Source organism: Phoenix dactylifera, chromosome 8, assembly GCF_009389715.1.
Source record: "Phoenix dactylifera cultivar Barhee BC4 chromosome 8, palm_55x_up_171113_PBpolish2nd_filt_p, whole genome shotgun sequence".
Lineage (NCBI taxonomy): Eukaryota > Viridiplantae > Streptophyta > Magnoliopsida > Arecales > Arecaceae > Phoenix > Phoenix dactylifera.
In genome coordinates this window covers 3,290,595-3,426,145 of record NC_052399.1, presented here as the reverse complement: position 1 = coordinate 3,426,145, position 135,551 = coordinate 3,290,595, and the positions used below count along the sequence as shown (strand labels likewise).

The following is a 135,551-nucleotide window of genomic DNA, read 5'->3' as shown; positions in this document are numbered from 1 at the left end:
TTAAATAAGTTAAAATTTTAAAATAATTTTGTTTTATGCTTTTATAAAAAAATAACTCAGAATTTTTGCAGCAAAAATCTGAGTAGTATATCTTTCTTAATTTTCGTATTTTAGACTCCTGACGGGACCCAGAAGGCTTTCTTTTTTTTTTAATAAAAATTTCCGCAATACGGCGCTATGACCGTCTGAGACGCTTCAGAATGTTCTATAGTGCTTGGTACTTACACTTTTCTGTTCAATTCACATATTTTTTTTTCTGGTTTTCAACTTTCCCAAATTAACAAGTAAAACGTGTCTTCCCTCTCCAGTGACAACTGACAACCTATTTTATTTCGTACAGCTCCGCACCAAAAAGGCTATACGCCTTGGTCCAAATTGATTTGATCAAAGGAGTACAAATCAAAACTTCCAAATATTGGCAAAATCTAAGACAACTACCAGTCAATTAAAATCTTAAAACAATCTTAGAATAATTTTATATTATCCTTGGGGACTATAATTCATTATAGGTTAAAATAGACAAATTTTGACGAGCACAAACTTTCTAGAATGCTCGAGCCATCAAATGCTGTGTAAAAAATTGACGGCCATCAAATAAAATAGCTTGTGAATATGTACCATGTCAATACATAGTGCATACCATTTGATAGCTATTGATGGTGACCATAGAAGGCTACATAATATTTATACAATAATAAAAATTTTAGTTTTTTTTTTTTTGCATAAAATTGCTATTGTTATTTTTTTTTCTTAGTAATTGCTATTTTTGGTTATTTTAGAAAGTGCGACAACACTTAAATGAGGGGACATCCCACGTTTCTCTTTTGTTTTAAGGGGTGGGATGACTTGAGATGGCTACGGGTCGTCACCAATCACGTCGCAGTGCATGCCAAATGGATGAGGTATTGCGCCTGAGCCTTGCACGGCAAGTTGACGGGACCGGGCGGGACCGCCCTTCCTTTATCGGGTCACGGGGGGCCTGAAACCGAGGCGACCGCAGTTCACGCCGCCCATCGGCTGCTAGGATGCCAGGTGGGAACATATCAAAACTGCGGTGATTCAGCGTCCAGTGACCGTCGATATTCTTATTATTATATTACAATGACATGAGATTTGATATTTTAATCGTAAAATTTATTATTCTTATCCGATTCCGATTCGGATCGTTTATCGAACGCACCCTTACTTTAATCATAAATTAAGGGTAAGTTCCTTTGGTTTATTATAAACCTGAGCAACAACACTGCTAAAAATAAATATATTTGAGGGTAAAAATGAATTGCCAGCCGATTAATGGTTTCATTCGGATTGATCTATGAGCATCCACAGGTTGTATGTAGTTTCTTCTTCTTCTTCTTCTTCTTCTTCTTCTTCTTTCCGTATATCGGTTGCACATATTGCTCTGAGCACAGTAAGCTGCATCACTAGCTATAAGGCTACACAAAGCTAGGGGTGCAAATGGGTCCAGTCGGATTGGGTCCTGAGTGATTCCGATCCGATTCAATTTTTTATTCGAGTTCTAATTTTAGACCCAGATCCGACCCGGTTGAAGATCGGATCGGATCGGGCCGGGCCATTCTGGCCCATTTTCATATTCGAAACAAAGAAAAAATCGGACCTGTCGGGTCGTGCCGGGCTAGACGGGCATAGAACCAAATTTATAAAGTCGGGTCGGGCCTGCATAAAAATTTAAGCCCGACAGTCGGACCGGGCCTGGGCATAGTCAACGGGCCTAATTTCTGCTGTAGAGCCGGGCCCGAGCCTGGCCCGGCCCGGGTTTTGATCAGCTCTAGCGGTAAATAAGGCGACTCAGTTAGTCGACCCATTTGCAACCTTACACAAAGCAAAAAAAACGAAAGACAGCTGGGTCTAGAGAACACCTCCCAAATGATGAGCAGTAAATGAAGCGACTCAGTCAGCAGCCTGGTTCACCTCTCGAAGGACATGCCTGACTTGGACCACACGACACTCCCGCAGCAACCAACGTGTCACCTAGAAGAGGGTGCTCTGCCAACTATGGCCTCTTCTCTCATAGGTACTCAATCAGCGAGGCTAAGTCCCCCTTTAGGATGATGTAGCCTGCCTCCAAAACATATTTTGCATGGGAGAGCCCCTCCCATGCATCCATAGGTTGTATGTAGTTTCTTTCAATTAGCAAGTCAGGTCAACTTAGATTTCCTTTCCTGCCAAGTTTGACTTAGTTAAACTTTTAATTCATGACATTAACTCTTTATTTTGAAGGGAATTAATAACAAAATTAAAGTTTCAGAACTAATATTGTGAGGATCAATCAAGTCGATCAAGATCTAGCTTCGGCAAATCCCACCGAACTTAATTTATTGGGTCTCTTGGTAAGGGATCTATATCAAATCCTGGGGGGCTCGTGTCTTCTGGTCTAATTGGATCGTTTGAAAAATTAAATCTGACCGGTATCATTCAAAGATTGATAGAATGTTGGAACTGTCAACATAGATTGGTCGTGTAAGGCAAAAGTATCAGATTTCAACACGAGAATGCATTTGGGTTTACGTGGAGTTCGGGTGGCCAATTCAGACCATTACACTACCTTCGAGGTGATCCTTTCCAAAGAGAAAGTTGTGACTGTCACGGAACCAAATACTAACCTTAGGCTCCAAATATTAGAACTTTCGTCTGTGGATTTCCAGACCTTTATGTCAACCACGAGAGACACCATGCAAGCAAGCAACTCTTTCAAGTTTTAGGCAGCGTTGACCCTCTCCAAAAGTACCAAGATTTGAAAGACAACTATGGCCCCCGAATGGATGGCTAATATTACCGGGTTTAAGAGAGTTTGGTGTTGTTGGAATGGTTGTTTCTCTAGCGAACGTCTTCTGTTTCAAGAAACACGAGAGAATGCTTTGAAGTTATGTACCCTGATGGCTACTTTGCTTATTTTCTTAAGAGAGAGTTCTTTGAACAAGTCTATGTACAAATGCTTTGAAAACCCACACGTTAATACGTACACTGTTTGAGGCTTCGTTTCACCTCGTTGTCAACATCGCATCGTTTGCCGTTTAGTGTGTTAAATAATATGGTCCATGGAAGGAAGCTCCTAAATAATGTTATCTTCCGGCGGAAAGACACAGGACCTGGATTAGTAAAATGGGCAACAAAATTGGCTACGGGACTTGGAGTCAAAACAAAAACAAAACGAAAAAAAAAGAAGACGACTCCGGCATTTATTCGGACGGCAATATTTATGGAAGTTTCCAAAGTCACAAACAGTTAGCAGCCCAAGTAATGTGATGTGATTACTTGAATGTAGCCCAATAACAAGGCTTCACAACGTTCTTCTCGTTGATTACCAAAGGACTAATCCTGGAGAAACAAAGAACTGAGGCGGCAAAGTTGACATTAGAGATCGTCTAACGAGAGCACTAATTGCAAGTTTGGAGACGGTTAGCAGCTAAAATGTGCAGGCTGGGAGCACTGAAGACGCAGTCACCGAAGGACCTTTTATCTGGTCCCGTGTTGGAGAAATTATTGGACCATTTAGCTCCATTTCTCCGAGTAGACCAAAGATTCTTTCAGGATTTCCAAAGCATCGCACTGCTGGTTACCAATGGCGTTCCTAAGGCATGCAGTGGAATTTGGCTGTTCCTTGACCTATTTCATATTTGGGTTCCCTTGAGTTTGGAGCCTCTATGGTACAAAAGAGCTCTTGATTGCTGCCATATCATCCAATTGAGAAGATTGGGTTGCTGTCAAATATGACACATTGCATTGTGTGCCAAGTATGATCCCTCGTGTTGGATGTTAAATAGCTTGTGATCGGATGAAGTTATAGAGCTTTCTTTTTCTAAGAAGAAATTATAGAGCTTATTTTAAGAATAGAGTAAGAAATGATCTGTTTATCCAAGAAGGAAAATAGAAAGGCCTAATTCAACAAAATTGCCAATTGTTGCAAGACCTAGTGGCATTAATTTTTGTTGTTAATGCCGTTTTCTCCCTCTCTCTTTTTTTATCTGTTGTGAAAGTTGTTAATACCTTCTAATTATACCTTCATGGGTTGGATGGATTGAATAAAGATTGAGTCAAAATTTTGTTAACCCAAATCTGATTCATTTATTAAATAAATCAAATGTAAATATAAACCTATTCTACTTATTGAATAGATAATTCGACTCAATTTGCACAATTCATTTATTAAATAGGTCAAATCAGGTTAAATAAATTAAAGTTGTCCCTTGACAAATTAAATAAATTTAAAGGGATTACACAAGTTAAATAGATCAAATTAAATAGAAAAAAATAGATTAAGCATATGACCTGACTCTATTATTAAATATATTGAAATGAATTAAATAGAACAAAAGTTTAAACTTGAACTTGGCCATGTAATAAATAAGTTTAGACGAGTTATCTTGACTTAAATTTGAATCTGCTTCAAGTAGGTTATTTGCAGATTGAATCATAAATTGTTAGCATTGGGCCCTTGGGAGGTGGGGTGCATTAAAAAAAAAAAAAAAAAAAAAAGGCTATTGGGGTGGGGGTGACGGTGGGGAGAGCGACCATAGCACCAATGAAAGGGTAATTGAAGTGTGCCTTAATAACAACACAATAGTTTTAGTAGCACAACACCAATAGAGTGCTATTCCAACATGCTATGCTCCACAATTGTGGCGTGAGAGTTTTTTTTTTTTTTTTGGCTACAATGGATAACTCTCACAATTCTAATGTGAACACATTCAAAAAAGTCAAAATAAAGCAAGTCTCAAAACGCCTAAGACAATTCCGCCTCAGCAACCTAAACAACCCCACCCAAATGATTTACCATAAAGAAAGCCCCCAGTCTACCGTTCCATTTACCTCTCTGTAGAGATATCTCGTTCTGAAAACGATACTCCCACCAATCATACCCTAAATATTCCGAAGCAGTGGCCCCCTACATCTCTGGATTGTCCTTGGTTACAATCAACCACAGTAATTGAGTCCCCCTCAAGCAGGATAGCGTTAGCCCTCAACATACGTCGAGCATAACTAACTCCCGTTTAAGCAGCCCTCAGCTTCGTCCCAAAAATCGAGATGGCAAAAAATCAGACTTTTTCCAGCTGCCACAACTCTAGAATCCGGATCTTTGATCACGAAGCCCATATCACCCTTCCTACCACCATCAAAGTTGATCTTGAAGAAGCTCGAGGGTGGGAGCTCCTAAGTGATATACATTGTCCGAGATGCTACAAGAGCATAAGTAGAGTCCTAGGTGTCCTGAGTGTTCGAAAAATCACCTCAAAAGTAATTTAATTTAATTTCACTGAAACAACCAGTTCCGATGCGTACCTCTTTGACATCGTTTTCTTTCGATCCATAATAAAATAAATAGTACCTATAGTCGATTCGAAGCGTGTAGTCACTGTCTTTGAAAGAGATTCGCCTTCTTACGTGCATCGGATTCTGGCGATCCTTCCCCAAGATATAACGAACCATTGAATTTGTAGGCGTGCACCGTACTACAAATTCTCTTGAACTCGGTAGAGACTTTTTTGTTCGCTCGTACCCATTGATTGAAGAAACAAAATTTTGAAATAAAAATGAGAAAAATGAGAGAACTCTTCTTTTTCTTTTCTTTTCTTTTCTCGGTGTAGCCTTCTATAGGCTTCACCCCTCCAACGTTTACGTTTTAATTGAGTTGTCTGTGAAGTTTTTCAATGGGTAGCTCTTCGTTAATGTGTTTAAATGGAGGGTCGGTTTCAAACCGTTCTTATGAGAGAGACGTTTCAAATTTCAAAAAGAAACCTCTTACATTGAGCTATGAAAGGCTTTCTAATCGAGTTGCATGGATGATCTCCGTAGCCTGCACGCACACCTTTTTCATAAAAAGCCTTGATGTTAGATTTCATTTTTTAAAAATTCAAAAATTTCGGACCAATCAAATGTGATAAGCAATATATGCAGCATGAGAGTTTTTACCAAAAGAAGGCGCAGTTGACTTTGTAAATGTCACTTCTAGGGGCTCTTGCTCAAAATTCCTGGCCAGCCACTTGTGTAAATCGGTTAGACTAGTCTGACATGTACAATACACGTTTGCTGAGAAATTAATACTTCTATTAAAGGGTGGGGACAGTGATTGCCCATAGGGTGGTATGGGCGGTGTATTAAAAAAAAGAAAATAATTCTGTCATTTTCGTGGACTTAATTTATAAAATAATACCGAGTCATGGTAATTCTATTGATTAATTGCACAAAAGATGTATTAAGTCCGAGTGTGAGAAGTCAATTAGATCCCTCCCCCTCAAGTAACCTTTTCAATTAATAAGTTTATTTGCGAAGACAATTTTTTAATTTCTGGAGAGTAAAATTGTCTTGCACAGGAAGTGATTTGTTATGTGCACCTTTGGGCAAGGCAATTACTTAAATAGTTTCCATTAGGTCAATGCAGAGCTTTTGCAACTCATGCATAAGTCGGGGGCACGCGATAACTTTTTTATTAACTAGCTAGACTAGGTAAATGGTTACAGATCAATGCCATGCTTTACCACCGTCTGCGTTCGGACACTCAAACTGATTTTATGTATCCGTGCAGAGTTTCCCCAACATCTATACTATGTTTGGGCACTGCATATGCTCACTCTCTCAATCCTTGCTTCAAAGAGACGAGAGTTTTGCCATTGAGGTGATAGCCCAGCGAAAGTATGGCTTTACTTCCAACTATATGGTTCCGAGTTTGAAATGCATAGACATCGATTAAATTATGGAGACCGAATGCTTCCTATTTGGACATGGAGTCTGAAAGAGCGTATCACTCTACTGGTAACTTTGGTGTTGCCAGATGTAACGTACTCACAAATGGTATACATGCCGAAGCCTATAGGGATAACCAAACCGAACCTACGGATGAGGAGGGTATGAGTAAAACCGTTCCGGGTGCCCAATACACGATCATTTCTGCCCGCATCATGGGTGTGGGCTTGTCCCTTCGATCCTCCTCCTTTTTTTTTTTTTCAGCCAAAAAAAAAAAAAAAGAGACGAGTTTTAGGCTAATTAACAATTTATTTATGAAGAAAAGGTCTATAGAGAGTGGGCTGTTCTTTTCTAACTGTTCGAATTCTGGTTTAAGGTATGATTTGATCTTAAATCAATTGGTGCAAGTACAAGAAAACTTTATTAGCCGCGTCCTCCTCAAAACATGACTCCGGCCGGATTCACCATCACAAGCTCGCAAACCGCATCAATCCGGTCGAGAATCGAATCTCAAAGCATATAAAAGGCAAAAGAAGAAGGGCTAGTTAACCATCGTCTTAGAAATCGAGTATTTACATGGATGACGGATCGCCTATTTTCAGTACTAATACGTGTAGACTTCTTCTTATACATACAAAACTCTGCGTGTGTAAAGTAGCCTAGACACCATGACTCTGTACACCCATCCAAAACCCGAAAGCCGGATCCAAATACAAGCACAAACAGAAAAGGCCATATCCAAATTTGAAAGCACCGTACTTGACGAACCACCCCTTCACAGTCTTTCCTTCTAGATCTCCAGACAGCAGCTAGCCTGAACGTGGCCCGAATATTCCGGCGGCACCTCCACCTGCCGCCACGTCGTCTTCCCGTTCAGGTCCAACATATAACACGCTTGGGCTCCACCGTGGCAGGCGGAACCCATCACCATCAGCTCCCGGTCGAACGCGAGCAGCTGCGGCGCCACCCGCGCGTCCTCCGGCACCTCCGCCACCGTTCGCCAACCCCCCGCTGCCTCCCGCACCGCCACCTGCCCCGCCGCCCGGCACACGTACAGCCGCCCGTCCCCACCCGCCACGCACGTCCTCGGGCACGTGGAGCCCTCCAGCACGTCCTCCTCCACCGGGCCCCAGTTCCACGAGGCGGCGTCCAAGGCCTCCGCGCTCCTCCCGAACAGCCCCTGGGCCTCCGTGGCGTACCCGCCGATGACGTGATAGTTGCCACGCAGGAAGACGCCCTTGCACTCGTCGCGCTCCCTGGCGATGTCGGGGAGGGGGTCCCACGCGTCCCTCTCCACGTCGTACGCCATCGCCGATTTCAGCGCGTTCTTCTCCTCGTCGTGCCCGCCCGCCACGAACACCCTCCGGTCCCCGTCCGGCGAGGCAGCGCAGGCGAAGAAGGACCGCCGCGGGGCCGGCATGCGGGCCCCGCGGCGCCACGAGGCGGACTCCAAGTTGTAGACGTAGACCCCGTCGGAGGCGGCCCACGTGTCCGGGTCCCACCCGCCGACGACCACCAGCTCCCGGCCGACCGCCGCGATCTGGCAGAACAGCGGGAGCCCGTGGGGGAGGACAGGGATGGGCGGCAGCGAATCCCACGTGGCGGTTGTCGGGGAGCAGAGGACGAGGCGGTAGGAGGGAGTCGCGGAGGCGGCGTACTTCTGGGCCGGGCCGCCGGAGGAGTATGGGGGCTCGGCCTGGGCCAAGACTACGACCGGGCGAGAGAGGCCGCTGGATTTCCTAAGGCGGTGGAAGGACGGCGATTCGAGCTCCTGCTTCCAGAGCCGGCAGACGGACCGGACGGTGCGGAAGGCCTCGTAGTGGACGCGGAGGAGACAATCGCGGGCTATCTCGTCCGGAAGGCCCGGTATCAGTTCCTGCATCTCCTCCTTTATAATTCCGAGAGAGAATCAAACCAAGGAAAAAAAAGGCGAACGAACAAATTCAAGATATCGGAAAGCCTCTCACTCGATCTGATGAGGAATAAAGGAAGCTGGCGAGACAGAGGGATTTATATAGGACTCTAGAATGTCTATTTTGGAAGTATAAAAGTGATTAGAATTTTTGAAATAGAATTTTATGTCAATTATTAAAGGAGGACCAACGGGAGAGGGAAGAGGCGGAAGTCAGAAAGACTGGTGGGTTTTTGGGGGAAGGAGAAATATCTGGGAGTTCCAACACGGTGGATCTTGGCTGTATTTTTTTTTAAGATGAAATAAAAAGAAGGGGGGACAACGTACGTTGAATATTTTTGAGAGAGGAGGCGTGGGGGATGGTACCTCGGTGGGGCCCGGTTGGAAAACCGGGGGCACATGGGCCGCAGGAAACTTTTAATAATTTCTCTCATTAGACAAGTTTGGGAGAGAGAAAGGGGCGACCGAGGATAAGGGCGAGCATCTACGCCAGGAAGTGGGGTCTGGTTATCGGATTCCAGGCCTTGTCTCTCTCCCTTGTTCGTGGCGGAATTTGGATAGGAACGTCGACGCTGCAGCCGGTCCGGACCCGGCTCGGGGACTGGAGGAGATGTGATGGTGATATGACAAAAAGCCAGCTTTTCTGTCGCCGACTTGACAATTCGGGATTCTTCCCGGCCGCCGTTGCACTTTTCCTCCACCGATAGCCTTATCCATATGCTGTCTGGTTTGAATTTTAGGTTCCAACCGCTAATCTAAACGCCCTCAAAGCTTGGTGCTCCTTCAGTCCACTGCATGATACACGAGGAGTTTCCTGACAACGTATAGATAAATCTATTTTTTTATTTACGATTTACATTCTTTTTATCCCAATTTCTCCTATTCGATAGAAATTTACCGCCGTCCAGATGACACCAGCCAGGATGGCTGCATCAACTCAAGCTCGTCTCTTAACATCTTGCGGATGGACACACTATGGGCAACAAGCAATCAAACAGGGATCGAGTGGCGTCTATGCACATAGGAAAACAACCTTGCAGTAATTCAAGACCATCTTCATCTGAGAGATGACAATCTAGATGGGCATTTCATCAAACACATCTCTCACCGAGTAGCCGACGACCAGAGTGTTCCATGAGATCATGGAAAACTCCAGTATTTTGTTGCATAGCTTGTATGCGGCAGTCATGTCGGCACCAAGATGCGCGTAGGCGCCAAGCATTTTGTTATATAGCTTGGTAAATGAAGACAGAAGATTGAAATCCAAGTTTTAGCATATGCCATATTATTTCTACAGCAAACTTCACATCTCAAATGACCGTCCCATTTATGGGGACATTCCTTGTTGATTTGATTCCCGGTATACTATTCCTTTCTGTTGATTTGTTCGGGTCCAAATTTTGGGGCCTAAGCGCAATCAATCCATACCAAAGGATGATCGCGTGTTGACTGGGATCAGAAGATAAAGATGGACCGACCCTTCAGGTCCAACTGCATGGGGTTGCATCATTCTCACGAATAGCTTAAATAATTTTTTGAGTAAAACTCAAGTAACAAAATACTTTGGCTCGAAAACCCACAAGCCTAATCGAATATAATATATATATTATAATCTATTTATAATATATATTATTAATTTAATATTAATATATAATATTATGTTATATTTTGTTCTAACCATATTTTTTAATTGTGATCCAAGGTCGAATTCAAGCTCATGGCTTGAACGATATCCAAGTTGAATCGAGTCGATCTCAAGTATTCCTCTTTTCTTTTTCTTTTAATCGAGTTGAGTTCAAGATTGAATATTAAAGCTCAGTCGATCTTGAGTCTAACTTCAAGCCCGAGCAAGTTGAATCAAGTCAAGCTCAAGGCTCTAGCTGCTTGACTCGGCTAGATTGCACCTCTACCCTAAGCCAAACATTTTTCGTGAATAAAACATCAACTTTTGGGGCTCCGTTGAGGGTATTTGAGGCTATATTGGCCCGGACCAGCCTCAACGGTCCAAAGAATGGGCTTAAGTACAGCCACTGCACAAGTCCTGGCACTATTTCTGGGCTGGAAGATGAGGAAATATGGACCGAAAATAGAACCTACTTCAATCTGGCCCAGCGCAAAAATAACACCACATGAATACATGACTCCGGACTCGCGTTCAAGGCTGGCCGCCTCAAACCTAATGTTTCAACCCATGATGACTTTGAACCTAGGCCTTCACCGGACCACTCTGACCATTGGCGCTCCCTGCAGCGCTGCTTCTCTGTCTAAGGAGACTCGGTGGTTAGGGGGTGGGGAAGAGAAGGGTTTAGCAGAGGGTCTCGAGGGGCAGACCTGCCCACGACACCGCAATCTTTGGACTACCAAGCGTGGATCCAGATGTAAGCAGGGCTAAAAGTACACCAAACTATGGGTAGCATTCCAGTAGAAACCTATTAAGTCACGGGCATAGCCGGTTTCCATGGCGTGCGTACAACATCCAACAATATTATCAGAAACTTGTTTTTTTTATTTGAGAAGGTTCAAAATTTTAAATTCTATATTAATAATTTCATGATGTCTGTTTAAATGTAAGTACACTTATATTTAGAGGTTGTGTGGAATCCTATAAGTTAAGTTGTATGCCATGAAAGTTACACAGTTTGGTCCGCTTGTTTGGATGCCTACAATTCAAAATGCATAGTGAGTTAAATTGTTTGCCAGGCATGGTGAGACCATATTGACCATATTAGGATAAGTCAACGTCAAAATAGCTCATAACAAATCTCTCTTTCCTTTCTCTCTCTTCTACTATGAATCTAGTTTTCACCCACCCTCTACATCTCAATGCCACCATGTGCCTCTAGCTCCTCACCCTCTCCGTCCTTCACCTTTTCCACCCTCCTCCAGGCCTCCACCCCCCTGTGCTCCCTCCTCATGGATGCCCAAGTCTCACACAAGCTTTAACACCAATCTCTTTATCCAAAACATTCTTATCCTCTTATACATCAAGTGCTCCAACATAGCATCCACTTACAAAGTATTTGACAATGTTGATCAGAAATCTCTTTTTTCTCTAAACTCTCCTTCAAAAATGAGAAATGAACTTCTTTGTACGTCAACTGCTGTAATTTAAGGACCAATATAAGTTATGCATCTTCAACTATAAAGCTCAAAACAACCCTTTATTGCAGTCCAGATTTTCTAAACTCAATCGGACCATATGGGATTTGACTTGACGTGGCAACCGCGCATGCTCCCTTTAATTCAATAGACCTGCTACGACGTGCATGTGCACTTTGCAAGGCAAAATTCATTCTTAGAGCAATGTTTGCAGACGCAGCTCCATATCCTTCTTGAAATTCTTATAGTACTTTGCAGTTATTTACCATACGTTGATTTTTTTTAATACAATTATTAGCATTTTTAGCATAATTTTTTAAAATTAGTTTCCAACAGATATAGGGTGACATCCTCCTTTGTTTAAGGCTTAAATCTTACCTACCGCAAGCTAAAAAGGTATAAGGGGAAAAAAGAATATAGCAAAATATCAACGACATGAGCTAATAACCGGCAATCAGTATGAAATGGGAGAGAAGAATAACCACTTCTAACCCTAAATTCACCACACTCAAATCTTTAATATTGAACGTGGAAAGAAAATGATGCTCGAAATTGTAGGCATGGGCATCACCTTCACATCATCCATGATGATATACATAACAACCACCTTCCCAAACCCCCACCACTACCTTCGTCCACTTTATTAGCCCCCACAACCTTCACAGATTTGGAAACCACGTAGCCGAGCTCCATCTCCATCGGCCTCTTACAGCCCGGGCATATGGTACCAAAAACGTAGGAGACGTAGAAGCAGAACACTCGGTAGTAGAAGCCAGAGTTGCAGCTTTTGTAGCACCTCTTCACAGCAGATGGACACGGGAGGGGGAGAGTGTGGTGGGAGTAGGAGGGTGATAGCATTCTGGGGTTCAGAAATTTATTTGCAAGACAAATTTTAACTGTACAGGACCTTGAAAACCCAATAAAAATTAGAGCCGTATTAAATGCTGCATTCACCTCTTTTGAGAGGCAAAATTCAGCAGTTTGCAATACAATTTTATCACTTGTTGTGATGTTGACTCTCTGCAAACTATTGTGCAGATTCTGTTGGAGCACAAAGTTACCTTCTTGTTGAGTCTAAGGAGGCCAAATATTGATCCTTCCATGAGCCACAATACTAATCACATGCATGAGTATCTACAATTATTTCTCCCCATTTCCATAAACTAATTTCTGTCTACTTCCAAGATTATTGCATCCTTTTCCAATGCTTTACACTTTTGCCTAATTCTTCTAGCTACTGCTATGGTATTCTTGATCTCACTAGTCATTTCTAGATGGTGGCACGCCAACTTTAATATTGAAGTTTCTCCTGAACTTTGCTTTTGGTGCATTATAGTGCACTTCCATTCTTAACATTGCAAAAGACCATGTCAACACGAATATGGTTGCATTTAATTGATTTGATGCCCACAGAACTCATTACATTTGTTTGCAGAGACTTCTTCCTACTTAGAGTAGAATTGCTACTCAACAAGGCTGGCATCCTATCTATCAAACAAATCTAAGATTAAGTCCATTCTTTCCCTTAGCATCAACTTCAATAAGCAACCCACACATTATGTCCATCCTTTGGATCTAGTTTTATAACAGATTAGCCAGAACTTTTGATGCTGATCCAAAGAGCATCATATTGCCCAATGATTGCTTATGCAACTTTATAATTGTTTAAAATTGCCAAAGAGAGGCAACCAGCAGAATTCCTCCATGAAGCTCAACAAGATCAACACAAGCTCATTGACAATGAAGCAGAAGATTCCAAGTTTGGCTCCACTTATGGGTGGCACTTGGTGGGGGCTCAATTTGAACCCACCCAGCCCAAACTGCTTGCTGGGTTAGGTTGGGCTGACGCTTTATGACCTTGGGGTTGCACTTGAGTATGAAAAATCCCATCTTGTACCTAAATTAGGCTCGGACAGGGGTTGAGCTTAAACCCGACTACAACACAACTCAACTGTGACCCAACCGAGTACCTGACTGAACCCCAAAAATAATTAAATACCATCATTTAGCTACAGCTTTAATCCTATTGAGTTATAAATTGCATAGTTACACCCTATTGGGATCCCGACCAAACCAATACCAGTAAAATCGGAACATTCCAAACATCCCAATCTTCAAATATGACCCAACACAATTAACTTGACCCAACAGTGATATGTCCCAATCCAAATTTTGCTTAAGTTCCAGTTGCACTGGGTTAGGTTGGGGAAATCTCAAGCCGAGGCTAGATTAGATTGGGTTATGGATAGGATTAACCCCGAGCATGACCCAAGCCACCTAAGTTGCAGCACTACATTGGTGCCCTGAGATCAGGATTTTGTATCCAATGGCATCAACTACCAGTAAACTGAATAAAACATTCATTTGCCTGCAAGCAAGCAAATGATATTTCAAGGTGCAATTATCAATAAAAACTGCAAAAGCAGCATAAAAGTCTCTTCTATTTAAGTCATCAAACAGAATATTCAGAAACCCATTTACAGAATTTGATGAATTAAATATACAATACCACTACATAAATATAGTCAACCACAATATGATAAAATAGGACAGTTATAAATTTCTTGAAGGCCATATTTTCTAATATGATGATATTTTTACTTCAGATCAGAATACAAAAATACCGATAAACCATCAAGTAAAGGAGCGGATCTTAAATAGAAAAATATAACATGTAGATACATCCAGCTGAAGACAATTGATAGTCTATATTTGATGACATCCAGAAATAGCAATCATGTCATCCTTCAACACAAACAACTTATCATCTAAAGGGAGAAAAGAAAGAAAAAGGAAGGGGGGGTGGAGATTCTTACAAATAACAGAGGATAATAGAAAATTTTGACTGCAAAGAAATTACACATTTCAAAAAGTGCAGACGAGCATACATTTTGCCAGGAAAAGATCAATTTCCCCAGCGTTTATCAACAAGAAATTCGAGATCCTGATGAATTATTCGTGCGTGTGAGAGAGAGAGGGAGAGAGAGAGAGAGAGAGAGAGACTATCAATAAAATACTGGGTTTTAACTTCATTTTGGCTTGGTAATGTTGAGCCAACCACCTTAAAATCCTCAAAGCTATAAAACTCAGAACTCCATATAATATAAGAAAATTTAAATTAATTTAATAGACCAATTTCTTTCTTGATTAAACCAAATTCTTGTCAAGAATTTTGAAAATTGTATAATTTTACAATAGTCCAGTTGCTTGACATGCAAAAATATGATATTAACAGAAAGAAATATTTGCAAAAACAATCGGGGAAATAGGTTGATAGGGATATTTACGACCTTCCAAATTTGGTTCAAAGAGTGCCATCAAATTTATGATTGACATACTGGAAAAAGTCAACCTGCAATCATATAACCAATCCTCTACAATGAAATCCTGAAGAAAGTATAACTTTTTACAAAATAATTACATAACAGTAACAAGGTAATTTAAACATACCAAGACAGATAATAAAGATACTAGACAAATTTGAAAACTGCACCCATCAACAAATTCCATTTCTAAAACATAGTTGAGCACATTGCTTATCATAAGAAGTGATCCTACATCATGTCAAATAGTTCACAAGAAAAGAAACAACAAAGGTTTCATTCAGTTAGCCAAGAAAAAGAAGGCAGATGCTACAAAATTAACAACACTAAAAATAACAATATTACATATAAATCAAAGTTTCAAACACTCCAGAACATTGCAGTATTCTTAGATACATCCTCACCTTCACTTTAATATATACTAATGATCAGCAATAGAATCCATTACATTATAAACTATTCCTTCTTTCAGATGATAACAAGTTTTTTTTTCAAAAAGAATAATTCTTTCATCACGACATGGTGCACTTCCACCAGCACCGATTCCTGAAACCTTTATGATAAATTTGGTAAAGTTTAAATATCTAAATCATAGATTTGTTCACTTAGCACACTTTAGTTCCATATGCTCTATATACAAATACTACAAGATTTGATGAAAGAACAAGTAGCTTCTAAATTAAGACAGAATAAATTAGTAAGAAAGCAAAAATTAAAAGCATAACTAATTATATAGTTTCAGAAGTTAATGAGAAATAAGTGATAATTTAACAGCATCCAGTCTTAGTATGGGCAAAATTGGCATACTACATTTGGCAAAAGACATCCATTCAGCCTTTTTTTAAAATGTAGAACCTTTTGATTACGAGAATTTTTCCTTGGAATCAATTTACTAGAGATAGCTAAACCATTAAACCAAACAAACAAAACTAAATGGAAACTAAACAAAGTGCAAACCAGTGTTCAATTCAAGAAAAAAAAAAGAAATAACAAAACAGATATATCTGCACCTACTAAAATTGCATCAGATCAGATGCATTACCAAAACAAGATATTATTTCATCCATCAAAAACATTCTAGCAAAAAACATATGGAGTGGAACTCCTCAAAAATAGAAAGTAAAAGTTATAAGGCACAAAAATATTAAAATATAAGAACAGGGCCCGCTCAACCCTTAGGTGACTGAAGCGATCGCCTAAGGTCCTGGCCCCCAAATGCATTTATTATAGTGAGTTCCAAGGTGAGCGTCCAAATGCATTGAGGCCCCCAATGCATTTGGAGGCCTCAAATGCTACGTATCTTTATAGCTATAAATGCATTGAGGCCCCCAAATGCATTTATGTTGGGACGTATCTCTTATCTAAGAAAATTTATTATCTCTTTCCTTATTTATGCATTGAGGCCCCCAAGTGCATTTATGTTGGGGCTTTTAAGTTTGCCTTAGGCCCCCAAATGCATTGAGCCGCTCCTGTATAAGAACACCTCAAAGAACATTCTAGATATTGCATTTTAGTCGCATTTCACTAGAATCAAAAACCTAACTTAAATGTCTACCATCAAGAGATTCTAGATCCTGTTGGTTTCTCCAAAAAAGATTGACACAAACCTTGGTTGTAATTTTTTCCAAGATTTTTCTCTTGATATTTAGTGCTCCCACCTCAAAATCTAACAAGAATAAAGTAAGAATATGTTTCATGCAAGTCATCAAAACCAATCATCTAGGAAGTGAAATTAATTTCTTTCCAAGGACTAAAAAAGGAAGTAAATTGACAAATTTTTTAGTAACAAGCAGTCTAACCATATCAAAGTACAATAATAATGAACGAGGCATCTGTAAAAACAATCATCATAATAAAATCAGTAGGTAGACAAGGACATTTTACACTTACAGTTAGAGTTGGGCACTGGGCCGGGCCGCCCACGGCCCGGCACGAAGCGGGCCGTGCCAGGCACGGCCCGCTAGCTACAGTGCCGGGCCGTGCCTGGCACGGCCCATTTGAGAGGGCCGTGCTGGGTCACAGGGTACTGGCCCGCGGGCCGAGCCCGGCACGGCCCGCTTCGGGCCTGGCCCGGCACGGCCCGCTCTAGGCCCGCGGGCCAAGCACGGCACGGCCCAACTATCATACCGGAATAACGCCTCAAACCCTCACCCATCTCCTCTTCCCCCAGTCTATCATACCGGAATCCATGAGGAACCCTCCGTCCTCCCGAATCTACGGTCAGGGTTATTAGTGTTTCCGAACCCGATGGAGAAGCAGGCCTCCGGCCGGCACCCGCCAGCGGGGGCGCCGCCGCCGCTGCAGCTCTCCCCACAAGACTGGGAGACCCTCATCGACGACTTCCAGTCCGGCGTCCATGGCCGCTTCGCACGGTGGCTCTCCCTCCCCCTCCTCGATCTCGCCCTCCACGCCCTCCTCCGCCGCGACTTCCCCTCCGCCCTCAAGCCCCACCTCCTCATCTTCCTCGAGGACTCGTTCCCCCTCCTCCCCCTCCCGTCCCCCGCCGCGGCCCTCCCCCCACTCCTTGACGCCCTCCGCGCCCTCCTCCAATCCCCATCCCCCGACGCCGCCGCCGTCCTCGACCAGGCCATCCTCTCCGCCACCGCCGTCGCCGTCGCCGCCCTCCCCTCTCCCCTCCCCCCCTCCGCCGCCTCCCACCTCGAGTCCCTCACCGAGGTCCTCCTCGCCGTCGCCAACCGCCCCAACCACGGCCCCGACCGCCTCTCCCGCGCCCTCGCCTGCGAGTCCCTCCACGAGCTCGAGCGTGCCAATCCCCTCCTCCTCTCCGACGTCGCCGGACACCTCTGGGTGCTCGCCCAGGCCGAGCGCACCCACGCCGCCCAGAGCTATCTCCTCCTCCTCGCTGCCGTCGTCCGGAACATCACCCTTCACGGTCTCCTCTCCTCCCCCTCTTCCGTCCTTTCCACCTCCACCCCCCTCGTCCCCTTCTCCGCCCCCCAATCCCTCTTCTCCCCTCCCGACCCCAATCGCGAGCCCGTGTGGTTTGGAGCCGTTGCGGGCCGTGCCTGGCACGGCCCGTTTGCGCCCGTTACGGGCCGTGCCTGGCACGGCCCGTGGCGTGCCGTGCCCGGCCCGGCCCGCCAATAGACGGGCCTGGGGCCGGGCCGGGCTGGCGTTCCGTGCTGGACGGGCCGTGCCTGGCACGGCCCGCTTCATAAGCGGGCCGGGCCAGGCACGGCCCGTTTAATCCTCGAGCCCGGTGGGCCTGGGCCGGGCCGGCCCGGCACGGCCCGTTGCCCAACTCTACTTACAGTCTTGTGTTTGAAGTATCAACTATAATTTGCAGCTAGCCAATCAACCAAAAGAACAAATGCTGAAGTTCAACTAAAAACGGAATGATATATGGAGAACAAAACAATAGGCAACTAAGACATAGAACAGAAGAATTCACCAAACAATTAAATAACTATTGGTTGTTTATTGTTGCTGAAAGATAGGCTTCCAAAAGTCCAGCTAATTAGCATTTTCATTCCTAAACCTTAATCTGCCATTATTTATATGGAAGTTTCCCAAATCCTATTGAACACTCCCAAAATAAGATAGCAAATGAAGAAATTACGTGCATGAAGTGAAAAGCCAGTATAAATGAGATAACCCTGACCTTGTTCATGGTTCCATAAATCAATGCCTCCAATCCCCCCTCCACAAATTTTGCAGCATTCTTAGCAAGATCCTTGTCCTCTGATTCCATATAAATTTTAGATCAAGAAACTAAATAATTCTAGAGCTCTTTTCTGCAAAACCAGACAACCAATTTCATAAAGAAGAGTTACAGCATGATGCAAGTGAATCCTTGAGACTCATGCTAAAGCATTATGCATATCTTGTAGTAAACCTATTAATGGGATTGCTGAAATCATCTCAGAAAGGGATATTTGTATACTTAGCATCTTCAGTTTGATGTATGGCATACAACTAAACATGGAACAAAGCAGAGAGAGAGAGGATGAGGGGAGAAAAGGACATAGTCTGTCCCTGCTTCTTCGTCTTCTTCTTCACAAAAGTGCTTGTCACAAAAAATCCAAAACCTGGTGATTTTTTTTTTTGCAAAAGAAGGAAATAATGCATGGCAACATATGCAGAGCCAAGGACCAAAGGCTACTACTAAAAACTAAGAAATGGACGATAAACTAATTCATATGTCAATCAAAAAGCAAAGCTAAGGACGTTTCTCGACGATTTTGTAGTATTCTCTCACAGGACAATAATCCTGTAGGGAGCTCCACTTGGAAAAAACTAATTCATCCGGTCCTCTTCCAAAGAATATGTCAAGAGACGGACGACAAGATTATCACAAATTGCATACAATAACGGGCCAAGAGATTATAAAAGAATTTTAAAACTAAAGTTTCCTTTACACAACACATTATGTCATGAACATATATGTCAGCTACTCCAATGTCCATCATCAAGAAAGAAACACTATTGATTTGTTCACAAGAAAGGAAGAAAGGACCAGCAAAAGAAAAACATCAGTCATAGCATCAAAAAGTTTTTTTTTTCTTGGCTTAATTTTTTAACATGGCCAAATCCATTAGCAAGGTATAAATCCATCAGCAATTAATGTGCTGGGATTCAATAAAACTACCAGCAAATGACACATGGAATACACGTGATGGGTATCCAAGGGAGAGGATGCTTGTGTTAACCAAAATCCTTTTTTACTAGATTCAAATCGTCGTCACTGTTTCCTTAGAATACAAATTTCATACCATATGAAGAGAAAACAATAAGAGTAAAGTTATCAGCCCAGAGTAACATGAAATGAAAAGTTTGCTAACTATGACTACCTACCCAGCTACTCCCCATCTCCGTTGGAAAACAGAATCTAAAAAAAGCCAAAATCATAGAAACAGAACAGTAAGGCAAATAGAAAACCCAAGAAAAAGCAAAATTGCAACATTACCATGAATGCTCGATCGCCTGGAAGAAAACACGAAGAAACTCAAACCCTAGAAATCAAACAGAGGCAACCCACGAAGAAACCTGGGAAAAGAGGAAAAAACAAAAACGAAGAACATTTAATTGAAGAGCCTGTCATGATAAAGCAGCTCTGAGCCTCTGACCGGTATCGAACATATAAATAAAAAAATGAGATAAATTAGAAAGATCGAACAAGAAACCAATAAACGATTACAAGAAACCAAGGGAAAACCTAGAAATCGAACAGAGGCAACCTGAAAAGTAACCCTGGTGAAAAGAAAAACAAACAAAAAGAAAAGAAAAGAAAAGAAATTCAGGAACCTATCGTGAAGCAAAGGTAATCGAAAACAGCCACATTCCGTTTCCTCTCCACGAAACTAGAACCACAACGGATTAAAACCACAGATTGAACAAGAGGGCAACAAACGACTCCAACAATCCAAGATGAAGCCAAATGTGCGGCTTATAAGATTCAAAGGTCTGACAATACGTAAGGATTACGAGAGATAATAGCTCAAAGCAAACGAAAAAAATGCAGCGGAATAAAAGAAGGGGAAGTGGTATGCAAGAGCCTTTCTGGAGGTGAGAGGAGAGACCAAGTACCGGACGCGACCGTCGGCGTTCTTCCTCGTCTGGATTTCATCCTCCATTGAAGAGCACCTTGCGGCGAGACTCGATCGAAGAGAGAAAAAGAAACGATAGTTTAGAGCGAGAGAGAGATCCCGTTTCTCGGATTTGATGAGGAAGTGGGAGAGAGATCCCGAATTTGGGGTGCTTAACGTGCACCTGCGGAAGATTCACCAACCTCGGGACGACGCAGATTCGAGCCTTCGAGGCACGCGGTCCGCACGCGGGTTGAGTCGTGCGCCGACTTCAGGTTTCCCGCGAATATTCAGCGTGCCGACTTTCAATTTCTGAGGACACCATCGGGGCCGTATGATTCTGCCTCGATAGGAGAATTTTTTTTTTTTTTGCTTTTTCTCCTATGAAAAACAATATTGCTTCATGACTTATAAATATTATGATTATGATTTTGTTAAAAAATTATGATTATTATACATTAAAAAAAATGATTCGCTGACAACCAATCAAGTATGCAGCACATCACATTAAAAAAAAATTAAAGATCGCAGCAAAAATAATTAAAGGATGTTTACAAAAAGGAAAGAGTGGAGCATCCCTGTTCCTAAGCCAAAAATAAAATAAAAATAGAGCATCAGGATGTTTTTTTTTATATACATCATCTTCCTCTAAATATATATAAATATATATTATAAATTGTATTCTACCTATAGTCATGCAGCCTTCTTATCTCAAGATCCTTCTCTATCTTTTTCATCATCATTAAAAAAAAAAAAAAAAAAAATCCTTCTCCACCCCCTATTCTCTATTTTTTTTCTCAAATTTCCACCCATTTTGATGGTTTTAGATCTCTTGTCAACACCGCCTTCTCACGTTACTTCATCTCACATTTTTAAACTAACTTTGCCAAGTCTTTTTTTATATATAAATAAAGATTAAAATAGGCTAATCCTCATATCTCCTACCTTTTTTCCCACTCATCCTCGAGGACTGATTCCAGTATGAGTCAAATCCCCATCCGCTTGCTCAAGGCGCAAGGATAATGCCTGTTGATCAAATGTTTGGTGATAAGTCCCTTTCATTTTTTTCTTAAAAAACTCTAACTATGATACTTTTTGATCATGTTTTGAAATCCAATCCCAAGTATCTATACTAAGTATACTAGATTTCTTATTAAATCTCTCTTCATATTCCTTGCCTATGCTGCATTCACTAGACCTACTCCCATGTAGCTTGTATACTTCACGTACCCCTCATCACGACTCTCCTTCCCCTTTCTTGCGTTCTTAGCTAAAGCCTCAAAAATCTTTAATTGTTACCTTTTGCTCAAGTTATATCATGAAGAAAATGGAAATCATTGATTAGTAAAGTTTTAATAAAGAAACTAATAGTCTTATTAGGATACCACTCAATTACTATGATTACCTGCTCTAATGAAAATAACAATTGTTATATTTTTCAAATCTATCCCTACATTTATTAATAAATGTTATTTGTTTTTAAAACTACAATTTAAGATCTCTCAAGTCATATGCTAATTTTGGTAGAAAGTTGCAACCATAAATATATACCTCCTCTCTTATGCATCCTAAAAGGAGAAAAGAAGAAAGAGTTTACGGAATACCTAAAAGGAGCTGAGTAGAAAGGAGAGAAGTGGGAGAGCGCGAGGTGAACACGGAAATTCTAAAGCAACCATGGCAAGAACCGAGCCTTGTAAGGCCAAGGCCTTGACCTCACCTTCCTTATATAGCCGCTCCAATGGTGCAGATTGCCCAAAGAAGTTGCATTTGATCATGTCTTTGGCCGGTTAAAGCGGCCCATGCTACTCTTCTATTGGTCAATCAGGCAATCACATGGATCGAGCACCTCTTCGAGTTTCAAGGAAACCTACTCGGGGAGTTTGTCATACTTGTAGAGATAGCTCATCAAATTTATCCCATATCCAATCCAAAAGGATTTAGCCCAGACCGGATCAAGCCTAATTTAGCTAATCAAGGTTACTTTCTTCACCTAAATCAAACAAAAAGAAGAAAAAAAAGAGAAAAAAATAGGAGGGGAGAGATGGCTCGGTCTCGGAAGCAACGGTAAGTGATGTGGCCCAAAATGAATCAGCCAATCAAGAGGCGACATGTGGCATAATAGAGATTCAGTCTTATTCTATTCAAATTCATGAAGTGATCTAAATAAGGAAGGCCCCGATAACTTTTTATCGAGCCAAAGACCCTAGAACATGAATCCAGCAAGATAAGGACTTTTTATGTATAAGAGAAGGCTCAGGTACCAGGTACAGGGACATATAACAAAACATACTCTCTACTTTCTGCTTTTCTGGTCTTTTCGCTCTTTTCTTCTACTATTCCTCAAATCTTTTTTAGCTTAAGTATTAGAGGGTTCTCCAACAGATTAGCTTCGATGACCGTCAAGCTTTTCTCTCTTTTTTGTGTGTAGAGCAACAGGCGCGTTGCGAATTGTTCTCTTTTTAGAGCATTATCGGCCAGAAGTCTTCCGACCACCGGATATGATTTTCCAGCAATACCTACCTCTCTAGCCCCTCCTCATTTTAACAAATACATCTTAATTACTTTAATTTTTAGCTTGAAGAAATTAAAAAAAAATGCACCTTTAAAATAAAGTCTATGTGCTAGGTTACATAGAAATTAGGAAAACTTGATGGCGGGTCCCTACGTAGACCGACTTCTAACAAAAAGCTCCTATTGACTAAGTTTTTAACACCCGATTTCGTCTCGTCTGATAAATAAAAGCAACTTGCTGGAGCTGGACCTAAGAATTTTCTTTCTTTCTTTCCTTCTTTTTTGTGGTGGGCGCCGGGGTTTCGGGTTGGGTTGGTAAGGACCGAAGAAAATTTAATATAGGCTACAGGTAAGTTGAGCCCATCGTTTTGTAACAACGCTGGCATAGAAAAAATATGCAGGGGGAATGCGATTTTTTGCCATTTATGGAAAATTACACGACGTACGTACATGTTATAAGGTACGAGCACACAAATCTACAAGCAAACCAACAGATATTTTCTTCTCAATCTAACTGAAAAAAGAACAAGATGGGCAGTCCATCCAAACAAGAGATGCGAACTATTGGATACGCTGTCATGCATGCATGCGATATTTATTTTCCTCGTAGGTATAACAAAAGGATGAAAGAAAGAGAAAAAAATCACTTCATCGTGGTGCGAGACCCTTACTCCAAGCATTCGTCCAGAGGACTAAAAGCTGAATCTGCGAGCTAGCGGGCATCAATCCTCGGATCACTTAATTAATCACCGCCTTTTCCGATGTTCTCGATGGGCTATCTCGCGGCCACCAGCAGCGTTCCTCCTGTTCATCTCCTGATTTCCGACTGGGACGAAGCGCTGCTCCACGCGTCTCGCATGAAAAGGCGTTTGCTCGATGACCCGCGTGTTTCCTCTCGAGTCCTTGTACTTCCTATTTCTTACCCCTCTCTCCTCCCATGCAATTTGTTGAACAGCTCCAGGTCCTTGCACCTGGACACGCTGTCTCTGTTCGCCGGAGCGACCGCTCCGATTGCGTTGTGGCCCAGGGTCCCCATGCCGTGAGCTGTGTCCAGGTGCATGCTGAAAGTTTCGTTCCGGAGCATCGGACGAGTGATGCAAAAATGACACCAGTGAGACGCACCGCCGGAGAAGGCAAAAGAGATCGACATGTAAATTTAAAAACTACTCCTTACCTCTCGTCTCCCGCCTTGGCGATGTGTTCCCGAGTCACACCGCGGGAGAAGTTTCGAAGCCAGTAAAGCCAAGGCGGAGAACAACTCGAACAGAACCATTGCTTCGATATTTCTTTCCTCTCTTAGATGGACGAATTATGCGAGCTTGAGGGGAAGGTATTTGGGTTGGTGATCAGATATAAAGCCAGATGGAAGCGGGTTTTAATTATTTTTTGGTTGACCTGAGTCAACTAGACTGCATACTTTATTTTTGATCTTCGCTATCAAATTGCAGAGGCGGTATCTTTTCCTCCGAGTGCAGCGTACGTATAGTTTTGTAGTCTTGGAGAAAAGAGGGCATTTGGTGATGAAGATTATAGATTATAGAACGAGAGCATGGGAGGGAGGAACATCTTGGTCTTTCCACAAAGAAATTATATATTGGATATGTTGCTGGAAATTGGACCCGGGGGCAGTCTTCGGTCGAGGAGAGGGAGCGGCGATGAGTTCTCACGGCGGGGCGACGGTCCGTCGGCGAGCGGCGTCCTCCGTCTGGGGCGGTCGGAGAGGAGGGGCGGCAGGTCCTCGTGGCGAAGCGGCGATCCGTCAGTTGGCGGCGTCCTCCGTCCGGGTGCCTGCACACGAACCGGTGGCCGGGTTTTCCGGCGCCGGCCCTCCGACGCTCAAGTCAGGGAGGGGGCAAATAGTGTAGAAAGGGAGATAAATAATGTCTGTAGAGTGTATCAATCTTCCAACCCCCTCCTGAGAGGCCAAGGCTCCCTTTTATAGGCGGGGGTTGGTTTACCTGCGATGTAACAGGGCGAGGCCGTAGTACGGCTCGGCATGTTGTTCAGGTCGGCGCATGGTCAGGCGAATCATTGCCCTGATGTCGGCGGTGAGGGCGTCGTATAACCCGAACTAGCACGCTGTCAGACGAATTATTGCATTGGTGTCGGAGGTATGGCCGAGATCGGAGACTTATCATAGTTGACTAGACTCTGCTGGGCTGATTTGCCGTGGAGAGCTGAGAGTCCGTAGATGACAGGAGCCATGCGCATTTATGGTGGAGTAAGCCGGAGATCCGCATTTATTGTGGAGTAAGCCGGAGATCCGCATTTATTGTGGAGTAAGCCGGAGATCCGCATTTATTGTGGAGTAAGCCGGAGATCCGCATTTATTGTGGAGTAAGCCGGAGAGTTACAGCGACCATGCGTAATAAATGCCAGAGGGGCGTCAGGGTATGGTCCTCGGCCAGACCTCTGAGGCGCGCGGCCGTAGTAGGTGGCTGACAAGAGTAGACCTCGAACATCGGGATTTTTCTTAGGCCGGAGGTCTCGAGGTCGGGCGTTCCGAAGTCGGACGCCGACTTCGGCCGTCGGGGTCGGAATTTGTACGGCTTCTTAGGGGCATTTATGTCATTTGGGAAAAAATCTTATTCCCCCCAACACTACCCCCCGACTTCCGAGTTCGAGCGACTTGTGGGCTCGGACGTGGGAAGTAAAGTCTGTCACTGAGGTTGGGGGGCGAGTCTCGTCCGCCCCCTTGCGCTTCTCGGAGCTTTCATAGTAAAACCTGCGCCCTTTGGCGTCTCGAGGCTGCTTTATTCAGTGAGCTTATGATGAAGCTCGTATCATTACGCTTCTTGAAGCAGAGGTGGCATCTCTTGAATCGCCAGGATCGCCTTACGGCGGATTAATGATGGGGGTCCTCGAGCTCGTCGAGGCGGTGCCTCAATCCCGTAATCGAGGCTTCTCGCTCATTAATGAGTGTGCCGTTACGGGGTTTAAAACGGACACGCGGCGTGACCCAAGGTCGGACGCTTCCGATTTCGTGTTACTGGATCACAATTCCGGAGAGGTGGAGGCCACATCGAGGCTCCACGTGTCCCAGATCTTATTAAATGAGGGGAGCGGGGCAGCGTCCGCTCGTTCCTCAAGACGATTTGATTTTGCAGACCCATGATGAGGCCCCGAGACCCGATGGGACAACGCTTCGATTTCGTACCCGATTTATTAATCCGGAGTGAATACGGTGCCTCGGCTTCCGAGGTCGACACGTGGCGCAACCCGATCTGGGGATGGGAACCGACCCCATCGATCTGGGCCGTCAGGGGGGTCTATATAAACCCCTCGAGGTTGCCCTAAAGGTCTTATTTGGCTGCCTCTTATTTTCGTTGCCTTTCTCCCTTGCTTCCTTTCTCCACCGAACCTTGCCGTCGGTGCCCGGAGCGATTTCCGGCGATGTCCAGTAGGTTTTCACCCTGTTTTCACTAGGGTTTCCTCTTTTCTTCTCCTCCCCAACTTCCATTTTCCGCTCTTTTTAACTTTTATTTCGTTCTTCTGTGGGAATGGGTTTGGGTCCTGAGGAAGTGGGATCGAGCCTGTCGGGGGAGGAGTTGGAGCTGATCCGCTCCCGGTTCTTCTTCCAGCCCGGGTTTCGTCTTGAAACTGCGGGGCCGGAGGACAGGGTGACGCAACCGCCCCCAGGTCGGATCGCGGTCTACCGCGAGACACTTTGGGCTGGCCTGCGTTTCCCGCCCACGAGTTCGTGAGCCAGCTGCTGGCCGAGTACCAGCTCGTCCCGGCGCAGTTGGCTCCGAACTCGTGGAGGACCATAATCGGGTTCTTGTCCCTGTGCCTCGGGCACGGGATCCCGATCTCGGTAGGCCTCTTCCGCCGGTGTTTTCTGTTAAAGAAGAACCCGGCGGATGCAGGGTGGCTATACTTCGCCTTTCGGGGCGGTATGTCACTCTTCCAGGGTGCCCCTTCCTCGATTCATGAGTGGAAGGGGAAGTTTTTCTTCCTGGCGTCCGAGGCGCCTTGGGGGTTCGACCCGAGGTGGGGGAACCCTCGGTTGAAGACCCTCAATAAGCTCTCCGAGCCCTCGAGGAGGGAGCTGAGGACCCTGGACTCCGTGCGAGCCCTCGGGAGGGGCAACGACCTGACCGAGCTCCTGCGGGAGGACGCCCTGGCGAGCGTAGGTCTGAGCTCGGCGCGCCCCGAGGGTAAGGGTGGTTACATTATTTTATTTTTTCTTCGTTCTTTGCTTTTACTGTCACTGGTCTGACACTTAACGAAATTTTGATTTCAGATATTCCCCGCCTGCCGACCAGCAACACATCACTTTTCTCTCGCCTGAGGAGGCGAGAGGCCGAGGCCGGGGAGCTAGGCCCCAGCCCCGGAAGAGGGCGAGGTCGGACGGCGCCTCCAGTTCAGCCGGCACGAGTGGCCCCGAGGCGGGGGCCCCTGCAGCCGACCCGAGGCGGGAGCGGGTCGTTAGTGATGCGGGCCCGTCGGCCCCTCTTGCCCTGCCCCCTTGCCCAGCGGGGGGAGTCGTCCATGGCCCCGTAGCAGCCAGAACCCGGGCTTGCTCGAGGCCCCGAAGCGAGCGGCTCCGGGGACCTCGGGCCCGGTCGTGCCAAGCTCTTCCCGGGCTTTCCGAGAGGAGTCGGTCGAGCCGGACTCCCCTATTCCCGAGGGGAGCTCGGCCTTTCAGGATGCCGAGGTCGCGCGCTCCATGTTGCGGCGTGCGGTACTTCCAGCGGACCGGGCCGTGTTCCCGGAATGTTTCGCTGGAGGAGGTCGTTGGCAGCGCTTACTGCAACACCGCCCGGGTAAGCTTCCTTCTTAATTTCCTTGAGTTACTAGCGTACTTGTGTGCTTTTCAACTCACAATACCCTCGCTTCTTTCTTTTCAGCATATTCTCGAGCTCGACACCTTGGCGTTCATCGCCCACGGGTGTCGGGAAGAAGTCCGACAGCTCGGCCGACAGCTGGAGCCGGCCAAGAAAAGAATCGCCGAGCTGGAGGCGGCGTTGGCCGCGGCCGAGGCTCGGTGGGCGGCACCGAGGCTGAGCGCCTCGCTATGGCGGAGGGGCTCGAGGAGGAGAAGGCCGCCCACGCCCTAACCAGGTCGGCCTTGCGCGGCACGGAGGCACGCTTAGGGGAGGTCCAGGCCGAGGTCGCGGCCCTCAGGTATGAGGACGGGGTCTCCCGCCTCCGAATCGAGCAACTTGAGGCCCGGGAGAGGAGGGCACTCGAGCAAGCCGAACATGCCGTCGAGCTCTTCAAGGAGTCGCAAGAGTTCCGCGACATGTTGGAGGAGGAGACAGTGGACGGGTTCCTCCGAGGTTTCGAGAACTTCCGGGCTCAGATGCGCCGGTACTGCCCTCAATACGACCTCTCGACGATCCGTCCGAGGGAGGACCTGGGCCTGGGGTCCGACGTGGAAGCCCTCCCCGCCATTTTGACATCCGAGGCGGGGATATACGAAGAAGACCCCACCGAGCCTTCGACGGGGGTGGCCGAGGCGGTTGGCACCATAGAGGCGGCTCCGGCGGCCGAGACGGACGCCGTCCCGGAGGCGGTACCCGAGGCCCCTGCCCCCGACCCCGAGCCTGTGCCGGCTGAAAACCTCGAGATCATCAACGTGCCGGGACGACCCCCGGATGTTGCTCCCCGCCGCTTAGGACTTAGCGTATTTTTCCTTTCTTTTTCATTGTATCCGAGGTCGGCTCTTAAATGGTCGATCTCCAATTTTGTAATCGGCCTTCGGCCTTCTGTTAATTGAAAAACACTTTCATCATTATGTGTTTGTCTTTCTTTTTTGTTGCGAACGAGGCTAGAGCCTTAGCTAACTGCCTCGACGACCTCTAACTTCACATCTCAGTTTTTGGGTTGCTTAACGAAGTTGTCCCCTTTCCCCGGGCCATGTCTTAGCCTTCTCGGGTTCCAGTCATTCCGACCAAAAGGAGCTCCGAGTCTTAGGTTTTTTTAGAAAATTCCTCTAAGTCCCATAGCTCGGATCTAAGAATCGTGGAAGTCATCACGTTTAGCCTTTAGGGAAATCCCAAGGCCTCTAGGTCGGGCCTTAGCCCTTCAAGTAAGACCGGACTAGGTCTATGCCTGCTGCTATTCGGAGATTTTAGTCGGGTTTCCGAACTTAACTCCGAACCCCTCGTAGGGAGCGCGGGCTAATAAGTAAGTCATCGTCGAAGGTTTTCGTAGTTATCGTTCTCCGGACTCTGCCGAGATCTCGGTGAGCAAGGCTGGGATTTCCAAAATTGCCTTGGTATCCATGTTTGGCTGACACACTCGTGGTCGGGACCACTTTCTCAGCTAGATGTCGGAGTTTACGTAGAAGAGCCGAGTTGGGCCCTAATTTATGAAGCCTTCGTACAGATTGCGGAGACTTGACGAACGGAGCCTGCATAATGTAGTTAGGGGGTCGATCTTAAGCCGACCCATTGGAGAGGCCGACTTTGGGGCGAGGTAAGACTCCAACGTTGGGATTCCGCCCAGCAATATGTAGATAAAATTTAACAAGGAGGGCGTCTAGTTGGATGTACCTCTTGCATTCTCCGAGTCACGCTTCGCATGGTGGAGTAGGTTGCCTCCTTTCCTCGTTGACCTCCGGAGTCATTTTGACTTAAAGGGGGGCTCGGGTTTCTCACGGGCCCAACAGCGCCCACCGAGGTTGAGAGGATTTGGCGAGGCTTTATTGAATTGTAGCTCTCTGCGAGGTCGAGGGAGTTTCAGACCCCATGGTAGGACCTCGGGCGCCTCAACCTTGGTCGAGGGATCTTGCGTCAGGTCGGCGAGTCCGCGGACGCTTTGCTGACTGGGTGCCTCCCGTGGTCGAGGAGTTTGGGACTCTACGGTCGACCCTCGGGGCATCCCGACCTTAGTCGGGGGATCGTTCGTCAGGTCGCGGGTCTGGGCACGCTCTCTACCGACCTGCGACGCTTCCCGAGGTCGAGGGAGTCTGGTTCTCTACGGTCGACCCTCGGGGCATCCCCGACCTTAGTCGGGGAATAGCTCGCTTCGGGGATCGGGGATCGTCGACCGCTCCGGGGGTCCACTTCGTGGCGCCCCGGGTGGAGCCACCCTTTCACCCTTACGGCTTCTTCCCCGAGGTCGAGGGAGTCTGGTTCTCTACGATCGACCCTCGGGGCATCCCGACCTTAGTCGAGGGATCGTTCGTCAAGTCGGCGGGTCTGGGCACGCTCTACCGGACCTGCGACGCTTCCCGAGGTCGAGGGAGTCTGGTTCTCTACGTCGACCCTCGGGGCATCCGACCTTAGTCGAGGGATCGCTCGCTTCGGGGATCGGGATCGTCGACCGCTCCCGGGCGGTCCACTTCGTGGCGCCCCGGGTGGAGCCACCCTTTCCACCCCTCACGGCGCCTTCCCGAGGGTCGAGGGGAGTCTGGTTCTCTACGGTCGACCCTCGGGGCATCCCGACCTTAGTCGAGGGATCGTTCGTCAAGTCGGCGGGTCTGGGCACGCTCTACCGACCTGCGACGCTTCCGAGGTCGAGGGAGTCTGGTTCTCTACGGTCGACCCTCGGGGCATCCCGACCTTAGTCGAGGGTAGGAGAACGAGCCGAGCTCGTCTGGTCAGAGAGGACCGTGCTCATAGGGGGAAGTTGATGGAGAACGAGCCGAGCTCGTCTGGTCAGAGAGGACCGTGCTCATAGATGGATGTTGATGGAGAACGAGCCGAGCTCGTCTGGTCAGAGAGGACCGTGCTCATAGATGGATGTTGATGGAGAACGAGCCGAGCTCGTCTGGTCAGAGAGGACCGTGCTCATAGATGGGTGTTGATGGAGAACGAGCCGAGCTCATATCTTGACGTCTCGAGCATCCCTATAGCCGGGGCATCCCGACGAACCGGGGCATTCTGACTTTAGTCGAGGGAATTTCGCGCCAAGTCGATATTTCGTCGTCCTGCGATTCTTCCCGAGGTCGAGGGAGTTTGGGACTCTACGGTCGAGCCTCGAGGCATCCCGATTTTGGCCGGGGAATCTGAGGATCACAGACGACCCCAATATTAGAAGAGAATTACAGCCATCAAGATAAGAGAATTATTTGCGAAAAGGAAGCTGAGTCCATTGTCCTGATTGTCTTGAACCCCTAGGGGTTTTACTGGTAGTACTTTCGTAGATTCTCGGAGTTCCAGCTTCGCGGGATCAGGGTCCCCTCTAGGGACTTTAATTTATACGCCCCTGGTCGTTGTACCCGGGGCGATCTGATACGGCCCCTCCCAATTTGGGGCGAGCTTTCCTTGCTCAGTCGGTTGAGAAGCCTCGGCTCTCCTGAGGACGAGGTCCCCCACTTTGAAGAGCTTGGGCTTGACTCTAGAGTGTAGTATTGGGCCGTTCGCTGTTGGTATCTTGCCATGCGGACCCGGACAACCTCTCTTGTCTCTTCGACGAGGTCCAAGTTGCTCCTGAGCTGGGAAGAATTGGTGTCGGGGTCGTAATGTTCCACCTTGAAGAAGGCAGGCCGATCTCCAACGGGATGACGGCCTCGGTGCCGTATGCTAGGTTGAAGGGGGTCTCTCCCGTGGGCAGTCGGAACGTGGTCCGGTATGCCCAAAGGACATTGTACAAGTCCTCGACCCACTGTCCTTTGGACCGATCAAGCCTAGCCTTGAGCCCCTGCAAAATAGTGCGGTTAGTTACCTCAGTTTCCCCGTTTGTCTGGGGGTGAGCGACTGAGGTGAAACGGTGATCAATGCCGAGCTCAGAGCAAAATTCTCTGAAACGAACATTGTCAAATTGTCGACCATTGTCAGATATAAGGATACGGGGTAGTCCGAATCTGCAGATTATGGACTTCCACACGAAGTCTCGCATCTTTTGCTCGGTGATCCGGGCGACGGGTTCGGCCTCGACCCATTTGGTGAAGTAGTCAATGGAGACGACCAGGAACTTTCTCTGTCCGGTGGCCAGGGGAAAGGGCCCCAGGATGTCGATCCCCCATTGGGCAAACGGCCAGGGGGCGATAATCGAGGTCAGCAGAGCTGAGGGTCGGCGCTGGACATTGGCGTTTCGTTGGCACCGATCGCACTTCGGGACGAAATCCGTTGCATCCTTCTGGAGTGTGGGCCAATAATATCCTTGTCGCAGGACTTTATGGGCTAGTGCCCGACCCCCCAGGTGGATTTCCGCAGATCCCTTCATGGACCTCTCGGAGGGCATAGTCCGCCTCGGAGGGGCGGAGGCATCTGAGAAGGGGAGAAGTAAATGATCGTCGATAGAGTTTATTCTCGTACAAGACATACCGGGGAGCCTGGCGCTTGATTCGGCGAGCCTCCATCTCATCGTGAGGTAGGGTTCCGTCTTGAAGGTAGCAGACGAGCCCATCGATCCAGCTCGGCTCGGAGTCGATGCACATGGTGGGCTCGGGTTCCTCCGTGCTGGGGATCTGAAGATACTCGAGCGCTGTTCCCTTGGGAAGCTCGCTCATGCGGGAGGTTGCCAATTTGGATAGCTGGTCTGCCCTGAGGTTTTTCCGCTCTGGGGATATATTGAATATTGAAAGAATTCAGGGCAGATATGAGTTCCCGCACCTTTTGGAGATACTTTTGCATGGATGGCTCTTTAGCTCCAAAATCTCCTTGGACCTGGTTCACCACCAGCTGGGAGTCACTGAAGGCTCGACTCCGAGCCGAGCTGGATATCATATGGCACTGGGAGATTAGAATAGCTCGAAAAAGTCGAGAGATGGTATCTCGCCATGCGCATTTATGGTGGAGTAAGCTGGAGATTCCGCATTTATTGTGGAGTAAGCCGGAGATCCGCATTTATTGTGGAGTAAGCCGGAGATCCGCATTTATTGTGGAGTAAGCCGGAGAGTTACAGCGACCATGCGTAATAAATGCCAGAGGGGCGTCAGGGTATGGTCCTCGGCCAGACCTCTGAGGCGCGCGGCCGTAGTAGGTGGCTGACAAGAGTAGACCTCGACATCGGGGTTTTTCTTAGGCCGGAGGTCTCGAGGTCGGGCGTTCCGAAGTCGGACGCCGACTTCGGCCGTCCGGGGTCGGAATTTGTACGGCTTCTTGGGGCATTTATATCATTTGGGAAAAAATCTTATTCCCCCCAACAGGATAGATTTAGTCTACCACGTCGCTCGTAGTCTCGTAGACTACTCCAATATATAAAATTTGGACAGTTACTAAGGATTCCATTACCTGCTCGGACCTCCCACTTGAGCAAGGTTTTTACAGAGGGATGCCAGCATGAAGACGGAAGTCCTATCACCCCACTCAACCAAGAAGCTTATTTTATATTACTACGTATGATGCTATAGGCCATGGGGTGACAATTTCATGCACACAAAAAGCTCTGTATATCATATGGCACTGGGAGATTAGAATAGCTCGAAAAAGTCGAGAGATAATTCAATGCTAAGTTGCCAAGCCTATTATGTGGGCCTAGGAAACACGCCATATGCACTACCATGCACCTCAAGGTTTATTCCTATAATAACAAGGCCTCAAACCAACCTAACTTAAAACACAAAATAAAGCATGTCCTGATGATCAGAAAAATATTAGAAATAAATTAATATTGCCTGCTGCCCGAAGACATGTTCAGAATTCACCCGTGATCTTCTTAATCTGGGTTATAACCTTGTATTAATTTAGTATTATATTACTCTAAAATTATTTCAGATTTATCTTAATCATAATGAGAAATCTCGGTTACATATGGAAGTTAAACAAAATTAAATTGTTGCAACATTAATTCTAACCCACAGTGAGAATTTAAGTATTTATTTGGGCGGCCACCGCTGCCACTTTCTTAGCCGCCATCATCATCATCATCATCATATTTATATTTCAAAATAACTGACAACACTAAATATATTTATTTAAAAAATTTAGAAAGAAAATAAAACTAAATTTCTATTTTTATTGTTCAAAATAAAAAAAAATGATGTGAAACGATACCTAATTTGCCGCTTTTCTATTTATCCACATACAATTGTTAGAAAGGAGTTGTAGAAGATTTTTATGTACTAAATTATTTCTTCTTACATAAAATATTTGATCTATATTTTTTAACAAGCTCTACCTTAGCCTGAGGTACCAAAGCATCTCATAATTAAGTGACACGCGGAATTGCATAATCTGGATTTAAATAAATAGTTCCTCCATGCTATGCTACAACTAGGATTGCCTATCGATCCACTTCTCATATTATTACAATGGACAGACAATATAGCTAGGTTATCTAATACTCGAGTCTGTTTGGAGTTAAGGCTTAATTGAGCTAATTCTTGAATCTCATATATAGCCCTACTAACTAAAACCTACCTTTTTTATCCAATTTAATAGTTCCTACCATACAAAAAGATTCAACGAAAATATGAGCAAAATAAATCAGCCAATCAAGAGACGACATGTGGCATAATGGAGATTCAGTCTTATCCATATTCAAATTCATGGAGTGATCCAAATAAAGAAGGCCCCAATAACTTTTTATTGAGCCAAAGACTCTAAAACCTGAATCCAGTAGGATAAGGACTCTTTATCTATAAGAGAAGGCTCAGGTACTAAGTACATAGACACATAGCAATACATATTCTCTACTTTCTACTTTTCTAGTTTTTACTCTCCTTCCTTCTACTCTTCTCCATATCTCTTTATAGCTTAAGTATCAGAGAGCCTTCAGGAGGATCAGCTCTAGCGACTGTCGAGCTTTTCTCTCTTTTTTTGTATGCAGAGTGACAAGCGCGTTGCGAATCGCTAACTTTCTAGAGCCTGATCGGCTAGAAGTCTTCTAACCACCGGATGGGATTTTCACAACAACACCCACCTCTCTAGCCCTTCCTCATTTTAACAAATACATCTTAATTACTTTAATTTTTAGCTTGAAAAAATAAATAAGAAATGCACCTTTAAATTGGAGTCCATGTATTAGGTTACATACAAATTAGGAAAACATGATGGCGTAGACCGAACTCTAACAAAAAAAAAAAGCTCCTAGTAACTAATTTTTCAACACCCCATTTCATCTCATCTGATAAATAAAAGCAACTTGTTCGATCTGGACTAAAGATTTTTCTTTCTTTTCTTTTTTTTCTTTTTGTGGCGAGCGTCGAGGTACTACAAAAAAAAGAAGCTTTGGCAACGCTTTTTAAGATCTTTACCGACACTTATAAGCGTTGGTAAATTTTTTTTCGACGCTCTTAAAAGTGTCGCCAAAGCATCGGCTATGTAAGTGTAAAAAAAATTTTGCCGATGCTTTTCAAAAGCATCACTAAATAGTAGTTTTTAGCGTTTTAGCGACGTTTTCTAGATATGCTTATAAGCGTCAAGCAGTTAGCGACGCTTTAAAGCGTCGGTTTTTAACTGCTATTTTTTAGTTAGCGACGCCTTAAAATATCGTTATAATTATTTTTTTTGAAAAAAAATTATTTTAAAAGATTTTTTTCGTTTAGCAAGGTTTAAAGGTTAGAGGTGAAAGGGGATCTCTGCCGAATCCCAAATAAAAATGGGTTCATGCCAATCCACACGACGGTGATCAAAGGGGAGAACGAGGATCGGAGAGTGGGTTTTAATTATTTTTTAGTTGACGTGAGTCAGCTAGACTGCATACTTTATTTTTGATCTTGGCTATCAAATTGCAGAGGCGGCATCTTTTCCTCCGAGTGCAGCTTAGTTTTGTAGTTTTGGAGAAACAGAGGGCATTTGGTAAAGATTATAGATTATAGAACAAGAGGTTCGGAGAGTGGAATATTCCTTATGACACTTCGCAAGTTTATTTACTAGAATGTCTTAAATTTCTCTCTTCATGAACACCTTCGAAAAACATAATCAAGAAGTTAGATATATAAATCGTGCATGCGCTTTTTGTGCTTTTCTCTCTCATCTAAACATTTTTTTCTAGGCATTCCAAATCACTTGAACTCTATTTTTTGAAAAAAATAAATCTCAACCCATCTCTCCTCCACATGCCCTTTCTCAACTTAAAAATAAATAAAAATGTAGATACTCTCTTTGTTTAGCTTACGTATTTTATCTATCTTATCCATTAATCTGTTGAACTTTTTTTATCAATTTATTTTTGTACGTACATGGCACATGTTCGATAATTAGTAGCTCTAACAACAATCATACGTAAAAGAAGAAAGGACATGATAAAGCTAATCCTTAGAGACTCTTACACTCTCTAGACTCTATATATTTGTACAATACAAAAGCCTGAGTTATATTACGCACCAACTACCCCCTTGCATATCCCATCATTCTTCCGATCTCTATAACTGCTGCCATTTTTAATAAATACATCTTAATTAGTTTAATTCTTAGCTTGAAAAAAAATAAAAGAAATGTACCTTTCAAATGGAGTGTACGTATCAAGTAACAAAACTTAGATTAGAAATGCTCATCCACCTCTATTGCCTCTCATATACAAGTTGTCAGCAATAATAATTATATATGTAGGAGCGATAGAACATCACTGTTAAAGGATGCAACAAGGGATGGACCAAGTCGACCATCACAAGCACACGTCTAGCCCATGACTGACTCTTTCAAACCTTTTTTTTTATTCATTTTTCCTCTTCACTTGTCTAATACATCAAACCAACATGTTGCTCGACTTGGACTGAAGCAGAAGTTTTATCATCTATATGAACAAGTATTGATTCCACGAGTAACCTCGGCCTATCGCTTCGACAAAAAGGCCGAAAAAATCTTATTATTATGTTAACTCATGCGCGCCAGACGTAGGAAAAATATGGAGAGAACGCAAATTTCGTTATTTATGCAAGATTAGATACATTTAAAATACAAGTCCACCAATCTACAAGCAAACTAACAGAGATTTTTTTCCCTCTCCTTTAACGCAAAAATAAAGAAGAACAAGATGGACATATATAGCCTATGCAGAGAACGAGAGGAAACAGAAGTTTACAGGAGAGGAAACAGTAGGAGATGGAAATTGTCTTGCACGAGAAAGTTTTTTTTTTCCTTTCTTTTTTTTTCTTTTATTTTTAAAGACAAAGCTGGGACACAATTTTACTGTGCAAGACCCAACCCTCCACAGTAAGCAAGAAGGCAGCCATGATCAAGCACTTGATAACCACCCCTCTCTCCTCCCGATGCCCTCCTCATAATCTCCGATTACTGGGAGGTACTGGTCCTCCTCATACATCCTCGAGCTATAAGGCTTCTGCTCTATGACTTGCCTTCCTCTAGAGTCCACGTACTTCTTCGTCATCATCCCTCTCTCCTCATAATCCACACGTCGGCACAGGGCAAACCTGCCTCCTTTCTTCTTCTTCTTCTTCTCCTCCGCGCGCCGGCTCCTGACCACGGTCAATCTCCGTGTCACCGCTCTGGTCCCGTATCCGATACGAGTACCACTCTTCTTGAGGCTCGCCACGGTGGTGCTTCCCTGAACCTCTCTGCTCGTAACGCTCTCTTCCATGGCCATACACAGAATCGATTTGTTGCGAAGCCATATGGATACTGAGAGTTCCATTCTGTGCCGTAGGAATTGTAGTACTGGTACACGAAACAGCATCAGAAACACACACACACACACACACAGAGGAGGAGAAAAAGAGAGTAAAAAGGGAAGTACTGCTACTCCTACCTCCTCTCTCCGGCGTTCCCCACGTTCTCCCGAGCCACCCCGGAAAAATTGATACGCCAGTGTAGCCAAGGAGGTGACGGCCTCGAGCCAAGCCATTGCTTCGATTCTCCTCTCTCAGACGGACGCGTTATGTGTGCACGAAATTTAGCGAGTTCGACGGAGCTCATCCCCAGTATAAAAATAGCTGGAAGCTAGCGGCTTGTTTCTTGTTGAAGCAAGTGGATAATTAGTTTAGCGTGTAAACTAATTAATCAACCTTGAGTGGGCCGAACCGGATGATAATTAAGGATACCAAGTTGACGGAAGTCAATCGGATTGTGTATAATATTTTTTGGTGTTATCTTCTCTACTAAATAATGAGGGCGGCGTCTCGTCTTCCTTGCACACAAAGTAATTAGAATACGTCCACAATCAAGTATATATTTTGGATGCGAATCCTTATAGAGTATTTGTGTAATATCCCCAGTCGATGAAATTAGAAGTTTTAGTCTGCTCTTTTTTGAGGGTTCTCATAAGTCGTGCACATCTGTGGATGAGATAATCATGCTGCAGATCGGTTAGCGATCTATGGAAATTGGATGCCCGAGATGAACCGTCTGAAACCACTTAAATGAGCTTCCTTTTGGGAGTTTAACGAAATGGAAATGGATATGGAAATTTTACAACAAAAATCTTATACATGGCAAGAAACTTGGCTTTAGAAATGACATGACGCTACGAATTATATGGACTTCGAGGTGTCCTTCCTCTTGTGAAAGATCTGTAGACATCGCTAAACATACTGTGAAATTATTTTATGGATCAACAAAAAATATCTGTTATCATAATATTACTTATATAATACAACCATTTTTGAAAAACCATGGTATTAACGGTTTTGCAATAGCTATATATAATGGTTACAGTTCAAGACCATTACAACTTTTTATACTATTATACCAGAACCATCTTTTGGCTGAAGATTGAAAACTACTTTTGTTCCAGTTACTTTAATTAATAATGTAATATTATTTCAAATAGTAATATTATCCTTTCTATTCTAAAATATGGCCGAAGATCTTTCGTATCTAAATAGTAATATTATTTCAATTAATAATGTAGAAGCATACTTTAGAATACCAATGTCAAAATATTAAATTTTCAAGTGAGATAATGTTAAATCAGCACCATTAACAATTATATAACACTGAGAAAGTTTTTTTAGAATTTGATACATATACATATAACAAATGTATTTTTTATATTTGTGACTATTATGCAAATAGGCTAGATCAAGAGATAGCAAAACAAAGAAAAAACACATGCATTTATGAGTCTTGAGTTCCTTAAACACAAAACTTCAGATCTGACTTGGCTTGAAGCTAGTACGAGCATGACAGGGCAAAAATCTTGCAACCCGTTTAAGTTGTCAGACAAAAACCATATCCACGCTCCCCCCGAGGACATGCTCAGAACTAAAATTTCTAAATTTCTAGTGATTTGAAACTTTGTTGGTGTAAGTTACGCGGTCATCTGCGCTGTCCAAAATAGACAATCCCGATGCGGGAAAGGATTAGACACATTAAGATAGCAATAATATATAGTTGAACAAATTATATTATTGTAGAAACATATAACATATTTACCAAGAAAACAACAAGAAATTAAAGATCAACTCAACAACTCACATAGATAAATATTTTATCTGTGAAAGAGTGTAACGTGGAGATTTTGCTATCTCACATCGAAGCCAGATGGAGTACATATTTTGACCATCAAAACCCAACGATGGGTACCACGCTACTAAGGACCATCAAGCAGATGCAGTTTCCCTCGAAGGAAAATGGTGTCTTCAAATACCCCAAGCAAACCTGATACCTTGCCCGTGCATTCCGCTTGAATCCGGTCGTTATAACTCCAATCTAGCTTGAATCCACTGAACCAAGTCCTAAAGAAGGCTATAATAGTTCTTGTCATCGCTGTCAACCGTCGTTATTGTCCTATATATGCAAACTTTTCGACTAGCTTGTAACCAATAAACTGGCAACCCCCCAGATAGATGGCTTCAACTTTGGCTGTGATAAATATCAATAAATTAAGGCACATTACCAGTGCAATATCCCAAGTTGCACAATCCAGCAGTTACGGCATGGGATGCTGGAACAAGTTACCGCACGCAATCTCTACCACTTGAAGTATATCCTAGCATGGACCAAGCTCTTATAAATGGAATTATAACGTTTAAATCCTGTTCATGTCTATCTTTTTATTCCATGAATGCCCGCAGACAGTTCAAACAAACAAAGCTTTCCTTGCATTTTATGCGGCTTCAAAACTTCTAACCGATCACACATTCAGTTCATCTTCAGGAGGCAACGGCTCAAACAATGACTCCACTTCAGTCATATCAACATCCTCCAGCCTTGAGGGGCTCCAATTTGGTTTCTGCAAAAAACACATAGCATGAGAATACCTTTTCCTTTTTCCCTAGATATAAAACCCAAACAAAAACTAAGCAAAAAGAAACAATGTACAGTAATTAAGAGCACAAACATGAATATGGAACTATATACACTGAGAAGATAAGCATTCATATCAATGAATATGTGCATCTAGAACATTTCATATATTAACAGACAATTTGCTTCTCATTTGCTTGAGAGATCAAGTAGCTGATCCAGTTTTCATAAATATGCAAAGCACTTACTGTCTTGTTAAAAGGACACTAAGCTGTATTTCTATTTGAAAACCTTTACTTTGGCACAATAATCTAGTAAATATCATCAAATGCTATTTAGCTAAGTAGCAATTCTGTTTTAGTCTCACACTTAAAACACATCTTCAGATATCTAGCAGAGCGAGACCAATTGGCAAATTAAATACCCGAGTAGCAAACTGCCAAACCCTGCTGTTCATGGGGTGCCACAAACTTGTTACCTAACTTACAACCAGCACAGAATTATTTGCTTCCATCAAAAGGAACATTAAAAAAAATATATAGCAGATATAGATCCAAATTCAAACACCAACCAGGCCTACTCAAGCACCAGACAGCACTTAAATAGTCATTCCAGAAAGCAGCCTCTGAAGCACAGGAGAGTTGTTAGCAACCCAGCAGAAACTTTGACAAACCCGGACTTCTCAATCCTTGCAGCAGCAAATTTCTAAGTTACCTGGAAAGGGAATAGGGAATGAATGGATCCCCTAAAAAACTGTTTGGCTGATTGCCAATTTATATATCCAATACATCCCCAATGCTTTTGAAGTTATAAGGTGCTGCACGCAATAGAAATTGTACGGATCATGAGAAGCAGAAGATACTCATATCGAATAATGGATTCAAATAGTAACACTGAACCACCCCTACCCTCCCCCTGGTCCTTTTTTCTCCCATCTGAGGATAGGTGATGAAGAGGCATATTGCTTTTCATCAATTAAAACTTGGCTATTTTTATCCCTAAAAAATTTAGGAATAACTGAATCCATGACCTCTTTCAATCCTCAAAATTTCTGGATATGCTTGCTTCCTTCTCAAGACTTCCCACTCCCACATGAATAGATCATGCCACCAGATAACATGATCCTATGTCCAAAAAGGCCCTAAAGGACCAGGAGATTCAGCAGATTATTCTGATTACTCCCTGAGGAGCAGAGGCCCCATCAAATCTACAGGTAGAGAAAAAGAGAGATTATGATCTCCCATGTGGAATCCTTGTTTCCATGATTGCTCCTCCATAATACAGATTTGGAGGGTAGATCAATGCACCCATAAGGCCATGACCCTCATATAGTATAGAATCAGGCTCACAGAGATCGTGTTTATTCTGTATTCATTGATTGTGATCAAACCTGAATTAAGATTGCGGGACATCCTAGCAATACACCTTTGAGATCCTCCATTGGAATCAAATATGTCGACTCTCAGTTCAACTGCAGTTCCAAATATCAAGACGGAACTCCGAGTCTAACATGTACTAGGGATGATGAGATTGGTGCATCGATAATATGGACATATGAGATGGAGAACATACATGCATTTGAAAGATCAGTGCACAAGTCTCACATCGTTGTTGGTATTAGTTTAATCTTCTTGTCAGCGTACATGAATCAGACACCGCAGATAGAAGAAGTTGATCTTGCTTGTTATGGAAGCAAGAATCCGTATGAATGTGTTCTACAAACAAGTGACGCGAGGCATTAGGAATTGCCATTAGATAGTCTTTTAGTCGACGAATGGAAAACCGAGAGTGGGAAAACTATCAAAACAACAACACAACTTGTTATTTAACTCCTTACAGAATTCCATTATGCATTACTCTTACATTATTTAGCACTCAACAACTAGATTGCAAGTTGCCAGCTATCATTTTTGGTACCTGCTTTATTTAGTAGTTTCTAAAGCATGAAGAAAGGACCATCAACATGATCACATGCATCCTTCTTCAAACTAGATGAGCATGCTCTTACTGCTCCCTGGATGTCAAGGATGGTATTGAGAAGAAAAATCTTCTAAACATGAATTACCTGGTCCTTGTCCACCAAGACTGCTCGAACACCTTCAGCAAAATCATTTCGAACTGAGGACCTCAAGGCAATGCGATATTCAGTCTTCATAACACCACCTAGCTGGATTTGCAATGTAGCATCATAAATGGAAGTCACATCTTAAATATGCATAAACAGCTTAAAATTAGAAGAAAACAATCAGCGGATGTACTTTTGACAAATGGTGTTCATCATTTCGATGTGCAGATGCAACTTGGGAGAAATGCTTCTGGGTCACACAAAGCGAAAAGGGAGCACCTTTACCAAGTCCTAGAAGAGAATCAGCTGCCCATTCCGCCACTGCAGAAATGAACAATCATGACAAGGTATGCAATGAAGATGACACCAAGTGCTACTTGTTTTTCATCCAAAACAATGACGAAAAATCTAACATAATATTTCTACCAAAGAATGCAATATCATACCAAACCATTCATGGTCGTATACGCCCATGAACAAGGATAGTTCATGATCTCGGTACAAGATTTTGGTCAAACCGGTGCAAATCGGTCCTCGATGGATTGAACTGCCCTGAACCACTGGGTTTCCAGCAGCTTAGCCTGGTAAGGGCCCTGTACTGGTTGTCTAAGGCCTTAATATTTGGGGGAGAAAGGGATTCAACACCCTTTTCTCCTATTACAAGTTAAGAGAGAAGAAAGAGAGGGAGAGAGTGGAAGGGTGAGCTGTTCCTCTATTCCAGTACTTTTCTCTACCATTTTCTTTTTTTACTACATCCCAAAAATGGACAGAAATTGAAAATTATAAAAAATATGCTTAAATTTTGTATTTTATTATGCAATGATATATCATAGATCTTAGATCTACACAGTGGTATAATCTTAATATTATGTTTTATTAAAATATATTTTTAAATAAAACTAATAGAAAAAAGTAAAGGAGATGTTAAATTCCAAAAATTACTATCATATTAGCATGCTATCTGCTGTCTTCTTTTTTTATAGCAATTTGATTAATTTCAGCATATTAATTGCTTCTTGAACAAAAGTCCAACTTTAAAGTAATTCATGGATTAATTAGGCTATCATCATTTAATTTGGGCTGAAAAATGTGGTGCCTCCTATCGAAGACCACATTAGGCATGTAACATAAAAATTATGACTTCATGAAAATGTGATACCTCCTATTATCACTTAATGTGCCCATATTATTGCGCTAGTTTCATGTTAGTAGAAAGGGATTCAACACCCTTTTCTCCTATTACAAGGTAAGAGAGGAGAAAGAGAGGGAGAGAGTGGAAGGGTGAGCTGTTCCTCTATTCCAGGTACTTTTTCTCTACCATTTTCTTTTTTTACTACATCCCAAAATGGACAGAAATTGAAAATTATAAAAAATATGCTTAAATTTTGTATTTTATCATGCAATGATATATCATAGATCTTAGATATACACAGTGGTATAATCTTAATATTATTTTTTATTAAAATATATTTTTAAATAAAACTAATAGAAAAAGGTAAAGGAGATGTTAAATTCCAAAAATTACTATCATATTAGCATCCTTCTACTGTCTTTTTTTTTATAGCAATTTGATTAATTTCAGCATATTAATTGCTTCTTGAACAAAAGTCCAACTTTAAAGTAATTCATGGATTAATTAGGCTATCATCATTTAATTTGGGCTGAAAAATGTGGTGCTCCTATCGAAGACCACATTAGGCATGTAACATAAAAAATTATGACTTCATGAAAATGTGATACCTCCTACTATCACTTAATGTCCCCATATTATTGCGCTAGTTTCATGTTAGTAGAAGTGTAAGCAGTATGACTTCATGAAAAAATCATAAATTACAACTCTCAGCATCTATCATACTGGAAAAATGAAAAAAAATAGAAGGAAATATGACTTTAAGGATTTCCCACTTGTCAAATGTGGTGTTAAAACACAAAATTTGCATTTAATTCTTTGTATCATCTCCATCAATGCTCGCACATATAAATATTTTCACATGGTGAGAAGATGAAACATCTAAGATCTAACTGATATGTAAATTGTGCAACAGCAGTCAGTGACAGTACAGTTTGCAGAAATCAAGAACTGCTTCACTCAATAACTTTTTTTAGCAACCCGAATAAAAGCATACCTACAGCATCAGTGCTGAATTGATGCTTTTTCAACTCTTCTATTGTCTCAGAGACTGAACTATGAGAACCAAAAGACGAAACGATATGAGGCAAAAGAATTTCAGCTGAGCCTCTGACTCAGGTTCCTTCTCATATCCTGATAGTAGTGCTTGGACATCTTTGTGCGGGTCATCAGAGCTGCAGGCACAAAGTACATGATGTCAAGACAATCTAAATGTGCTTACCAGAAAACAATGTCCCTGGGAACCATTAACATATGAAATGGGTGCAAATGCATCCATCTTTCTCAATTAATTTAAACAAAAAGAGAAACACGGGCAAAGATGAAATGTGTTCCTATCTCACAATTTCAATTGCTATAGACCCACTCAGCAATATTTTTTTGTTTTTTTTAAAAAAAAACAAACTTTGGTAGTTGTTTCAAATCTTAAAAGTCTACTGCAGATATAAGCAAGACCCTGATCTGGTGGACTGCACTCTTTGATACATGTTACACACTCTCCTAATTTGGTAGTTCGTGCCCACACTATTCTCAGTGCATGGTATAGCACAACACAGTCATTTGTTTGATCTAAATTCTACATATCGGAAATCAGATCCTAGAAGATCGCAAGCATAGGATGAGGAAGACAAATCCACAAAATGCCCACCTTTTGGAGACATTTTTCCAGCTTTAAATCAGGTTAACTTTAACCACACATTGATAAACTAAAGAAAATCATAAGAGGATCCTCAAAGAAACAAATAGCATTGATCACCAGACCAGCTAATAAACTCATTATAACAACAAACACCAAGACTATAACCAGATCAATGATAAGGAAGCAGTAAAAGATGCCTTCTATGCTACTTGTAGTATACCTCAAACACTGACAGAATCTACATCTCAAAATTTTATGTTGGTCATTTAGTTAAAGTTACAAACATATCTCTGTAAAGCACATAGCATTGATTCAAAATATGATTTGTAATAACCAAAAATCTTCCTTCTCAAAATATACCAAAAATCTTGTATAGCAGACTCACTAACCCCCCCATGCTTCTCCCTTTGTCTGCCTCTCAGCTAAATTAACAACTGCAGATTTATTTCCCACCCATATTCCGGATATCAAACAGGTGGAAAATAGTGAGGCACACACCAGTCAAATTTCCAAAAGAATACCAAATTAGTAATAGATCACCAGGGCAGACATACTAGAACAAGTTGATTTGCTTGTGTCATATATCAATATCTAACACAACATGTGGATTATAAATTTTTCCAATAAAATCCATAAAAACCAAATTGAGACACTCTTGAATGAACTAAATTACACATTCTCTTTGCAGGTAGGCAATCAGCACATGCACTTTACACAATATATAAAATAAAAAATGCTCTCAGATTAATAAAAAGTGCAACAGTGGCTACCAATGTTGATTCCTTTTTCCCCTAAAATTTAATGGTTGAACCAAGAATTAGTTATTTCCAGCACAAAAATAAGAGTTTAACATATCTAACATTTAGGCAATTATGTGGATTCAGAGGTTACCAAACATGGATTTAAAGACATAAGTAAATATGCCAGCATGGCAGCTGCTTCACAGTTTGCAACAGCAATTATGTGGATTCAGAGGTTAGCAAACATGGGTTTAAAGACATAAATAAATATGCCAGCATGGCAGCTGCTTCACACTTTGCACCAGCACCTCTAACATAAACTCTGAAAGTTGCTTGCTTACCAATGTCTATGGAAACAGTTTACTCAAAAATAAAAGATAAAGAAATTTTACAAAAAACATAGTTCGGTTTTTCTTTTGTAAGAACCCTACTGGGAAAAAGGATAGTTCAGGAAAACTTAAACATGAGTTTCATGAAAAATAGGACGGCCTCATCTTTACATAAAAGTAACAGGCCACAAAACAACAAATTGAAGTCTGTCTCAGCATCAAAGAGCATTATATTTTCCCTTTTTTTGATAAACCGGATGGCTCATACTCGCCTGGTATGAATACATGCATCAAAATCAGAAAATAAAATATTTTTAAACCGTACAGGAATACTAGAATACGATGTCCATAAGACAAATAGCATTTATCTTTTTTAAGCCATGCTTTCTTTTAGTGAAGTCAAATTAATACAATGATCGAGTAACTTTCTCCAAGCAGAAGACAAGTGAAAGCAACCATGCTAAATCTTGACAAAACTGATTGCACTACTTACATTTCCAAAAGGCTATCTTAAATGCAATCACTACAAAAAAGTTAAGACAAAGGATACACTCTTTTCAAGATATTCAATGGTTATGTATAATAGTTACTTACTCAAAAGCAAATACAAATTACATATTAAATAATAACCAGAGACATACTAGTCAAAACTTAAAAGAGCTTCCTTGAGTGAGACCAAGCTTCCAGATGGGACATAATGAGTTCCAAGACCTATATATAGCGCATCAGCAGGAGATGAAATTCTCTTTCCAGTCATTCCAAGGTAAGCACCTGTAACAAAATTACAGTTAAAGAAGGAAAAGGAAATTGGATAAACAAACCTCCATAACAAATTAAAATTTGATCAGGAATAATCCTTAAATCTTTCAAGTCAGTTTCCATCTAAAATGAATTAATAGGCTAATTATTTATTGTATACATAGTAGAATATATGTGGCTAGAATATATAATTAAAAACAAATGATAATACAAAGATGCCTGGTTGGATGATCAAATTTGGAATAACAGTGGAAGAAAGTCAAACAAAAAAAATAATCAAGCACTTGTCAGCATTCCGTGAACACTGGATATACACAAGGAGACATTTCTGCCAAACTCAAATAAAAGAAGTGGTATTTACAGAAAGTTAGTGATCAGCAGTAATATATGATAATTGACAGTTCCTGGACAGATAAATCATCATTTATATTTGCCGAAGTTCTTGTAACATTGAGACCCTAACATTTAGCGTATGCAGAGGAAATTTTTAAAGATAAATTCAGTCTAAAAGAATGAAAGTGAATTTTTTTAACAGGTGAATTCAGTCTAGAAGAATGAAAGTGTACAAAGTAAAGATGCTGACAACCCAAAGTCCAAACAGGATAATTAAAGGTATGTTTTTCAAAATATGAAAATGATACTTTTAATCAGGTTGTACAAACTGAATGGGAAGTCATCTGCAACATCTACTCAGTCTAATAAAATATGGTGCACATGCTGGAGCTTATGTATAAAAAAAAGGCGCAGGAAGCTAGCAAGGTCCATACAAGAAGGGGCAGTACACTTTGAATGCCCTTAATTCCTAACACATTGTAACACTGCCCAGCCTTTAAGAGGAACAAAATACAGTATCTTCCCTCATGAACAACAATTTGCCTATCAGTGATGCATCAGATGCAACAATTAGTGAAATCAATGCCTATCAGCCTTCAAGTTAGTGATGCAACAATTAGCCTTTGATATAAATCAGGCTGATGCTACAAATTGAAACCAGAGGGGCCATACTTCCTTCACAAATTTCAGATGGGTCTATACTGATGATTTGGACAGGTCATTGCCTACTCCACCCTTTTGCAAGCGAAATCAATAGCCAAATACTGAGTTTCTCTGTCACCAATGTCATAGACAAAAAATGAAGCAAATTAAAAATATTAGAATGATGGTTTGATGCATAAACTGGAGATATACTTGCTTAGCTATTCAAAGTAGTGGTTTTTGGTAAAGTACAACACTGCAAGTTACGCAGGCTTTTGTTGATCTTCTATATTCTTTATCCTTTCTTTAAATGGTGCCCTAGTGCATAATTTGTTCTTGATAAATCCACATGGATCCTGATGAGAGTACAAAAGTAAAATTTTCATACTATCTTAATTAATATTATAGCTAATTTTTATTAATAAAATTGATTAATTAATATTTTATTTGTGTCTGAGCGCAAGTAATTCAAAAGACCCAATAATGCTGGGTTTGAGCCCAATGCCCGGCAGCCCAAGCTCAACAAATTTCCCAGCATCCGTGATGAGGCGATCCAACGGTTCCTAACCTAAAATTCCCATACATCCACGTCAACAGGCTGAAGCAAGTGATTTCCCTACATCCCGCCTCAACAACTTCCCATCCGTTCGAGCACGCATCTGTGAGGAGCTTCCCAGCATTCATCATCTCCAAGCGTTTCTTCCCAGCGTTTTCCAACCGTCCGTGGCAGCATGCAACCGGATTGAGGTGATCTTCCAGTGCCCTTTCCGTCTCCCCTGTTTCGAGAACAAAATCCACATGTTCCAGCAGAACCATCCCAGCAGCAGAAGCATCACAGCAACCGGATCATCTCCGAAGCCAACCGTCCGCTTTCAAGCCATCAGCCGAGTCACCTCCGCGTTCCACGCTCCCCATCCGTTCCGTGACCTCTCAGCAGCAGCAACCATTCGTCTTCCACGCATTCCAGACTTCATTCATCCCACGTTTTCACTTCCTTCCGGGCGTTTCAGCCGCGTCCTCCATCCATTTGCAACAGCGATCTTCCAGCGTCCTTTCATCTTCCCAGCCACACCTTCAACACGCTGAAGGTGTCTATAAAAGGAACCAGAGGGAGGCCACAGATGAGGGGGAGGGAGGACGGAGCAAAGGAGGAGGAGGAGGACATGGAGCGAGGGACGGAAGAAGGAAACCAGAGGTCTCCCAAACAACCGCAGTCCTTCTTCCGATTTTTCTCAGCCGAGGGAGAGAGGAGAAGAGGACAGCCGACCGTGCGACGAAGGAGGAAGAGGCCAAGGGAACCAGCAAGCAAAACATCTCAACTCCTCTTCCGATCCGTCTTCTCAGCCGGGCGAGAGAAGGAGGAGAAGCATCGGGAGGAGAAAAGAAAAAGAAAAGAAAGAAAATAGAGCACTCTGTTTTCTTAAGAGAAGAAAGAAAACAAAAAGGGATTTATGTTTTATTTTATTTATTCTATGCTAATCCCTTTTATAAAAATGCTTGCATCTCATATGGATAGCTAAATCTTTTTTAGCTAAGGCTAGAAAAAAGCCTAGCATTTTCTTCATGTATTTCCTTTAATCATCAATTGGATTTTAATGTTTTTGATTTGATTTATGGTGCAGTAGATTGATAGAAATTATTTCAAACTTATATATTTTCTTTGATTTGTTATTTCTCCCGGGTATAACAGATGCTTAGAAATCCCTGTAGTTTAGAATAGAATTACTGTAATGCTGCCCATAAAACTAAATCTATTTTATTATGATTAATAGATGATTTTAAGAAAAGCATGATTAAGTGCTAGGCTGAATCCTAATGCCTTAGTTATATTTTTGTCAATCTGAATATTATTTAGCCTTTAGTTTTTGTTCACTGTCAAATCCCTGTGGATTCGATCTCGGACTCACCGAGAATATTACTTTGCTACACCCTATACTTGGGGTATTCTACATTTAATTTCCCTTTTTAAAAGAGCAAGATTAAAATCGTAGCAAGTTTTTGGCGCCGTTGCCGGGGATTTGCAACGTGCGAACGAGAACAAGGCTGCAAATTTTAATTTTTAATTTCTAGTTCTTCAATTTTTCTTTATTTTTAACACGGCTGAAATTTCAAATCTTTACAGATTCAAGGACGACAAAAAGCGGGACCAGTAACGAGGAAGATCAAGATCAAATTTTTGGATTTCCGGAGTGAACGAACTCCGGCCGTGAGTATTTAAATTAATTTTCCTGTTTTGTTCATACTAGTTCTATTTTTCCTAGATTAGAATTTTACTCTTGTTTAAAAAAAATTAATTAAAAAAATTATTAATTAAAATAATAATAATAATAATAAATTAAAAATAAAAAAAAAATTTAGCTAGTTTGCTTGATCAACTATTCAAATGCAATTTAATGTCATGACATAAAATGTTAAAAATCTTCTTGATTGTTGCATATAGTATAAAGTATTTGCATAAAATAATCTAAGGGCTGAACCCATTAAAAAGATAAGGTCGGGATTTCATCACTCGTCCTTAGCCCAAAAATCATCCCAGTACATAAATATCCTAAGCCTAATTAAAATCAACTAGACATTGGCCCCTAAGGATATTCGAGCTCAATAGGACGAAGACCACTGAAAGTTGCACCAATTTCGCTCTATGGCCCAGGTCGACGTCTAGGTAAGCTTTGTCCCTCTAAGTGATTGAAGGAAGACAGTTTCTGTTCGAGGAAAGTGGGTTTTAAGTGGGACCTTTGCTACACGCATCGTGACCCCTCCACTTACCTGGGAGCTTACCTGGTCGACTAAGGTTACTAGATCGGATTGGAGGCTTAAGTATTCTCTTCAAACCAGTTAGGAGCTGTCTAGAATTTTTAGAAAAACATTAGAAATTGTTGGATGATGTTTTAATGCATGTTTAATTTTAATTATTATTATTATTATTATTTTTTGTTAGGGTATTTGTTTAGATCTCTTTAGGTGGTACTTGTACTAACCCAAAAAATAAAATAAAATAAATAAATAATAATAAAAAATAAAAAATAATAATAAAATTTCAGTATATGCTGTTGTGGGAGAGAGATAAAACGAATAGATTATTTCGAGTTGAACCAAGAGATAAAAATTTAATTGTTCAAAATTCAAATAATCAAATGAAAGATAATGGTAGTAATCAGGGAGATAATAAATTTCAAGATGACTTACCTATTAGAACGCTTCATGATTATCTACAACCCACTAGGACCAGTACCCCATCCTGTATGGTTATTCCTACTGCTGCGGGAGCTTTTGATATGAAACCAGGAATAATCCAATTACTCCCAAAGTTTCACGGACTTGATTCTGAAAGTCCCTATTTGCATCTGAAAGAATTTGATGAAGTGTGTTCAACACTTCATTTCAATGATGTCACTAAAGAGGTAGTTAAACTTAAGTTATTTCCTTTTTCTTTAAAAGAAAAAGCTAAGTCATGGTTACACTCCTTAAGGCCTAGGACCATAGCTACCTGGCAAGAAATGACAAGAGAATTTTTAAAGAAATTCTTCCCAACACATAAAACAAACACACTTAGAAGAAATATCATGAACTTCACACAAAAAGATGGTAAGAACATTTTTTCAGTGTTGGGAAAGATTTAAGGACCTTCAGCTTGCTTGCCCACATCATGGATATGAAATTTGGAGGGTCATTAGTTTCTTTTATGATGGTTTGTCCTCCAATATGAGACAATTTGTAGAAATGATGTGTAACAGTGAATTCATGAGTAAGGAACCAAATGAAGCCTGGGATTATTTTGATCTTTTAGCAGAAAATGCACAAGCTTGGGATACAACAGATAAAAATGAAAAATCTAAAATAGCACCTAATGCAAAAGGAGGAATATATCTTATTAAAGATGATAATGATGTCAATGTAAAAATTGCTAATCTGACTAGGAAGGTTGAAGCCATGGAATTAAGCAAGGCCAATTTAGGAAAAGCACAAACTATTGTTGAAAGTATATGTGGAATTTGCGAGAGTAATGCACATGGGACCAAGGATTGTCCTACAATCCCTGCTTTTCAAGAAGTGTTACATGATCAAGCAAATTTCACCAATACTTATAAAAGACCATTTCCAGAAACATATAATCCTAATTGGCGAAACCATCCTAACTTTAGTTGGAGACATGGACCCACTGCCAATGAATCTCAAGAAATTCTGTTCCTACTCCTTATGTGCCACCACATAGGAAATCCCTTGAAGATACTTTGCAAACCTTCATGCAAGGGCAGACTCAAATAAATCAGAATACAATGCAATCACTCCAAGAACTTAAAAATTCTGTAGGTAGAATTGAGGCTCAACTCAATGTTAGGGGAAAAAGGGACATTTCCAGCCCAACCTCAATCTAAACCCAAAGGGTCAATATGAGGTCCATGAAACAAGTTCATCCCAACCTAAATTTGAATAAGTTAAGTCTGTCACAACCCTTCGTAGCGGAAAAAATAATTAACAAAGAAATTCCGATAAAAGATGACAAACATGAAAAATCTATTGAAAAGAAGGATGAAGATGATAATGAACAAGATGATCCAATACCCCATCACAAGATAGTTGTCCATTCCCTCAGCGCTTGCTTGGCAGCTAAAAAGGGAATACCTGACCAAGAAATTCTGGAAATCTTTAAACAAGTAAAGATTAATATTCCTTATTAGATGCCATTAAGCAGATCCCATCTTATGCCAAATTTTTAAAAGATCTTTGTACCATAAAGCGAAAGCTTTACGTACAAAAGAAAGCTTTTCTAACTGCACAGGTGAGTGCTATTCTCAAACACAACACCCCACCTAAATATAGAGATCCTGGTTGTCCTACCATATCTTGCATCATAGGAAACTTCAGATACAACGAGCCCTTCTGGATTTAGGTGCAAGTGTTAACTTACTGCCCTATTCAGTTTATGAACAATTAGGACTTGGTGAACTAAAACCCACCAAGGTTACTCTCCAACTTGCCGATCGATCTATAAAGATACCAAGAGGAGTAGTCGAGGATGTACTTGTCCAAATTAATAAATTCTATTTTCAGTCGACTTCATAGTATTAGATACCCAGCCTGTCATGAATTGTACCACTCCAATACCTGTCATTCTAGGCCGCCCATTTCTAGCTACTTCCAATGCTTTGATCAACTGTCGAAATGGAATAATGAAAATGTCATTCGGGAATTGACTATAGATTTTAATATATTTAACATTTGCAAACAACCCGATAATGACAACGAAAATGATGAGATTCATGGAGTTAATCTGACGACTCCATTGTAGAAGATGCTCTTGTCCCATCTCTTTCTTTTGATCCTTTAGAAACATGCCTAACTCATTTCAGAAATATAGATATCAACCAAAACTTTAGAGAAATCAGTGCTATATTAGATTCAGCTCCTTTGTTGGATACAGATAGGTGGAAATCTCGTTTTGAAGAATTGCCCACACGCAACAATAGTCCTCTACCATCTAGTGTTCAAGCACCTAAACTTGAGCTAAAACCTTTGCCATCTGAGCTCAAGTACGCATACCTTGGTCAAGAAGAGACTTTTCCTGTGATCATATCATCCCAAACTCGAACAAAGTCAAAAACTAAAATTATTAGAAATTCTCAAAGAGCATAAAGGAGCAATAGGGTGGACAATTGCTGATATCAAGGGAATTAGTCCCTCAATTTGCACTCATAGAATCCACCTAGAAGCTGATGCCAAACCTTCTCGTCAACCTCAACGTCGATTAAACCCAAACATGAAGGATGTGGTTAGGGCAGAAGTTCTGAAACTTCTGGATGCGGGTATGATCTACCCAATTTCAGATAGTAAATGGGTAAGTCCAACCCAAGTGGTCCCGAAAAAATCTGGTGTTACTGTAGTCAAAAATGCCAATAATGAATTAGTTCCAACTAGGGTCCCCACTAGTTGGCATGTATGCATTGACTATAGAAAACTTAATTCTGTCACAAGGAAGGATCACTTTCCTCTACCTTTTATTGATCAAATCTTAGAAAGGTTGGCAGGTCATAAATTTTATTGCTTCCTAGATGGCTATTCCGGTTATAACCAAATTGCAATTGATCCTGAAGATCAGGAAAAGACCACTTTTACATGTCCTTTTGGCACATTTGCTTACAAGAGAATGCCTTTTGGATTATGTAATGCTCCTGCAACCTTCCAAAGATGCATGCTCAGTATTTTTCTCTGACATGGTTGAGCGTTTTTTGGAAGTCTTCATGGATGATTTTTTCAGTTTCGGCTCCTCTTTTGAAAACTGTGTGGACCATTTAAGGCTAGTCTTAATTCGGTGTGAGGAGAAGAATCTAATCTTAAACTGGGAAAAGTGCCATTTCATGGTAACTAGGGGAATTGTTCTCGGGCACGTCATTTCATCTGAAGGAATTGAAGTAGACAAGGCTAAAATTGACTTAATTGCTAACTTACCCAACCCAAAAACTATCAAAGATATACGCTCATTTTTGGGTCATGCAGGATTTTATAGGAGATTTATTAAAGATTTTAGCTCAATATCTAAACCCTTATGTAATCTCCTTCAAAAGAAAACCCAATTTGTGTGGTCTGAAGAATGCCAAAAAGCTTTTGATAAACTTAAAAGCTTACTGACCTCTGCTCCCATCATGCAACCACCCGACTGGTCGCTTCCTTTTGAAATCATGTGTGATGCTAGTGAATATGCAGTTGGGTAGTTTTAGGGCAATGAAAAGAAAGGAAGCCTTATGTTATTTACTATGCAAGTAAGGCTTTAAATAGTGCACAATGAATTACACCACTACGGAAAAGGAACTACTCGCCGTAGTATTTGCACTAGATAAATTTAGGTCTTACTTGATTGGATCCAAAATCATTATCTACACTGACCACGCTGCCCTTAAGTACCTCTTTCGAAAAAGGATGCTAAGGCGCGGTTTGCTTAGGTGGATCCTTCTGCTCCAAGAATTTTTTCTAGAAATAAGAGATAAAAAGGGGGTAGAGAACGTAGTAGCTGATCACTTGTCCCGTCTCACTCTTTCAGATTCCGTAGACAATTCACCCATAAGAGACACTTTCCCTGATGAGCAACTCTTTGAGATCACGTCGTCACCCTGGTTTGCAGACATTGCAAATTTTCTTGTCACGGGTGAACTCCCGATTCATTAGAATAAACAGGACAAAAGAAACTTTCTGACCGAAATAAAAAATTTCTTCTGGGATGATCCTTATCTTTTCAAATACTGCCCAGACCAAATTATTAGGAGATGTGTACCTAATGACGAATTTATTAATGTCATTTCCTTTTGTCATTCTGAAGCTTGCGGTGGTCATTTCTCTACTAAGAAAATGGCTACAAAAATTTTACAGTGCGGTTTCTATTGGCCCACCTTATTCAAAGATTTTCATAACTTTTGCAAAGCTTGCGAGCGTTGTCAAAAGTTAGGTGGGATAACTCGTAGGAATATGATGCCCCTCAACCCAATTTTAATTATCGAAATATTTGATTGTTGGGGAATAGATTTTATGGGTCCATTTCCTCCTTCATTCGGAAATTTGTACATCTTAGTAGCTGTAGATTATGTCTCCAAATGGATTGAGGCAATTCCTTGCAAGCATAATGACCATAAAACTGTTTTAAAATTTTTAAAAGAAAACATTCCTTCCAGATTTGGAACGCCTCGAGCCATCATCAGTGATGGGGGTTCACACTTCTGTAATAAGCCTTTTGAGGCTTTAATGCGAAAATATGGATCACCCATAAAGTCGCCACCCCTTATCATCCACAAACAAGTGGACAAGTTGAAGTATCCAATCGATCAATTAAGAATATTCTGAAAAAACGGTTAACCCAAATCGCAAAGACTGGTCTTTGCGTTTAACTGATGCACTCTGGGCTTATCGTACTGCTTTTAAAAGCCCGATTGGTATGTCTCCGTACCGTCTTATTTTTGGTAAACTGTGTCACTTGCCTGTGGAATTGGAGCATAGGGCCTACTGGGCTATTAAGAAATTTAATTTTGATATGGATAAGGCTAGTTCACTACGCAAACTTCAACTTAATAAACTAGAGGAAATAAGGAATGAAGCATATGAGAATGCTCGAATTTATAAGAACAAAATGAAAAGTCTTTCATGATAGAAATATTATAAGGAAAACATTTGAACCTTCCCAGAAAGTTCTATTGTATAATTCAAGACTTCATTTATTTCCAGAAAAATTGAGATCTAGGTAGACCGGCCCCATTTATAGTTAAAACTGTTTATCCGTATGGAACCGTTGAGATAGAAAATCCAAACACCGGTAATATTTTCAAAGTAAATGGCCAACGTTTGAAGTTATTTTTGGACAACTTTACCCTAGAGGTTGAATCGACCAATCTGGGAGATCCTGTTTATCAGGATTGATCTCTATATCTGCTAGAGATCCTCTGTTTGTATCATAATTTATCTTTCTTTCATTTTCTGTTAGTATGATAATTGGAGAGCAACAACAGTGTGCAGTCATTCTATCAGGTAAATTCTAACCTTCAGCCTTATTATCCTTCGTACAATCATTAATACCATATTTCATGCATTCATGTTGCAACATTGGGGACAATGTTGAATTTAAGTTGGGGGGAGAGATTACTGTATTTTTTATATATCATACCAATTGTCATATATTTCCAAAAAAAATTATTATTATTTAAAAGAAAAATCTATTAAAAAATAAAAATAAAAATAAAATATATATATATAATAAAAAAATAAAATAATAAATATAATAATAAATAATAGTAATAATAAATTATTAGATCTCTACACAAGTATTCAATGGACAATAAGAAAGCCTCAGGAGTTCACTTGTGTTACCTATTTGTTTGTTGACTTTATTCGCAAGAGAAGTACGAGTGTCCTTGTCCTAAAGTTTATGAATTGGTTTTCACATAAAGATAGAGTTTTAAAATTTCCGGCTAGATCACCTGGGTGCTTTATTTTCTGACTTTGGTTGACCTATAGTCACAATACAGTCACATTATACATTAAAAAAAAAAGAGGGTTGTCTTCACTGAGTAACCGGGCCTCTTGCCTACAAAGTAGCGAGTGTTCACGTAAAAAGGTGAAAAGACTGAAATAAGTGACTAGTCTGGCCTCGTGGCGTAGTCTGGTTCGAGTAATTAAGTCTGAGGGGTGTTTCACCTAATGCCTTGAGCCAACTGGATCAAGAGTCATTGACCAAAGCTCGCTACATGGACCTTACTAGAGCCTAATGGAGTTGGACTGTTGTAGTCATGTGCAAAAAAAAAAAAGCAGGCAAAAATATTTTAAACATGAGTGGGTTAGTTAAACTAAAACCAAGGACATGTGGGATGACTGGTTTGACTCCATTGTTTTAGAACTCTATGTACCTGGGATGTCTAGTTGGGATTGATAGCTTCATTTTTATATGCGAACCATTCTGGACAAATAACATGTGATATTCGGGACAATTTAGTGGGTCGGGAGCTAACAAATGGTAGTTAATACTTGTGAATTTGAGTAGTGCACCTAGAACTCAAGCCGGTACCTAATTGTGGTGGAGGTATAGGTATTCTGAGACGGTCACATTTAACATTTGCCTTAAGGGTTGCTATGTCTTTAGAGTATCTTTTAAAATGATGTTGTGGGGTATCATCACTGCAAACCCTCACGAGACAACACTCGTCCACTAGGGTAACCTAGGGATTTAACGGCTTGTTGCACGTGCTAAGTGCAATCGTAATGCTCTACGGAAAGTGAGTATTTATTTTAATTCATGCATATTGATATATATTAATAAACAATACTTTTGTACCCTCATTTTATCATTTTCACACTAAATTGCTAGAGACTAGCAATAAGCTAGTTGGGGGGTGTGATGAGAGTACAAAAGTAAAATTTTCATACTATCTTAATTAATATTATAGCTAATTTTTATTAATAAAATTGATTAATTAATATTTTATTTGTGTTTGGTGCAAGTAATTTTAAAAGACCCAATAATGCTGGGTTTGAGCCCAATGCCCGGCAGCCCAAGCTCAACAAATTTCCAGCATCCGTGATGAGGCGATCCAACGGTTCCTAACCTAAAATTCCCATGCATCCACGTCAACAGGCTGAAGCAAGTGATTTCCCTACATCCCGCCCTCAGCAAACTTCCCATCCGTCGGAGCACGCATTCTGTTGAGGAGCTTCCCAGCATTCATCATCTCCAAGCATTTCTTCCCAGCGTTTCCAACCGTCCGTGGCAGCATGCAACCGGGATTGAGGTGATCTTCCAGTGCCCTTTCGCGTCTCCCCTGTTTTCGAGAACAAAATCCACATGTTCCAGCGGAACCATCCCAGCAGCAGAAGCATCACAGCAACCGGATCATCTCCGAAGCCAACCGTCCGCTTCAAGCCATCAGCCGATCACCTCCGCGTTCCACGCTCCCCAATCCGTTCCTGACCTTTCCAGCAGCAGAACCATTCATCTCCACGCATTCAGACATTCATTTCATCCCACATTTTCACTTCCTTTCCGGGCCGTTTCAGCCAGCGTGCCTCCATCCATTTGCAACGCGATCTTTCCAGCGTCCTTTCATCTTCCAGCCCACACCTTCAACACGCTGAAGGTGTCTATAAAGGAACCAGAGGGAGGCCACGGATGAGGGGAGGGAGGACGGAGCCAAAGAAGGGAGGAGGAGGACACGGAGCGAGGGACGGAAGAAGGAAACCAGAGGTCTCCCAAACAACCGCAGTCCTTCTTCCGATTTTTCTCAGCCGAGGAGAGAGAAGAAGAGGACAACCGGCCATGCGACGAAGGAGGAAGAGGCCAAGGGAACCAGCAAGCAAAAATCTCAACTCCTCTTCCGATCCGTCTTCTCAGCCGGGCGAGAGAAGGAGGAGAAGCATCGGGAGGAGAAAAGAAAAAAGAAAAGAAAGAAAACAGAGCACTCTGTTTTCTTAAGAGAAGAAAGAAAAAAAAAAAGGGGATTTATGTTTTATTTTATTTATTCTATGCTAATCCCTTTTATAAAAATGCTTGCATCTCATATGGATAGCTAAATCTTTTTTTGGTAAGGCTAGGGAAAAGCCTAGCATTTTCTTCATGTATTTCCTTTAATCATCAATTGGATTTTAATATTTTTGATTTGATTTATGGTGCAGTAGATTGATAGAAATTATTTCAAACTTATATATTTTCTTTGATTTGTTATTTCCCCCGGGTATAACAGATGCTTAGAAATCCCTGTAGTTAGAATAGAATTACTGTAATGCTGCCCATAAAACTAAATCTATTTTATTATGATTAATAGATGATTTAAGAAAAGCATGATTAAGTGCTAGGCTGAATCCTAATGCCTTAGTTATATTTTGTCAATCTGAATATTATTTAGCCTTTAGTTTTTGTTCACTGTCAAATCCCTATGGATTCGATCTCGGACTCACCGAGAATATTACTTTGCTACACCCTATACTTGGGTATTCTACATTTAATTTTCCCTTTTTAAAAGAGCAAGATTAAAATCGTAGCAGATCCCCTATTAAGTAAGCTCCTACTTGTTAGATCCAGGTGTGCTTTTATATTTCATTCCCTCCTTGTTTTTTATCTATTACAATTGATATTATTACCACCAAAACTATGATCCATGGACAAAAATATTTGGGTGTCAACAAGAACACAATCATAGGCATGTCCAAACACAAGAGGAAAGGCAATATATGTCCTAAAATAGCTACTAAGATTTTAAGAAGCCCTTCTCAAGCCATTGGCAAGGAATTCTTGTCATGAGTATAATGGCATGCCACAATTAATGCCCTCAAAAAGAATTTGGGTAATTAAACATTAAAGGATGATATGAAGTTCCCTTTGACTTGCCTCAAGCAGAAGGCCACTCACTAAGAACCAGAACAAGCCCAGTAGTTCCACCAGCCTCCATGCTATGAACAATCAGATCACAAATGCCTCCAACATCACAAATACTTTTCTTTATCTAAAAAAATATCATTGTAACAATCCAACACCTCACCCAAAAGGCTAGCCAAAGGTGTTATTTGGATCCTTGGCCCTATATAAGTACCCAATGCACAACTAATATGGGCTTAAATACACACCAAAATAGGTCTTCACACACTCCCCTCGTTTAAGATCTGGATCCTCTCTAGGCTAAGGGTCAAATCACAAAGATCCAATCCAATCCTATCACAAACACCATGATTGGCCCATGGTTCGGCTCAAAAGAGCTCGTGCTGCAACATCCCCTAGTCCACATAGACTATGGGTAGGTACGCTTTGATACCATTTGCAATAGCACAAAACCTCATCTAAAAAAAGATGGCCAAAGGTGTTATTTTGGATCCTTGGCCCTATATAAGTACCCCAGATCTTCCTAACACATAACAAATGTGGGACTAAACACACACCCACACAAGTCCTCACTATCATGCAACCTAAAATTCTCAAAGTGGTCTAGGTAATCCACTTAGGATAAAACAAAATAAGATTGATATTTGGACAAACCAAATCAACAAGTGAAGCTCCATCCAGCATAAAGTGTTATATTGCATCACTTCGAAAGTGAAGTTTTGCAAAACTAGATCAAAAGGAAAACATAATAAATAAAAAAATAAAAAGGAGAACATTTCAAAGAAGGTCAAGTCATTCCATACTGATTTTTAGGGGAAAAAAGTAATAAAAAAGACCTCCCAAAATGATACAGCAAGAACATCGAAATTACAGCTCTTGTACTAGCCATATAAGCTAATAACTGATGTGACAAAATTGTGCAAATCATACTATGAAAATTGAAGTTAAATAGGGAAACCTATTGGTTATGGTTATGCATTTGGTTATGGCTCCACATAAAATGATATAGCAGGAAACCAATGGAAACATCAAAAATTCCAATAAGTGAAGAAAAGATATTCAAAAGAACTAAACATCCAATATAATATATTGCACAAGATCAACATTATAAAATTCTAACAAAAATAATTATCCAAATCTTAAATGTGCTTACAAGATAAGAATATCAGCAAAAAAAGAAGGAAACTCTAATCAAGGTAGAGAAAGAGAAAGAGGTACATTTGCAAAATTATGGCATTTAGGAGTTGCCATATTCACATAATGGAGATACCTATTTTACCCGGCCCTTTATACAGAAGTATGCACGCCCGACATGTGCGTGACCACATATACCTATGAGGACCCAACATTTGGCCTCAAAGCCATATCCAACACTATACGCACGTTCATGAAACATAGACATTAAAAAGAAGTCTGAAGATTTTCAGAAAGATGGAGTATCAAATTAGCTACATGTGATGCATGCTTCAGAATATCAAGGCCATACCAACTGCCCCTTCTCCTGGACCCTGCGCAGCAATATAAGCAAATCCAGCATCTGGGAACAAGCTAATTCCATTTTCTGGCATGGCTAGAAGAGTCCTCTGGCATGGACAAAATCAGATAAAGTACCAGAATAGTACAAAAAAAAGCCAAAAATGCTATCAGATATAATAAAATTCATTGATGTCCATCAGCAACATCAGAACACTAGGAAAACTTATACCTCAGTGATAACCCGGTATCGACCATGGCCAGACAAACCAATTCCAAAGCCCATAGTCACACCATCCATGAAGCATATGTAAGGCTTTTTGTACTCGAAAATTTTACATATCAGCGAATATTCTGCAGTAAAGACCTGAAAAGGAATAATTTTTTCTATCACTAGAAATTAACAAAATAAGAAACTAATGTCAACACTTGTATGGAACAGAATAGCCCGAATGGTTGACCACATAAGTAGCAACCCAATCAGTGCCAGCATTGGATAATCGATAGATATGGGGTGGCCTCAAAAGAATCAAATATGGCAGAGATCCACCAAACATCAGACAGCAATTAATGAGTATTGATAGCCTGAGCCTCCGGATTGGATACCCAGCTGACCACTGTTTTCTCCATGAATGCAGATAAGAGTCTAATTACCCAGGCATGCTTCAACCTCAAAAATGAAATTGGGGATCTGTCTTTCAACGTCCACAATGCATCCATTGATTTTACGTAACAATTAGTTACTGAAAGATTCAAATGAACATACTCAATTTCATCGAAAAGAACCATCTTTTGAAACTTCCTCAACGCTAATGGAGCTATTATAATCATCTCATAAATCTCAATTGAAAGACTTACATGTCAAAAATCCAACATTGGGGTCTTCATTATACATTTGAACAAATGTCAAAAGAACAAAATATAAATCCTCATGTTCCCTATGGCTTCTCACCTTCCAAATTGTGTCTAAACTTTCTCAATTCTTCTTAATAAAATTTATTTCCAGTTCCTTGGCCTTCCCCTCTTTAATTTGCCAGATTCTATAATAGTTGGGCAAAGTTGATAAAATTTCTCTTCAGCATTGCCAATCTCCATTGCTCCATCATAGAGAATATTCTTTAAAAAAATGAGCTCATGCACCAGATTCTTTCCTTTAAAATATAAACTATTTTTTAGTTCCTTATTGTGACTCCATGAATCAAGCATAAGAGATTGGATCAGAAATATGTCTGTGCAATTTTCATTGTTGAATAACAACAACAACAACCACCACCCCAGCTCTTAGATAAAAGGCATAGCAAGATTGTAAAATTTAGACTAAGAAGTTATAAATACAAATCAACTCAAATGTCCTGCAGAAATTAATGCTTTTGCAGCTCAGTTTTCACTTTATGCATGCTTAAATTTCCTCCTACCTATAAGGCATAACCCAACTAACATGCCATTAAGTTTGATCCATGATCTCTATGCTAGTGAATTCATTGGCTGACAACTCCACACTCACAAACCCAAAATCTTTCTCCTTAACAACAGATGAATGGAAAGCTCCATCTTAAAAAAATGTCAACTATATCGTATCCTCAGCACTAGACATGGTAGTAATTGCTGTAAAATTCAACATGTTTTAACAAAGACCAAGCCTTGGAACATTAATTGCATTGTGATGCCACAGGCTTTGGTCACAATCACCTATCTGGCTCTTGTGAACAAAGCATAACAAGCTTAAAAGATGTCCTGGGGATTCTCTCCTTGGAGCATCCCTTGTACCCCCTTCTCCCATCCTCTCAAATCACCAAAAATAATTCTCAACCCACTACCATACTGCCCCATCCTTGTTCTCTATTCCCCCTATGGAGAATCTCAGACCTATCACATCTGGTAGGCAGTAATACATTGACGTGAAAGTTAGAAAACATATTTATGTTTCAAAATTGCAGGACAGGAGATGAACCAAGAGTTTGTTCTCTGAAAGCTGAGTAGATAGCCTGGTTGCAATACAAGCCTTCCTTTTTGAGAAAATCATGTTTAATGGATAAACGTCTCATGATATATATTAATTTTTCAATCTTAAACTGAGAAAAGCACCAGCTGTAATGAACATTTTATTCCTGTGCTGCCTGATATTAAAGGCAAAACAAAATTTATGAATTTGTTCAGTTACATATGAGCATAAGTAGGTAGCGGCAGGAGGCATGTGAGGATTAAATAAGAAGGTGATCAAAACAATTATAACAATAGAAAACATTTCAGAAATATCAGTAAGATTTTTTTTTTTTTTTTACTACAGACAATAAAGTGTTGTTATGACATAGATACGAAATGAATTCAAGCAACATTTGATATTATTTGCAGAAATATGAAGTGATACTTAAATCTGCTGACAGATAACACATAGAGACAGCAACAAACCTCAATTACTTCTGACATTTCGCATCTGACTGCAATCCGCTTCACATCACCACCTGCATTTTATGCTAACTTTTCTTGTCATCAAACATACAACCAATAAGCAAGGCTTCTAAGAAAAATTATATTTTACTAGACAACCATGCACCAGAGCCTCAAACAAATTACATAACTAATGCCCATTGAAAGACCTTTTGCAGAAGTAGTATGGTTTTGTCCTTTTGAATTTCTTCTCCAACATATTTAATATCCATTCCTGCCTTGGCCATGAAGAATATCTCCAAATCATACCCAATGCTCCGGAATACAAAAAAAACAAAAGAAAAATCATAATAAAATCAAGGTTTGCAGTCTTGGTATTAGACTATACATCAGTGGGAGACTGGTATAGTACGATTACCGTACCATACCGCCTTATACTGTACACAAAAAAATATATATATTTTTCACAGTTTTGAAGCTCCCTTTATTTAGTTTTGAGAGGAAATTGGATTTTTTGAGTTTATTCTAATGTCGAAATATAATCAACTTTAATTTCCCATGTTACATGCCTAAAGAATAGTGTGACTATATAATACATGTTAAATTAACTACGTATAATATTGAAAATGTAAAAACTTATATTAAATTAGAAAAGTAACATATATGCATCTACTCAATTCCAAGTTGAGTGTCGATGTCCCTCCAGGATCTTGTATTATACCCATCCAGGATCTTGGTAGGCCATCTGTACTAAAGAGCCATGATCATGCTATTGCCCTATGGTGTACAGTGGCAGAAATCCAAAAAAAGAGACCGAGCAACGTCTGATCGATAATCTAACAGAGACTAGGAAAAATGATTCCTACTCAAACATGTAGACTCAGAGACTGCATATATCCATATGGGTCATAACCTAGCACGGGAGGATATTGGTATAGAATGATGATCTTGAGTTTCAAGGGATCCTGATTCGTCCAAAATTACTAAAAAATTGCTAGTTACATACAAATTGCTACTAGAATATATTATATAATTCCAAATTTTCACAATTTTCATTGCATTAATATTTTTATATTAGACTTATAAAATAATATATAAATTGCATAATTACCAGAAAATTATGATACATGCTTCAAAATATATGTCTGAAATATCTTTACATGCAACTCAAATTTCACAAAGTTTTGAAATAATAATTATTAGTAGAAATAATATTAATTTTAATTGAATCTCAAAAATTAAATTTTAAGTATGATTGTAATAGTCTCTCATAGGAGATCGCATATATATTTTTCACCTCATAGCCTAATTAATATAGGATTTACTTTAGTTAGGCTTTTATTTGAGAAGAAACTAATATACAGAAAATTTAATCAAATTACTGTCAAAAAAAATATAACAGATAGCATGCTAGACTCCAATAATGATACTAATTTTTTGAAATCTAACATCTTCATGTTTTATTAATTTTTTATCCAAAAAAGTTAGAACATTTATGTAGATTTGACTAAGATCTACGTCATTATTCATTGAAATCATGCCAAAATACAAAATTTTCGTAATGATTTTTCTCATAATTTTTCAATTTTTGCCATCTGTATGGGATGCGGGAAAAAAAAAAAAAAGAAAATGAAAAAGAGGGAAAATCTAAGGGGAAAAAAGTTGGGCCTTTTAGTAAGCTAAAGATCTGGACCTCCTTGCTCCACCCTTCCCATTTTTCTCCTCTTTCTCCTCTCTTCCTCTCTTTCTCCTCTGCCTTCTCCTCTCTTACAAATTGCTTGTGGGTGATAATAGGAGGGAGATAAGGGTGTGGCAAAATTCCAATTATTGAGGAGTGTTAATCAGGCCTGAACCAAGCTCTTACCATGTTGAACTACCCGGGAACCGTTCCATTCCAAGCTATTTGGCATGATAAGGACCAGTTCATACCAGTTTGCACCCCAATTTGTTCCGAGACCATAAACCATCTCGATTCAAGGTCGCTGCAGTAGGGTACCGACTGAACTGGGGGAGTTCAGTCTGGTATTATATATCATGAACCAAAATCCTGAAATACCAATACATCGAAGCTGCGATGACAGTCAAGTGATCCAAAAGAAAAGGCTACCTGATGAAAAGGCCCGGAGGAGAGCTGCTTTCTACCAGAACACATTTAACACTCGGATCAGTTTTCCCATTGATCAAGAAAACTCCTATACTTTACATCCATCTCTGCATAATTGTATGATTGTTACTCAACAGCATTATTGAAAATATAGGGATTACATAAGTACACACTCGAGAAAGTCGTGCAAATATCAGACATAATGATGCATCCATCCATAACTGCCAAAATTCAGCAAATATGATTCTCAACAATCAATATAAGATCACATGTCCTCTAGGAGGAACACTAGCTACCCCCATGTGACTGTCTAAACAAACATAATCTCCAATATTCATGGTTATTAATGACCAACTCATAATGTAATAAACAAGTATCTATACTTTCCTTGAAATATAATTTAAGCAGACAAAAAAGAAATGAAAAATAAACTGGTTATCATCTAATCACTCGCAGTTTCTCCCATTCCATACAAGCCAAATCAAAAATTGATACTGGAAAACATCTGGATATTGTTGGCTTGAATTGTTAGTTGAATTTAATGGGTCTAGAGGGGTCACTACTAATTTTATATTTTGTCCTTTAAACTGGAAGGTGAAGACAAATCTAATCAGTCTTGACTTGATTTATAGAAAAAAGATAAGATAAAGAAGAATCGCAAAAGTGATTGAAACGTGACTGCAATTTCAATAGCTGACAAATATGAGCTGCAAAACTTCTAACAGTTCGGCTAACATCATTGTGCATACAACTGCCTTAGCTCCAAAGATTCCTCTTTTTTACTAAAAATGTGGAAACCCAAAAACTGGCCTAATTCAAAATCCTGATTTTCCCACTTTCTTGCTTGGGCCTAGCTTTTTCATAATTGCTATAAATCTAGAGGTAGTAAAACAGGAGATCATAAACCCTTGCTTCAAAAGGGGACCTTGACGTGCAGAATTCTTCAATGTATTCAAGAATTGGCAAGACATAAATAAATCAAGAAGAAATTGGAAATAAGGAATTAGAAAAAGAAATATTGAAGTACTTTTAAGTCCACTGCATTAAGGGCTTTAGTGATCGAATTATTTTTTAAGAAAATAATTAAAAAAAATTATTAAAAAAAGAAAGAAAAGTAAACAAGAACTCCAGAGTAACTGAGACATAACTTGGAAACTTGTCCCTGATCACTTCCAATAGTTCAGCCCGTGTTGTTTCGTTCTGGAACTCCAAGAGCCCCAAACAATGCCTCATTTCACTGAGAACACGACGTTTCAAAAATTGGCCAGGGTTCTAATTTTGAACCCAATTTCTCACACCTCCTCGCTTAAATGTTTCCCTACATGGGAAGCCAGCCCAGCCCTTCGTATTTGTCTATAATTCAAGAACTCGTAAAACAGAAGATCTTCAACCCTAATTTCAAACCGAAACCATGCACATAAAATTCTTGAAAAATAAACAAGTTGTAGAGAAGAAAGAGGCAGAACTGAACCAAGATTCATCGAATGAGGGCTTTGGGACGATCGAGGGTTATGACGCAACGCCATTGGGGAAGACGCACCCCTTGACGAAATCTTCTGCAGAGCCCGGCATGGCGGCGAAAGCACGAGGATAGCCGGACGTTCTTCGGGATCAACGGGAACGAAATTAGGGGTTTCGGAGAAGCATTTGGATTGGAGCGGGGGATCGCAAGAAAGGAGAATGAGAGGGTTTCAGGATGGCGAACCGAGAGAAGAAGGCTCGCATGGTGGTGGAGGTAGATAAAAGTTGGTTAAGAGTTCACCGGACCCGCTCTTCTCCGGCCTTTTTAAAAAAAGGAGCGGAGAAAGGAGTCGAAAAGGTGCCCCATTAAATTTGTGGGAAGTTTCTGCATGTTATTACCGACATACGCTTCTTGGCTCTTTCCGCTTCTTGCCCTTCTGCCTCCGTCTCATATAGAATATAGCGCATGTCCGAAAATACCGACGCTATACGGATACTAAAATTGTATCCCTACCTTGTCTGGTGCAAGCCTAATACAGATTTAGATATTTATGGTAATTGCCTTGATAGCTCCCTTCCAGTGGGCGGACGAGGGTTTTTTCCCAAGGATCACCTATCTTCGCACCGATAGACTCTTGGCATCGTTCAACGGTTGCTTTAAGAGTAGTGCAAGTGTAGTGATTGCTTTAAGAGCTGTGCAGGTTTGTTTAAGATTTGTAAAAGTATATAAATAACAAATTGGAGAGCTTTGAGACTTGTGCAAAATGGGAGCCGACGTCAAAAAAAAAAAAATACAATCATTTTTCCGTGCAAAAGATACACCTTGTTGGTGTAAGTCTAATACACATTTCTCAAGAATTCATATTTCTTGGCACATATAAAGTATTAAATCGCACAACAATTGCTGCAAGTATATAAATTGATGTCACAAAAGAAAATCAATTATTTCTTCATGCAAAGATACAACCCAAACTCCGGCCCGAACCTGAACATTAGAAAAGGAACAATAGTGATGTGCCTCCATTCATGCATATTAGACTTCCTTTTTCTCCTCTCATATCTATTCTACTATTTGAGTCCTTAGACTTCCTTCTGAGAGTACACACGATTTGTCTGTTTCATCTTCCAATTTGCAGAGTAGGCATGAATCAGGTCTTTTCAATTCCTTCTGAGAAGATTGTCTGCAGTTAGGACCTTATCACCATGAGCAAGTTGCAAACCAAGTAAACAATTTTACTTTTATAGCTATATGCATGCTTAGGCCACCTACTATCATATGTAAACAAAAATGCTATATATTCTACACTCATCAGGCCTTATTGAGCTGTATTGTAGAACAAAAGAGAGAACCACCTGCAAAACCTTGTGATGCTTATGTGGCTTCCGTTGATATCATGCACCTGCAAGTCATTGTTTATTCGAAACTCTAAACCTATGTCAAATTCCGAACATACTGGTCACACGAATTCCAATCCCTAAACCACACGTATGTTGTGCCAGAAGCTATAGGCCACATCACCAGGTGGGGCAAAACAAGCCAAGGCTGCAGGTGAATTGTGTCGTTCATGAATCGCTTGGCCTTAATTTGTTACCTTGTTTGTTCAAGCTTGCATGATTACAAAACGAGCCAGAGCACAGCGCATCATGACTGATTCTAGATTACGAACAAGCTAATTGTGGATGGTCTCTGGCTCCCAAATAGTGAAAATCCACAATTCACCTATTAATATCCTTAATAGAGGGCAGAATGGATCGAACCGCCCCATTCCTGCCAAGCAGACCTCAGCGCCGACCAGCAGCTCCTTTGACTCTTCCGGCATGGTCATCCTCGGACCAAATTTGAAAAAAAACAATACTCATGCATGTTTATGTAAGAAAAAACAGAGCTTGAACATTTATGGTCCGACTCAACTTAAGATATGAATATTTTTTGACGAATTAGGTCAACTAAATAACTTGAAGCTTGGCTAGATGATTTTAAACCCTAATATATTACAATACTGTATGTCGATGTAGAGGGCATGGTCTCCGTATCTTCACTTTAATATATCTCTGCAGCTATATCAAGAATACATGTCTATCTCGTACAATTTCTAAGTATTATCATGATATAGAATAATCTCCCGAGCTACTCTTGTTATTTTAATAATAAATTTTCTTATCATGTTAATTTCAGAAGAAGAACAAGAGTAGCAACATTTATTGAAAGGAGCATATGGAAAAAGACTTGCATGAGATGGCAGGAAGATAAGCAGATCAAGCTATTTATTCTTCTTTGTTCGGCATGTATTCTAAGGTATGTACTTGGATGTGACATATGTAATGATTAAGTTATTTTATTTTTAATTAAAAGCAAAATTTATATGAATAAGTATTAATGAAAGACTCAATTTTTTGATTTTTTTCATAAAAATATTGTAAGTAATAATAGATGGAAGCTGATAAGAAGGATTCAAATTTTTGGAATTGCGGTTAGCAAGCAACCGTTTCAGGGTCCGGCCATCAAAGCCCACACCTGCAACATCCGGATTACGGATGCATTAAAAAAAAAAAAAGAAAAAAAAGAGAGAGAGAGAGAGAGAGGACCCGGGCCCCGCTGGGCCCAGCCCGAGTCCGCCGGATCGCTGTACACTGTACACCAAAGACTTCGTTCGAGGAAGGCAACAATTTTGTAAATTTCTAAAATCAGAGGGGCTGTCCTTATTGCTGCTTGAAAGAATAATAAGGCATCAATGGTAATTAACTCTAAAAACCAGCCGGCACTCTTTCCGAGATTCGACCGGAAAAGGTAAAGCGTCGACGAACCTTTAGGTAATAATGTCAGCCCCGCGCAAATCATTCTAACGTTCTTTCGCATCATAACCGTCGACGTCATCCACGAAATTGATTTCAACCGTCCGTTTCTTTTTAGATCGCCCCAGAAATCTCACATCATTAATGCCATCAGGCCCTCATTGGTCGTAAAAACGTACGGGCCGTCGGATCAAGATCCGACGTACAAGTCTTGCGTAGTCCTCGGGTGGGGGTGTGGTGGTGGGGGCTAGTTGTATTTTTATTTCCCTTTTTTTCCTATTTTTCCGTTTCTAAACCCTAGGTCTCTTGAAATCGATGAAACCCTAGCTCGTCTTTTTCCATCTAGGGTTAGGTTCGGAAATCACCTTGGAGGAAGTCGTATAAATCGAAGGATTTCCTCGCGCGAGAGGTCGGATTTGATCGGGGAACCAGGTTCCCCATACAGTCTGGAGCCGATCGGTGGGAGAATTTGTTCCAGATGTGCGCTTTTGATTCAGGTATGTGGTTTTCCCCTTTTGCTTTGATCGTTTCGATTTTGCTGGGAGATCGGTCGGAAAATGGGTTTTGATCGGTATCCGTGCTTTTCAGTGTTCTATTGCGGTGCGTTTTGGGATCATATGGCTGGAATGATATTGTTAGATCCGGAATTAGGGTTTCCATCGGTGCCTCATGTATGATGGATGTTAAAATTTGGGGGTTTTGGTTGCCTTCATTTGGATTGAGGGTCTGTAGATGGAACTCAGCATCGAGAAGCCTGTGGTACCCGATATTCCCAAGAACTCGAGACCTTTTAATCTCCACAGCATTTATGTGAAGAAACCAACGGGTTCTGATAGAAAATCATGGGCTCAGAAGGAGCTTTTGGGGGCGAGAGAGATCGCTAAAGCTTTGAAGGGGAAAAGGAGTTCCTCATATGATAATGGTGGTTCTGTTCTTGAGGAATTAAGGAGTAAAAGGACTAGAAAGGAGGTCTCTTTGAGCAGTTTAGGACCTGCCATTAAGAGGCACCGCAACAATCTGAAAACGGCAAGACCAAAGCAGGATGGTTCTGTTTTTGCTGGTGGAACGAGTGAGAAAGCGAGCACTATAAGTGGTGTTTCGCACAGTTTGGATATTGCAAAGGGTAAGGCAAGACATTTGGGAAATGATCTTACCTTAGCATCATCAAAAAGAAAAAAACGCCAATCTCTGGAAGTTGGGTACTTAGAGAACTCGAGTGGGTTGGTTGACAGTGTAGTTATACCAAAGCGACCACGAGGCATCTCAAGGTGTAAAAAATCTGAAGATCCTGTCAGCTTGAAGAGAGCTACGAGTAACTTCAAATGTGGTAAGAGCAGTGCAGAAGTTTGGAACAAGGAACCATCCATCATTGCAGTTCCTCAGTCTCAGGTGTCAAATGGTAGGCAGAGGAGGAAACTTAATGAATTTAAGAAAAGATCCAGTAGAAATAGTTATGTTCCTCACATTGAAGGTGGAAGTGCCAGTTCCATTCAGGTTAGCAGTGGAAAGGTCCAAAATAGAAGAAGCAGCAGCCCACATGGGTCAAAGAGATTAATCTTGAGAATGAAGCACCTTTGATCGACAATGATGAGCCATTTGCTGGGGATTTTCAGGACGACGATGAGGAGAACCTGGAACAAATGCTGCCAGAATGCTTTCATCTCGGTTTGATCCAAGGTGTACAGGATTCTCAAGGAACAGGATGTTGCTACAACAGAATCAGCAAGCAGGTCATCATTATTGCAATCATTTCATCGGAATTTGAAGGATCCAGTGATAGAAACTTCTCCTGTGGATGCTGCAGGTTAGGGTGGTTGCGCCCAAGGAAATGCAATGGTAAAAGTTTTGTCAGGAAGCGTCGTCATTTCTATGAGGTCTGCTCTAAGGATATGGATCCCTATTGCATTGTCAAACAGAGAATTAAAGTATTTGGCTCTGGACAGAGTTGGTATTTTGGCTGGTTAAGGATTATGATCCTATAACAAAGTTGCACCATGTCAAATATGATATCGTGATGAAGAATGGATTAATCTTCAAAATGAGAGATTCAAGCTGTTGCTTTTCCCTAGTGAAGTCAGAAGCAAGTTTTAATTCTGAGAATTCTGGGTTGGAACAGAAACTGAAGAGTAGACAAGTAGAGAAAGATGCTATGGATGACAGTGGTATAGGCAGCTTGATGGAGTCGGAACCCATTATCTTGTGGTTGGCTCGGTCAACTCGCCGAGTGAAATCAACCCCAGCTAATATCATAAAGAAGCAGGGTAGAGCTAATTACTTAAGGATTTTGAGCCATCCATTTCGTTGGAGATGAAGAAACACATGGCTGTGAGTCCATCTGATTTGAGATCAAATAAATTATTTTCCAAATCTGATGTTTCAAAGAGGTCAATGACAAGGGCATTGCTGAAGCACCGGTGCTGAAGGGCAAAACTGGTTTCGAAGACAGAAGTTATCTTATGTTTATTTCAGGAAGCGTTTTCACTATAGAAAGGATGGTTTGGGCAACAATATGCTGGAGCAGGACTTTGCTTGTGGTAGTTCAACTGGGGCAATCAGCATTCTTGCTTCTGCCACTGACAGGGCAACAGTTATAGGACTGAATGTAATCAGCACATCAGTAGAAGTGAACCAAGTTACATTGAAACTGAGGTTGCCAATCAGTATGTTCATGAGCTTGCATTTGGAGCTGAAAGCTTTTGGCTGTGCCGGACCATTTTCTCTGCAGTGTGGTAAACTGATGCTTGTGTGGCCAATGGTTCATATGGAATTAATTTTTGTTGATGATGCTCAAGGATTAAGGATTTTCTTGTTTGAGGGGTGTTAAAGTGGGCAGTATCTATACTGTGTGTAATCATTAGCACATTTTATCAACATACTGATCGAAGCAACTTCATAGATCTAGATATGCCTGCACTTCAATTGGGTTCAAGATTTCAGGCCTGCATGATCAAGGAGGGAGCTTTTATCATCTTATACAGCTTCTTCAAGCTGAATAAATCGAAATGGAAATGCCTGGAAGATAAACTTGAACTGCATTGCATGAAAGTGAGGGAGCTACCTGTAGCGGAGATCACATATTCTACATAAGAATCTCCCAAGAAAAAGTGATCAAATACTCTGCACTTCGGTTTTTAAGGACCCAGCTTCCCTTGAGGTATCTGTTGTTTCTTTTTTTCCTTTTACTTTCATAAGCATTTGTAATGCATCCTGAAATATTTGCACCATTCACTTACTCTTAGAAATTTATCATTTAGCATATGATAGATAATGCAATATCCTGATCCAGTGGATATGAAGGTTGTGCTGTGGGCACAACAATATAAATATAATTGTGTCATCTAGGGCTGCATTATCCTGATTCTGACCTTTCGTTCAAGTGCCTGATTCTTATGATGTATGTTTTGGCGCGTTAACTGAAGAACTAAATTAAAATACACTCAAATAGTTGGGAAAAAAGATTAGCAGAAATTTTGCAATCATTATATCTTAATTTTCGGTCATTGCAACTAATAGATGATGTGTATATACTGTTCTGTGGTTGAAAGATGAAATCTTCAATTTTCTACTAGATAAATTGTGAAGTTTTGTCAAAAGATCTAGGAGAAAGAAAACCTTTACTTTTGTTGTTTGCACAATCTATTCAGACAAGTTTTAATTGACTGATTCTGTTGGATTGACCATATGCATTTGCTGAAATAGTTGGCATCAGCTGAAACTGTGCGCAACTAGGGTTGGCACGTTCCAGCCCTTGTTGGCGTTTTCTATTGTTTATGGCACTTTATGCTTTATTCAAACAGGACAAAATTGTTGAAAAATGTTTTGTTTTGTTAGCTTATCCACCTTCAGTTAGTCTTCATGGAAAGCTTTGCTGAGAATTGGTGCATATTTCCCTGGAAACACATTTTACTTCATCTGGTAGTTTTGCTGAAAACTAAGCTGTTCCTGAAATGAGGAATTCATAGTTGGGAAACAGATATGGTGCTGAAGCATATTAATAATGGATATGTTCTGATTTTTAGAGATAATCTGGCCATTGCTTATGGTATGGTGGATTTCATGTTGTATCTATTACAGCATATTCTACTTGATATTGAATTATGCATTGTCTGTTCTTTTTTTTGAGTGTATATGCCAACTACGTATGTCGAGTCCGCAACTACATGGACTCCTATTCTGGTGCCATACTTATTGCTGGTAAGTTATGCAGTTTGTTTGCTAAAATGTAGAATTATCTCTGATCAGCATTAACCAATAAAGCTTGACTATTTCTAGCTGTAATTTTTTTTTTTTTTAATTGTGACTCGATAGGAGACCTACATTTTGCATGATGAGTTTGAATTACTGAATATTTTCCAGTCTACAAATTGAGCTTCATCTAGTTATATGTGTGTGAAGTAAACACCAGATATCAAAAATTATAAATCTCCAAGCATATTTCATATTCTTGTTTTGTTTCATTCTTCGTGCCACTTCACATGTTCTGTACCTGGCAATAGAGCTGTTACCGAGTGAAGCCAGCATGCTAAGTGTAAAAACCAACTGTGGGATCTATAAAACTTCAATGTGCATTATGCCTGTAGTTTTAACCTGAACTATGGCATTCTGGTTCTACATAATTGAGGAAGAATGTCCAAAAAAGTGGCATGACAAACTTGATGCAATAACTTTTTCGTCTCTGAAAACCTTATTGTTGTTTTTACTAGATCAGATGATTGTGGTGCCTGACATCCCTGAGAGAGATTTGGCATGTGAGCCCCGCTTTCCCAATCCTCTACCAAAACAGCTCCTTTCTGTTATAAAAAGATATTTAGCATTGACAATGTTTATCCCAAAACAATCCTATCCCAAAAAGTAGCATGACAAACTTGATACAATTACCTTCATCGTCTCTGAAACCATATTGTTGTTATTACTAGATCAGAAGATTGTGGTGCCTGCCATCCCTGAGAGTGATTTTGGCATATTGAGTCCCCCTTTCCCATTCCTATCTCAAAACAGTCCCTTTTTGTTATAAAAAAGATATTTAGCACTTCATTTTTGGTAAATTGGATAAAATAATTTCTTCCATATCAACTAATTACATTAATCTCTTTCTGTTAAGTGATAGTTATGACCTTAATCTCTTATTCTTTCATATCAGAAACTGTTCAGATGGATGGCCATGTCTCTATTCTCTTTTGTAATTAGAAGAACATTACTGGTCTTACAACGTGCCATTTAAGAGAGGAAAGATACGAACAGCTCTGTCAGTTGTTTGTGTGGAGGACATATGCCATAGTGAACTGTTTTCTGTACCCATTCACCGAAAGTGTCGCGAGTAGCTCCTAAGCGCTGCATTTTTGTCTTCACAACCAAAATTCAGAATCGTAATGGCCATATCCCTCAACGTGTTTGGTTCCGTAGACTGGAATCGGAAATGGAAATTTGAGAAATTAGGGAAGAGTAGGGATTGGGGTTTTGGCTGGGATTTGGGTTGCATTCCACTTTGACGCGCTATAAATTGGAAGTGGGAATGGGGACTCCGCGCCGAACCCAACAAACATTGGAATGGGAGTCACTTCATTCCATTCCCACTTCTGTATAGTCGTACAACTCCTCCTAACCAAACATGCCCTAAATCTAATTTTTACAAGTGAAGGGAATCTTATTGGGGATCGGATTGCGAAGGTGCCCTTTTTTGAAAAAAGAAAAGTGAAGAGGTGTTAAAGTCCCTGCTCGGCAAAGTTGGGATTTAGTGCTTGTTATAGAACCTCTGAACAAAGTTTTAGTTTATGAACCTTGTTTTGTGATGCAGCCAATATGTGTGAGTGTGTTCTGGGAGCAGGGAGATTTTATATTTGAGTCTTGAGAAGTTGTTATGCTCAAATGATCTCTAGCATCTATAATATGTTTGCATTTTTAAATCTTCTCTTTGTTAGAAAAGATGCTGTTCTTTTCATGAAAGTTCTTATTACCTTTGTCAGTCAACTAAGAATGTAGTCATGTCAAGACCTGGGGTATTGGTTTTGCAAGTTCTCATAGGCTGTCACAGTAAATTCTGTATGTTTCTGGGTATGCAGGATTGCTCAGAAGGATATTGCTCAGAACCTCTGTACAGGGGCTTATCCCCAATAAATTATTTATTTGAATACAAATCCTACAGTTTGTTACCTTGATGAGAAACATGTGGTCCTCTTCAATGGCACCTCTTTCTTACCTGCTCTACTCTTCCTTTTTACTGAGTCATCAATGTCAAATTTTCTGATTGAGAACAATGCAGCCTCCTGTTTTCTCTCAAAAGCCCCACTACAATTTCTTCACAAGACCTCCAGATAATGGTGACCAATTGGCAGCTGATGGTTCCTCTCTTGTTCAGGAACCTTCTGACCAAGTTTCTGAAGTCACACATGAGAACCGGGGAACCTGTTTGAGCCAGGCCTGCTGCCAATTCTGGAAGGCAAGAAACATATGTTCTCTCTGCTACCAGTGATAGTGACTGGATGAAATCCTCTCATGACCTTCTCATTACTGCTGGCAGTAATGAAGGTTAAAGTGATTGAAAATTCTGTAGGTCATGGAGATGTGGAGAACAGCAGTCCATGGGTGAGACTGTCAATGTAACGTGAAAGGCTACAATGCCAGATGAGTCATGGAAAGGTGCTGATAAGTCATCTTCTTCATATCCTGAAGATTCTTTTTCCCCAGACAAGTCTGAAGGTGGGTGCAATTCTTGTATGTAATGCTACCAATGTCCAAGTGCAATTGCTTGACCAATGTGGAGGAGGGACATTCATTGGGTAAGAGAACACAAGCTGCTGAGCCTGCATCTGATCTGGGTCTGGGAAATGAATGAGCATGCAATATATAGTGCAAATCCAACAGCTCCAGAAGCATATGGGCATCGCAATCGTCATTCTTCAGTTTCATGTGCATTTGGTCACCATGAAAAGTTATGGCCAGAAGATTTTGTGCAAAATGGCTTTGCTAGTGGCTCCAAGAAGCCCTCGAACACAGGTATCTTATTCATTGTCCTCTGGAGGCTGTGAACATGGTTTAAAACCCCAAAGCAATCACCCGCAAAGCACATACCATTAACAAAATGAAAAACAATAATGTAAAGAGGTCTTCTGGTTTGCTTGGGAAATCCTCGGAGCCTATTGGGAGTCACTGACCTGTGATGCAAATGTCTTGGTTACGCTTTCAGATAGAGGGTGGAGAGAATGTGGAGCCCAGGTTGTACTTGAGTCTGATGATCAGCAGAATTGGGAGGATTGTGTAAAATTTTCAGGGGGTTACCAAATATTTCCATAAGGTACACCACTTCCTGCAGCCTGGGACAACAAATCGGTACACTCATGCTATGATGTGGAAAGGCAGGAAGGATTGGACCTTGGAATTTACTGACAGGAATCAGTGGTCTTTTTTCAAACAAATGCATGAAGCATGCTACAATCGGAACATTAGGGCTGCTCTGTTAAAATATTCCTATCCCAGGTGTTTGCTTGACTGCAGATTGTGATGACACCATTGTTGACATGCTTTTGTTCGAATCCATCAAATATTTTCAGCAAGATGTGACAGAGATTGACATGGCACTGGATTCCAGCTCAATGTGTATATGACATGGATAGTGGTGATGAGGAGTGGATATTCAACAAGAAGAAATTCTTCTGATTCTAATGATGGTACAATGATTTGAGATCCACACGGAAGATTTGGTTTGAAAGGGTCATGGACATGTTTGAGAAATTTGCATATGCTGAACAGCGTAATGTGTTTACAAGTGATGAAATAGAGGAATTCATGGCTGATGTTGGTCCACTAGATGTTGTCCAAAGCTATTCATGAGCACTGGCATCAAAAGAGACAGAAGAAAGCTTGCCTCTGATTCGGGCAGTTTCAGGTGATTTTTCATCTGCTTACTTACTTTTTCTGATCCTATAATGGGATGCTTTAATCCAGAAATTTGATTCAATGTTGAGAAACTAAGTTAATTTATCTTGTATATTTTTCTGCAACAATTTCTTTCAAGTAATTCAGCTATTTGTTTTAATTTTTCAGTAAGTAGTCATAACAGCATAATATGTATGTTTTCTCCCGTCAGCAATGAATCTTTTTACTTGTTCATACATATTGATTGACTGCCTAAGCTGTGCAGAATGGAGGAAAAAGATTCATTGTAGCTGATTCCAATCTAGTTGGGGATTAAGGCTTAGTTGAGTTTGAGTTATCATAGTGACCGACTGAGTTGACTGCCAGCATGTTGTTTTGTTCAGAAGGTTGGAAGTGCTAACTTTGCTGATGTCTGGGTGACAGTATTTTATCTGCATGGTTCTCCTGATTACATGTGTTCTTATTTCCAATTAGATCTTCTGAATCATGTTTTGGCTGTTATAATAACAGATCTGCAAATGATGCCTTCTCTTATTTACGCTATCAAATTATATATCATATCACACTCTATCTGCTATTGTCCACAGAACAAAAAAACAGTTTCACCAACTGATTTTGGGCATTCAGCTTCGCCCCCAACCCACCCAACCCTTTCTCTCTTTTACATGCCAGACAATTTTCATCCTGATTCTAGGCTAAGAAACATCTTCAATTTCCTGAGACTGGATGTCATCTGATTTGTCACATGAAGTGTTGACATGGATCTTGCTCCTTATTGTCTTCACTAGTTGGAGGTTCTTATGACTAATTTACTCCTTCACTTTTTACCATTTGAAAATTCATGCATGCTGAATGTTTTGGAATGCCTACTTTGTTTTGATTATTTGTCATATTCAAGAAATTGGCGTAAAACCATCATGCACTAATATATTCTTTTACCATGTGTTTTCATACAACCCAAATTCTATTGTTGTGCATGTTGGTAATCTATGATGCACTTAAGCTTAAACTTTAGCTCTGCCGTTGCTATTGTGTACATGCTCAAGAATATCTTTAGATAAGGGATCTTGCTGATTAGGCAAGGCAATAGACCCCTTTAACTGAGTGTTACTGGAATAATGACTATTTCCTTCCTCTGTCTCCAATATCTCTTGTGGTGCTGTCACCTTGTCTGACCAGATGTTGTATTGTTTTCCTTGGTGGATTTAAAGTGTGCTGTAGTTTACTTACAGTTGCAGTTCTATTATGATACCCGACAAATTGTTTGTTTATATTATCATGAAACTTGTATTCTGCTGGTTTCCTCGGTACATTTTATAACGTGCAATTTACTTATGGTTTTTGTTTTATCATGAACTTGATATATTATCTTTTACTGTGTTTGCATGATAATTTTTGTTTTATTATCTTTCATCTTTGCTCCCTGTTAAATCTTAGGGAATATAGGGCTTTCCTCCATTTTAGGTACTTTTCTAGGTTCTCTTCTACTTGTGTTGTATAATATATAACTAGGGATTGCCATTGGGCCAACGAGGGTTCTATCCAGCTGATCGCACCCTCACTCTTGATGGTGCTAGATGTTTCATGACTTTTGCTTACGTCAACAATGCCAAGCTTGGCCCATGTTTTTTTACGTTGTTCATGCATGATTCATTCCGCCTTGGACTTAGTCTATATTAGTCAATAACTTGCATTGCCTTAGGTCAAACTAGGCCTTCCATTTGCCTCCAAGATTTTGGTCCTTTTCTTAGCTTGGATGTGAACAAGGAATGTTGTGACTGCCCTGAACCGCCTAGATCGGGGTGTACCGAGCCATACCGGAGGTGGATCGGCACAATTCCACTCCTGTTCCATTTTGAAATAGGGGCTCAACCTCTGTTCTTGTGTGTCAAAGAAGATAGGGGGCTCAAAAGCGGCTCTATTGTGTCGATATGGGCTCGGAATAGAACCGCATGGTTGCTTACCGTACCGTACCATATTGTTGACAATCAGTATGGGCTTCGGTACCAGCACAACAAACCTTTGATGGGATATTTGGTTGTTGGGCTATTGACATATGAGAAAGAGGGTGAGCACTGACATTGAAATGTATGTGCTTTACTAAAGATGTATTAGCATTTTCATTGAGGTGTCATGAAGATATGTTTCTTTAAAAAGTTCTTCTTGACCATACAAGCAAGGTCCTGATGGGTCAGCAAACTCGGGCAGGAGTGCTGATCATGAGCCTATGTCGCCATCCTAGACCTGGGCCAGGATTTCAAGATCATTTGGCTGTGTGAACCTGTTCTCACTGTAAAAGGATCAGTAATTCAGAAGATCTTATATTTTGATTGTTTTTTGGAGATCCATTTGTTAGAATTTTTCTGAACATTGTTGCTTAACAAGATGTGTGGTTTGGCTGCCAAGGCAACCAGTGAGAGTTTCTGGGTTCGAACCCAGAAGGCAGCATTCCTAGTGGACTTCTTTCCAGAAGAAGAAGAAGAACAAGAATGGCTTGGCCAAGCTTAAAGCAACATTAATTTAATAATGACTTATTGATGGCTTTAAATGGAATGCCATAACGGTTGGAAGTCCCATCATGGCGATGCGAGTTAAATTTTTGGAATTTCCATCCTTTGACCTTATGTTTGCTTCGTTTTTTCTCCTTTTTTCTTAATGAAAAGCTTGGACACATTGTACCTCTGGTTGTCAGCAGCACATGCGTCATGTAGCAGATTTGCAGCGACACACTTTTTTTTGTGCAAGACCAGGCAGAAGATACTCTTTAAGCTCCTCCACCCCTCCCCTTAGTGACTTGCATGAACTTAACAAATTTGTTCATTTGCTTGTGCAGCCTGCATTATGGGAGCTTTACAAGCAGCAATTAAAAGAATGGGAATTAGCTATGAGCAGAATGCACAGCTCATCTGATGGGTGTCAAGATAAGGCATGTTTGCTCAAGAAACCTCCCATGTTTGCTTTCTGTTTAAGGCCACGAGGCTTGGAAGTACCTAACAAAGGGTCTAAGCAGAGGTCTCATAAAAAACTAATGTTCACAGGCCACCATAATGCTTTTGCAAGAGAGCAGGATGCTTTCCATGCTCATGGTACATTTTTGTTTATCCTGTCTTTTATCATGTTCTATATTTATCTCATTTTTCTAATGTTTATAACTCTTTGTTATGTATTTCTTGTTTATTTGTGGTATCAGGAAGAAAATTGAATGGACCTTTCATTGGAGAGGAGAGGGCCTTATTTTCTATCCCGAGCTGTGAATCTTCAGATTCTTTTCATTGGCATCAGTCTCCAACCAGTTTCTCGCCAAGGGATAGTGCAAGAACAGAATCTCTGCTGACAAATGATGGTTTAGAGAGATTTCCACACCCAAAGCTTAACAAAAGTAATTCTAAGAAGATGGTAATGCTTCCATCTCCCAAGGATTCTGAAATAACACCTTTCTCATATAATCCAAAATCAAAGAGAAATGGACTTCACCGATGGGGTCTTGACATGCATGGTTGGCCCAACACAAAGCAGTCACAGGGTGATGGGTATCCAAATCATCGAGCAGATATTGATGAGTTCAGGTTGCGGGATGCATCAGGTGCAGCTCAGCATGCGTCAAATATGGCTAAGCTTAAAAGAGAGAAAGCTGAGCGACTGCTGCACAGGGCTGATGTTGCACTTCGCAGAGCCTTGGCTGCAGTTATGACTGCAGAGGCAATAAAAGCATCTGAAAAGGATTTGATTGGTGATTGGTGAAATTGGAAAGAATCATGGGGCTTCTTGAGCATAGGAATATCACACCTGATTTTTAACACGTTCTACCATTTTGCTGGACAAAGACTTTTCATGGAGATTGGCTCATGTATCTCCTTCAAGAAAGGACATTTTAGTCATAAATGGTGGTTTCCAAGTGAACTTTTGCATTGGGGGCTGTGCCGAGTCAGATAAAATGTTTTTGAGCTTTTGGTTCAGCTGCTTCGTTTAACCATTTTAGCTTTCTGCTATAGTTATTGTCATTAGACGGTGGAGTCTATCACTCCATTAAGTAGATGGTGTAGTTTTTTTTGGTTGCTAATCTTTTTGTACAGAAAATTCTCCCTCTTCACTTCTACCTTATTGTGGAAAATGTTCTCAAACAATAGTACATTTGGCTCCGAATTATTATACACATGATGGAAGTTTTCTTTCACATTTGATGCTCAATTCTTATCTGATGAATGAATGTGGTGATATGTAGGGCCATTTGGGCAGGTTCAAGTTTTGAATGGCAGGTGAAGCATATCCTGCTGTTCTAGTGGCTAATGCTGATATCTGCAACTGTAAGTAGATTGCATAACCTCCATTCTGGTTTAGAATCTGAATATTATATGCTCCCTCATAATAAATTTTTTTAAACCATGACACAAACCATAGATTGAGTGCCTTTCTCATCTCGAATATACTGCTGTTAATGTAATTTTGTATTTAGGTTGTTCCATGGAAGTCAGTTTTTGGTCTATGTTCCAGCAAATATCAGGTAATTTGTGGTTTTATCACCACAGATTGTAAGTTTTTACATTCTTGTGCAAGTTCTCTAGTTTTTCCTACACCATAGAAAGAATTTCTTCCTTGACAACGAATTTCTTTACTTTCTCTCAGTATCCATGCTGAAAGTTTATTTTGCTTTCAATATTTTATCCCTGGTTCTATGTACCATTTTATGACCATTTATAACTAATATACTCCATTCTATGCCATTAAGTTTCAAACTGTGCCAAAGAATGTCCTTAGTTCTCCTTTTAAAATCACTTTTTGCTTAGTTTGAGAAGATTGCTATACATGCGTGTTTGTGCCTTACGTAAGTATTATATATGTGGAAGTTAAAATTCTGACAGTCTTTATATTACTCAAAGATTTTAAAACAATATAGTTACTGTTAGTAGTGATTAACTTTTATCAACAATAAAATTAACTTGATTGCTGGGTGAATAGTGAGAAATTATATATTATTAGTTTAAAAGAGATTAAGTGCTTAAAGGTTTATTTTAGTGTTTGTGCAACATCTTAGAAAGACTTCTTGTTTATTAGCTCGAATTTTCATGTCTAAGCAGGGAGGCTTATCAGGCTTGGGAATGAATCCTGAAAAGGGTTAATAGTACTTTTTGGTTGTTTCAATAACTGCTTCACTTGAACCTTAAAGATTACAATATGATTATAATTCGCATGAAGCAAGCAAGAGATATGTTAGAGAACACTGCATAAATATTTCAATGAGTATGTTATGAATGTAACAACCAGAATTGGTGGATGATAAGTTCTTAGTGGCAAGTATGATGGAAAATATCAAATTGTGCCAAAAGAATGTCCTTAGTTCTCCTTTTAAAATCACCTTCCGCTTAGTTTGAGAAGATTGCTATACATGTGTGTATATGCCTTACGTAAGTATTATATATGTGGAATTTAAAATTCTGACTGTTTTTATATTACTCAGAGATCTTAAAACAATATAGTTACTGTTAGTAGCGCTGAACTTTTATTAACAATAAAATCAACTTGATTGCTGGGAAAATAGTCAGAAATTATATATTATTAGTTTAAAAGAGATCAAGTACTTAAAGGTTTATTTTAGTGTTTATGCAACATCTTAGAAAGACTTCTTGTTTATTTAGCGTGTGTTCTCATGTCTAAGCAGGGAGGCTTATCAGGCTTGGGAATGAATCCTGAAAAGGGTTAATAGCACTTTTGGTTGTTTCAAGAACTGCTCCACTTGAACCTTAAATATTACAGCATGATTATAATTAGCATGAAGCAAGCAAGAGATATGTTAGAGAACACTGCATAAATTTTCCATTTAGTATGTTATGAATGTAACAACCAGAATTGGTGGATGATAAGTCTTTAGTGCTTAGTATATACTTCTCGAGTCTTCATCTACCTAGTTGCTGCAGCAGTAGGGAACAGGTGTCTTTTCTTTTCATCTATCCCTGTTTCAAATATTCAACCAGTAGCTGTATTTTCAGCCGCTTGATATTTCATTGTTATCAGCTGCTCAAGTTGAGGGTTATTCTCTCTTCATGCCACCTTCTTGCTTTTCTAAGTTGGTTGATGTGGGATATGCCTGATGCATATTATGTTGTGTTGTTGTCTAAAAGGTGAAAGTAGGTATCATTGAACTCGGAAAGAGAAGGAAAAGTAGGGGAGGGTGAGGCATGCTTAGGTGAGGCGAGAATGTGTTTATGTGGCTTTTAAGTCGTTAAATTAGCAAGTGTGGTTAGTGAGATGAACATCAATCCAGTTTGATAACTATTACTCGATGGTGCACCATACATGTGGGGTGGAAGCATGAAAGATAAATCATTTATATAGTTTACAGGTTGAAAATGGTTATATTGAGTGAGATTGAGAAAAGGGGGTTGCCTGTAAACCAATGGATCACTGGATACTAGGTAGAGTGCTATTAAGAGTACATTCTGATAGTCTGACCTTTTGGGTACTCATGTCTATAATGGGATCTGTCATGGAGGGCAGTAGAGGTTTATACTGATAGTCTTCTTGACCTCCTGGCTGATCATTTACCCAAAAATTTTCACTAACACCTGATACCTTTAGTGTTTTATTGTTTTGCCTCAGCTGCTTCCTTTCTCCTTTGCAACATTTTCTTGCTGTCTTTAGTATATTTCTTTTTGTGTGTCAAAATGTTTTGCAGGGCATATTTGAAATTTCAGCTACTCTATGTTGCAAAAAGGGCAGGAGGCATGAGTTTGATTGTTAACATCATGAGTTGGAGCTTGCTTATCATGAGTTTGAATGTTAACATCCTCATATCTGTATTGTACCTGAAAATGTCATGTGTGTTCTGGTTTAGTATGCATGTATATATATACATATATACATAATGCATTTGGAGACTCGGCTTCAGGCTGGGCGATTGCTGAAAAATATAGCCAGAGATGTGGACATGTTATGAATGTCAAAACTAATACATTATTTTATTTAAGAATTTCAAATAAACAATTAGTTGGTTTTTGTTCACAACTAGTCAATGGCTTTTGAAGAACCTTCTGCAGGCGATTGTATCTGATTTGCTACAAAAGAAGGCTTGGGGTGTGGAGGTGTTATCAATGTCAAAACTAATACATTATTTTATCTAAGAACTTCAAATACACATTTTGTTGTTTCACTAAAAGAAAAATACACAGTTTTTATTCATAAGCAATCAAAGACATTTGAAGAACCTGCTGCAGGCTACTGTATCTGATTGCTGCAAAAGAAGGCTGGAGATGCGGTCAGATGGTAAGATTGGGGGGGGGGGGGGGGGGGGGGGGGGGGGGGGGGGGGGGGGGGGGGGGGGGGGGGGGGGCGGGGGGGGGGGGTGTTGTACTTGCATCAGTGGTTTCATTTGGCTTGGGACAAATGGAAAGGCTAACATCCCTGCTGGAAATGCTGTTTCTTGCTTCGGTCTTTCATGCAAGTGATGCAAGCGAGAATTCCATTTAATTGATTACCAAAGCAGTTTAACTCTGGATGGGAACCTTGCAACACACTCTTTAAGTGCTAGCATTCATTTTCACAGACCATCATTTCCGATTCCAGCACACAGATATTAAATGATTCTGAAGTTGCCCTGACTACCGATCATGATCAAATGTTCACTTCTGAGCTTCTGGAGTTTGGGGAGCAATATAATCATAATATATTCTCAAGGTTGTTGAGTTATTTCTGTAAAGAGTATGAAAAGTGATTTCACCTGTTTTCAGTGCTTGGAGTAAAAACAGGATGCAGCTGATAGGTTTTCTGCAAGGCATCTGATAAATATTACGAATATCCTTCATGACCAACAGAACACAGTCAAATCTAAGCCCATGTTGCATCTGCAAGTGACAGATGCAACGGACATGTCGTGATGTAGGCACGATTTATTTTCACGAGCAAAATGGCATCCTCTGTTGTTGGCGTCGACCAATGCCCCAGCTGAAGCAGGCGCACATGCAGAATTAATGTCCAGATTGCACGAAAGGTTTCATCATGATTTCTTTTTTAAGCACAAGGAACTACCAGACGGACGGCTATCATTTGCTTCCATTGTGATTTCCATGGGATTGCTTCCCCAGAAATTTTGAGGCAGGAATATGGCAGTGCTCATCTGTAGTTTCCTCAGTCAATACTTCAAATCAAAAAAAAATTTCCGGTCCAAAATGGTAGCAGACTTAGTTCCATAAATTTCTATTATAACATTAACTCTCAGAATCTTATATTCACTAAATCGTGACAAAAAAGATTAAGCAACCACGGTTTTTGATGCACCAGACTTCTTAGTTTGCGTCTGTTGAAGCAATAGTGCATCAATCGCTATTAACAGGCAAAACTAGAATTTTGGTTCCAGTCTGGAAGGGAACAAACAATGCGCCAGTAAGTTGCAACTGAATTATCTGGGTAGGACTCATGGTGATCACAGGCTGGGGCGAACTTGATCTAGCTTTACCCAAGTGACATGGCCATACAACAGTCCCAGGATGAAGAAAGCCAAGAATACAATGAGGAATTCGCCGCTCAAAATCTGCCACTTACCCGACTATTGGGGGGCTGGAATAGATGGGCTATTTGAAAAACTTACCAGTCATGTAAAATGACAGCACCTCACAATCCAATATGGGAGGATAAAAAAAAAAAGGATTAGTTCCATCAACGTTGCTACTTGATTTTCATGCACTTGACAACGACCTCTGCAAATCTCTTGTACATATGATTCTTCAGGTACTTCTCTTGAACCTTGTGTCTTCCCCTCAAACCCATCTTCTCCCTCGCTGATGGATTGTTTAATAGATATTGGATATTCTGGGCAAGGGTTTGTGTCCCTTCACGCCCAACAGGATGGAGAAGGCCTGTTACATTGTGCTCAACAATCTCTTGCGTGCCCCCTGCATCTGTTCCAAGCACCTACATCAGAGGAAAAAAAAAATCAATTTTGTTTTATATTGTTCCTACCAGAGGAAGAAGCATATATCAATCCAAACATTAACAACACATTAGCAACTCGTATCACCTTCTTTCTCAAAGTGCGCAAACAATAACGAAGGTCTTAAATAGACCTCTCTTTATCCACATACTGGTTTTGCATGTTCCATATACTCGAGGGAAATGATGGAATTGATGAAAGTAGTGCTGGAAGGATATTGTAGATGAAAGTATCTACTAGCTTGCCTCCGAAAAACCAGAAAACGGGAAATATCACCAAAATCATCATGAACTTTTTCATAATTTTAATATAATATTTTAAGATAAACTATACGTGATTTTGGAGAGTCCATCATGATGATTTAAATTCCTACCATTTTTTGAAATGTTTGTCAAAATTTACCAACCCAGCAAGCATCACCATTGTGATCTTTGTTGCAGTCATCATCTCAACATGAATTTTCTAAATGGGTGTGAATGACATGTATTAACCTTATGATGGAAAATAAGTTCAACATTAATCCTAGATGTTAAAGGAAAAAGAGAGAACCAAATCAGGGCTTCAGTTAACTATCTTAGATGCCTTGGACTCGTAGCATGACATTCCAATTTTTTCTTTTCTAAAAAAAACGTGATAATTTTTTCCTTTTACATTGTTTTTGGCAACCATCAAACAGGCAAGAATTTGATATGGTAAATTGATATAAGAATCAAGCCAACATGTCAAACGACATCAAAGTCTTTCAAGTATGCAACTTCACATAACTCACATATTACATAAATTAATCTAGACCATGTAGATAAAGATAACATAATTTCTTCTGAAAAAATTAGGAAGTGCTAGATTATGTACTGGTAACGTCATATAAACTGAGACTTTATACTTAAATGAAGAAGATGATTGCTAATACCGGCAGGCCAAATGCCATAGCTTCAATTGTCACCCTCCCAAATGTTTCTCCGAGACCCTATAAGCCAAATAATAAATTATCATATATCTTTGAAGCAAGATAAAAAAAGAGATAAATGTCAATTGCATAATGATATAGAAGCAGAATCATTTATTCTCCCATTAGAAAAAGGACCACAAGCATTTCAAAAGAAAAAAATATGATCAAGAATGACCGGACACGATGGCCATAACACCTAGAATAATGCAAATTTCTCTTATTCTTGGGTAACAATCAAAACTTGGAAGCTAAATGGAAACCAGTCTAGTAAAGTTTGTTGTGGCTTCTCTCTCTCTCTCTCTCTCTCTCTCTCTCTTTTATGGAGCTGAAACATTTTCTGACTTGGATCATACAGAAAACTGCAAATGAGCCTAGCTCTTGCACAACAGTCAAATTGACTAACCAACTTCCGTTGGGGTTTTTTCTTGGGGTGGTCTTGGTCTTGGTTATGATCAACATGATTTATTTGCTAATGCACTTATCTACTGCACATGCACATACTCCATTGATGAGTTTTAGGTGAGTGGTGAGCTGTATATTTCCACTGCCCCAATCTAGTATATTCATTTTGCATCATAGCATCATCTAGATACTTGTCTATCAAAAGTTACAAGGGATCAGCACAGAAATTGTTATCATAAGTCATCAGCTTATCCTCTGCCAATCTTCACCACTGGGGTTTCCGTCTCTGTCCTTTGTGCAGATATCATTTCTAGCAGGCTTGCCCAATCTCTTTCTCAAAATCTGGGAACCTATTAAACAAATTGTTATTCATACAAACCGAACTGTCATTAGGATTTGATTTGATTTCCTTCAAGAATAAAGATTGTTGTCCAATTATCAAATAAATGTAAATCATCCCTTTCTCCTATTCTCCCTAAAAGGTACCTAAAAGGATGTCATTTATAATAACCTAAATGCAGTTATTTCATAGACTAGGCATTTCATATGGTAGCGTTGCACCATCTACATCTTTTTCCATTTGGTTGCGTATAGTAATGTCACGCCCCAAAACCGGGACATAACACGGCCATGCCATCGAAGGTACAACTCACGATAACATGAAGCCAATATTACATTTAGCTATCAAATCCATCTCAAATATAATAGAACAAATAGGAATCCAATTTTATTATTCATTAAATGCAACTAATATTGGTCCAGAGCATCTAAATCCATATATAAATACCAAACCCATAATACTCAAAATTTAGAAAATTATTTAGTTATTTCCATCAACACATTCATAAAACTATTTTTCACAATAAAGCATGATTTTCATAATACATATGCTGATCTGTAATTTCAAAAAAAATATGATTTCTTTACTGGCAATATCTTATGCATGAAAAACATGATAATTTAAAAAATAATGAGTACAAGATCTACTTACTTCTTCCACCTTAGACCATCAAATTTCACTAGGTAAATCAGTTAATCCTATTACGAATATTAAAAGCGAAATTAATTTCTATTTGATGATTTTCATTGAATTAAAATAATAAGAAAAGGAGATGGTTGGTTGGGTGATAGTATTTGGCGGCTCCGGGCATGTCAAGTCTAAGCGACTCGATCAATGAATCATGGAGCATGGACTCGAATCAAGACCAAGGTGGTGCGACAGAGTTCATCATCAGTGGGTTTTAAGAATACGCTACAAAGCCGAGATGGTCGATCCAACAGGCTGTCCAAGCACTCGGGCAATTTAGGGCCTCTTTGCAGGGATCCATCTGGGTCCATAGGACATGAAGATAGGATTCAATTCATGGGTCCATGGGTTTTCTTAGAGAAAAATAGGAAGATGAGAGAGAAATAAGAGAGGGATGATGCTGTCTCTTATAGAGGAGCCCCTAGGGTCCCCGCGACCCTAGGACTCCTCCCAACCAAGCTCGTCAGAGAGGAGAGGAGGAAGACTCGGTTGATATGTGGGGCGAACACGATTCGCCCCCCCTTGGGCTGAGCTTGGGCCGGTCAAATGGCCGGACTCAGCCAAGCCTTCACATTCTCCCCCCCTTAAAAGAATTTCGTTCTCGAAACTTAACGCACCTTCACTCTTTAATAAATAAGGATACTTACTCTTCTATTCTACCATACTCCGTTGCGCAACTCTGATCTAAACCAACTCTTTTATACTCGTCCTATGCCCTAACCCAATGCACAAAAACACAAAGCCAATATTACGTTTAGCTTTCAAATCTACCTCAAATATAATAGAATAAATAGGAATTCAATTTCATTATCTATTAAATGCAACCAACATTGGTCCAGAGCATCTCAATCTAAATATAAATACCAAACCCATAATACTCAAAATTTAGATAATTACTTAGCTATTTTCGTCAAAATATTCATAAAACTATTTTTCATAATAAAGCATGATTTTCATAACACATGCTGATCTGTAATTTAAAAAAAAAACATGACTTCTTTATTGACAATATCTTATGCATGAAAAATATGATAATTTGAAAAATAAAAAGTGTAAGATCTACTTCTTCCACCTTAAACCGTCAAATTTCACTAGGCAGGCAAATCAGTTAACCCTATTAAAAACATTAAAAACGAAATTAATTTTTGTTCAATGATTTTCATTGAATTAAAATAACAAGAAAAGAAGACGGTCCGGTGACAGTGTTCGGAGGCTCTGGGTAGGTCACATCTAAGTGACTCGATTAATGAATCATGGAGTATGGACTCGACCAGGATCAAGGCCATTCGACAGGGTTCATCATCAGTAGGTTTTAGGAACACTCTACAAAGTTGGGGTGGGGCGGTCAGTGTGATAGGTTGTCCGAGCATCCGGACAATTTAGGACCTCTTTGCAGAGGTCCACCTGGGTCCATAAGACAGGGACATAGGACTCGGTTCATGGGTTCACGAGTCTTCTTAGAGAGAGAAATAGAAAGATGAGATAAAATAAGAGAGAGAAACAAGAGAGGGATGGCTCTCTCTTATAGAGGAGCCTCTAGGGTCTCCACGACCCTAGGACTCCTAGCCGAGATCATCGGAGAGGAGAGGAGGAAGACTCCTACCAAGAGTCTTCCTTGGCTGATACGCAGGGCGAACGCGGTTCCATCTACCTGTGAAAGCCTACTGGGCCCAGTCCATTTGACCGGCCCAAGCTCGACAGATATTGATCTATTACAAAGTCAAAATAGCCCTCCCATTTTTTGGTTAATTAAAGAGTAGATAGGGGCAAAAAAATAATTAAGAGGAATAACTTCCCCTATTCCACACTATAACCTATTCTACCATTATGGTGGAATGAGTTATACCGTCTAGGCCCTTAGCGTCTTTACACTCAATATTTTGTTCTTTACAATAAGTAACCTTTATGACACCCTAATTAACCATACTTGCATGAGTCATCATCTTTTTCACAGTCCAATTTTTGCTCTAAGAACACCCTACAACTTCTTCCATGAGCTTCGTTGAGTACATTTGACTTATGATTACATATTGCTCCTCGGTATGGTGCTTGTGAGCAGTGAGTGCTGTGTTGCCAGTTAAAAAAAATTCTATCCTCAATAATGATTGAATAATTTAAAAGAACTTGTACATAGTTGGCACCTATCTCGGTACTTCTTCTCATTTCACTCCTTTACTTATAATTTGCTACAGCTATATTTATAAGGTGATACTGATCTAAAGTGAAGAATTGATCATTGTAGATTTCAGAGATGCCTTTATAGGAAATTAGAAAATGTTTATGGAAGCTTCTGGTTGCTGCCCACAAATTCCAGCATAACTCATTTTGAAGCCAAAAGATATAGTCCTAGGTTTTTGAGGGTTTCTAGATGCCTAAGGTGCATGATGTTATGGAATGGAGGAGAAATTAGAAGTAGGAGGACAAGGAGAAGATGAAGAAAAGGTTGAGAAGAGGGAAAAGAAAGGAAAGATGGCACTGGTTGCCACTGAAGAAGACAAGGCTTAAGAGAGAGGAGTGTCTGGATGGTATGGGCAATACCCAAAGAGTAGACAAAAGGAGCCGGGCACCACTTTCCAACTCTGCATCGTTCTTTATTGAATAGCCAACATTCTAACCCCTCCCCCAATCCGCCCACCTGAAACGCGCGCGCGCGCACAAACAGAAGAGGAAGAGAGAGAGTGAGAGCGAGAGAGAGAAGACTGAATCTAACTTCATTGGATTATATCATCATATCACATTCAAAATATCTGACACTGCCAAATAGTCTCAACCATCTCCAGAGACCCCTGAAATCTTGTGCTCCCAACAGCTAATCCAAAATAACTCTCAATAGCCGTAAAATCAAAGGAAAGTTCTAACTAAAGTTCAAATCAGTAATTGACAGTCTCTGTGATAGTGCCTGACAAGGATTATGCTACCAACTGATCTAAACCATCTATAGGTCTCTGAGAACTTTTTATTTCAGCAAGTAATCTCTAAAAAATAACTCCTTGTGATCTTCATGTCATGCAGCTGTTATGTCCACCAGAGGAATTTAATTTCTGTTGGCAAATTACATATTTGACATGACTCCTTAAACTTGCTTCATTCAGTAACTACATGTTGATTTATTGCCTACACATTCATTCTGAATTTCGCTTCTCACCCCAAGGCAATCTATAAACACCACATTGTTAGCACAATCATATCTTGGTCATGGACAACCAGCCAATTTAAACCTTTTCAGATAAAAAATTGCTTTACAGACGTGAAATAATATTGACATGAGGGGACAAGATCAAGAATTTAAAAAATTGATTTAGTATGATAAGGAGTAAATGGAATACATAAATTCCGAAGTACTAAACATAGTTCCTAAACAAGGATAGGTTTGAAAAAAGAGGATGAAATTTTCTTGATATTGGATAAACCTGTTCAGTCATCTTCAAAAGCACTGTTATTTTCTAGTTAAAGAAAAAAGCACTATAAAAATTTTCGAAGACCTATCCTTGGATACCAAATCAAAGACTATGAAGGGAATAATCTCAATCAAAGAATAAACGTCATATCAGGCTCTAGCAACTAGAATATATAGCATATAAACCCATATAGAAACAGGCCAGCTTATCTATAACCTGAAAGCACAAACACCGCTAAAAATTACTTAATCACACTCAGTAAAATTCATAGAAGAGACTGAGAAAAAAGTACAATAGACCATGAAGTTTTGTGTTTTTCAAGAACTCACTATAGATTCCTATGAAAAGAGAAGCTAAACATAGAAGGAACTTTTAACTTTTCCGATATATCAACTATCCAACGCACGTAGCTAATCATTTTTTTATAAAAGAAATTTTCAGTGAGAGAAGATTAAGAGAAACAAGAGAGGATTTGTGATAGCATGTTTGACTAGTTAAACGCAACAACAAGATCTTGATCTCTAAAAAAATGGTAGATGCTTGAATATGATCAGAAGTTCTAGAGCAACTCTCTCTAAGATCTACAGAGTAATAATGAAAATGAGGGCACTAATAAGGCCATAAGTTGCCCCAATACTGAATTATAATTCCATGCTGCAAAAGAGAGCCAAAATTAACATCAATAAGACTATGGAATTTGAAATGAAATAGTGCATATGTATAAGATTACCTGTGCATTTATTACATAAACATCTGCTGCAGCATAGAGTGACGCAACACGTGTAGTTGTTGGAGTCCATAGCACTAGCTTTGACAAGTTTGAATGTTGAGATAGAAATCTAAGAATTGTTTTAATATAAAGCACTTTATTGCTCTTTGATCCTATAGAGCCAATTAGAACTTTAAGGTTTTGCTCTTCCCCATCCTCTCTATCTGACAGCAAGTTTCTCAATTTTCTATGAACTCCTTGTGTCATACTCTTGGAAGTGTGATTACCCAAGGGAAGCATATTAGCCAGTCGTGAACGTCTTTTCTTCCTCTTCTTAGAAGTGACATAAGTAGTGTTGCTCTGGTGGGTATCAGCTGCTGGCTTATCAGTCTGTTTCCAAGACAAAGCACCAACATTTAGCTCGCTGTTCATGGTTGTTTGGTTTTTATTAGCAACTTCTGACAGCTTTTTCTCCTCCAGTGAACCATTGCTTTTAAAATTTTTTACAGAAACATTGTGCTCAGCCACCAAAAGAGATGCTTCAAGAAGCAATCTCTGGCCTTTACCAGGGTTTATACTACTTAAAGACATTATAAGCACATCATTGGCACCCAATCCCATCTCATTTCTGACTGCACCTCTTAACAAGCTCTTCTTTTCCAGCATGCTCTCAACACTGAATGATGGAGTGTTCAGGGAACAAGGAATGCCTGCTACAAACGCCAGTTCATCATTCACAGAAAGAGGCACTAGCATAGGCTCTGAATTCAAGTGAATATGTTCTTCTTGACACCAGGATAACCACCTTTTAGATTGTGATTCAGATAAGAATGTCAGCATCTTCACTTGGTTCAGCAAATGTTTTGACCGATCAAAGTATTCTCGGCGATTCTCCATGATCCACCAAACAATTTTACTTGATCCTGCTGGAAACCTTGCCGCATATTGCTCTGCAAGACAACAACGGGGTACCAATTGTTAGCAGTTCTCCAAGAAGAGATATTATAATGAAATGCTTGCATACACAAAATCACACATCAGCCTAAAGTGTAGAAAGTCATTTGATCTTCAGAAAGCTTAGTAATTGAGAAGCGAGATGCCACAGAGAAGCACGATTTTCCATTCTTGAAATCCTGTTTTCACATCAAGAATGGGTATGAAGATGGTCATGATGGACTTACCGCTGGTGATAAACTGTTGCATGCTGGGTGTCTGATCATGAACCGGTCAGGAATTAAAAATATAGCATGCATATTTCTGCTTATTTAGCAAGGGGCACAAAGGGATAGGTATCAGATAGACAACTATGGGTTACAGAATAGAAGCAACAACCAATCCCCATTTCGATGCAATTATATAGTGAAGTCATCTCAAAACCTGTAACGTCAAATTATATTTCCTCCTAGAATCTGCATTAACAGAAACTGCAAATACACGAACTTACATTGACATTCAAACGTCTGTTAATATAAATGGAGCATACTACGATCTAAATGGTAAACTATACATGATGTAGAAGGAAAGAATCACCATCACAATGGTTTCTCATGGGCAAGCATTGTTCCCAAGATGCAACCCTTTATATGGTTATTCATAAACAGTACATTCACTGCATCAAAACCTCTTCAAAATTTCTATTTAGATGCTAGTAAATCTTATGATTGGTGAATATGTTGATATTTAAACAGTATTAATAAGGAGATATCAAAATTTATCCTGACAAAATGATAAATCAAATTGATGGACAAACACATCCACAGATGATACTAGAACTCAGATGATGACCCCCCAAAAACAGGGCATCATTCTATGTTGTTCAAAAATATTAAATCCTTAAGCATGTGACGTACATCACTCACCAATCCAGGTTGAACAGACAGCTGATCCTGCTATAACAAGGTCAGCTTTCATGGCAGCCTTGAAGCTGAGTTCTGCCCGGTCCTTGAGCACTTTGACCCCTCTCCTATCAAGCTCTGCCAGCAATCCACCTTTCTTGCTAAGCACTACAGCAGACACAGTGCCACCGCAGCTTAAAAGCTCTGTGGCCAACTCCATCATTGAAAGTGGCGCCCCTGTCATTGAAAGTTCATGAAATATCAACACAAAAGACCGAGACCATACAATGCGAGCAAATTCAGCTTTCCTATCACATGTCCCTTTCCTCTTATCAGCACTCCACCCCAAAACACGGTCCTCTGTCTTCCCAAATGGCCCTACAATCAACCCATATGAAGTATTCCTTTTTGGTATCATTCCATCTTCCATCTCGCCTGTCCTATTTTCCACTTTGACAACCTTTGGCTTCAGAGCATTCTTCCTCGATTTACGCCCCGATCTTCTTCTGGTCTTCTTAGGAGCACTCTGATGGGATGAAACCTGTCTTCCTTTCTTTGTCAAACTAACACCAAACTTATTCAAATCTAACTCTTTTTTGCCTTCCACTACCACTTGCTCCTTACTCAAAGAAGTAGTGGTATTAGCTTCCAGGGACAATGCAGTTATTCTTGCATCCTTCTCTTGCTTAGGACTACCTGACTCGCTCTTGTAACCAACAAATTCTGCCTTTCTCTCATCATTGTGAGCCCACCCAGATTGCACATAAAAGCCAATGTAGGCCCATAGGGTTATAAGAATTAAAAAAAGCACCAGACGGTTGCCTCGAATCCATGGGAACTTGCCCGAGGTGGACTTCGATTCCCTTCGGGGAGTTCTGCTGGAACTCAACCGCCGGAAAGAAGGGGAGTTTCTTGAACTTGATCTCCCAGACAAGGATGATTTCGGGCTCCCCGATGCTCGAACGGATAGCTGCCTCACTAATTTCGCATGTAAATCCCCTTTGTTACCACCTTCCTCCATCTAACTCCCTTTCCCACTGTGTATAATTACTGTCCGACCGCTACCAAACCAAGATTTGGGGACATCTCTACCCAATCTTTAGCGTATTTCAAACCAAAACAACGAAAAGAAAAATTAGAAAGGATCAAGAACGACTCCTTTCAAGTTTCTTGGAGATCAAGAATATGGAGAGGAGGATCCAACACTCCTCAGCTTCACCCAGTGAGAATTCTCGTTAGCCCACTTACTAAGCTGCAAAACAACAAGCACTACTCAAGAAACCCTATGAATCGCAAAAAAGAAGCCCATAACCAGGAAAAAAGACCTTCTCGGCTGCGATGTCTGCAGATTCTTGCCGACCATAATACTATCAAGAACAGATCAAACAAACTACCATCCTCCACGCCGATCCTACAATAGAAAGAGAAGCAGAAGTAGAGGGGAGAGATCAAACCCTAGCAATGCCGGAGAAGCGAACGATCGATCCAAGAAAAGCTCGCACCAGCTCCAAGATCCCGGAGTGGGAGATCGATACAACGGAAAAGTGAAGAGCCGAGGGTTTGGGATTGGAGATGCTTTAGGTCTCGAAGACTAGAAGAATCGGAGATCTCTTCAAATTATTCCGAGTTATCCAAGAAACAGAGAAACAGGAGGGGGGGTTGGTTGGAGCACTCGGGAAGGACGCTATTGGGGTTTAAAAACCTCGCTTTCCGAGGGGGGCGAGGTTTTGTAAAGGCTCTTGCCTTTCGCACATGCAGCGCACGCGAGGGGGGGTTGTTTCGATGACAGCTCATAGTTTAATTAATCCCTCCAGCAACTGTAATGCTTGTTAAACGTTTAAATAAAGCCCCGGCCTTACCAAAGCAAATTGCGTTTTGCCCACCTATGCGAGCTTGACACGTATAATTAAAGTTCTGGACCCACACTAAGGGGGGATACGTGGCAGAATTGTGGGTGAGATATACTCTTTTATCTGCTGGACGGATGCGCCGATCCGAACGTCTAAGCTTCCCCCGGAACGGTGGGCCCCTTATCTCAAGGTTTTGCGGCCGCAACGCCGTCCGATCTGAGGCTCTTTCTTGATTTGATTAAATAAGCTCGGGACTGGGTCCCACAAGTTAAAAATGCTCTCAGGGTAACGGAAACTGAGAGAGAAGGCAGTAAGATACAGCTTTCCGTATATTTTTTGTATGCGAATTAATATGATCTGTCGTCGGAATTCATCCGCTTTCCGGAATGGACGGATGAGATGGGTCATACCCTGTATTCGGGGCCAGAGAAGACCGATGGGTAGGTCCGCAGAGCAGTCAATCATCGTCCTTCCCATTAGCGCGATGCAAAAGTTTAGGTTCAGTTACTCACCGTAGGTGAGTTTACCCTCTGATGTTCCAACGCCATGTGGTTACGTGATTCGAAAGCCACGCCGTAATGCGGGTAGGGACGAAGTGGTACGAAAATAGCTTCAATAATGGTTGGGTTTGGTTGGCTTGACGACAATTTCATAACAGAATGGTCGTTTTGTAAATAAATATAATATTATTTATCCCCATTTTAAAATAGAAATAAGGAAAGATTTAATATACAATAGTGATAAAATATCAGATCCCTATTTTATTTAATTAAAAGTTGGTCATCCTCGTGCAGGTTATTGCAATCAACAAGCCAAATTACATAAACAGCAATATTAAGAGAATATTAAAAAAATTCAGTGGGTTAGACTGAATTTTCTATAAAAATGGAGGCTTGCTAGCATGTTCAGCCCATTTTCTTCTAAAAATCTATTCTAATTTTGGTCTAAATTCCATCCATGAACTTGTTGGATTGCAGGATAAAAAAAAAAAAAAGACTTATAAAGTTTGTTTTCCTTTTCGTAGAATTTTGGCCGGAGAGAGTTTGAATTGATATGGGCCTTACTTAAATAGATTGTGCAATAACCTAATGATTAATATTTAAGAGTTTGATCTGGCTAATTTTCTAGGTGGACATAAGTACCGATGCTCAAGGAAAGATGGATGGTGCTATACTGATGAGAAAGAATTAAAAAGAAACACTTGGAAGAATCAAGGTAGTATCTATGCTTTGTTTTGGAGATAAGAAATCAAAGAAACCCAATGCCAACTCTATTTTTCAGGAAAAAAAATCTTTTGGCCCTCTCAAATCTACTTGATTTGCACATGCACTCCCTCGTCTATAAAAAAATTATAATATATGTGTTGAAATGTGATACAATTGTCCCTCAACCCCTCAACATCCTTAATATCGTGCTTCAAAAGTCCAAGATGTCCCTTAAAAATTTGCTACTTTAAGTAATTCAATAGATATGCCGGTCAAATATGTATAAAGCGCTATGAATTGGGCATGTATCCCAAATGCAATGGACGTTGCAAAAAAAAAAAAAAATAGCAAGCAAGCTGTCCGGACTCAACTCCATTTTGTTAGGTCGGCTACCAAGGCTGATTTGTTAGCTAATTAATAAGTAAACACCAAGACGTACGCTTCATTTATCCTATTGATTAATATGTTGGTTCGTTTGTAATGACCCTTAAGCATAATCAAGAGAACACGCACAAACTTTGAGGAGAGAGAAGATTTAGATATATGTACTTTAAGCTTCACATGTATCAAAATATGCTAGTCAACGATATGCACGAACTTTGTGTGATAGGTGAAATCCTTGGCCATTTGATCCAAGTGGAATAATGCATGAGGATATTGTCATCAATATATCACAAAAAAGGATCTTAACTATGCTCAACTTTATCTACCCCCAGGCCCCAGGTTAGCTCTTCAGTAGCTAAACACAGCCTAAGCGACGTCTCCTAATCTAGGTCTGCTAATATAACATAATGACGATTTACAAGAATATAGCTTACACCTTCCATTATCCAACTCGGGATAAATAGAAAATATATTGTGAAAAGACATAGGCTATATATTTTACCATGTCAAACTGTTAACAAGATATTGGGAGAGTAAAGAATTTCATTCCAAAGGTTAGTACTTTCCGTGGGTAATCGCGAACAAATTATAGAAGATAAAATGTTTAAAAGGGAAGGCTGGTCTGGACTCGGTCCCATTATCTCTCTTACGTATTACAAGTCTCTGTCCGGTTTATTTGGGATGTCCATGGCATTGGCTCAATCTCCAGCCCCCTGCTAACTATGTAACTATATATGTAAGCATCACGATATAGGAGGTTTCTTTTTTGTATCGTAGACAAATAATCCCTGATACCATAGAGCTATGATGAAGTCATTCAGGTACTACGCTGAACGACGTAGATGGTGAGCATGGATCTTTTATTCTATCGAGCTTATGGGCTGAAACTATGGCCCACATCATTCTCATCGAGGCTTGTCAGTTTACATTCTCAGCCAACACAAGACTGGACTGGCCAATGGTCTTGGGCCAGAAACAAAACTCCGTCGGCCCACCATAGATGGCTGTGAATGTGGGGAAATCTTCGTCTCCTGTAGCATGCAAGACGACTTTACAGAATACATCCCTCTAAGCTAAGATATATAATATAGGTCTAAATTTAGAGACCAAGCACATAGCACCCTCACTATATTGTACTCCACGGTCAGTTGCCTGCTATAAGGACTCGGTCGAGTATATCGGTGAGCAGCTGGGGAGCAGTTAGCTGAGGGCAATGCCCGGACTCAACTAACTCCAGCGACACCCTTCCCTTTATCTTGCTCTGCATGTAATATGCCACAATCATCGGGACTACGATGTCATCGGTGCACTGAACGATGGTGCATGGCACCTTTACCTTCTCAAGGACGTCACTGAAGTCACTCATGAAGACCATTCTCGCCACAGACTCTGCTATCTCGGGCCTCATCCTCAGGAAAACCCATTCAAACTTTTCGATGGAGTCGGGATGATCTACTCCAATGAGGGGTGGGGAGAAGGTTTTAACCCATGTCCGGAAATTGGATTCTATGGCTGTGAGTATTTCATCGACTTCCGTCCTCTTCAACGTACCCTCCTTCGTATCCTTCTGCGTTTAAGTACCTGCGAGCAGAAGAATGACAGGATCAAATAGTTGGAAGACGTAAGTGAAGCAAACTAGTGGATGTGGTTCGAATGGATCTGGGCCATCTACTTTCTCTTGGGTCGGACAGGGTCTCGGCCTGATTTGGGCTATTAATGGGCAGGTCGAAATGGCCGAAGTACTGTTGTTTAAGCCGAGTGACTTGGACATTGGCCCATCTGGGTTAGGTAAAGGTTTGGTGGTAGAAGCCTACTCATGGATCACATTTTTGACTTGGACCAAAGATAAATTTGTTGAGCTCTTTTAGTTTGCTAAAAAAGGAACAAGTAAAATACGGCCCGGACTTGGAAATACATTGTCAAATCTAAGAAAATAAAAATGAAACATAAAAAACAAGGTTGAATTGTATCATCTCTACATATTAGACGATCCCCAAATTATCCCGACAATAGAGACCCATATTCTTCTAATATATAAATGATGTTCAAAATAGGCCTTAAATTATTACATTGATCGTTTTTCATTTAGGATTCATTTAATTCGCAGAAAAAAAAAATTCATTGAAACATTTTTTTTCTGAAAAGCTAACGTCTGAAAAATGATTTTTGCATGTTTGGTTGATCATGAAAAACTAGCATGTTTCAAAGCGGCTTATGTTTGGTTGCGCATCTACCATTTTAAGAAAGTTATTTAAGGACCTAATATTTCCTTAATAAAGAAAAAAACTTATCTCATTCTATTTTAAAAATTGAGTGCACTTTTGAAATATATATATATACATCAATATCAGCCTGTGGGAATTGGACTTATCCATATCCCATATAGGTTTTCCTTTATGAGAATCTTATTTTTATAGAAAAGTTATTTTTCCAATATCCCTTTGCTTTGACAAGTCCAACTAAATATAAATTATTTCTTTATTTTTTTATAGACCACACTTTTCTTCTTTTTCTTTCCGCAAACTAAACAGAAGAGGAGTTATTGTCACACTAGACATTATAACTGATGGTAAATTTAGCAACTATCTTTCCACAACCCTACAATAATTGTGTAAGATTTTGATGGCCACATATGTGGAAAATCTGGTGCGGATGAGATCGAGACCCTATGCCTTTTCAAGGAACCAATATTTCGGATTTGGCTACTCTACTTCTGCAGTATTTTTAATAAAATCAAGCAATAATCTAGCTATCCATTCTTTAAAGATATACTAGAAAATAAAATGGCAATACAAAGTATTTGTTCTTAATCAATGGAAAAATTCATTATCTCCGATGGAAAATGAAGCAATAATGAGTTTTCGTTCCCCTCTATGCTTACCATTTGTAGAATAGGCTGCGCATCATGCCTCAGGATGCCTAGATTTTTTCTTTTGGTAAATGCGGCAATTCATATAGCTCTAACTTGAGTACATCCTGCCAAGTCGTGGAAAAGTAAAGAGTACAAAGAAGAGGCAATCTCTCCTATAGATATCTACAGAAAATCTCCGGAGTGCCGGCGACGAATGAGGCAACCCAGTCTGCTGCCCTGTTCATCTTCCGAAACACATGTACTGCCCGCAGACTACCCATCTCCTGAGCCAGCCTACGAGTTTCTCTGATGAGAGGATGGCCACCACGATATCTATCCACACCTCGGATCCAGTCAATCACCACAGAGGAATCCTCCTCAAGGTACACCCTCTCGGCTCCAAGAGACCTCCTCGCATATGACAATCCCTCCCATGCAGCCCGAAGCTCTGCTCCTACAACAGTGATCCCAGGTGTGCACCGACCCCCAGCTGCTACTAGCCTGCCAAAGGAGTCTCTGATCACAAATCCAACACCTCCAGCTATACCATCCATCGATCTACTACCATCGAAGTTCACTTCGAGATGACCAAGGGGTGGGGCACCCAAGAAACAAGGGTGAACCTAGGCACTAGAATAGTGGAAAGAGTGCCTCAGATGTCTCTGGCCATCTTAGTAGTGAACAACGCGGTAGCTGCAGTGACCTCCCTTGCCTGCAATACAGCTCTATCTACCAGCAGCCTCGGAAGTGACCTTCTACCCTCAAATATGCCTAGATTTTTACTCAAATGCAAGTTTCATGCATTTTGAGGGCACAATATGCAGCATGCATGCGACAATGCGTTCGACAATTAACTCAAATAGCAAGTGTCAGCCAAACTTGTTTTATACACACACTTCATTTACATTTCTCTAGAGATAGGAAAAGATATCCATAGGCGTGTGAGCAATTCTTCTTTTTTATTATTATAAAGAAAGATACATAGTTTGAGCAATTCATAAATATGAGATAGAGGAAAAAAATAGGGTGTGCTCGAGAAATTCTCACCTAGGAGATGCTCCAAGGAGAACGAGCTGAGCGAAGAGGTCAGGCCTCTTAACGGCCGCGATGCATCCAATCATGCCGGCCATGGAGTGTCCCACGAATATTACTTCTCTTAGGGGAGTGTTTGGTAACCCCAACAAGGTCACCATGGTGATCTAAGATCTCCAGTCATCCGAATGGTGGGGTGATTTGATCCCAGTGATCTAAGATCAATGTATTTGGTAGGCCATGGTCGAGTGATTAAAAATTTCTAGATATCCATAAGTAACTTGTTTGGTATAGTACAGAGATCTAAGATCACCGACCACATAATACCACAAATACTCTTGATATATCTTAAATGGATTTTTTATGTGTTTTTAATTCTCATGAATCAAAAATGTAAGTCAATATGCTAATTCTTATAATAGCTCTATAATTTTGTCACATATTCTACTTTTATCAATATATTAATTATTAATATATTCTATAAAAATATATTTATTACTCTATAAATTATTAACCTTATAAAAATATGTTATTTTTTCATTATAGAATTAATATTTTTATTTATACTTATAATAGATTTTTTAATACTAATAATTATTTTGATTAGGAAAATAAGGTAAATAGGAGTAATATAGTAAATATTTTCATTATAAAATATAAAATATATTAATATATTTCTACTATAATTTAAAATTATCCTTCAATAATAATGGGATAATAATATGATTAGTAATATATTATAATATAATATATATCATTAATATAATATATAATATCAACATAATATTATATATATATATAAAACATTAACATAATATATTGATGGTATATTGATATATCAATTTTTCTGCTAAATTGAGGAATATTTTTGTCTTTAACTTTCACCCCAGGATCATTGCTCTGGAGTGATCTTAGATTTCTGACATCAAAGACAAGTATCCCATCACCAAGTTGGACAGTGATTTGAGAAGTGGAGGTGATTTAGGATCACCGTGGTGCAACCAAATGCGGTGATCTCATCATCTCTACCCACATTATCTTTGATCCTGAGACGATCATCCCATACCAAACGCCTCCTTAAGTTCAAGTCATCCATGAGAGAGATGAGATCCTCGGAGAAGGCACCATCGGAAGAATACCTCGAGGTGTCGAAGTCAATAGGGGGTTCGATGGAACCTGAGAATCACCGTGGTGCAACCAAATGCGGTGATCTCATCACCTCTACCCACATTATCTTTGATCCTGAGACGATCATCCCATACCAAATGCCTCCTTAAGTTCATGTCATCCATGAGAGAGATGAGATCCTCGGAGAAGGCACCATCGGAAGAATACCTCGAGGTGTCGAAGTCAATAGGGGGTTCGATGGAACCTGAGAAGCTCCAATCGAACACTACGACTCGATACCTTTGGGCCAGGTCGGGAAGGACGTAATCCCAAACAGATTGGCTGCGTCCATACCCATGCGCAAGGACCAGAGTTTGCCCGTCATTCCCAATGATCTTTGCGTTCATGGCTTCTAAAAGTATGGAGACGGAGGGAGGAAGGGGGGGAGGGCAAGATGATGACGACGACGATGATAGCCATGTTGTGCCTTGGGACCGCATATGTAAAAGGAAGACTGTCATCCGTTATGAGTCTTATGACGACCGCATGAGAAAGATTACAACAAGTTATTTTAGAACATTTTTCATTAATTATTAAGCAGTGAAAAAAAATCTGACTATGTCCATTGCCCTTGGAAGCATTGATCGATACCAAAATTTTTCTGGTCATTGATTTGAAATTGTTGAGAGAACATTTAAAATGATTGCCAACCTGTGATCTGTAAACAGAGCCTGAGAGCCACCCTTGCGATAAATTTATTGAAAATATCTTTTTTGATATATAAATTCATCATGTGATTTTATTATTATATATATATATATATTAAAAAAAAGGGTAAGCAAGAGTTTCCTATGGAAAGAACATGATGGATACCAAAGGAAGCCATCCAGGAACGGGTAAACGCAGGGACCACAGGATTCATATTCCTTGGACATACGTCATTGTAGCATGTGGTTCGTCCTTATCCCTCGGCATATCCTCCAGACTAGGGGTGAAAGCGGACAGATTACAATCATGCGGATTCGTTTGTATTAGAAATAATTTAAATATAGATAAAATTTGAGTACTCTTTTGACAAAAACGAGAAAATAACTACCACACTTTGAACAGGAAAACATCTTCACTTAAAATCGGGAGCCAGGAGGGCGGCTATCTATATCTATAAAAAAATGAAATGTACTTGATAGGAGGCAAAATGGATCGTCCAGCCTACATCAAAGAAAGGACACCCAATTTCGGCCAAATGAATACCAACGCCAACCGAACGTGTTCTCAGTCTAGCCCAGAATCAACTTGGCCTCAGATTCTGCCAAAGGCCCCTTCAACCTCCGATATTCGCCAACGCGCTCCGGCCAAGCTCGGGGTGCCCCCCTCCTTATTTGCCGATGCGCCCCGACCAAGCTCGGGGCACCTCTTCCTCTTTATTCGCCAACGCGCTCGACCAAACTCGGGTGCCTGCTTTATTCGCCGACGCGCCTGACCAAGCTCGGGCGCCCTCTCCAGTACTGCACCCCGGCCCTCGACCTTGGGGCGTTCCGCCAAGTACATCCCAGAACCCAGAATGATAGGCTGGTCTCAGCACCCGCCTAACCAGCCTCTCGATGAGCTCGGCCTCGCCAACAACTGCACCCATGTACGTCTTCGCCCTCCTACGAGACTATGCGCTGTGACGCCACTACGCCGTGCTTCGCCTATCAGCCCACAACAGCCAAGGGCAACGCTTTACCATCCCCCAGGACGGACTCCACTGCACGCTGCAAACAAGCTTAAGCTGCACGCCACTCCCACTCATGATGGGAACGCATGCCCTACTACGACTATCAATATTTCACCATTTCTCAGGGCGGACTCCACTGCACGCCACAAGTAAGCTCAAGTTGCACGCCACTCCCTCTCATAATGGGGACGGGCCATACCTTCGCCACCTAAGCTCTTCTATTAGGACTATAAAGGATCCCAACAGGTAATGCCTAGGGAAAACCTTCAGGGTTGAATCTACAAAACTCCACACTAACTTGAGCGTCGGAGGATCCTCACCAGAAACACCGGTGAGGCTTTGTGCAGGTACGCCGCCGGTCGTAGGAGGTGGCTCTCCCCGTCTTCTTCTACACTTTCGTAGCTCTCCCGACTCCTCTGGTGTGGTCACCCTCGGGCCAGGTTTGAACCACAACAGTACTATAGATAGACAACTATCCGATATGTTTTTGAATATCTAATTTTATTTGTAATCCTATTTAATTTTATATAACACATATAAATTTAAGAAGAATAATGATCATATTATCATACTATTAACTTGATTTAACATTCACTTAGTAATATTTTTGATTCTGTAGTGATAATATTTAATTATCTGATTTATATATGTATTTATATATATATATTTGGCATTCAATTTGTATTGGTATTTGTTTAAAATAAATATGGATATTAATTTTTACATTTGATATATATATATATATATATCGATATTCATCTCATAAAATAAATATACTGATTTGAGGCTTACTCAAGATGCATGCATCCAAAGGTGGGAGGACCCACCATGATGCCCCTGGCAAAGAAAATGAATCTAACTGTTGCCAAAATTATTCAAGGAAGTGATCTACCTAATAGATGTCGTTCTCGAGGGTGTCCGGATGCTTGACCATGACCACGGGTACCGGAGAATAAAAGTTGTATTTGGAATAATGTATGGGAGTAGGTACTCACACAAGATTGAATCTTTGAACATGATTATAACTGACACGAAGAAAATTTTACATCAAATTGCCCAGAGCTGCAGAGCAGCACGAATCCATTAGCTCCCTTTTTGTTTTGCATAAATATTTTATTCTCGCCCAGTCAACAAATTAGACTAGGAAGACACCATAATTGATTGTTGTTGGGCGGAGTTACAGCTGCCTGGAGGGCATCCGGCATGCGAGATGTGTGTTGGGAGTCAATAGATTGTGCATTAAGGGAGACTCTGCTACGGTGATTGACTGGATATGGAGAGTGAATAGATATGGTGACGGTCACCTTTTGATTCGAGATACTCGCAGACTGTTTCAGAAGATGTTAGCTGTCCAGATTAGTCATGTGTATCATGAGGTGAACAGAGCTGCGGACTAGGTCGTCTCATATGTGGCTCGTCACTTTAGAGACGTCATCTGAACGAGTCTAGTAGGTGTTCCCTATTTGATGCATTGTTTATTTTTTCTTGATTTGGCAGGATGTACTCAATCTTGATTTATTGAAAATGAAATGCCGGCTTGATATAAGACAAGACTATCCGATCCAAATAGAGCAGAATTTATCCAATCCACAAAGATTTCGGAGCGGACATGAATGGTGCTCGACTCGACAAAATTTCCTGGCTAGAATTTTTTTTAAAATTTTTTGGTAAGTCCTGGCTAGATTCAAAACTACTGACGTCCCTGGTGACGCCTTCCCTAGTCTCACTCAACAAGAAGCCGCGCCGATCCGAAGTCGAGACCGCTCGCTATATATCACACACTCGAACCCCCGAAATCCCTCGCCAAACTCGAAAAAGAATGGAAGAGCCAACCCAACAGCACTTTCTGCTGGCCACCTACGCGGGCCAAGGCCACATCAACCCCGCCCTCCGCCTCGCCACCCAACTCGCCCGTACCATCCCCGGCGCCCGCGTCACCTTCTCCACCTCTGTCTCCGGCCACCGCCGCATGTTCCCGTCCGCCGCCTCCGACGGTGAAATCTCCGACGGCCGCCTCTCCTACCTTCCCTTCTCCGACGGCTACGACGACGGCTTCAAGGGCGGCATACCCGGGTTCAGCGATTTCATGGCCCAATCCAAGCTCCACGGATCCCGTAACCTCTCCAACCTGCTCGGTGACCTCACCGCCCGCGGCCGGCCCGTCACGTGCCTTATCTACACCATCCTCTTACCGTGGGCCGCCGACGTGGCTCGCGAACACGGCATCCGGTCTTTCCTACACTGGATCCAGCCCGCCTTCGTCTTCGCCATCTACCACCACTATTTCCACGGCTACGAAGACCTCGTCGCCTCCAATCGTGGGGACCCGCTATTCCAGGTGGAATTCCCGGGACTGCCCCCGCTCCGAATCCGGGACCTCCCGTCTTTCCTCACCATATCCGCCGACGATCCCTTCTACCATGTGTTCCTCATTTTGCGCGAGGTATTTGAGACGGTGGATCGCGAGAAGACCGAGTCCCACAAACCGAGGATTTTGGTGAACACTTTTGACGCATTGGAGTCTGATGCCCTCTCAGCCGTTGATGCGATGCATCTTCTCCCAATAGGGCCGTTGCTGCCGTCTCCAGAAGAGACCCCATCCCATGGTGATATTTTTCAGCTGGATGGGAGGAGGTACATGGCGTGGCTGGACTCCAAGCCGGAGAAGTCGGTGGTGTACGTGTCGTTCGGGAGCTTGTCCGTTATGAGAAAACAGCAGCTGGAAGAGATGTTGAACGGATTAGAGGAGTGCGGGCGGCCGTATCTTTGGGTTGTTCGGAAGGACAACCGAGGAGAAGGAGTCGAGTTGGAGAAAGGAGAGAAGGGGATGGTGGTGGAGTGGTGCTCTCAGGTGAAGGTGCTATCCCACCCTTCGGTAGGGTGTTTTGTGACGCACTGCGGGTGGAGCTCGATGCTGGAGAGCTTGGCGTGCGGCGTGCCGATCGTGGGAGCCCCGCAGATGTCGGACCAAGGGATGAACGCGAAGCTGGCGGAGGAGGCGTGGGGGACGGGGGTGAGGGCTGAGGCGAACGACGAGGGAGTGTTTGAGGGGGCGGAGTTGCGGAGGTGTTTGGAAGTCGTCATGGGGCAAGGAGAGAAGGGGGCGGAGATGAGGAGGAAGGCAACCAGGTGGCGGGACAGGGTGGAAGAGGCCGTCGCCAGTGGAGGGCCGTCTGATCGGAATCTTCGGGCATTCGTGGAGGAGATTGGGAAGGGTGCGTGAACATTTTGGATGGACGATAACGACAATTGGATAGGACGTACGAGACGGTTCTCGTCTTGTTATGTGATGTCGGTTGTGAGTTCGAGCTTCGATACCACGTGAAAAAAGTTCCGGCATAAGCATTACGTTTAGCTCATTGTTAATCCAAATAAAATCATGCTATAATATTTCCAAATTCATATAGATAACGGATCGAATTTATTTTGATACTATTTATAGCAATCCAAAATTTTATTAAAAAAATTAAAACAAAAAATATTATTTAAATTTTTTTATTTTATATAAGTGTCCAAAAATTTTCTAACGAGTAATTAATGTAAAACTAAACATATGCTCAGATTCCCACACCAACAACAATAGACGATCATTTTGTCGGAAGCTTAGGAAGTCATCTAATTAGAATATTGTGGCAGAGAGTCATTGGCTCAGAATTTTTTAGGGGAGGGTGTTGGAAAGAGCCAGAGCTGGCCTAATCCTTGGGCGACTTAGGCTCTGACCCAAAAAAGGCCTACCGTGGAAAAGGCCTCAGAATTTCGTCTTAGGCCGACCTACTGCAAGAAAAGCCTCAAAGACAAAACGACCTTAGGATCCCAAATATATTAGGCCGTTCCTGGAAAGAGCTGTAGAAATGTATGGATCAGTGACATAGAAGGGTAGGATAAATTGTTGCTCCAAACACAATACATCGATTGATTGTGGAGTTTAGAATAATCCCTGAACGATTTTTCAGTCTAATGGTATATTGTTGAGCTTTCCCTTATGAGTTATGAGCTCAAAAGTTTGGTGAAGTTGACATATCAGTTGCCCCCAAGAGAGAGGCAGTGTCCACTAGAATGGATATACATTTTAATAATTATCCCACCTACATCCATACTAGAATAAAGATAAAATAAAAAAGAGTTCAAACATCAATATCCTAAAAGCAATGAACATTATACAATTTGTACATATGGCAAATTTTTATTGGCAAAACAAAATTCTTGATAAGGCTTCTGTTTCATTTAAACGAATCCCATCTAGATGCACTGGATGCAAAGTAATTGGTTATATTTTGAAGCTGACATCGGGTACCAAGAAAGGAGTTCAAGGCCATAAGAAGAATGTTTATACCAGAGAATCACCGATCTAGGGTTGCAATTTTGGACAAGGCTGGCTGTCCCATGATTTGCTCGACCCAGCCCACACTATAAGAATGTTGGGCCAATTTTTCACCTGATTGAAAATCAAGCTGAACTCGGGTTGAAGATTTGAGCTAGATAACCCAACCCAACCTAGCCTGACACTTATATAGCATGTATATAAATAAATAAATAAATAAATAATAAATAAATATATATATATATATATATATATATATATATATATATATATATATATATATATTATCTATTATAAAAGTAAAGAGATTAGCTGTTTAAGAAATTATTCTTTTAAGCAACAATTATATGTAAATTATTTGTACTGATTTGGAATTATAAACATGACAATGAAAGAGGAATGTGAATGTTCTTTTCTTGTAATTTTTCATTTGTTACTAATTTGGATATTTTGAGGTGCTTATTAAATATACATAAAAAAATCACCTTCTAGCTGATGCTTTGGTAATTTAATATTGAATAACTTTTTTTTTTCTTTAGACCGGATGCTTTACATAATTCTAGAGTGCATGCAACGATAAATATAATATCCCGAAAATAAATGGGTAGAATTGAGGAAGGCCCTTATAGCACTGAGCTAGCATGATCGACAACACAAGAGATGAATAGGTATCTCGTATCCTACCTCTGTAGAAATTCAGGAGATAACGGTTTTGAAGTTTCTTTTCAGTATGATCTTATGATCCGTCCAGATAGAAAATAGTTATTGCACATACAGAATGCTCCCATACCACCTCCTATTCAGCCTAAAAAACCATCTAGCATCCTGCCATTACAAATTCCGATTTAGAATTCCGAATGAGAAATCCTGCTCCATCAACTTCTCCCGATGTCCTTGCACGCATAATGCCGCAATTTTTCCTTCTCCCTATATATGGAGGATGCACATCCACTCCCGTGTTGCCTTATTCCTCTAAAAGATAGCCTGGGGGTGTTTACCTATCGGAGGTGTGCTGGCACGGCAGAGAGTGAGGAATCCTGTTGTCTGTGTGACGTGCCCGGCGGAGGTAGAATTCATCTACCATGCTCTCTTCGGATGCCCACGGTCCAGTTAGATATGGAGATCTACTTCGGCTCACCCGACCAGTGGCAGATGTGGGCATCCACCGAGGTATTTCTGTGGTTCCTAGAGGCCTCGGCTCGGGGGTCCGAATGTGAGGAGAAACTTGTGCTGCCTACCTAGCCTATTATTGCTGGCTGGATAGAAATGCCTAAGTCTTTGAGGGTGGCGGCCTTCACCCGAGGGTAGTGGTGGCCCGAGCGCTACTGCATGCGGCGGAGATTACAAGCATCATCGAATCATCACCTACTGGGTTGGCGAGGGATATTTAGAGCTCCCATTCTGCTCTTGCAGCATCCATGACCGTGTTCGTCTTCTGGGTGCCTCCACCCTCTAGTTTTCTTAAAGTGAACTTCGATGGCAGCGTCGCTAAAGATGGAAGAGGCGGAGGTGTGGGGTTCGCCATTAGGGACCATGATGCCAGACTGGTGGCAGTAGGAGGTCGCGCAAATCTTCGACTCGTCAGTGGTGCATGTGTGCCGAGCTCTGAGCTATCTGGGAAGGTGTCTCCTATATATGTGAGACGGATACTGGACGCGGACCGTCTCCTCCTCGAAGGAGACTTGGCCACAGTGATTGAGTGGATCTAGGATCGGAGCTGCTCAGTCGAGGATCGGCCGCTGCTCCATGATATTCGTAGATTACTGGGAGAGTGCGACTCCCATCAGACTATGCACGTATATCGGAAGACGAATAGTGCAGCAGACTGGATGGCTTTCTTTGTGACTTACCAGTTTAGAGGCTTCATCTAGGTAGACCATGGATCTGTGCCAATGCTTTTATGTAATATTTTATTTTTTTGACTTTGTTGGTCGCGTTCACACCCACCGTGCCCGCGCGTGTGAGAGTCCCGCAACAAGTCTGCATGGTCGAACCAATCTTTTCTACCACGTGGCAGGAAAAACTTATGGTATTGTCCATAAAATGGACTCCTCTGTGGGAGTCCCCAGTCCCCATAGCATCTAGCATTTTATTTTGCCCTCGCCTGACACTTTTCGAATTTGCCATGCAAGCAGGCGAGCACTTGGTCCAGCCGGGTCATGAGCAACGATTCCTTCTGCCTCGTCACGTGAATGGAATTCCAGATTTTTCCCCTCGAAAGGGCAAGTTCACTATTGCTTTGTTTCATATTCCTTTTGAGATGAACTTTGCTTCACACGCTCAAAAAAAATAAAATTTTAAAACTCTCACTTTGTTTTACTGAATTAAACAAATAATTTCTCTAGGAAAACGCTCGAGAAATAGCAATCATGTTGTCTTCGGCGTCTTTTAGTAGGCTCCTCAGCATGAAACTTATCCGTTTCCATAAAAGGCCACTTCTTTCGATAAATTAAGCTACAATTCCTGCACTGCGCAAAACATTGCCTACCTAAAAACAGAAAAAAAACATTTGCAATGCATTCCAAGCTCGTCACCATGAACCGGCAGCGGCCACTGCACTTCCTGGTGGTGACCTACCCGGTCCAAGGCCACATCAATCCCGCCCTCCACCTCGCCACCCGCCTCATTCAGATCGCCGGCGCTCACATCACCTTCTCCACCGCTGTTTCTGCCCACCGTCGCATGTTCCCGTTCTCCGCCGCCCCTGACCAAGAAATAGAAGACGGTCTCATCTCCTACATCCCATTCTCCGACGGCTACGATGACGGATTCCACGGTTACCATAGCAGACCCGAAGTCGATAACTTCATGAGCCGATCCATGCAAATCGCATCGGAAAACCTCTCTACCCTCGTCGCCAGTCTCGCTGCTCGTGGCCGCCCCGTCACATTCATCATCTACACCCTCTTCTCGCCATGGGTCGTCGGTGTGGCACGCCATCATGGCATCCCCTCCATCCTCTACTGGATCCAGTCCGCCACCGTGTTTGCCATCTACTACCACTATTTCCACGGGTACGACGGTCTCGTCGCAGCCCATCGGAGCGAACCGCTCTTTACGGTGAGATTACCAGGGCTGCCGCCACTCCATATTCGAGACCTCCCATCTCTCCTCACCATCTCCGCCGACGATCTGCTCTATTCTAGCCTCACCACCGTCCGACAGGTATTTGCGGCTGCTGATAGCGAGAAAGCCTGGCCCAGGCCAAGAGTGTTGTTGAACAGCTTTGACGAATTGGAGGTCGATGGACTCGCCGCCGTCGACGATGAGGTGGACGTCATCACAGTAGGGCCGCTGCTCCCATCCGAGTCTACACGAGATAAGAATGCAGAGAAGCTAACCTTGGCGGCCGATCTCTTTGAGCCCGACAGGAAGGCGTACATGGAGTGGCTGGATACCAAGCCGGAGAGATCAGTGGTGTACGTCTCGTTCGGAAGCCTGTTCGTCGCAAGGAAAAAGCAGCTGGAGGAGATCTTACTGGGGTTGAAGGAGTGCGGGAGGCAGTACCTTTTGGTGGTGAGGAAGGACAATCGAGGGGAAGGGGTTGAGCTGGTGGAAGAGGAAAACGGAATGGTGGTTGAATGGTGCTCACAGACTAGAGTTCTCTCGCACCCGTCAGTGGGGTGCTTCGTGACTCACTGCGGGTGGAACTCGTCCTTGGAGAGCTTGGCCTGTGGGGTGCCGACGGTAGCGGTGCCGCAGAAGTGGGACCAAAGGATGAACGCGTGGATGGCGGAGGCGGCGTGGGAGACGGGTATAAGGGGCGAGCTTAACGAGGAGGGGGTATTGGAGGGGAGCGAGTTGCGGCGGTGTTTGGAGGTGGTAATGGGGGAAGGAGAGGTGGGAGTGGAGATCAGGAGGCGAGCAGAGATATGGAGGAACAATGTAAGGGAGGCCATCAAAGATGGAGGGTCATCGGATCGCAATCTCAAAGCTTTCGTGGAGGAGGTCATCAGAAAAGCTGCTGAATGAAGGCGGCGGCTGATTGACAACGGGGGAGAGATGTTGGGACCAACGACATTATTTAACCGCATTGTATGGTAAACCTGATTCCGAGATCGCTGAAAATTCAATGCCAACTTTAGGTCACGTAGTTACCTTTTTGGGTGGGTTATTACCTCCGTTATTCAATGGTACACGTGGTATGTTTTACTGCAATAATGCAGTCAAAGATCTTAAAACATCTACCTAGATTCCTCAGTTTTCAGTTTTGTTGTCCCTAAATCCTAAACTGAGGTTAAAGTTCCATCGGTGAGAACAGAATTTGATGGGGTGACGGAGTTAAAGAAGAACTGGTCTCCTTGGAGATTGATTTGCAAAAAATCCACTTGCCAAAAAAATTTCGATTGGGAACTCTCCAATATCTAAGCCAGAAGGATAGGCAACAGTATAGAAAAAATAAATCTTTTAGAATGAGTCTTTGAATGAGCTTACTTGAGAACCTTCGAGCTATTTTTTTTTATGAAAGGTAGCGTATTGATCTGTTACTTGATTTGGTGTGACATTTTTTTAATGCAATGTAACGGTCAAATGCACATTTACAACCTGAAAACCGTCTCGAGTGAACAGCATGCGGCAGTAATTACGCCCATTGTGCATTAGCTGCAGTGTTTCCATAACTGTATGTTATTATTAGTACGGCCACAATGATTCCTTGGTTTTTAGCGAAGTTGTTCACCTTGACTAATAGCGAGGGTAAGGTAGTCGGTTTAATCCGATGTTGAGATGTTGAATATTTCTTGCATTAAATTTAATATTTTTTATTTTGGATAAAAATAAGAAAGAAATGGGCGATAATTTTTATTTACGGTAGAAATAAGAAAGAATTCGGAGAAAGAAAAGGAAGACAGTATTGTCAAGACTGTTGTGGGTCCGATCCACGAGAATACTGCAGAGATGCCATGGTCACATGCCTCACTGTAAAAAGAAGATGTAAATTATGCAAGTCACAGGGCGACCATACGAGGCAAGGCGAATTGGACCTGTAGCAACCCAGTCATCACCCAAAAAAAAATAACCAAATAGTATTATTTAATTTTTTTAATCTTATATATGCACTCAAAATTCACATAGCAAATAACTGATGTGGGACTAAACAGATGTTCGCACATATCTTCAGCTTAAATATACCCAAATATATGGGTCTTCAACTCAAAATATATCCAGATATATGGTTCCTCAGCTCAAATATACTTAAATATACTTATGTTGCAGTATACTCTAATCCACGTATATAGGTCATAGTTCGGATTCGCTTTAATACTATTTGTAGTAATCCAAAACCTCACTCAAAATGACTAGCTATGTAATATTATTTTTATTTTTTGATTTTGTATAGGTATTTAAGTTATGTTCGGTGAATAACTAACGTGAAAATAAATTGCGCCCGGATGGTCCTTATAGGACCAACAAGTTTGACCCGTGACCAATGAGAGAATCAGAAAGGTGACCGTCTCCTACTCCCTGCTTGTCTTTTGGACTTTGGAGTTCGTGAGGCACGTGCAGATAGGTGGGCGATTGAGGTTGCGTGTTCCGTTGTTCTGTATATTTTACTCGTAATCTCCGGAAGCACTGCATGACTTACCCCAGGCGTACCTAGAATGACCTCCAAATCAAATTTTCGGATGCCATATACGGAATAAATGGTGCATTAAGGGTTTTATTATGCATTTTATCTCTAACAGTTCCCTGAAAACCAGATCCAGATATGCTAACGGGTACACCAATGGAAGATATTATATTCTGTACCGTACGACGGCGCACCATGTCTATCCCAAATATCCGTTTCTATGATGATACAACGAGATTAGCATTTGATGAATGTGGCTCTCATGAGCAAGCATATATGGTTGGTATTGTGCATCGCCACATGATATAGAATATAATTTTTTCACAATAAATATACATAAAATAATTTCTTACACCGTCGGTATACCATGTGGCTGGGCTCAATGTCCGTTAATTTATTTTATTTTTATTGGCTTCATTCACCCTGCGTTTGTCTTGATAATTGATACATCAAGTGATTGGCCAGATGCAAAGTCATGTCGGAGCACATGGAGCAGGATATAATTTCTCCAGGTACCCTCAGCATTTCGGTTGAACAGATCAAACACGATGACTCAAGAACGTGTAAGTGATATATATACATATATATATACATATATATACATATATATATATGTATATATGTATATATACATATATATATATATATACATATATATATATGTATATATGTATATATACATATATATATCTATACATATATATATATGTATATATGTATATATACATATATATATATATACATATATATATATGTATATATGTATATATACATATATCTATATATACATATATATATATATATATATGTATATATGTATATATACATATATGTATATGTATATATGTATATATACATATATGTATATGTATATATGTATATGTACATATATGTATATGTATATATGTATATGTACATATATGTATATGTATATATGTATATGTACATATATGTATATGTATATATGTATATGTAGATATATATATGTATATATGTATATGTAGATATATATATATGTATATATGTATATGTAGATATATATATATGTATATATGTATATGTAGATATATATATATGTATATATGTATATGTAGATATATATATATGTATATATGTATATGTAGATATATATATATGTATATATGTATATATATATATATGTATATATGTATATGTATATATATATATATATGTATATATATATATATATATATATATATATATATATATATATATATATATATATATATATATATATGTATATATATATATATATATATGTACTTTAAGCTTTACATGTATCAAAATATATATGCTGGTCAACGATATACAAGAAATTTGTGTGATAGGTGAAATCCTTGGCCATTTTATCCAAGTGGAATAATGCATAAGGATACTGTTATCAATATATCACAAAAAAGGATCTTAACTATGCTTTTTGCAATTAAATACCACTTCTCCGTCATCTCAGCAAATGTGTGGTTAATTGTGCAACAGCCAAAGAACACTTTAACCAGTCCCGTAGTTAATTGGTTAAGGGGTGGTTACTGTTGCTCAACTTTATCCACCCCCCAGGTTAGCTCCTCAGTAGCTAAACACAGCCTAAGCGACGTCTCCTAATCTAGGTCTGCTAATATAACATAATGACGATTTACAAGAAGATAGCTTACACCTTCCATTATCTAACTCGAAACAAATAGAAAAAATATTGTGAAAAGGCATAGGCTAAATATTTTACCATGTCAGACTGTTAACAAGATATTAGGAGAGTAAAGAATTTCATTCCAAAGCTTAGTACTTGCCGTGGGTAATCGCGAACAAATTGTAGAAGATAAAATGTTCAAAAGGGAACGCTGGTCTGGACTCGGTCCCACTATGGGCTCGTTTGGTTCGCAGGAAAAGGAGGGGGGAAAGTGTAGTCAACGGGAAAGTAATGAAATGCCTCTTGTTTGGTTGGAGTTTTCAAAGGAGAGAGATGGGAAAGTTACTTTCCCATGGAAATATGATTCCCACATTTCATGGGAAAGTCTTTCCCATGAGAAACATGGGAAAGTTACTTTCCCATGAGGTGGGAATTACTCCTTTTTTATTTTTTCCCAAAAAGACCCTTCAGCATTAAAGAAGCATTAAAGAGGCATTAAAGATCTAATTTTTATTAAGGGCATAATAGAAATTATACATAACTTTCCCAGGAAAGTGGATGGTCAACCAAACATAAGCACTTTGGAAATTTGTCACTTTTCCATGATTAACCAAACATGCCAAAAGTACTTTCCTAGGGATCCTCTTCCTAGGAATCTAATTCCCAGGAATCATATTCCTAGAAGAGAAAGTACTTCCCGCGAACCAAACGAGCCCTATGTCTCTTACGTATTGCAAGTCTCTGTCCGGTTTATTTGGGATGCCAATGGCATTGGCTCAATCTCCCAGCCACCTGCTAACTATGTAAGCATCACGGTATAGGAGCTTTCTTTTTTGTATCGTAGATGAGGAATCCCTGATATCATAGAGCTATGATGAAGTCATTCGGGAAAACTACGCTGAACGACGGATAGATGGTGAGCGCGGTATCTTATTCTATCGAGCTTATGTGCTGAAACCATGGCTCACATCATCGTCTCCTGAGGTGAGGTCACTTGGCTAGCTCATCGAGGCTTCTCGGATATCTCAACTATGTTAATTTCTCAATGTTCTGCAGATCTCTTGCTTTACCAATACCAAGACGTAACGTGTCACTGTTATCCCTCCATTAAATTGACACAAGCAAGTTCACCTCCGTGCAAACATAATTCCCGCTCTCTCGCCATCTTTCAAATTAAATCTGTCCATAAAATACTTGATGATGAAGCATGCAAGACGTCACTGCAGCATCTCGCCATCTCAGCGGCGTCGAAGAGAAGCTGGGTACGACATCACTGCTCACTTATTTGAAGGGAGATGTGTGCAAGGACCCAGGTAGTGCTCCCGATGATCAGATGGGCCATAGGTGATAGGCGTTCTGTTGATGTCTTTGAGGACAGTTGAGTTACTGAGATGCCTATCTATCGATTACTGGCCATGGTGGATACGGATAGGCTAGTTGGATATAGGGTCAGTAAATTGCTTTTTTCTGAGAAGGGCGGATGGAGGGAGGGGTTGATTCGGGAGACATTCGGGGAGCACTTGGCAGAGCGAATTCTAACTCTTCGCATTCCGTCTAGGGAGGAGCCAGACCGATTGGCATGGGTGCCGACAGAGCGATCCAGGGTACATGCCAGGGACCTCCGGACGCTGATTAGTAGAAAGCCAGCTCGACAGATGGATGGAGGTTGGATCTGGCGGATGCGAATCCACCTGCGGGTGGCCTTATTCTTATGGAAAGTGGCTTGGGGCTGCCTACCACCCCGGAGGATGTTAGCAGGGAGAGGTGTTCAGACTACTCCATTCTGCGAGGCTTGTTCGGACATTGAGGAGACAGTGACCCACGTCATCCTTAGCTGTCCTAAGGCAGCGCAGATTTGGGAGAGGTTGTCTGTTCCTCTTCCACATACATGGGAGTCAGTGAAGGATCTATTGCATCATTTACTGGAGTCTATGAGGAGACCTAGCACTGTCGAGAAGGGGATTAGAAGGGCATACCTGGCCTATCATATATGGTTGGACAGAAATGCGCGTCTCTTTGAGGGCAGTAGGTCGATTCCAAGGACGGTGGTGGACAGGGCTTTCGGCATGCTGCGGAGATCACCACGGCTACCGCGTCGAGATTCTATCAAATGGCTAGGGACATCTAGGATACCCGTTTTGCTGTTACAGTGCCCAGATTTGCCCTATTTTTGGGTGCCCCCACCTCTTGGTCATCTTAAAGTTAATTTCAATGGCTACAGGTCGAGGGATGGAGTTTACGGAGGAGCAGGCTTTGTGATCAGAGATCACCAGGGCAGGCTGATTGCGGCAGGAGGCTGATGCACCTCTGGTTTGACCGCTATTGAGGCGGAGTTGAGGGTAGCTTTGGAGGATATCTCCTATGCGAGGATGGTACGTGGTGCAGATGAGGTTTACGTAGAGGGCGACTCCTCTACGGTAATTGACTGGATACGAGTAGTGGATAGATTTGGGGATGACCACCCACTGATTCGGAAGACCCGCAGATTGGGTAGGGAGATAGATTCCTTTCATACAGCACATATGTATCGAGAGGCAAACAGAGCGGTCAATTGGGTTGCCTCCTTTGTTACTCGGCATTCTGAAGAGATTATTTGGACTAGGGATGCTGATGTCCCTGATGCTCTGTTTTATTTTCTTTCTGCTGATGTAGCTGGCTGTACTCATTTAAGAGAAATATGAAGCACCGTTTTACCCAAAAAAAAAAAGAAAAAAAGAAGCATGCAAGACCCCTTTGCAGAATACATCCCTCAAAGCCAAGTATAAGATATATAATATAGGTCTAAATTTAGAGACCAAGCACATGGCACCCTCACTGTATTGCACTCCACGGTCAGTTTCCTGCTATAAGGACTCGGTCGAGGATATCGATGAGCAGCTGGGGAGCGGTTAGCTGAGGGCAATGCCCGGACTCAACTAACTCCAGCGACACCCTTCCCTTTATCTTGCTCTGCATGTAATATGCCACAGTCATCGGGACTACGATGTCATCGGTGCACTGAACGATGGTGCATCGCACCTCTACCTTCTCAAGGACGTCCCTGAAGTCACTCATGAAGACCATTCTCGCCACAGACACTGCTATCTCGGGCCTCATCCTCAGGAAATCCCGTTCAAACTTTTCGATGGAGTCGGGATGATCTACTCCAATGAGGGGTGGGCAGAAGGTTTTAGCCCATGTCCGGAAATTGGATTCTATGGCTGTGAGTATTTCATCGACTTCCGTCCTCTTCAATCCTCCTTCGTATCCTTCTGCGTTTAAGTACCTGCAAGTAGAAGAATGACATGATCAAATAGTTGGAAGACGTAAGCGAAGCTAACTAGTGGATGTGGTTTACTGGTTCGAATGGATCAGGCCCATCTACTTTTTCTTGGGTCGGACAGGGTCTCGGCCTGACTTGGGCTACTAATGGGAAGGCCCACATGGCTGAAGTAATGTTGTTTCCGCCGACTCACTTTGGCCCATCTGGGTTAGGTTTAGGTCTAAATCTGGTAGTAGAAGCCTGCTCACAGATCACCTTTTTGACTTTGGACCAAAGCTAACTTTGTTGGGCGTTTTTAGTTTTCTTAAAATGGAATAAGTTAAATAGGGTCCAGAGTCGAAAAACATGGTCAAATCTAAGAAAAGAAAAATGAAACTTAAAAAAAAACATTGAATTGTATAATATCTACATATTAGGCGATCCCACAAATTATCTCTGCAGTAGAGGAACATATTCTTCTAATATATAAAAGATGTTCAAAATAGGCCTCAAATCATTACATTGATTGATTCATATTTAGGAATCATTTGGTTCACGAAATTTTTTTTTACTGAAATATTTTTTCTGAGAAACTGAGCATGAAAAAATGATTTTGGCATATTTGGTTGATCATGGAAAATTAACACATATCAGAGTAACTTATGTTTGATCGAGCATCTACTTTTTAAAAAAAGTTATTTGAGTACGTAATGTATCCTTAATAAAGAAAAAGATCTTATCTAATTTTATTTAAAAGCTTAAGTGCATTTTTCAATATATATATATATATCAATTTTCAACTTGTGAAAAATAGACTTGTCCATATCCTATATAGGTTTTTCCTAATGAGAGTCTTATTTTTATAGAAAAATTACTTTCCGGCATCTCTTTGCTTTGACAAGTCCAACTAAATATAAGTTATTTCTTCAATCTTTTTCTTAGACCATACTTTTGTCCTTTCTCATTCCGCAAGCTAAACAAGTCATTATAAATAGAAGAGGAGTCATTGTCACACTAGACATAGAATAACCGATGGTAAGACCCGTGAAAAATGGCGAGTCATAACATGCTAGATCCACATTTCCATCCATTCTTCTGTTACAACCTATCATTATTTTTGGTAAATTTAGTGCCCATCTTTTCACAACCCTGCAATATTTGTGTAAGATTTTGATGGCTCCATATGCGGAAAATCTGGTGTGGATGAGACCGAGACCCTTTTTTTTTTTTTCAAGAAACCGCCGTCGACCTAGAGAAAAATATTTCGGATTTTGCTATAGTATTTCTGCAGTGTTTCTGATAAAATCAAGCAATAATTCTGGCCATCCATTCTTAAAAGATATACTAGAAAATAAAATGGCAATAGAAAGTATTTGTTCTTAATCAATAGAAAAAATCATTATCTCCAATGGAAAATGAAGCAATAATGAGTATTTGTTCCCCTCTATGCTTACCATTTGTAGGATAGGACGCACATCATGCCTCAAGATGCATAGATTTTTACTCAAACGCAAAGTTTCATGCATTTTGAGGGCACAATATGCGGCATGCACGCAAAGATTTGTTCGACAATTAATTCATAAAGCTAAGTGTCACCTTTTCCTAGGTGATAGAAAAAGATATCCATAGGCGTGTGAGCAATTCTTCTTTTTTTTTTATTATAAAGAAGGATATATAGTCTGAGCAATTCATAAATATGAGACAGAGAAAGAAAAAAAAAAAAGAGAGAGTGCTCGAGAAATCCCTCACCTAGGAGATGCTCCAAGGAGAACGAGCTGAGCGAAGAGGTCAGGCCTCTTAACGGCCGCGATGCATCCGATCATGCCGGCCATGGAGTGTCCCACGAATGTTATTTCTCTTAAGTTCATGTCGTCCATGAGAGAGATGAGGTCCTCGGAGAAGGCACCATAGGAAGAATACCTCGAGGTGTCGAAGTCGATAGGGGGTTCGATGGAACCTGAGAAGCTCCAATCGAACACCACGACTCGATACCTTTGGGCCAGGTCGGGAAGGACGTAATCCCAAACAGATTGGCTGCCTCCATACCCATGCGCAAGGACTAGAGTTTGCCCGGCACTCCCAATGATCTTTGCGTTCATGGCTTCTAAAAGTATGGAAACGAAGGGAGGAAGGAAGGGGGCGAGATGATGATGATGATGATGGCCATTTTGTGCCTTGGAACCGTATATATAGGAGGAAGACTCATCTGTTACGACGACCGCATGAGAAAGATAACAACATGTTATTTTAGAATATTTTTCATTAATTATTAAGCAGTGAAAAATATCTGACTATGAATACAACCATCCATTGCCCTTGGAAGCACTGATATACCAAAATTTTTGTGGTCATTGATTTGAAATTGTTGATAGAACATTTAAAATGATTGCCAACTTGTGATCTGTAAACAGAGCCTGAGAGCCACCCTTGCGATAAATTTATTGGAAATATCTTTTTTGATATATAAATTCATCATGTGATTTTATTAAATTTATATATACATATATTTTTTTTAAAAAAAACAGTAAGTGAGACTTAGGGAAAGAACATGATGCATACCAATTGAAGCCATTATCACGGGTATCGGGGAATAAAAGTTGTATTTGGAATACTCTATGGGAGTAGGTACTCACGCAAGATTAAATCTTAGAACATGATTATAGCTGGCACGAAGAAAATTTTATATGAAATTGCTAAGAGCTGCAGAGCGGCACGAATCCATTAGCTCCCTTTTTGTTTTACATAGATATTTTATTCTCGCCCAGTCAACAAATTAGACTAGGAAGACAAGAGCCAATAGGTTATGTGCCTTTGACAAATCGTATGTCCATGGTTCCTATAGGGATGGTGATTTACTGCACCTTATTGAGTATCCGATCCAAATAGAGCAGAATTTATCCTATCGTAATCAATTTGGAGCATAAAATCTATCCTCAAATCTGATTCGGATATATATAATATCTTCATAAATCTTCCTTTCCATATAAAAAAATAATTGTTTTAATTCTATCCGACTTCTTCCATCTGGAGGCAAGAATGAGGAGGGTATAGATAATTTCTTCGATCCGTTGTCATCCCTAGATCTGCAAGAAAATCCAAAGATTCTCTTATTAAAAGAACGTTTGTCGAATCGTGCAATACATCAATCCATCTGCAACGCTATAAAAAGGTTTCTTTTAAGTTGTTTTGCTTGGAGACCAGTCAGCTGGCACTGTTTGTCCGTTCCCCGCACCCTCTTCTTTTTGGAATCATCTGGCCAGTGATACTGTTTGCATCCATACATATCCCCTATGGATGCAAACTGTATCTCCATGGTGTTGGAAAATATATGATGACCATCAAAATTCCAATTTTTCTTTCAAAATAGGGTTTTTTTCGCATGAATACCCTCCTAAATATCGGATTTTGCATGAATACCCTTCCAAAATTGATATTTGCATGTATACCCTCGTAAAACTCTGTTATTGTATAAATTCTCGTAATATAACGGTTGTTCTAACGATGTTAAAAAAAATCATATTTTTATTAATTAAAAATTAAAATAAAATTTTAAAATTATGCTATTGTTTCCGTCATCTTTTTCTGCTATCGGGACCGCGATCTATTTGCATGTCTACCCATTAAGGGTATTTTAGTTATTTTAATTTGAAACCATTAATTTTTTAACGTTGTTAGATAGTACGGATACATATGCAAAAACAAAAATAAAAAAAGAGAAGATTGGCAATATAAGTGTTTTTCGAGGGTATACATGCAAATATCAATTTTGGAAGGGTATTCATTCAAAATCCAATATTTAAAAGGATATTCATGCAAAAAAAATCCTTCTTAATATATGACTTGATGGGCTACGTAGTCTCATTAGTCACACTCCCATAATCACATCTTCTTGTGGACACTTAAAGAACCTATGCATAATTAGAGCCGTTCTAGGGTTATCCTCAAAAGATGTTTGTCTTTCTAATTTATAATTTACAAAAGGTGCATTAATCGATGATCGTCGCGCCTTAGTCCAGAGACAGGATTCTGGCCACCAAGAACACGAAGATGAGGACAGGAAGTGAAGGCCAAAAAGATTAAAATAAAATAAAAAGGTGCAATGGGACTGGATGCTATAGCTTTTTGCAAGCAGACATAATGATGAGATGTGGTTCGGAGCTTGGAGGCGAGTCCAGTGACTAACTTTTGTCAGCCAATAAAGTTGGTGGGATTTTATTTCAAAGAAAAGATACAGTTGGCAGGATTGTCCGATGCAACCAACATATATCATTCCATGCTAATCTGCCAAACTTTTAACATATATTTTGCCACGGAAATCCGGAAAATATGAGCAAAGTGGTTAACAATCGACCGGGAGCGTCCACCAACTGATTCATTCCAACTTCTAAATAATAATCCCATCAGAAAGGAAAAGAATCGCTCAATTTATTTAAATTAAATATCTTAAACAATTTTTTTAAAAAAATAAAAGAATTACAAAAGTAGAGTTGAAGTTTTTTTTATCGATAATCCAAAATTAAGGTACATAATCTCAATTTATAATGGTGAAATCTATTCTTTAACAATTCGGATCGGATTGCTCAAGTCTCTTTTTTTTAAAATAGATATGGCTAATAGAAATAAATCTAAAAAAGCAAAAAATTCTTTATAATGCACACCTCGACTTCCACCTTCTATTGCTTTACTTAATCATTTTTGGATTGAAAAATATGTCAGTGTTGCTCGAAAAATAAATTTTTGATCTGACTGGCACATTTTAGACCCCAAACAATAGGATTGGAGCCCATCGCAAGAGGCATTGCCCCCTAACAGATGTGGGGTCATGATATAAATCTCAAAAGATTGTTCCTTTTTTTTTTAAATTGTTTTTTTTTATCAAAATCGAACGTTGTACGATTAAGTTATTGTCTCTGAAAGTTTCGCTTGCGACTAGTTTTTCTGATACGGCGGATCTTACTCTGAAAGCTATCTAGCCCTATTCATAGTGGCTAAAGTGGCTTGCATCCACCGTAAAAATTCTCCTAGATCAAATATTCTCCTAATAATAATAATTAACAAAAATAAAAAAATAGATGAAAGTGCAGGATATTATGTTATATAATTTGAAAGGATTGCTATCATAAAAAATTTGAATATTCTTTATGTCTTGATACAAGGGATCTACTGCAAGGATTTGTACTTTATATGCAGGCCAAATTAGAGCCAAACAAACTAGGCTCGTGTCTACTTTGCCAACTTACTCGTTCTCCCGACAACATGACAATGCTATGAATAAATTTTTTATTGTAATTTAATTTCAAATGTACCAATAGTTGGTGAGATGCATCCATCCATCGAAGGGGTTCTTATTTTATATTCTTAACTTATATTACGCTGTCAATTCATTCTTTATCTATTACTTAATGTTGTATCATTTTAAGTTCATTTTCTACAGACGGATTTGCTAAGGAAAAAAGGGACACGTATGCTACCTCATAGGAGCAGAGCATAATTCTATAACAAAAATTGCATATATAAAATTCCAGTTAGAGGTGCAACGACATAGCAAGATATTGTTACTATAGAAAAATCAGCTCATAAAAATAAAGTTGTACTCTGCTCGGACTGGTAGCAGTCAGGGGTCGGTGCACGCTTGGGCTTACTGTAGTAGGGGCAGAGCTTCGGGCTGCATGGGATGGACTGTTATATGCGAGGAGATTCCTTAGAGCCGGGAGGGTGTATCTCGAGGGGGACTCTTCTGTGATGATTGACTAGATTCGATGTGTGGATAGATATGGTGATGGCCATCCTCTCATCAGAGAGACCCGTAGGCTAGCTCAGAAGATGGGTGGCTTGCAGGCTGCACATGTGTTTCGGGAGGCGAACAGGACAGCAGACTGGGTCGCTCCTTCATTGCCCGGCATTCCGAAGACTGGGTTGATCCGAACTGGACTCGAATTTTTTAGGTTGAGTCCGAGTTATACATGAATCCGGCCAGATCTGTTGAGCCAAAAATTGTAGCGGTAGACCAGACCCGATCTTCTATCGGGTCGGGTTTAGGTCCAAAATTAGGACCCAAACAAAAAACTATGTCGGGTAGTGTCACTTATGATTTGACCCCGCTCAATCTATTTGCACACCTATAACCTGCTTGAAGCCCGCGCTTTTTTGACTATCGAATCCATATATCACCTGCTATCTCCAAGCCATGCTAATTTCTAAAGGAGATTCCCACAAGACCTGCCAATTGCCGGGTGGTTTCTAACAATTTCTCTAGGGTTTTCAGGTCTTTTTCGTGTTCAATCGCGATTCACACCCCGCATATCTACTAAATTAATCTCGGCATAAAAAGTCAAACAGCATATGAGACCGAAGAATTATCTTCTAGAGAACTAAAATATCTCTATAAAATTAATATTGAAATGATTCAACTTTTTTAACTTTTTTGCGTAAAACCTGCACTAAGCCAAAAAAAAAAAATTTCTACAAGAACGACTGCATTGGGAAGAGCATCTAGAATGTCTATTCATTCAATCCCCTTCATTGAAATCACTGAGATGGGATATAGATTTTCTTATACTAGATCGATATCTTTATATGGCCCTTGTAAAGTGCGTCCAAGACAACTTCTTATGCAGTAAAGTATGATGAATATTTTTTTGGCAAGATGCTTGATCCTTTGAGACCTGTCCACGAGCTTGCTGCTCCCTTTTATATTGATAAAATGGGAGGTACTGTCATAATGCACAATATCATGGTTAAACTTTAAAATTTAGGAGTTTATTCGACACTTTTTTGCTCATGTTAAAATAGCATCAAAATGATAAATTACGACGTAAGCAACCCCTCATGAATTTACTCAATCAATCTTTTCATTCTAAATAAGCACCATGATAGAAGGAATTGATGGTGGAAACAAGCCATCTATGCCCTCTTGACATCTAAACTAATCAAAGAAATGGCAAGCGCTCTTATGGAAAAAAAATAAATAGGCCAAATCACAAACCGGAAATTTCCCGAGATCAATAGGCATGAATTTTGAAGTCACTCCAGCTTTCAAGTAACCCCTCTAACACACGGCAGCCCGGTTACATGGGACTATTAGATTTTTAGAGTGCGACGAAACTTGATGCTTCATAAAGGGCGAGCGCATCATAAGTAACGTTGAGCTTGCTCGAAGAGAAATTTAAAATACATGACCCATAAATGATGGGTCTGCAATCTTTTCTCGATTCCTTTCCTGGTAGTGGTAATTTTTTTTTCTCATCAATTTCCTGGTGATGGTTAAGCGCAGTATTCTCTCCTTCACCACGCCATGCATGGTAATAAGGAAGCTAGAAGCACCTCCTTGGGCAGGCTAGGTAAATTTCCATGGAATAAATCATTTTCCTACTTCAATAGATCTTATTTTCCGGCAAATATATATGTTCTTAATGACAGACCACGACCTGAAGTTCTCCAGTTAGCAAAGCAACACCAGCTTCTTTTAATATGCTCGACTGCTTTTGCTACAATGACCTGCTTCAGCACGATAATTAAGGATATGGATGAAATACATGTAATACTGTACCTATGCGTTGTATAATTATACTCTTAGCAATCTGATGATCATATGTAAGATGCAAAAAAATCCACGGGAGAGGTCTATATATTTGGATGGAAATTAAGTTCTGATTACTATAGAATTGTAACCTCTAGCTTCAATCTGTAAATAATCACGTACATGTGTACATCACTACAACCCATTTGTACTCCAAAATAGCTCTTGTATGGATGGGCCTACAGTTCTAAAATGTCAACAGTCCCACCTTCGTTACCATCCCAGACTATCAGCACAAATCAAGCTAACCTGGCCCAGCACTATTATTCTACTTGCCATCGCATTCATCTTTTCCTTAAAAAACAAGTGAAAACGATAAAACCGCCCGCAGAACTTAGTCAACTTTTTATAGTTTACTATCATACATGCACGTGAACTGAATGTTTAATAACCATAAAAATAATAAGTAAAAAATCATATCCTGGTTGGGTTATTTAGCTCTCTCTAGCTCTACCTGCCATCTCTTGCTCTACAAAGCCGGCACCACATTCCTTGAGCCAATCATGTTAAAATATTTGCAGAAGGAGAGAAAAAGAAAAGCAAAGAGCGAGAAAAGTAATTTTATTTCTCTGCTCCAGCATATTCGGTATATCTCAAAGATTATATATACTCGTATATAGACTCTATATAAAAATGATATAGGCTAATATAAAATCATGCTAACAAAGCCAAATAATACTGACCGATAAAAAAAAAATATGAATTGTTGGGGGAAAAATCACTACCAGAAAACACGCGTATAGTGACGGGACATTAGTGACGGACCGTTATCAGTTACTATTTGTGACGGATTAGTGACCGACAGAAATTTGGTCACCGTGGTGTAAACTTAGTGACCGTTTAGTGACAGACCGGTCACAGAATGCGCGGGTAGGATGGGCGCCAAACCTTAGTGACCATCATAGTGACGAGGTATCTGTCAGCAATATGATAACCAAAATTGCAACCAGACAGTGACAAATGCAGCCGTCACAAATATAGTAACCCTAGTATTTATAAATTTTTAAAAGATTATTTTTGGCAGTAACAGATTATTGACAAAAATTTCTGTCACCAAATTTAATTTTTAATTCCAAAAATATTAAAAATATTATTTTTGAGTAAACCTAAATTAAAAGAAAAGATAAAAGGAGGAATATCCAAAATGAAACTAAGTGTGCCCGCCGTTCCGCCCAAATTTCTTCGATAATCCAAATTCCAATCACTCTCTATAAAACTCAAATTTCTTCTTCTCATTTTAAAATCTCATGGTGTCGGCCATGACCCATTTGCACCCCTATTGCAAGTTTTCTGCTTTATAGAATTTTTTTATCATGCTTTATAGTTTTTTTTTTTTTTTTTTTTTTTTTTGCTGAGAACGGGTGCTTCATACAGTACGGGTATGAATACACCCAATAAGATCAAAATACAAAATCTCGCGGAAATCATGCTTTATAGTTCAAAAATATTTTTGCCTTGCAAGTCCCGTCCAATCAGCCTTATAAATAAAAAATAATTTGATATGAAATTTGGCTTGCAAACCGATTTAGCCCAAATCAGCCTTAGATATACAATTTGGCTTGCAAACCGACTTAACAAAAACCCTAACCTTTCCCTTCCCTTCCCTTTCCCTCCCTCGCTGAGAGCCGCCGCCGCCGCACCCACCCCCCCACTCCCTCGCCCCCCCTCCCTCGCTGAGAGCCGTCGCCGCCCTCCCTCGCTGAGAGCCGCCGCCGCACCCCCTCGCTGAGAGCCGCCGCCGCACCCCCCCTCCCTCGCTGAGAGCCGCCGCCGCCTCCCCTCCCTCGCTGAGAGCCGCCGCCGCCGGCCCCCCTCCCTCGCTGAGAGCCGCCGCCGCCGCCGCCCCCGCCCCCCCTTTTCCCTCGCTGAGAGCCTGATAGCCGCCTCCTCTCGGTGTCGTCGCCTCTTCAACGACCGGCCGGCGGCTCTTCGCGTCCTTCTCCCCCGGACGGCAACCTCCGCGGCTCCGGTCACCGACTCACAGTCACCGGTAAGAGTTTTCTCCTCCTCCTCCTCCTCTTCAAGCTCGATCCCGGTAGATTTTGCCCAAGCCCGGAGAGAGAAAGAGAGAGAGAGAGAGAGGTGGTGGGGCAGCGAGAGAGCTCGGAACAGTAGGTCTCCCAAAAATAAGGGTTCAATGTAACAGGTATCAGGGAGAGAATATTATTTAGTTTTAGTCATACATTGAATTATCTTAAGCATGCTCAAATTCTATATGTTTCTTTTCAACCCTCCTTTAGCACGACCATCTATTTTGATCCCTTAAATGGAGGAATATTTAGCCTGAGATATTTTTATTTTTTAATATGCCTCACCTCTGCTTCTAGAACTCCTATTGTTTGAAAAGAAATTGTGCTAAAATTCCTCTATGTGAGCCTTATGCAACATAGATATTTAAAAATCCTATTAATGAAGGAAGAAACAAGTGAGCACTGAGTAAATACTTGATGTTACGGGCAACCTAGTCCTCTGAGCTTCGTGCATAAGTAAAATTTGCCTGCAAATTTGTTTTATGTACTTTTGATATGTTTAAAATTGTCTTAGTTGCTTTTAATTGTTGTCGTTCATGCTTATAAAATTTCAAGTACTACATTTTCTACGAGGCTGAATTAGCTTTTGTTGATGTTGTCAATTAACTTCTGCTGTCTTCCATTTTCCTGGGCTAGCAAGTAGTCTTTTAGAATGTTAATGGTCATGTTGTTATATCTTATTTGCTGTTTAGTTAAATAACTGTGATTACTATATCATCTGCCACAGGGAAAATCATGGCCACCATGAACATGAATCTTATTATGGAGAACGGGACACAGAAAGTTTAGTTGTGGTATGCTTATTGTTTCGATTTAAATTTGATGTGCAGTAATTAATCATCGGCACTGTCATTGCACATCATTGCCTTATAGTGTACTCGTCTATCATAAGAGTTAGGCATATGCATTGTCACTTTATTTGTTAGCCCTGTTAACTGGTTTAACTGCTTGTTTGGAGTTCTTAATTTTAGGCAATGGAAACTCTGGTTGCACCTGTTCCAAGAGAGTTCCATAAACTAGCATTGGATGACAAATCTGGTCAAACCATCGATACAGCAAAACGGCCTGCGCCATTGACTAGTGGGTGTAGAATAGAAGGTTTTGTGCTTGTCAAAAAGGTAAAATAAGCTTCTGCATTGAATTCATTCACCATTTTGAGTTTGCAGAATCTTCTATGATGTTAATGCAAATGTTACTGTAAGTCTCGGAACCATTTCTATGTACTTAAAATTTTTTGATTGATCAGATACCTTGTTACTGTTTGATGCTCCATCATGATATCAGTAGTTGACGCTTAGTTTAGCATTAGCAGCACGAACACCAAGCCATAACTTATTTTCGAGGAATTGGACAGGAAGTGAAATATTGACTTCCTATATTTACACTGTTTTGATGTTTCTAATGTTAATCACCTGTCAGATAGCAATGAACAGGAGTTACCTATTTGTACCATGCCGATTATGAAACAGAGGCTGTGAAGAGAGATCTAAATGTACCCTCTTTGGATTTGCAGATTGAGCATTACCTTCAATTGGTAAAGACTGAGATAGCATCAAGAAAATCTTCTCGGGAGTTTAAATTGCTAGAGGAGTATGAGTATACAGCCCACAGTAGTTTGGTGCACAGTCTGCATATTCCTGCTGCCAAATTCCATTTTGAGCCCTCTCCTATGCAGGCTGGTTTCTGACACTTGGATACACATTTACCAAATTCAAAATCTGTGAGCTCATCGTTATTTTGAATTTCAGGTCTTGGTAACTGAAGTTCCAAAATCCTTCTCGCACTTCATTACAAATGTATGTGCTATCATTGGAGGCATTTTTACGGTTTGCACTCGATCTCTTTAAATGATATCTTCGGTTTTGTACTGCCAAATGCGTATGAAAAATTTGACCTTATTGGCTTTCAGGTGTCTGGAATATTGGATTCTATCCTGCACAATACGATCCGGCTTATGAGAAAGGTTGAATTAGGAAAACAATTTTGATGGGCAAAGGTGAAATATTGGTTGTACAACGGGTCCAAAGTTTTGCTCATTCCCCTAGTTAGCAATTCCATTTTGAATGCTTTCACTCATAAGAGAAGTGAAGTTGTCATGGTAAGTATAATTTTTTTATAATTCATAAATATTATTGAGCTTGCTCATGTTTATCTCTTGTTTGATCCACCATAATGTTTTTCTCTTCTTTTAAATCAACTTGCAGGCAAAGTATTCAGCTGAATACTCCAAAAAATATGGTGATGCCTCCACCTCAGATGCTCCTCCACGTGATTATGACTTGTGGTTTGACGCAACTGATGTCCCAACTCATGGCCATGTCTATGGCTTTAGTCCCCTAGAGGATCTCACTGGAATTATTGGGCAATCATCATCTGCTTCCACCTCTACAGGTCAAGCTCCAGAGCTGTACACTCATGAAGACCTTCTACGTATTCTTGAGCAAGAAAAGAAAAAATGGCAAGAGGAGATTCTTCAAAAGATGAGAGAAGAGATTGGCTTTGGACCAAGGCATGCAGATCGGGGGAGTAATGGTGATTCTGATTCTGCTGATCATGCTTCATTATAATTGTTTTTGCCTTAGATGATAGGTCTTTGCATTCCTAGGAGGAATGAAATCTCTGTTGATCTTTATGACATATTTTTAGACTTTGATTTTGATGGATTCAGGACATGTTGATGCCAATTTTGAATGACATTTAAAATGACTTTTGCGTAATGTTGAATGCCTTTGCTATTAATGATATTACTATTATTATTATTATGTGTCAATCAATGTACCAAATGTACCAGGTTATTAGATTGTGATCGGTGACCAAATTTTGGTTACTAAATTGTTTACTAAGTATTGTGACGGATTTTGGTCAATAAAAATTGATTTTTTTTTTTTTTTTTTTTGCTTAAAACGGGTTCTTCAAACAACGCGTGTCCGAATACACCCAAGAACATCAAAATACAAAATCTCGCGTAGCGCCGATGGCAGCTCCCGCTCTCCTGACCACAGGGCGTAACCCGAATGGTGTGCTACATATGTAGCTACCCAGTCAGCCGCCCCGTTGGCCTCCCTGTATACATGCTTAGCCTCAAAGGCCACAACATCCCTCACCATCAACCTAATATCCCGGATCAAAGGATGGTCAATGCTCTCCCGCCGAATCCACCCAATGACAGTGGATGAGTCGCCCTCCAAGATGATCGAGCTAGCCCGCAATACCCGCCGCGCATGGCAAAGGCCGGCCCAGGCAGCTCGCAACTCCGCCGCTGGCACTGATATGTCAAATAGCCGGCAACCGCCCGCTGCCAGTACCCTAGACCGTGATTTTGCTCAGCGCGTTTGTAACCAATTAGTGACCGTAAACTTATCACTAGGTCAGTGACGGGATTAATGACAAATGTAGTGACAAAATGTGTGACCATGTCTGTGACGACTAAATCTGTCACTAAAGGTCGTGACAGATTAGTGACCAAACTTGTGACCGCATTCTGTGACAAAATCAGTGACGAAGTTGCCTTCGTCACTAACTCCGCAACTGGATAGTGACGGGAAATACATAATTTCTTAAATATTTAATTCTTGAATTTGTAACGGCTTAGTAACGGCGGTTCTGTCACGGAGGTTAGTGACGGGAATCGCCGCCGTCACGGAGAATTTAGCGACGCGTGTTTTTGTAACGACGTCAGTGACGGGAGCTCCGGTCACAAATTCCATATTAGTAACCGGAAACACGGTATAGTGACCGGAATCTCCGTCACTATACGCGTGTTTTCTGGTAGTGAATGTCGCCACGCAGGGGCCGACCGAGCGGACCCCTCCGAGCAGGGACTGACTGAGCAGACACCTCCGAGCAGGGGCCGACCGAGCAAACCCCTCCGACACGCGGGCGGTCGAGCCGACCCCCCTTCGGCCTGGCGACACCCGAATAGCCCTACCAACCCTAGGACTTCAGACCTGCGCATTGAGGTTACATCCTCCCGCAGTACGATCAAAAGACCACATCTTGTCTTCGCCAACAATTAATGTGTATGGGTCCTGCGGACATCCGGTTCACTCAACAATCAAAGCGCATGGCACCTGCAGGCCCTCAGCCTACTCAACAATTAAAAAGTATGGCTTCCATCGCCTACGGACATCGAGCCTCTCACGGCAAACGCGCATGGCTACGAATGATGGCATGACTCCACGACGACTTGAGCTTCGACCTAATCTCCTACAGTAATGGCATTGATTTACACGATCGGGCATTAATGCACAATTGTATGACAAACCATTTGCTCTGTCACATCACAGGTAACCCGCCCCCCTATAAAAGGGGAACTCCTCCATTTTAGACGGGGACGGGATCTGACTTTTCGGCTCTCTCTCTCTCTATCTCTCTTCCCCCATATTGACCCCTCACTGGCTTAAGCATCGGAGGGCCGGCGCCGGACAGCCCGGCCACCGACTTCTTGCAGGTCTCCAGGAGGACACCGCCCGTCGACGAACCGCCACCCGCCACTCAAGCAGCGGAGTTCCTCCCTTTCGTCCGACGGTCGCCCCCGGGTCCAATTTCCAGCAATAGTTGGCGCTAGAGGAATGGCCCGAGTCGCGACCATGAAGTTGAGAAGCAAGGGAGCTTCTAATGCCTCTCGACGTCCTCCACCTAGCCCCGGACACTCTGTCCAGAACTCGCCACCTCCGGCCGATTCGACCCCCCAAGTTCGGCCGGAGCAGTTTGATGCCCTGGTGCAGCAGGTCCAGGCCTTGGCTGCTGCTGTCCAAGGCCTGCAACCTATGGGCATCCCAACGGCACCACTCCCTCCAGCCCCAGTTCAGTCGGTGCCTCCTGCAAGCAGATTGCCCCCCAAGGTCAAAATCCCTGAGCTCAGGCCTCCCCCTGGAGGGAACACCCGGTGAGGGGTCCTGGTGACTGGCCACAACCGTCAGAAGCCGAGTCAGTCCCAGGGCAACCTGCGCCGGGGCGGACCGCCGCGGCGATCCCCTAGAGTGATGAACTCGACAAGAAGATCGAGAAGCTGGAGCGCCAGATTGAGGCACTCCACAGCAGGAGGTCGGGATGCGATGGTGACTTCGAGTTCACCACGAGGTCCCCCTTCTCCCAACAAATTGAAGATGAGCCGGTCCCGCCAAGATTTAAGATGCCCCAGGTGGAGCCTTACAATGGCAGAATCGATCCCCTTGACCACCTGGAAAGCTATCGGGCCTTAATGGCCCTGCAGGGAGCCTCGGAGGCCATGCTTTGTAAGGCCTTTCCAGTAACACTCCAAGAAGCAGCCCGACTTTGGTTTATCGGGCTGAAGCCTAGCACCGTCTCCTCTTTCGAACAGCTCGGCAGGCAATTCGCCAGCAATTTTGCCGCCAGCCGACCCCAGCGGCGGACCTCGGACTCCCTTCTCGATATAAAACAAAAGGAGGGAGAGTCCCTCGGGGAATATTTGGACCGTTTTACCGCCGCAACATGAAAAGTCCGGGAGCTTGACCAGTCAATTGCCATGTCAGCACTGAAGACTGGGGCCCGGTCTTATAGATTCCTCTTCTCCATCGAGAAGAACTTTCGTGCTGACCTCACTGAGATGCTGGTTCGGGCGCGGAAGTATGCGAAAGCCGAGGAAGCTGTTGCCTTTAGACGGAGCGGGGCCGAGCAGACCTCCAAGAAGCAGAAAAGGCATCACGAGGAGCATGGCCACCCTAGAAGCCCGTCCCCGCGCCGAGCCAAGAATCCGCCTCGTCTGAAGAGTCCACCCCGATTGCGGGGACCACCTCGGCAAAGGTCCCCGCCTCGTCCGAGGTCTCCCCCACGGGCTCGCATACCCAACGGGAGGTACGAAAATTACACTCCCCTTACTGCTCTTCGGGCCGAGATTCTCATGGAGATCGAGGGCCGGGACTATTTCCGGCCCCCGCCCCCGAGACGAGATCCCGGGGCCTGGCGTAACCTCCGAAAGTACTGCCGTTTCCATCGGGACCACGGCCATGATACGGAGGACTGCTTCCAGCTCCGGGACGAGATCGAGGCACTCATCCGTCGAGGAGTGCTCGACCGGTTCGTACAGAACCGGCGCGAAGAGAGAAGGCCAATGGAGAGTACCGCGCAGCCCGAAGATCCAAATGCCAATAGGCCCATCGCCGGCACCATCAATACC

At 41.0% G+C, this 135,551-nt stretch overlaps 7 protein-coding genes, 2 long non-coding RNA genes, 2 other non-coding genes and 2 pseudogenes across 15 annotated transcripts; 5 read left to right on the top strand and 8 right to left on the bottom strand.

Annotated features, from left to right (window-relative positions):
• Nucleotides 1–7,110: 7,110 nt before the first annotated feature.
• On the bottom strand, nucleotides 7,111–8,899 carry LOC103720857 (F-box/kelch-repeat protein At1g80440-like). The gene has a single exon (XM_008810801.4). It carries the CDS (start codon nucleotides 8,582–8,584, stop codon nucleotides 7,493–7,495), a length of 1,092 nt encoding a protein of 363 aa, XP_008809023.2. The 5' UTR covers nucleotides 8,585–8,899; the 3' UTR covers nucleotides 7,111–7,492.
• Nucleotides 8,900–18,308: 9,409 nt separating this feature from the next.
• On the bottom strand, nucleotides 18,309–20,752 carry LOC113463629. The gene is made up of 3 exons (XR_005512689.1): nucleotides 20,584–20,752; nucleotides 19,964–20,043; nucleotides 18,309–18,791 (listed from the first exon to the last, which is right to left on the bottom strand). It is a non-coding gene; the product is annotated as an uncharacterized LOC113463629 (long non-coding RNA).
• A 16,025-nt stretch (nucleotides 20,753–36,777) lies between these two features.
• On the bottom strand, nucleotides 36,778–38,604 carry LOC108511788. Its single transcript, XR_005513180.1, has 2 exons — nucleotides 37,638–38,604; nucleotides 36,778–37,546 (listed from the first exon to the last, which is right to left on the bottom strand). It is a non-coding gene; the product is annotated as an uncharacterized LOC108511788 (long non-coding RNA).
• Nucleotides 38,605–39,204: 600 nt separating this feature from the next.
• LOC103720862 lies at nucleotides 39,205–67,335 on the bottom strand (annotated as a pseudogene).
• On the bottom strand, nucleotides 51,257–51,364 carry LOC120111812. Its single transcript, XR_005513207.1, has one exon. It is a non-coding gene; the product is annotated as a small nucleolar RNA R71 (small nucleolar RNA).
• Nucleotides 67,336–70,051: 2,716 nt separating the features above from the next.
• Nucleotides 70,052–84,605, top strand: LOC103709724. Of its 2 annotated transcripts, none has more exons than XR_005512687.1 (7): nucleotides 70,052–70,269; nucleotides 70,361–72,926; nucleotides 75,832–77,654; nucleotides 80,478–80,730; nucleotides 80,835–81,948; nucleotides 82,098–82,145; nucleotides 84,315–84,605. It is a non-coding gene; the product is annotated as an uncharacterized LOC103709724 (transcript). The 2 variants fall into 2 exon arrangements; XR_005512688.1 differs by having other exon boundaries at nucleotides 76,128–77,654; nucleotides 84,315–84,604.
• Nucleotides 84,606–85,793: 1,188 nt separating this feature from the next.
• Nucleotides 85,794–96,574, bottom strand: LOC103709725. 3 transcript variants are annotated; one of them, XR_005512686.1, is made up of 5 exons: nucleotides 94,909–95,905; nucleotides 93,071–93,999; nucleotides 87,475–87,531; nucleotides 86,223–86,545; nucleotides 85,794–86,132 (listed from the first exon to the last, which is right to left on the bottom strand). XR_005512686.1 is itself a non-coding variant. In XM_026805690.2 (5 exons), exons 2-5 carry the CDS (start codon nucleotides 95,903–95,905, stop codon nucleotides 86,300–86,302), a joined length of 2,229 nt encoding a protein of 742 aa, XP_026661491.1. In that variant the 5' UTR covers nucleotides 95,906–96,136; nucleotides 96,339–96,574; the 3' UTR covers nucleotides 85,816–86,299. The 3 variants fall into 3 exon arrangements, 2 of the variants coding, with proteins under 2 accessions (XP_026661491.1, XP_008793434.1); XM_026805690.2 differs by adding an exon at nucleotides 96,339–96,574 and having other exon boundaries at nucleotides 85,816–86,545; nucleotides 94,909–96,136; XM_008795212.3 differs by having other exon boundaries at nucleotides 85,816–86,545; nucleotides 94,909–96,574.
• A 2,893-nt stretch (nucleotides 96,575–99,467) lies between these two features.
• LOC103709786 lies at nucleotides 99,468–103,720 on the bottom strand (annotated as a pseudogene).
• A 2,944-nt stretch (nucleotides 103,721–106,664) lies between these two features.
• On the top strand, nucleotides 106,665–108,462 carry LOC103709727 (crocetin glucosyltransferase, chloroplastic-like). Its single transcript, XM_008795214.4, has one exon. The coding sequence runs from the start codon at nucleotides 106,850–106,852 to the stop codon at nucleotides 108,251–108,253; it is 1,404 nt and encodes a 467-aa protein (XP_008793436.2). The 5' UTR covers nucleotides 106,665–106,849; the 3' UTR covers nucleotides 108,254–108,462.
• A 3,103-nt stretch (nucleotides 108,463–111,565) lies between these two features.
• LOC103709726 (cyanidin 3-O-rutinoside 5-O-glucosyltransferase-like) lies at nucleotides 111,566–113,838 on the top strand. Its single transcript, XM_039128671.1, has one exon. The coding sequence runs from the start codon at nucleotides 111,866–111,868 to the stop codon at nucleotides 113,321–113,323; it is 1,458 nt and encodes a 485-aa protein (XP_038984599.1). The 5' UTR covers nucleotides 111,566–111,865; the 3' UTR covers nucleotides 113,324–113,838.
• Nucleotides 113,839–117,977: 4,139 nt separating this feature from the next.
• Nucleotides 117,978–118,862, top strand: LOC120111464. The gene has a single exon (XM_039128512.1). The coding sequence runs from the start codon at nucleotides 117,978–117,980 to the stop codon at nucleotides 118,860–118,862; it is 885 nt and encodes a 294-aa protein (XP_038984440.1).
• Nucleotides 118,863–119,227: 365 nt separating this feature from the next.
• Nucleotides 119,228–122,269, bottom strand: LOC103709728 (strigolactone esterase D14-like). Its single transcript, XM_008795215.4, has 2 exons — nucleotides 121,553–122,269; nucleotides 119,228–119,827 (listed from the first exon to the last, which is right to left on the bottom strand). The coding sequence occupies exons 1-2, from the start codon at nucleotides 121,900–121,902 to the stop codon at nucleotides 119,395–119,397; spliced, it is 783 nt and encodes a 260-aa protein (XP_008793437.2). The 5' UTR covers nucleotides 121,903–122,269; the 3' UTR covers nucleotides 119,228–119,394.
• A 6,896-nt stretch (nucleotides 122,270–129,165) lies between these two features.
• LOC113462205 (protein disulfide isomerase-like 5-4) lies at nucleotides 129,166–131,926 on the top strand. Of its 2 annotated transcripts, none has more exons than XM_039128670.1 (7): nucleotides 129,166–129,372; nucleotides 130,140–130,206; nucleotides 130,384–130,530; nucleotides 130,926–131,087; nucleotides 131,161–131,208; nucleotides 131,322–131,510; nucleotides 131,617–131,926. In XM_039128670.1, exons 3-6 carry the CDS (start codon nucleotides 130,387–130,389, stop codon nucleotides 131,397–131,399), a joined length of 432 nt encoding a protein of 143 aa, XP_038984598.1. In that variant the 5' UTR covers nucleotides 129,166–129,372; nucleotides 130,140–130,206; nucleotides 130,384–130,386; the 3' UTR covers nucleotides 131,400–131,510; nucleotides 131,617–131,926. The 2 variants fall into 2 exon arrangements, with proteins under 2 accessions (XP_038984598.1, XP_038984597.1); XM_039128669.1 differs by having other exon boundaries at nucleotides 131,161–131,238.
• The last annotated feature ends 3,625 nt before the right edge of the window (nucleotides 131,927–135,551 follow it).

Bases quoted from the DNA above. Each gene is read 5' to 3' on its own strand.
- LOC103709728 (XM_008795215.4), bottom strand. From the start codon at position 121,902: ATGAACGCAAAGATCATTGGGAGTGCCGGGCAAACTCTAGTCCTTGCG. The intron at 119,828-121,552 runs GTGAGGGATTTC...TTCTACTTGCAG, and splicing joins CTCCTTGGAGCATCTCCTAG to GTACTTAAACGCAGAAGGAT.
- LOC113462205 (XM_039128669.1), top strand. From the start codon at position 130,387: ATGGAAACTCTGGTTGCACCTGTTCCAAGAGAGTTCCATAAACTAGCA. The intron at 130,531-130,925 runs GTAAAATAAGCT...TTGGATTTGCAG, and splicing joins GTTTTGTGCTTGTCAAAAAG to ATTGAGCATTACCTTCAATT. The intron at 131,088-131,160 runs GCTGGTTTCTGA...TTTGAATTTCAG, and splicing joins TTGAGCCCTCTCCTATGCAG to GTCTTGGTAACTGAAGTTCC.
- LOC103709727 (XM_008795214.4), top strand. From the start codon at position 106,850: ATGGAAGAGCCAACCCAACAGCACTTTCTGCTGGCCACCTACGCGGGC.
- LOC103709725 (XM_008795212.3), bottom strand. From the start codon at position 95,905: ATGGAGGAAGGTGGTAACAAAGGGGATTTACATGCGAAATTAGTGAGG. The intron at 94,000-94,908 runs GTGAGTGATGTA...GTTGTCTTGCAG, and splicing joins TGTCTGTTCAACCTGGATTG to AGCAATATGCGGCAAGGTTT. The intron at 87,532-93,070 runs GTAATCTTATAC...TTTGGCTTATAG, and splicing joins TTTATGTAATAAATGCACAG to GGTCTCGGAGAAACATTTGG.
- LOC103709726 (XM_039128671.1), top strand. From the start codon at position 111,866: ATGCATTCCAAGCTCGTCACCATGAACCGGCAGCGGCCACTGCACTTC.
- LOC103720857 (XM_008810801.4), bottom strand. From the start codon at position 8,584: ATGCAGGAACTGATACCGGGCCTTCCGGACGAGATAGCCCGCGATTGT.
- LOC120111464 (XM_039128512.1), top strand. From the start codon at position 117,978: ATGGTGGATACGGATAGGCTAGTTGGATATAGGGTCAGTAAATTGCTT.